Genomic DNA, 122,179 nt, shown 5'->3' on the forward strand with positions numbered 1-122,179 from the left:
TACTTCTCAAACTTTTCATACAAGAAATCCCACTGAGATGAAAAAAACATAAAGGAATAAAGCACGCAGACTTTTGGTTAGAGAAGCTAAACAATTACTGTTGCTTTGCTTCATAAGCTACTGTTCCTAGAGTAGTTGAGTTTCTCAGTGCATAGTAATTTGGTTGTGTTTTACAGTTTGAGTTATCCCTCACAGTAAATGTATTCTGTGAATTTATTGAACTGTATGAAATCGGGACTTCACAGTATTTTTACTGAGATAGAAATATACATTCACATACAGACATGAACACAAGCATAATTGAAGCATCATTTCTAATAGATGTAAGGCTGCTAGGCCAGGAGAGCTGCTTAATGAGCAAAATAGCACAAACTAAATGTGCTAGTAATTGTCTCACCTAATTGGATTGTGTGATACAGAATCACTTCCAGTTTAATCATGCAGACAAACACGGCCTTACTGTGAAGCTAAGCATGCAAACATTGTTGTAATTAATTAGCAAAGTTTGCAAGCATCTGTGCTGTAGAAAACATGCAAAACATTTCACAATTATTCATGACAGAATATTTTACTTTAAGCACGTGGCATGAAGAAATAGCCTAAGTCCTAAAAGAATACCATACGTGTACATTAAGTGTTGTCATGCAGAGTGTCAGAATGTCTGCTCTAAGTGCATGACACGTAATTCCCATGGCCTTGTGCAATGGCTTGAGCTATTCCAGAAGCTCCCAAATTCTGCCCTGCAGAGCACTTGCTCTCTGACGAGTCAGCTGAATAATGGCAGTGTCATTTCTGTCAGATTAGAACTGAACCTCATTACCAAACCAAATTTTCTGATACTTTTACTCAAGAAGAAGAGATGATCATGAACAATGTGGATACAAATTATCCTAATTATTCTCCCTAGCTGACTGGGCAGAGCTTGTGCTTAGGGGCATGCTAGCTACTCAAACCCATATATTTCAGTAGCCAAGCACTGAGAACATGAACTTGCAATGATGAAGATTGCAGGTCAACCCATTTCTTTTTTAATGAAGATTTTATTTTTAATATTTACAGAAAGATTCAATTTTTCAAGATTTTACTTCAAAATAGACTGTCAAAAAACACGCAGCAATAGATCACTGGTGTGCAAAGGGTATGAATGGGAAGGAAAAAGGCTAGAGAAGAAAAAGAAGACAAAATGTTGTAAAAATACTGTACATGAGGTTTACCAAATATTGTTAGCCTTGGTGTTTTGAGAAAATGAAGATTTCCCAGGCAGTATCAGGGATAATGATACGATATGTAGAAAATGGAACTGGAAGCATTAACTGCACTTACAGGTCTTCACACCATTTTTGTTGTCTCTGCTCCCTCCTATTCCCTGTGCTTAACATGATTGTTATTTCAGTCTTCAGGTCTACCCAAGCTAATCTGTATTGACTGTATTGACTCCCAGCTGTGTTATTGGTAATTATGTGCAACCTTATCAGCAAGATTTCTCCCCCATTTTTGGGGGAAATGTTGTTACTGAAAGTGCTAAATGTAGTTATTCTCATCTTGCTGATGAAGAACTCCTAGCACATCCTCCACTTATCTGTAGAATTCTTTTAGCTACAGTTATCACTAAATTCTCCTTCAGGTGTTCCTTTATGAGATTTGCAGTTCCCTTGTCTTGTAAAGTATCATTTAAAAATTTTCATTCTAAGCTTTGCTTTTACAAAGGGAGTAAATGTATTTCTGAACCTTGAAAAAACCCCAACGTTTATATCATGAAAGATCTCAAATTAGCCTGATACAATCTACCTTTGATTTGCACAACCTGTGCTTTATCTCTTTTTCTATCTAGTTCCATGTCATTAAATATTCTTTCCTCTGTACTTATTCTAATGTCTTGTTTACTGCCGACATAAGACAAATAAATATATGCGTCCTTACTTCCCTTTTTTTTTCTTAAATACAGGCACAACCTTTCCTGCTCTTCAGACATACAATACCACATGAATCTTTCTTAAAGTTCTTGATCCTGGATTTGTACTTCTGTATGTGAAGTGGGGGTAGAGACTATCCTGTTTCCTCAGTTTCTGTAGGTAGGACTCTCAGTTTAGCTCCACCTCCCAAGCGACAATTTCTGCTTCTACAATCTCGTTCCTAACAGCCATGCTGTCTCAAGATCCTTGTCTCTGTTGAAGATTTAGGCAAATTACTGATTTCATTTAAAGTCCCTGCGTGGATTATCGCCAATCTATGTACCACTCTTATTAAGTAACAGCTTCACTTGTTCTTTATGGTTTATGCAGAACCATATCCATAAAAATATTCTCTCAGTAACATAACTTTCAGGACCAGACAGAATTGTTAATTCTACAAATTTTGTAATATTTTCGAAGTTTTTTTGTCTCCACCATGAACTCAAATCCTGCTTTTGTTCACCCAAGCTTATTATGTTGATACACAAATGCTACAGTCATTCCTCACTAATCTATCCCACTGCCTGTCTGGATTAGGTTTAGCCCTTTGCTAACCTCGCTACTGTGTGCACCGAAATCATGTCATTCTTCATCCCTTAACCATTTATCCTTCAACTTCTCATATTTTTTTTACCGTAAAACTACTTCCAGCTATTTGATATTTCTCCTTTTAGTATTTTTTTAACCTTCTGATCATGATGTATTTAAAAATATATCTCCTCTGTCTAAGTGTCAGTCCTGTGACTCTTTAGCAGGTGACAGTATGTCTTTACCTGTCTATGCAACCAGGGGCAAATCTTCCCCTCACAAATTATGTCCCTTGTCTCTGTTTGGAGCCTGTCATTGCAACAAGGCACATCCTCACTTTGTGGATGAGGCCATACTCCACAACTCCTCCTTTCCAGCAAGTCACCACTCAACTGTAGCTGCTTCATCCAGTCACCTTTGTCTCTGCCACACATTGGGTCAATTCTCCTGCTGTACCAGCCATCCTTTTCTTCTGCTCTTCTTTTTGTATACATAAAGAAAGGAAAGAGGAAAAAGCTTCCCTAAACTCCAGCCAAATTCTTTTTGTTGCTATCTATTTGCCAGGTAGTTTCCCACTTGGATTTTGCCTTCTATCTTGTTTTCCTCATTTTGACTTAGAAACAAATTTTCCATTGGGTGTGACTAAATGCTGGCAGCCTTCCTTCACCACCAGCTGCAGGACCTCAGTCTTCTCTCAGACCTACAGTGTCACCCAAACCACCACCACATGTAACTACAGGTTACATCCAATAAAGAAAACAATGGGCAGAAAGATGCATTTGTTTACCCCTTGTTACCATCAGGCACAAGTTTCTGAAAATCTCATTGGCTCTTATTTCCTTCTCCCCAGTTTTCTGGCTGCAAAGTCAACAAAGCAAAGTCAACCCTGGCTTTGAATGGAAAGCTACAGAGACTGCTGTGTCTGAAGCAGTCTGTGAGAGAAGGGTTCTCTGATAAAGCCCCTGATAAGATACAACAGCCTCACCCTTAATGCACCTTTCACATGTATTTCTGTGTCTGCTCCCCTGGCAGGGACAACAAACAAACCAGAATGACTGCCCTAGACAACAACCAGCTTTTTGAGGACAAACCCTCAGAACCTGGACATAATTTAAAACAAAACAAAACCAAATCATTGAACAAACCCCACAAAAAAGCAAACAAAGAAACCCCCAACAAACAGAAAATAATCATTTTTGTAAAAAGCTATTTAGAAAATAAGGAGGCTACTTCTACATTGACCATGAAGAATAAATGGAAATAAGTTCTCAGAGGGAGATGTGGACTTTCAAATACCTGTCGTAGAAATAAAAATCAAACCACCTCTAGAAGCTTGTAACATTAACAAAAATAAAAGCCTATTAGTCAACAATTTAAGAACAGCACTGTAGAATGTATGCCCTGAAATCTGTCTACATAAACTGAAGCAGCTGGGAATGCCTTTCCAAAGATTTTTAGTTAGCCGAAATATTGCCCATCTATACCCCAAATCTGGATTCTGACCTCTTCCTAAAAGGAATTTTAGTAGCTATTGCTCAGCAAGGTGTTCACTTAGCATTTCTTTTTCAAATTGGCAGCTTTGGCAAAGTTTACACTGTCTGAGGCCACTGGGCTTGTGAGGCAGAAACCTTGGAAAGGAAGCCTCTAAGCAGGTCTAGTAAATACTTTGCTAATCCAGCATTTTAAGGAAATTGTTCATACCTGTACGAAATTGCCATCCATGCTGCAATGGTAACCCCCAGAGAATATTGCCACTGTTTTGGGATCCAAAGGCATCAAAATATTTGGCTGAAGCCTTTAGCAAACTCTTATACACTCCCAGTCGATCTTGATAGTTCCAAGCATTGATGACAATTTTGTTGTCCTTTACTGGGAAATCCAGCAGGTTTTCAGGGGCCAGGTCCCACAGAGGGGGGTAGACATCTTCTCCAGTGACATCGTTTTCACTCTGTGCTGTGGCAGTCACAGGGCTCAGGGTAACAGCCACCACAAGAAGCGCGTGTATGCCAAAGTGGGGCCACATCGTGAAGGTTTATGACCCAGGTGCTTGTGGCTGCAGGGCTTTTATCAGGAAAGGAGAGGGCTGGGCAAAAAGGCTGACTCAGACGCACAAGTCTTTGTCTCCCTTCCCTCTTCCCGGCCATGACCTTGACTGGGAGTCACCAGACTAGCAACGGTGAGCAATGCTCTGTCCTCTCAGTGGGATCTAGGAACCACCAGCAGACATTTAAGAGGAATCAATCTGATCAGAAAATCTCCAAATCCACGCTGTCCATGACATATGCATACACTTCCAAATGTTTGAAGTACCACAATACTGATTGTGCAGTCACGCTATCAAACTGCCTGTGTTTTTTACAAGCTGTCAGCTTCCCTTTCCCAGCCCAGTTCCTTTGGGAACAGAAGGGGCAGCAGTGGCAGAGATATCACCTCAACACATGCACAGGCTATGGCTAAGGTATTCTGAGGAGGGCTCCAGGCACAGACAAAAAAGCAGCAGTGACATGCTGCTGCTGGTGCTGCCATTGTCGGCTTTGTCTTTTGGCCTTGGGACAACTGCCTGCAGCCTTCAGGCCATGAGAGTGTTGGAAGCAGCCAGACCAGCCTGTCTTCAGGCCACATAGCACCTGGCAAGATGCACTTTTAGTTCTGGTTTGTCTTGTGTAGAAATGGTCATCATTATAAAGTTCTAAGGTCTCCTGTCAAACCTCCATGATCCTGTAGACTCCAAAGGGAACACAAAGGGCTTGCCTCCAGTGATAAAATTGGTGTCCAAGGTATACTCCAACAAAAGTGAAACTGTCCAGCTGCCTTCATCTCACCTACTTTGGAATTCTAGGACTTCATAATCTTCAGCTGCTTTTTCTCAGATAAGCAATGTTTGCAAAAAAACACTCAGCAAACAAACACGTGGTTTGTTATCTCTGTAGTTTTTTATTTGCATGAGAAAAATTGCAAATGCTGCATTTCTCTGAAGTAATTCTATGAGTTTCAGTTGGGCTCTGTGTGCCAAAAGTACCTCAAACCTGTGGGTGGGAGCAAGTCAAAACTGGCTGTAAACTTCTGATAGTAAATTCAAAAGAAATGTATCACTTCAATTCAAAATTTTTCCATATACTCTATTTATTAAGAAGACTTTCTAGTAAATAGCAGACATTTTAAATGATCACTTATAATTTTTTTGTCTACTACTGAGAGAAACCCAAAGGATTTTGAAATACGATGTTCAACAGAGATTAACACAAATCTGGTCATGCTGCATTGAAGAAATTTCAAAAATCAAGTTGTTCTTTCATTAATTTCTATGGATGGGATTTATCTAACCCAAATGTGGGCATTTAAACATTAACCTAGCTATGTAGATTCCCTTGATAACCAAATCAGATAATTAGGCATATCCAGAATGCAACTCATTTAAAACACACTACCGAAAGATGTATTGTTCCTGACTGACTGTAGAGGGAGTAAATATTACAAGTTTGCATTTAGACATAGAAAAAAAAAATTAGATTAAATAAAATCAATCATTTTATTACTTTTCTGAAATAATATCTGATTTATATTCTGAAATAATAATTTCTGAAATGTTTTGAAAGGTACTTCTTTTTTTTTTTCTTGAAATAAATCATTCTATTAAATAATTCTGAAGACAAATGCCAAGAACTGTGCTGGTTTCATGTATATACATGTATCTATTAGGCTTTAATTGAGGCAATGGGCAGTAAGGCTCACACCTAAAAAGAAAGGATGGTGAAAGGCACCAGCCAAGGCACAAGATATATGGACAAAACCTGTGACTCTATGAAATAAAAGGCACAAAATTCATAATTGCACTAAATTTTATGTAGGAACATGAAGGAATAAGTAAGAGTAGTTGGCTTTTTTTTTTTTTTTTTGATACTATATATTTACATCCTCATGGCAGATTACCTGGTAGTGGACTACTGGTCCTATGTTTGTGTGGAACTTTATTGTGCATGAAAAACTATTCTCCTGCTCTGCTGTCTAGAAAAGCAAACTCTACTAACACTGACCTGGGCAGGCATGAAAATATTAATCACTAGTGTAAATGCGAAAACACACTTTCTCAAAAGACTTATAATACAGAATTGAGATAAATTAATGACATAATGCTTGCCTTATATCAATTTTGAGCTATTTGATAGAAAAAAATATTGTTTTCCATACTAAATGGGAAATAATGAACAAGAATACATCTACTTAGACTGCTGAGTCCCTTCACTTTTAGAAATTTCAGCCTCTTGCCTTATTATGGTAATAAAAGGATTTCAATAACCCAGTTAATCTTTAAAGAGTCAACAATAATTTTTTGTTAATATAATAAAAAATTCTTCCTGAAAAAATATTATAAATCAATTTATTGATCTTACTTCACATTTGCACTTATCTGTGTGTGCAAACAAGTCGCTGAAGTTTCTGTAAGACTTTAAGGACAACAGTTTTCCTTTGAGAAATATCTGAGCTGGTGTTTCCAGTTTGGAATCCAGTCCAGTTGGTTTGGTTGTCCTGAGGGGGTAGAGTAGAGGGTACTTGTGATGTCAATTGGACTTGAGTGGTGTTGGTGTTGGGTGTTGAGTCATAGCAGCCCTCCAGCGATGTCATCATTTTAAGCAAGGGGGAGATTAAGAAAGACTATTAGTAATGTCAACACCGCTATTCACCACTCTGTTAGCAAGTACCCTACTCAGTTACTCAGTAAGGATGTGTTCCTAGAGCCATTGCAGCAGAATCACGTGCTGGAAAAGACTGTAGGATATGAGAGGTGGTAATTTCAGGTCTGATCTATATTTATCAAGTTTCAAGAGAGAATGCTGCAGTTTCCAAGTGGGCTAGAGACTGTGTTTAAAGATAACTGCAGAAAAGCTAATAAGCATCAATTAGATTAGTTGAGATGTCCACAAGAAGAAATGGCAGCCCTAAGCCCTCACACGATCGTATGGTTCCTTAGTCCTGACTGGATACACTGAGGAAGGAGCTGGAAAGCCAGTAAGGAAGGGGCATCAGTATAACCAGTGGAATTAATTCACAACAGACACAGACTTTTGCAGGTGAGAAACCTTTAGGTAAACTGGGGATGTTATTATCCTTCAGCCACATAAAATATCACTGAAAGGAAGGGTTTGCCCACTCCATTTTAGGGTAACACCCCTAAGAGGAAGAATAATGAGTTTCCATTTAGATGGGATATTGGTATGGGCCTCCCTGTCACATGGCACCTTTTTTCATGCCCTGACACTTCCACCAGTAATTGTGGGTGCCCCTTGACTGTGATCTGTTTCAGAGAAAAACTACTACACTGTAGCTAAAAGTATTCTTCATTTATTTCACTGAATAAGTTTAAAGCAGTGGATAAATTCAGGTTCCATACTACTCTCTGTCATTACTGTCCGCAGCTAGTGTCTTGAACAGAGTTTGTATTTCTTTTTGTCACAGGCCTTTAGTATTTTTCAGGGAGGATCTCTCTGGCTTCAGTATCCCCCAGCAAAATCCCTTAACAGGGCCATAAAAGGGCCTATAAATTGCTACTGGTGTTGTTGTGAGTAAAGGTCATCAGCCAAACCCTGTGGTCACATGAGTGAACCCAACCACTAATGCAGCAGGGCGTGTTGTGGTAGGAGCATCAGGCACCTGAGGGGAAATTAGACTGTGTGTGTAGTGGATCTAGCAGGAGGTGCTGCATCACCACATCCTGGCTCCTTCCTACATCCTTGATGTTAACATTTCTTTCTCCTTCTTTGGAAAACATCATTTTTATGTTGTCTATTAATCTGTTCTCCCCTCTGCAAAAGGCTTCCTGTGTTCCCTGCTGATCTTGCCTCACCAAAAAAAGTAACCTGTGCTGAAGATCCTGGCAATTCAGTGTACAAATTGTGAGTAATCAGCACACAGAGAAACACCAGATTCATATCTGTGGTGGGATTTTACCATATGCAGTTTTTCTTTCCCAGACAAAGCAGTATTCTTTCCATGAGGCTGGCTGGAAGTCTGGCTGGACAAATGGCTACAAAGGCAAGTGTAAATCCAACATTTCCAGGGCTCCAGTTAATAAAAGTAAAAGAAGATTAATTACCACCAAGGTAAGAATATGGATAGAGGACCAAGCTACATACAAGATGCATGATGGGTGCCTGGTGGTGTCCTAGGTGTACTTTCCAGATCACAGTGCTCCAGAGGAGTCAAGACCATACTCAAATTTCCTGAAAATGCTTGCAGGACCAGTCTTAAGATGTGCACATATATATGTGTGTGTGTGTATATATATATATATATATATTTTATGTATATATATATATATAAATGCAACCAGCCAATAAAAAAGTTATCAAACCCAAACCAGAAAAATTTGAATTAACCTATAATTTTCATTTTTATAATGGTTTTATGGAGGTATATTTATCTTAAAAGTTAGTTCAGATTATATCATAATCTTCACTGCTTTTTTATCTTCAGATTGAAGGTGAAGCTGATCACGGAGTCAGATATCTATAGAATTTAGCACCTACAGCGTGGTCTTTAGCATCACACCTTCAACGCCTACCATAAAATACTTCAGCCTTATTTTCACAGTTTGATGGAATTCACTCCTTTGAGTCAGACCATACAAAAGCTCCACTCATTGAAACACACTCTTAAAAGTTGATATGACCAAAATAGAGACATATACTCCTGAGAGCATCTGAGTTGTAAACACTGGTTTAAGAGAGGAAGATGATGGTACATTTTTAATATGTCTATTTTTTCATAGAAATTACTGCCAAATACAGCTGTAAGACTCCCTATGAAGTCAAGGAAACCTTTTGGCTGTTTGTCTGTATATCACCAGGGAAGGAGTAAACTGAAGCAAAAATTACTAGAACCACATTGTGAGTTGGGTTTATTTTTCAATCTGTCATTAATTATGCATTCATTTATAAGACAAATAAACTGGATTTCAGTTATAATTTTAGCATGACATTTTAGTTAGATGAAAATGAGAATAACTAATTAGAAAAAATTTGATTAATGGAAAAGATTCATTAAAAGAAAGACACAAATATCCAAAGTACTTAATCTGTGGCTAGATACTAGTGCCCAGATTTACTGATGTGAAGTATGCAAAATGACTGCATCAATTAGAAACTTGGACCAAAACAGCTTTTTTTTTTTTTGCCATTTGGAAGGAGTAAACAATTAATTCAGGAATTAAATCAGCTCTTGATACTCAGAGACTGCAGAGAAAATTTTAAGAAGACTGTCAACCATCTTCTTCCAGCTGCAGACATTTTCCTTAGACTGAAAAATAAAAGGCAGGGGGAGGGGAGAAGCTCTCTTGCAAGAAAGAAAAGGAGAGCTAACAATAACATTTCTCAAAGAAATAGATTAGTCTTCATTGTGCAAGCAAGAAAAATAAATTTTAGTACAAGACAACTGGAAAGAAATGTAAAATAAAACACGAGGTATAAATTAGACTCACATTTATTGCCAAATTTTGTTTCTGTCATGGGGAAGAATAACACTCTTGTTGTTTCTAATTGATATTCTGCGTTGGTATACAACACACTATTTTGGTTCTGCTGTTCATTTGCAATGAGTAAGGAAATAAGGGTGATTTTCAAGAAAAAGAGATTTCAGTCTCATTTAGAGAAGTCTGAATAACTCACAAAAAAAACAAATTCCAAACATGTTTGTTAAACTGAAATGCATATTCAACATACAATTCCTAAACCAAATCAGTCATTTTTGAAACATAATTATGGTACTATAAACACAGAAAAGGTGTGTAAGGAGCAAATATGTGCATGGATAGGTATTAAAAGACAGAAATGACTGGGTATTCACTGATGCCTGCACAGCAAAGCTAACATTGAAATGAGACCTAATGATAGTATATGGAGAGATGGTGCGTCATCAAGTTGAGAGATGACAGAAAAAACCCATTTTTTCAAACAAAGTATTTTTTTTCTGGAAAACATTATATATATACTCATTGCCCAGTTTTTCATGCTTTTATTTCTTTTTAGAGCACACACCAAACTCAAGTACCCGGGAGCTCCTGAGAACTCTGCTTCTGAGATTTCTCACATGACATGATTTCACACATACCAGTATCAATTCCATGATGCAAGTGTCCAATGCATAAAGATTCAGGTGAAATTCGTTTCCTGTATCTGATAGCTACTGCTGATATTATACAGCAAACATAAATATGACCAAGCTTCACAAAACCACCAAACTTGGGACCATAAAAAATCCCTGAGGCACACAACTGGGCACCTATTGCAGGAGAAGAATTTCTAGTCCATTGTCACAAGTCAAAAATTAGGCCTTGGATTATCAAAAAAATGCAAGCAAAACATGTGTTTAGTTTTAAATAGGTTTGAAAGGAATTCATTTTGCCCCCAGGTGTTCCTATCAAACAAAATACTCTGAGGACTCTCTGATTTCACTAGATAAAAATGTCCAGCTTCCCAAACATTCCTGACCTTGTCTGAAGTGCCATTTCCTCAAATGAGTGTGTCCCATGACCTTACTCATCTTGAGTCATACTTAATTGTCCCATTTAATTCTCATCAAGAAGACAAGAATAGTTTTTTGATAAAAAGGTATGCCTGCCTCAGCTTCCAATCTGGCTGCTGTCCTGCTCCTACATTGCTTTCCAGTATAACCTGTCTTAGTCTCCTCTCTGCCTGCACCAGCACTTGGGTCATGCTCTGTGATCTTTGCAGGGAGCCACAATATGATTCTTACTTATGGGGGCTGCCATCCAGCAGAAGAGCCTGGGAGATACGATCTGCATTTTTTTCTGCTGTTTGGGTGGCTAAAGGAGCTGCTGTGCTCTCTAGAAACAGGGGTTGCCTTTTCTAGAGTGATGAGACCTGCTGGAGATGCTTAGGAGTGTCATTGACACAGATACAAGAACATCTTACACTGTAGCCTAGATTTAAATGAAAGACAGGGGTAGCCTTTTTCCTTCTTTATTTTCTCTTTTTTGCATTAGCATAGACCTCTCTGCTGGCTGTTCTACACATAAAAACACAGGTCACAGTTAAGAAAAGCCAATCTTAAAATTTTGAAATCTTAAGAAGGAAAAGACAACCCCCCTCCTGTAAAGTGAACATAAGTAGACATGCATTATATAGGCAGGTTTCTGAACTCTCTGATGTCCTCCTGGATTTCTATTGCATTTCCTTCTAAGTAATTTAATTTAAGCCTTGGAGATGGAAGATTTGGATTCCTGTTGTGATTCTCTTTTTTTGAACAAGTACTTAAAAATAAAGCATTCTAATTTATTTTGTCAAATCAGAGTGAGTACAGCAGGCTCTGGTCCTGGGCTTTTACCATCCTTATACTAAAATCACACACCAAAATTCTTTGGCTTAGCCTTATCTGCAAAAATACTTTCAAGAAAATACTTAATATTCTTGTCCCTCTCCTGTGAATGCTAACAGCATGAGTATAGCACAGCTCTTTTTTCTTTTTTTTTTTTTTTTTTTCCCCTTCCTTAGAGTCCACAGGCCAACACCTGGAAATAAGGGATTTATCTCACATTTTTCTTTGGAGTAAACACTGGTGCCAGTTAATCTGAATAAGTGAGGGTGGTGGAACTGCAGGCTCCTGTAGATTTGTATATGAACACTAGATGATGCTATTTAACTTTTCAATCTCCCTATCATTTTCACATGTAACTGAAATAAAAATTATATAAAATCAGAAGACTGGACTAGAACATGTTTTTAATCTGCTGTCAAGTATGCACATACGCCAAATCATATCACTGAAGTAAAAAGTCTACATTTCTCTCCCAGTCAGCTGTCTCCGTCTCAACTGACAGATGTAAAGGGAGGGTGCATCTGATTTTAGGGCTTCTTGTACCAGACATTGTGGCAATGTGCTACAGAATGATTTTGAACAAATATTTAATAGCAACAATGGTTGCTAGCAAAAAATTTGGCAAAAAATCCCCTTTGCCCAGCAGTTTTTATACTGGACCAGGTATCACCTCTTTTGCTGCAGTCAGGATAATTCCTTAAACTGGCATAAACATCACATGTTGTACTTGGACTAAGTTAGCTTGGTTTTGGTCCAGATGAAACTTATGCTACCAGGTAATGTGATAGGGTACAAAAACGGTCTTTGGCTCAGAGAAAAGGCTTTGAAACAGATCTGCCTTCTGTCTTTCCTATAAGAAACAGCTAGCTCCTCTGATCTCAATGACCCTTGTATGTATGATGTCTCTACAACACAGTTCAAACACTGACCAAGTGGTGAATCCATGTTTCAGGGTGGATACAGTTACAGATACAAACAAGTCCCTGTCCAGACACAGTGAGTCTTTCATAATTTGCAGAAATATTGAAGGAGAGAATCTCAAATGTTGCTGCCTGGGAAGTTTCTAGCAGCTTCCTTTGCCCTAGGGAGTTTATGATCTGTGCAGTTTCCAGAACTCCTTGGTCAGAGGGCAGTACCCATGCACTAATGTGCTCACCAGGCAGCCACGGAAATAACTCTGTGTCATGCTCATTTCACATCAGTGGTGCAGGTCACCATTATCTCAATGGCTTGAATCAGGCTATTTGAAAGGGTAGTTGATGAGAGCACCCGTGCTTGAGTTACACTTTAAAACTGCTTGAAGAGATAGTTTGACCCTTTGCCAAAGCTTTGATAGCAATTACAAGATGCACACAGACTCCCAATGGCTCACAAAACAACCCGAAATGATGAGAGACTGTAACCACAGCAGTCATTGAAGAAGACATTTATTCTTGAAAGAGTGCTCAAGGAAAGTTTTCTCATGTGTCTTTTTGTGGGCTTTCATGGTAGTGAAACCTTCAGAACCAGAATTTCTGGTATTCAACCTATTAAAAGTATGGTAAATAAAATGAAAGCTGAAATTTCTTCTTCAGCTCAGTTAAGCATCTTTTAAATGATGATGGATTAATGGAAAGTGCATGCAAATGAAAAGTGGGTTAAAATGTTTTAGGATTTTTTCCTTAAAATAAATTAACTCAGTCATCCTTGAGAAAAATGACTTAACATCCCTGAGTTAGTCTGTTACTCATATCTCATTCCAGAACGAGATCTGAAGAGTAAGAGAGGAAGACATGGCAGCAAATATTATCATGACTTTGGAGTACTGTAACTGAAAGTCATAAGCCGCATGGCCAGCATTGAACAGGAGATGGGATGCACTGCTTGGCTCTGTGCCTGAGCACTGGCAGCTCCAGCTCAGAAGAGAGAGCCTTCCTTTCCAGTAACTACAGATTTCTTTTTGAAAGAAAAACTTTATTATAAACCGGGAACATTTGCTTTGCTGCATTAAATGATTTTTTTTTCTTAAATTTTTAAGTAATATAAAAATTTTGTAAATGCAAAGACAATTGATGTTTTAATAAAATCCATTACTACAATTCATTATTATGATTCACAGAAGTTCTCAGATTATATGAAGTATTTCAAGTGAACAGAACACTTTTTTTTCCAGTCATGGTGGAAACAATCAGTGACTTGAAAATATATGTTTATAGCAGTTTGTTTAGTAAAGCTTCTAAATTAAATCTGTCAGTACTCAAAATAGTGTGAAGAATCCTGTGCCAGCTTAAAGGAGACAATCAGCGAAATGTCCAAGTAATCTTAACATTGGGGATGGTCATTTTGATAACAATATGAAATTAGCCATTGACCTTAATGGAGCCAAGATTTAGTCCCAGAAGATTTAAAGGAATATGTCTGTATAGTGAGGATTTGTTGCTTCCTACACGTCTCCTCTACAGTTACAAGACAGCTTGGATTGTGGGAAAAGAGGGTGGGTTTGGAAAGAGTGGATCACAGCTCTTTTAAGCAAGTATGACTATATGGCAGGGTAAGTTTATGTGCCTTCCTTGGATTTCCTCCCTCAATAATGAATGAAACCAGGAGGGCATCCTCTCCTGTTTATATATCTCATTAATAACTGATTAACTCAGCCAAACAGAAAACACCTGGATTTATTGCTGACTTTGCTGGGACAGATACAGAGTTAACCTCACATTCAGACTCAGAACAGAGGGAGCAGAAAGACTCACTCTGCAGCAGCTTTTTCAACACAAAGGCATTACCTTAAGCTTAGGGGTCAATTATGCTTCAACTGTGGTCTCTCTGCACCTCAGATCAATAAAGGATTATCTCAGATCCGTCCTGCAACATCCTGATTCTCTGTGGGCAGCAGCATCAGCTGTCCAGGGTTTACATATTGCTGTGGTGATGTGACTCAGAGCCTGGCTGCAGGACTCCAGTGTCACTGGGACTGTCCTTACTCCACAAAGCTTGATTGTTTTGCTCCTAAGAGAATTGCACCAGGGTAGATGTGTTGTGCTGAAAAACATTTCTCCACAGCGACTCCAGACAAGACCAGGCCTTCACCACTTTGTCTCTGCCATGCTTTCTGTGAGATGCAAGGAGTGCAGGATGGGCTTAGGGTGGAGAAGCCCAGCATCTCCCTGGAACTTGCCCCTCAGGGATTGCCTCTGCCCATTCTCTGACATGCTGACACTACAACACACCAATACTGAATTTCCAGGCTCCTCCTTGGAAATACTCCTTCCTTGCCTCCCCCTCCTCTCCCTCCCCTGCACCAGCTCCTTGGAATTGAAGAGGGGCTGCTTGACGGGGTGAGGGCAGGTAAAGTCGCCATAGAAACCGCAACTCACTCTGTCCTCATTCGCACAGTGAGCGGCTCTCCTGCAGTCCGGAGAGGGCACAGAAGCTGCTGTAGGTACAGTCACAGCTGATCCACACTGTCTGTTATTTAAAACCCTCTAAAGCAATATCAGCATACACAAAGCAGCAGATTTGGAGAAAATAATTTTCTCACTTGCTCTTTAAATCAGAATCAAAATTCGGTGCCTGAGTCAAAAGCCCCGCAATAAATCTGTCATGTGTACTTCTCAATACACCTACAGAGCTTTTTCTGTGCACATGCACCAGCTGGAAAACCTGATATACTGATTTTATTGTTTCGATGTGTGCCAGAGTCACCTAATTTCTCTAAAAGTACTCGCGCATTATGTAAGAAGCTTGGAAATGATCCAGGGTGTAGAGAGCACCATAACAGGCCTGATAAAAAGCCCAGTAAATTGTTGAACAAAGGATGTCATTCACTGTTGATTTATTAATTTCCAGCTTGCCTAAATACAGTGATTTTTACAGGATTTGTAAGTGTGAATTAACAAATAAAATATCCTGTCATCATACACAAAATCCATTAAGACATAGAAATAAAAATTTTACTCTCGGAACTACTTATGTTGAGGTCTCACAGGTGTTTAGGAGAAAAAAGGAACAGAGATAAATTTGACAACATTTTCAAAATTTCCTAGGCCAAGAGTTATCTCTGAAAATTGCATTAAGCTCACAAATGATATGTACAAAATTCCACTGATCCTAAAATACAGGTTATAGTGAAAAAAATAACAGAGAAATCAAAGACAAAATAAAAAGAGTGATTATCCATAAGAAGAGGACAAAAAGGCAGAGAATAATTCAGGAGGTATCACAGGTGGAAAAGCAACTAATTATCTAACATCAGGTCTTGGAAAATCTAGATGGAATTTTCATCTGCAAGCCTATGTATATGGTAATATCACATGGTAATATATATGGTAATGCCACCTGGAAGTCAGAGAAGGAAGATAAGGTCCCAGCCTAAACAATTATGCACATCCGTAAGTTATCAAAACAAGCGTACCAAATTAACAGGGAGGAAATAAAAATTTAATTAACATTAAATGAGGAGTAAATGAAAACATAAAACACTCTCAAGCCTCTCAGCTAACAAAATGCGGACTGTTTATACACCTGTTTCATCACATCTTCCCTGCCTTTTCAAGATAAGGACCTAAGGCCCCTGGCATTTGAAGGGAATTGGGCATTCTAGTGCCTACAAATAAATGAAGAAAAATCACCTACTGTGAAGCCCCATGGAAAGTACTGCATTTTGTTGGTAACCAGATGCATGAGACTAGGATGGCCCTGCTTCCCCCAAACTCTCTTTAGGCACAGAGGAAGGAGTCTGCAAACCCCCTAGGATGCTAGAATCACTGTTTTCACTTGCTTTAAGCTGTGGTGGAGCATCATGGGATAAGAAGCTCTGCAGTCTGCTCAAGAAAGTCACAATGAGGACTTTAAAGATTAAGATAGACAATAAGACCAGCTTGTGGATCACCTCTCAGTGCAATGCACAGGTTGTGGCACAGCTTACCTGTCGGGAGGCAGCAGGGAGACCCTGGAATACAGCCTGTTCATGACTAATTTCTTTTAAGACCACCCATTTTAACTCTGATATCACCTGCAGTTGATCATCTGCAACAAAAATACTTTATATTTGAAACCTCTTCCTGGAAAAGCTGCTTGAACACACTGTGTGAGTGTCCAAAGGAATATTGTTTACCTTCAGCAGCCAGTGAGCATGCTGTATAAAATGCAATGAGACGCGGTACTAGACAAATTGATCTAGAGGAATTCCATATTTTGGCTTTCATTCCCACAGTCTTAGCTATAAAGTTTCCTTTACTGTTCCTCTACCATTAGCCTCAGTAAATAATCAATGAGGTTTAGATACTAATGCAATATATAGACTATGCAGATATATGCACACATGATAGCATTTATGCAAGTTTACTGTAATCTTATCCTCTGAAGAAGAGGATAGAGAAAGTAGAATGGCAGCAAACACAGCAATACAGAGACCTTTTTCAGTGTCTTAAATTCAAATCTGACACTTTAAGAAAAATAATTCTAGTAACATAAAGTATAGCAATTCTAGGAGAGACAGAGACTGACAGAATTTTTTTCATCATTAGAAATGGTTGAGCAGTACTGGCCTGTTTTAGGGCATGTTCAGTTCTGTCATCAGCTCTGAACAATAAGTACAATTGATTTCTGTAGGAATAAAAACCAGGATTATGAAACTTCCTGAAGCCTTTGGAAAGGCTGAATGAAATGTGTGATAGCAAAATTAGAACTAAGCCTTTATTTCAAAAGAACTTAGTTATTAAAAGCAACAGACCTAATTTCACCTGGTTTTATTCTGCATTGGTGGAACAAAAGATGCCTCTAATTTTCATCACAATTTAAATTTTTTGTATCTTCTTACAATCTTGTGAGTCTGTGGATCCAGTGAGATGTTTGAATGCAAGGGTTAAACCAAGAAAGGTATGACACAGTGCATGAGATCCAGACTTCCTGAACTGGGATTTATGAAAGCTGAAGCTGTTTCCTTTACACAGTAGTAAAAGGCAACATGACCTACTTCTCCCATTGGAATGACTTGGCAGGGAGGGTGCAGATGGCAGTGCTTTGGTGGGGCATCCTGTCCCCTTGGTAGGTAGGGTCTGCTGATGAACAGAAGGTGCAGCCTCAGTGTGTCATGCTATAGATGTCTCTGGCTGAGAAGCAGCTGTTAAGGAGTAGGAGGAGGAGGAAAAAGGAGGGAGAAATGGCCATCAGACCACCATGATTTTATATAATGATCTGGCCAAACAGGTATGTCAAACTGTGTATCTTTTAACAAATGATTTGGTGCTGTTATTTCTCTCCTACTGAGTTGTATGGACTTAAAATATTTGGGGTTTAAGTTTGTTAATTGAGCCAAGTGTTATTCCTATCTAACATCAAGGTTTCTTCTTTTTGAAGTATGATGATTTGGTGCTGTACAATACTGCTATCCAGTGTCTCTGGAAAGCTTTTCCATTTACGAGTAAATAAGAAAATAGAATGGTCATAATGTATTCATTGTTTATTCTCAAATTACCTTTTGAGGTGCTTAGTCAACGTATTAGAAACTGGTGAATCAAAGTCTTAAATTTTTTTTTTTTTTTTTTTTTTTTTTTTTAAGGACAGAGAAAACAGGCCTTAGCCTGGGGTATAATTAGTTCTGTCCAGCACATCCTCCTGGGCAGGGAGATAAACTGCAGCCTCTGCCAGCTGGGGCACTGCCAGTACCATGAATTAGCACAGCATGCTCCAGAAGCTTCTCTTTCTGCACCAGCATAACCCAGCGTATTCCCAAGAGGGCAGAGGAGGTGAGTAAGCACGTGGAGAAAGTACAGCAATTGTGAGCCACCCAGGCATTTTCCTGGAAAAGCATCCTCTCCAAGCCACTTCTGAAATCCGTTATTAAAATATTCTCTACTGAAAGCCAGGAGGTCGTGCTTCGGTCACACTTTTAGGGTGTTATGTAAAGGGATTCTCTTCTTAACTTAGGAAAAGAAATTTATATGACTTAAACTAAAACTCGGCTTGGAGGAGAAATTCTTCCTCTCCTTTCTCATCCTCTACTTTCATCTCTTGCATAACTACATACAACTTAATGCAGTTGTAGGCTGAACACAAAAATGTGTCTCTACATGAGCAAGCAATAATGTGGACTAGAAAACAAGGTATTCATGTATCTAATTTGAGTCAAAACAATTCTAGTTATCGAAGGCAAGAAAGTAATGAAAATCATAGGTATGCTCTACCAGGATGAAGCTGGTTGCCAATGCGCTGCACAAAAATAAATCAAAGGCAGAAGAATGAAATAGAAATGAAGAAAACAAAATAAGGTGGAAAAGAGAGAGGGGCAAAGCTAGAGTGTGTTACTAACAGGATAAGAATTGTCATACAGAGCCAGATTTTTATCTTTACTGATAGGTGTCTGACTGTGGTCAATGGTACATGTTGGAAGAGAATGCAAAAACACATACTAATACCTCTTCTAGACCATCTCCCAGATCAAAAAAATAGTCACAGGAGAAGTGGCTTTTGACCCTGTTTGCCCCCTTTTGTCTCCAACTAATTTTTTTTCTATTATTTTCTTCAATCACTTTTTTAAATTCACGTAGACCTTTATATTTGCAACACTTTGTGTCAGGGAGTTGAATAGTTAAACCACAAGGACTGTTTTCTCGATTTTTGGAATGCATCACCTGCTTGTTTCTTTCCTTCACGTCTGCATCTCTGCACTATTTGTGTGGGAAGAGACTGTGACTAACAGTGAACCTTTTACACTTGTTTACCTTCCTTACTAAAGATTGTAGGGACTTGCACCTCATTTCTCCTCAGTCACCCTGTCTCCAGTCTGAAGACTCCTGCCATACCTGGTCATTCCTTGAGCAGAGACACTTCAGGCCCTGGCCACTCTTCCCTGAGCCCCACCCCTTTCCACCATGCCTTGTTTGAGATGGGGTACCAGAACTGCTCTCAGTAATCATAATCTCTCTGCACCATGGAAATATACAGGACCACTAATTATATTTTCTAGTTTGTTCTCTACTTGTCACAAATAATTTCTAGTATTTTATTTCCATTTTTCCCTGACATTTGAGGCAGTGTATTTGTACAACTGTTCTGCACCATGTCAGTGATTTATTTCTGAATGACAATAGTCAGCTGAGAGCCCCTTGTTTTCTCTTTCTTTTTAAGACCCTTCCTTTCTGTATTATTTCAATCCACAGGTCTTTAGAGACTCTACAATAAAATCTGCCCAGAAATGGAATTTTTAACTGTATTAACTTTTATATACGGGTCTCTTCATACTGCACTTACTCAAGGGTAGATATAATTATTGTATCTTTTAAATCATGATCTATTAGTACTAGAAAATGCCCACAGAGATCTGGACAAAAATTTCCTAGAGGAAATACATCTTATATTAGAAAAAGTGTACTTTAACTTGTGTTGATTTTATCCATTTCCCCCAGAAAAATAAATGATATGAGTAGAATATTTTTGTGCCCATGTCAACTTTTATAACTCTGTCAGCATTGACACTTAGACAGAATAGAAATTTTGAGAATTAAGTCAACCATCCCAAACCACACTGAGAAATTGGCTATTTTAACCACTGTAAGATTGATCTTTACTATCAGACACATGGCCTGACAATGTAGGTGAAGATAATCTGATGACCTGGTTTCCATTTGGACACTACCACGAGAAAATAAGAATCTGTATCTTTCCAAATGCATGATCAAACTTGTTGTAGGTGGTATAAGATGCCATCACATCACGTAATTGTTTTCTGTAGAAAGTTCATCCAGGCAACTCACCCACCAAGAGAGCAGAAAAGGTGGTAAATAATGATCAGTACTTAAAAGTAGGGACTGTTGTGCTTATCCTTCTGAATGATATTGTGTAAATTAAATGTTATGTTGTTGTGATGACCTTAATACTTCTATTCTGTATATTTACTGAGATCAGGACCTAGATGTTCTAGCAGAATCTATCTAGTGCTTTCATAGGAAATTTTCTCAACTCCAACTCCAGAAATACTTTTTATTTTTGTTCCTCATATTTTCAACCAATTATTCTGTTTACTTGGTATGATTGCTGCTGTTTTTTATGAGTTTCAAAGGCTTAAAAATCATTAAATATTAATAATTTGAAAGTAGCTTTTTATCATCCCAGTGATTTTCTTATTCAGCATTAATGTTCCATTTCCTATTTTCTGATTGTCCTCAACTCATCAGGTCTATATATATCCCGTTCATGCAGTTCCAGGGCTCGAGTCCAGAGAACATGCACCTGCATGGCGGGAGTACCTTCCTGCATGTCAGATATGTTGGTTTGTTTGTGTTGAATCCTGCTTGGCACATCAGGAGAGGTGTAGAGGACTGTCACGAGAGGGGTAGCTGTAAAGGGGGCAGCCTGTCTCCCCTGAGCTTGCCTTTGCGCAAGGACTGCACAAGAACCTCAGAGTCAAGCAAACATGTACATGCAATATACAAACCCATGCACGTGGATGTATATTTTGTAGGTGTGCTAGCACATATGTATGCACACACATTTGTGTATGTATGTGTGCACACTGTGTATGTGTACAGACGGTTTGTATATAGACGTATGCATGTATGTATATGCTGGTATACCCCTGGGCACGAAATCATCACTTAATTATCCTTCGGGAGGAGTTTCCAGGCAGGAAACCCACGGCTGGAGGGAAGTGGCCCCCGCCCCGCCCGCCCGCCGAGAAGGTGCTGCCGGGGCTGAGGAGCTCCCCCGGCCCTGTCAGCTGCTGCAGGAGGAGGGGGAGGGACCCCAAATGCAGCACTGCTCCCCCTGAGGCTATTCTTGCTGAGTGTTCACACAGACACAGGTGGCTCCGGGACGCTCCCACACACAGCCAGCACATGGCAAGGGTCCCTCCTCGGAGGGAAGGGGAAAGAAAGCAAGCCTTTCCCCCGTTTTTCTTTGTAATTAAGAAAGACTTCAAGCGCAAAGTCTTAAAAGCCTCCTGAGGTGCTTCAGAGCAAAAGTAAATTCACCTCACGATAGAACAGAGAGGTAAAACAGATTTGCCCGCGACACGAGTAAAGAAAGGATCAGTTAGTCCCTGCGTTGAGACGCGTAAATAACCCCAGGGAATGCTCTCCACCAGCCCAGAGACCGGGCTGCCTTTGTCTCTGCCCCTCCGGGCGGCGGCGGGCTCTTGCCGAAGGGGCGCAGGCGAGGGCGGCGAACAAAGGAAAGAAAGCTCTGTCACCGCAGCCGTGCCCGTACAGAAGGTGCCCGGCATCCCTGCCCGGCCCGAGCAGACTCCCCTGAAGGGGACGCTAAATAATTGATCATAATCTATCGCCTGCACGCATTGGGAAGAGAAAGCGGGCGCATCCCTTGTTTGCAGCCTGCTCCTTCCCTATTTGCTGTCATCCTATTCCACCATGTGCAGATAGATGAAGGGACGTAATTCAGCCTTCAGGCCTGGGCGGGGTTCTCGCCGTTTAATCTTCTCCTTTCTCTTCCCTTCGCTGCTTTCTTCCCTCCCCCCCCCCCCCCCCCTTTCCGTCTCCCAGGCTCAGTGAGGTCAGCTCATGAATATTGCTTCATTTTCCTGAGAGGCTCTGGCAGCGGCGGGTACCTCGTGTGTGGTGCCCGGCTCTCCGTGCATGCATTTCGGCAGCCGGGCAGCGGACAAAGTGGTGGTGAGTAATGCAGAAGGCTTTACATCCAAGCCTTTTTTTTTTTTTCTTTTTTCTTTTTTTTTTTTTTTTTTTTTTTTTTTTTTTTCCCCCAAAGGGAGATATTACTCCTGAGCCAGATGCAACAAACCTACCAGGTATGAGGGAGGACCTTCAAAAATCCTCTCCGCTCCTTTAAACCAGGACAAAAGGCAGAAGCACTCCCAAATCTTAAACCGCGTTTGCGAATTCTCGGCGGGGCAGAGGCGGGCGCCCGGTGGGACGAAAGGGCCAGGGCCGGGAGGATGCCCTGCCCGAAGTTCCGGGCACGGGAGAGCCCCGCGCCGGCGCATGGAGCCAGCGGACTGCTCCCTTTTGTTGCTTCCATTTATTTACTCCTTTTTCCGCCTGGACAGCTGTTCCCGACAGGAAAAGCTGCGGAGACGCCGTGTCCCGGCGCCACGTGGGTTTGACTCTGGGGAGAAGGTCGAGCTGTGGAGTTTTGTGAGGACAGAGATTTAGGTCTTGGTCTCAAACGGGGCTTCCGTTGTGCCACTTAAAAATGTATATAAATGCATGTCTGTCTGTCTGTCTCTCTCTCTCTCTCTATCTATCTATCTCTAAAATCAGCCAACTTAACTGTAGGCGGTAGCCGAACTTGGATTTTGGAGCATGCAGGGTAGGGGTTGTGTTCTGGCAGGTCGCAGTTGAGTGTGATGTCTTAGTTCTAGTTAAAGTTCCCTAAAAGATTCAGGTACAGCATAGGGTTCCTGATGATAAATTTGAATTTCATTTCTTATATTTCATACCTGTATATCTCCAAACAACGGTAGGATGGGAATTCTGTTTGTGGTGGCTAATAGAAATGCAAAGCAAATCTGTTATAAAGTGCTGTCATACAAGTTTTATAGCTCTACACTCCCATGCTTTCTTTTTACTAACTAAGGCTTGAGAAGTGTCTGCCAAATTGTGTCATTTTGAGCATTAATTTGCAGAATATTGGTTTAAGTCAGGTTATTAATGACAGTGCGTTTGAGAGGAAATGATGCACTCCTGCCAGTGAGAGCAGAGCAAACACAGCCTCATTGTCTAGTATGTTCCAGGGAGTAAACCAATTGTCAGGGCACGGTATAGTCTCTACGTTGATTTTGCCCAGTCGTGCTTCTTTCTTTATTCCCTGTTCTAGCAGGGAATGGTTAAGCCATGTTCTAGGAGGGAATGGGCAGGCCATGTTAGGAATGCTGTCATTTCTGCTGATGCCCATGTCTTCTCCCTAAGGAGAGTTGAATAAAGGCTGTGTTAAAACAGGTTGTGGATCATAGCCATTATTTTCAGAATATACTGGGGACATTAGCAGCATGATATGGCTTTTAACAGCCCTTTTTCATATTCTATTGTGGTCATGAAAACTCTGGTTGTGTCATTATAGGGGTAAATTGCCAAGTGAGCATCCTTCAGAAAATGCCACATAACATTTTGTTCTGGGTTAGGGTGTATTCCTTGCTTCCTCTGTTTTGAAAATCTGCATATCTGAACCTATCGATCAGCATAACTGGTAACAAACATGAATCGGTCTTAAATTCTAGCAGCACCTCTGGGTAACAAACCAGGGCAAATGTGTGTTTAGAAGATGATTTGCAGAACCCCTTTCCTTTATGACCCTCGATTCCCGAGTCACCTTGCCCCGGAAGAGTCGCTGTCAAAGCTGAAGGGAAATCTATAGTTGCTTCCACGTGTGCAGCCCTTTGTACGGTAGCTTTCCCCCACTCGTCTGTCATAGACATTGGGACGAGGCCTTTTGCCAGGCAGACTAGTGTATTAGCAACCCAGGCTTGGTGGTGAGGACAAAGGGAGAGAGAAGTTTGTGTGCGGAAGGAAATTCATCCCTGGTGTAGCAGCCCGGCGGGCGAAGGTTCGGCATCGGGGCTGGGGAAACGCCCCTAGGTGAGGGCGGAGTGGGAACGGGCCTCAGCCGAGCCCTTCGGGCGCTTCCACGAGCCGCTCCGGTTGGCTCTGGGCTGCGGCCACGGCCAGATTCTCCCCGGCCGCTCCGGGGGACCGCTCCTCCCGCAGGTGGGCGCGGGTCAGGGCTGGAGGCCGGCAGGGCTCCGCGGCGGCGGGGAGTGGGCAGGCTGGCCGCCGCCGTGACCGGAAAGCCCGTCTCCCCGTCCCCATCCCGACCGCTTCTCCTGTTCTCCCCCCAGCTCTCGGGGCGGCGGCGGCGGAGGAGGCGGAGGAGCCCGCCGGTGATGGACGCGTCCCCGAGATAGCCGCCGCCATGAGCCAGCCGCCTGCAGGGGGCGCGGCCGCCGAGCCGCGCCTGCATCCCGAGGGCAGCAGCGGCAGGAAGCAGCCGCGGGCATCCTCGCCGGCCCGGGCCCGCGACACCGCCCCGCGCCCGCCGCCCGGCGCCGCCAAACCCGCGCCCCTCGCCGCCAAAGCCGCCTCGGCGCGGCCGCCGCCCGGCCAGGGCCCCCGTGCCGCCCGCGGCCGCGCCGCCGAGAAGCCGGGGCGGGGAGCTGTCCAGCCCGGCGCCGGTGCTGAACCGCCGCCCGCCGCCGCCGGGAGAGCAGCGGCCGCCGCCGCCGCCGAGGAGCCGCTGCCGCCGCCCGGCGCCGCCGAGGAGGCGCCCCCTGTAGGGGCCGGCGGGGGCGAGCGGGAGGGGGCGGCGGCGCCGCCGCCCAAGCAGTGGCGGGGGAAAGCGGGGCGGTCCCCGCTGAAGGGCGCGGGGGAGGCGGCCCCGGCGCCTCCATCTTCCTCGGGCGCGGGGAAGGGCCGCGGTGCGGCGGCGGGCGGCGGCGGGTACTGGAAGGAGGGATGCCTGCAAAGTGAGCTCATCCAGTTCCACCTCAGGAAAGGGCTGGCGGCGGCCGCCCAGATGCAAACCAAGGGCAGCAACCACAGCAGCAGCAGCGGCAGCGCTTCCTCCGCTGCCTCCGCGGCCGCCGCCCCGGCCGAGCCTCCCCCGGCCGCCTCCGCCTCCTCGCCCGCTGCTATGGCGGCGGCCGGGGCGGAGGGGCTGCGGCAGGGCGAGACGGAAGGCGACGGCAGGAGCTGCGGCCCCGAAGGCACCCTGAGCCCCCACCTGCAGGAGGAGATGCAGGAAGAGATGGAGAAACTGCGGGAGGAGAACGAGAGCCTCAAGGTGAGGGGCCGGGGCGGCGGCGGGGGTGGGGGAGAACCGGGGCCGGGCGGGGGCCGGGCTGCCTCTCGACGGGTGGACCTTCCCGGCCTCCCTCTCGTGGCAGGAGGGCTGGAGGCAGCGTTAAGATGGCTCTGTCGTGGGGCGTGCGGTCAGTGCCACATCCCTGCTTCGTTGTGGTGGTTATAATGAGCTGGATTGTATTTACCTGCCGTCCCTGCGGGGCGGAGCTCCATTTTGGCTGCCTTCCCCTATTTGTGCTTTTAACCTACCTGTTGCGTCCCTGTCCCCTTCTTGCCCCCATGCCAGAACGAGATAGATGAGCTGAGGACAGAGATGGACGAGATGAGGGACAGTTTCTTTGAGGAGGATGCTTGTCAGCTTCAAGAAATGCGCCATGAACTGGAGCGAGCCAACAAGAACTGCCGGATCCTCCAGTACCGGCTGCGTAAGGCTGAGCGCAAGAGGCTCCGCTACGCCCAGACCGGCGAGATCGACAACGAGCTCATCCGCAGCATGGAGCAGGACCTCAAGGTACAACAGACATGAGCAGCTGTTGAGGGGAGGGGAGCATCTCAGATAGAGACACAACCGTGCTCTTGGTCCTCATGACTCAGGTGTTTCCACCCATTCTGCTGTGCAGCTCGTGGAATAGCCGTGGCCAAGATATTCTTGGTAATATGAACCCTTAGTGTATGTAGACAGGCTATTTTCAGCTTCCGTCCTATCGTTTTTTGTAAAGGTAATGTGCAAGGAGTTACTCAAAAGCAAATTAGGAGGTTTTTTTAAAGGTTTTGGACTCTATGATGAATGCAAAACATACCCTTCCACTGCAAATTTAAACCTACCTTGCCAAACAGCCCCATTGACTTCGAGGGGACTTTGTTACTCTTAGTGAAAGATTTTAGGGGTCAAGCAGATTGAGTACTTGCAGTCCCAACACTAAATCCTTACTCTGTTGCCATCAGTAAAAACTGCTGTTATGTTCAATGAATCCAAGGCTTTTCAGATCCACCTGAAACCTTAGACATAACCCATTATATTTCAGTGTGTCATCAACTGCATTTCACCCATAAAATCTGAACAAACCACAGCCTCTTGCTGTGGAATAGTTTCAGTCCTTGTTTAAAGATTGTCATTGGTAAAATACCCATCATGTCCATTCTAGATTGGTCCAATTGCAGAGAAAAAATGCCTTTCTTAACACAGTTGGAAGTTTAATTTCTGCTTCCATTCACTAGATATTGAAGGACTCCTGCTGAGTCAGGACACCCAAACATTATTCAGTTGACTAGTCTCCCAGTCAACTGACCTTTTCTCATGAAAGTGCAGACCTCTGTATAGCAAATGTGAGCTTTACTGGCCACACTTCTGCCTAGGACTCTAGTTACCTATGGCACATGGACTCTGTGGGCACAGTTGAAAAGGTGAATTTAATGCATGATTACGAAGGTTATTTTTTAACTTCTTTCTGATAAATATGGTGGATCAAGAGCATATTTTTCCCAGGCCTGGTTTGGATCATCTTTTCTGAAAGTTTTCAAGCTTGTCATCACTGTTATTAAAATTTCTATTTGATATTCCTTTTCTATGCGTATTCAAAACCCACTTTTTCTCTTGTGGCTGTGACAGTCCTATAAATACAGGTGCTCATGTGGTTCTTGGCAAAATAGAGTCACACTGATCAGAAGCAAAATTGCCCCCTATTCATGAGGATTTCTGTTTGAAACAAGGGATATTTTGCATGCTCAGGATGATGCTTAGGTGACCAGTTGAGACCCACACATTTGCAGGCAAAATTTTAAGGTGGGCCTTCATATCCCAAGTGAATTGTGATTCCAGTTTATAGAGTTGGCTTCTCTGTTGGCTCAGTGTTACTTTTATTAGCAAGTCTACAAATGCAGGCTAGGGAGGGCACCTCTGCTGAGGTGCTTGTCTGCCAATATAGGAGATAGAAGCAAAGGCCTTGGATTTAGCTGAACAAAGAGCTTGCTTTAATTAGCATTTCTCCCATGTGTTTCCCAGTGTGACTGACTCTTTGGAAAGGAGCAGTGTTCTTGTAATATGTTCTCACCGTTCATTAATGTGTTCTGCTTTGGAGTAGAGATGAATGTCTAATGCCAAATTTCTGCCTAATAGAGTTCTAAGTGCTGGCTAACCATAATTATAACTCGTGTGTGGTTTTCTGTAGTGTTTCCAAGTCCTCTTCTGAAGAAAGACTGTCCAAATTGACACTGTTCATTTTGCATTGTTCATTGCACAATATATTAGGGAACCTGATCCTCAGAGATACAGTCTTGCAGCTAGCTGTCTTAAAATGTATCTCACATATGCCTGTATTAAAATGTATCTTGCATAAGTGAGTGCTATTTCCATGTCATCTAGAATGCTCTGTATTTTTTCCTGCATTAATAGCTGTTCCACCAAATTTTGTGTCAAGACATTAGCTACCAGTAATGATATTACAATTTGATTTTATTTACTAATCCAGACTGTATCTATAGACTGAAGACAGGTTCCATTAGGTTGCTGTTTTAAATATCTCCAATGATTGTCCATTTACTTTGGTTGGACAACCAGATGAGCAGTTTAATACTACTAAGTGTAGGAAAAGGCATCAAGTCAAAGCCCTGTGGTGTGTTTCTCAGCTCATTCTGCAGTCTCTTTGGACTATGGTTATAATTAAAATTCCCCTCCACTCACTCTTTCTGTTGGGCATTATGTGTCTTGAGTGCAGTGGGGGAGGTTATTGAATGATTTTGTGCTACACTGCAGTGTTGTATCTGTAATTCACACACACACTGGGTTTCTTGTCAAGGCAGGCTGAGTCACTAGCTGCTGCTGATTTCTGATAGATTGGATCTTTCTAGATGCTTGCTTACAGATATTATTTTTTCTCTAGAGTTTTTAGTATGTCAAAGAACTTCTGACATACTAACATAAAGATGGTTTGAGTGAAAGCCATGAAGGACAGCTTGTTGAACTCCCCTAGCTAATGCTAAGTAGGATTAATTATGCTTTCCACTGTTCTAAATAAAGCAGGAAATGAGGCTTTTCAAACTATGTGTATGTGTGTCTAAATGACTGTCAACACAGTGATTAGTGTGTATTTAAATATTTTTGATATGTGATTATAGTTTCTGGTGGTTTCACAAAATATAGTGCAAGTGGCTTGTAGGGCAAGATTATCATTACTCTTCCTGAGAAAGAGGAATTAGATATTGTCATAAGCCTTTTAACTCTATTCCTGTGAAAATGCATTAAAAAACCCCAAACAACCAAAAACCTTAGTGTTTATTTTCACTGAAAATATCAGACATCATTTGTATGAGCACAATGTCCGTAAAAAATGGGTTTTGTTCATATTTTAGTCTTAAAATGAGCCAATAGTAGTAAATATTTTCATTGATTGTCCACCAAGGAGAGAGAAACTAGCAGAGTCAAAATAAACATGTCCATTTGCAGTCACAGGTAGACACAGGTAGGGAAGGCCTGGAGAAGACAGGCCCTGCTTTTAGATGCTGTTGCATGTCAAGTATTTGAAGGGTATGTGCTTTAGTGTATTGAAAAATATAAGCTAGCTGGAGTTGAGAGCAGACAGATGATGCACTGTCTCCAGGAATAGTGAAGGTTCTGTTTAACTACTGATGTGACAGAACCTAAGATGGAGTTGGGGTTTAATGTCTGGTGTGGTTTCCAGTGCAATCCATAGGGATAGTGTACCATTTTTTGGAAGGAATTGGCTTGAATTTGGAATTATGTAGAATTCTGTCTGTGGATGTTGTTGTCTACCTGTTTCCTTACATACCTCTTCCATCAAAACACCCAGAATTAACTTCTCAACGGTTGCTTAGGCACTAAGCACTGCAGCAGTGAAATTTTTTTAACCTTTCTTGTGATATACCATTTCATTTAGGTTGCAAAAGATGTATCGGTGAGACTTCATCACGAGTTAGAAAATGTGGAAGAAAAACGTACTATAACAGAGGATGAGAATGAAAAATTAAGACAGCAGCTTATAGAAGTTGAAATTGCCAAACAAGCACTACAGAATGAACTGGAAAAAATGAAAGAGGTTAGTGTTGCTATTTACTTCTACACCAATTATTTGAAGATCTTAGATTCTTACTGATGAACTGTTTTTGTTTTACAACTTGTTTTGGGGGCAAGCAATATGGCAGTCAAAAGTTGAAAGTTGCAAGGACTGCTAAAGCACAACTTGATGGTTGTGAAGCTGAGAAGAAACTGAAATATTTGGTGTTTTCCAGACAAAACAGGAATCAAGTGGTGCATTTTTTTCCTCTCTCTCTACTAGAAGTGAAATATGAAACTAGTGGTAATGAGTTCAGAGGCTTTGATACATTGTAACGACATAAATATTCATACAAGCAGTGTGCTCAAGTGTGTCAGAGGCATCTAACTTTACAGATGATGTTTCCCACAGGCTTTTACAAGGACCAGTGGTTTTTCCCCTGCTAACTACTAGAGACTAGCAGGCACACTGAGACTAGGAATCTAGCCGCTTCCCCCTCTTGTTCAGTCTTGTTCAGTACTTCTTTGGACTACTGGGGAGTGAGAGATTCTACCTGTCTTTTCAATTTAAGCATAATTTTTCATTGTATCTAATTAATCTTCAAAATTAGTCCAGCTGCCATTATATAGATGCAAGATACTGTGCCATTAAGTAGCAGAAAATTGCATTACAGCAATACTAGCCAGGCTGACAGAGATAACAAAGCAGCAGTAAAAGGAGAAACTGTTGACTAAGAATGACTTCTCAGAAGAGATTTCAAAAGCAGCTCTCCTGTTTCCTATTCAAGATTTAAAATTCAATGAATGCCCCCAATTTTCACTTTTAGGAATATTCACTAGTAGTAACATCAGTGGCTTTGATCTTGTATGAAGCAGAAGAGATGTATTTCAGTTGTCAAGAAAGGCAGGAAATTTTCAGTTGCATGATGTTTTGGCATTTTTAGGAACTGCAAATGAGTCCTTTAAGTTATGTAGTAATAAAAATATTAAAATGTTTTCTCTACAGAAACTGAATTTCTAGCATGTTAGTAGAGGTTAAACAGGTGGTTTCTTCCACCTTCTCCTGCTTTCCCAGATAACAGCTGATTTTAAAAGGGCATGAAAAAAATCTGAGCCTTAGTCAGGTTTCCCCCCATCTCCCTGAGACTTCCACCTTCTGTTTTCTCTCTGGTTACTGCCATTAAATAGAGCTTGGTTTCCTGGACTAACCTCTTGATGAGAGCATGATATTTCTGTAATTATCCTTATACCTTGTCTTTAAGATTAGCTTTACTACAAAGTTTTTGTTATTCTTGTCCATTCAGAGTCTACTTTCTTTTAGGTTCCTATCTCTGGTTCCTCCTCCTCTCTAATAGGTTATAAGGCTGTAAAATTCTTTTGGCCTGCTTTTTTGAAGCATCTTCTGATTACAGTGATGTTTAGTGGCAATTTAATAGTTTGTGTTCATTGATATTAAGCCAGTTAATGGACTTCTTCATCCCTGTCATCACTAGTCACTTTCTCCTTGTCGTGGTTCTTCCCTCTGGGCCACTATGTGGAACTACGATTCTGTTGCTCCCACACTGCTCTCCACTTCTTTCTTTGGCTTAAGTGTTTAGCCCTTTCTGTTTCTGCTGCTGGTATCAATGAAAGGGTGCTGGAGACTCCAGAAGAGATGGTGTCATGTTTAGGGTCTCTGTTACACAATAATGGTTTTCATGAAGCTGCAGCAGATGGATGATCCCCAGTGGCACAGAATGGGGGCACTGAGCCAGAATGAAAATGTGAAGTAAGGCTTGATACCATAGTAGGGGTGGAGTGGACAAAGAGTCAGAAATACATCCTTATACTGAAGCAAGGAGAACTGCCTTGCACAGTCATTATATGTGTCATCATAATTAAGCAGGATTTATGTATTTATAAGCTGCTGAGTTGCTTTCAGAAGGTGAATGCTGCTTTTCAGGCCAGGACTTTCAGCACAGCATGGGGGAAGTTGGAGGATAGTTCAGGAGGTGCAAGTCAGAGAAAAACAAGTTTGAGGCAAAGCCAAATTGTTATGCACACTGCAAATATACCATGATTTGGGGGACCCATGGAAACATTCTGGTAAAGAATACTAAATCTTACAGAATAGAAATTTAGAATCTGTGAAGAAGATATGAAAATGTTAATACAAAAACAACCATGAAAACAACCGAAAGCAGTCTGCATTAGAATTTTTCTGTGACAAATAATTTTTCTTCTTCTCTGGCAATTGAAGGTTTCATGAATTTTAAATGTCATTGTCAGATATTTATAATGTTAATTTTCTGTTTGCTTGTGAGTTATTTCCTCTAATTTTATGGTTTTACAACCCATTCTCATTTCAATACAGCCACTATAACCAATGGATACTCCTGCTTAAGGGAGTTCTACTCAGCTTAAATTGAAATATGGGGAAGACCTTTTTTCTGGATTGTAATCTTTGCTTTATTTGCCTTAGAATTAAGGGGAAGGTATCTCTCTAAAGACAAACATTTTTGTTTCACAGCATAGTAAAAATGCTTGGAGATGTAATGATTGATTTCTGTACTTTTGTCATCAGATGTACTGCAGAAACCCAAACATTTCCATTCTTAAAATCTATTTATGTACAACTGCCATGTGAAATTTCTTGTTCTTTTATAATGAACAGTGTGAGATAGCAGAGAATTAAAATAAGACTTAATAGAAAATGTAAGAAAGAAAGCATAATTTTTTGGTAGGTAGTCTCTAGGGCAGGACCAAAGCCAAAGTTCTCTCTATGTGGATTCTCTGTTGTTTCAAATAGCAGGGACAGTTGACTGAAAACATGTAGAAAAGATAAAAGCTAGCAGATGTGTTGGTTTAGAGTCAAATCTGGAGTTCCCCAGCAAACATTTGGGTGAATATAGCCATGTGAATGTATTTGTCCCTTAATATAAAGAGGTAATTGCTATTTGCCTTCTTGATTTGGAGCTTTTGGAAAAAAAATATGATTAATTCCACAACAAGTTAGAAATTGTTGTTGATGTCAGCAGAGGCTTGGAAGCATCCAGGATTTGGAAGGTGTTCCAGCTATGCATACATTTTCTATCAGTTACTTTTTCTTTCAGTCCCCCAAATTGCAGCTATTTGGTTGAAAGATATCCCTGCATTTGTCCACATAGACACACAAGATTTTTAATCTGTGTTGGTTTTATCTGTAGCAGCTGCTGCTGATTTCTTCTTTAATGTTGCTTGCTGTCAACTTGTCTTGGTTTAGATAGACAGGTATCTGCCAGGGAGGGTTAGAGTCTCCCTTGAAATGTAAGCCCCTCTCCCATTTTCCAAATTATTATAAATTTGCAATTAAAAGGCTGTCAGGTAAAGATTTTAGGAATAGGTATAGCAGTTCTTTACTAGGGATATAAAAATACAGATGTTGTAGTACAGAAGAATAAGCAAGCAAGCAAACAAACAAGAAATCCTAGAAAACCCTGACAGAGTCAGAAATACAACCTGACATCCTGTTGGTCAGGGTGTTGGAAGCAGTCCAAAGTAAGCCCTCCTGAACTGGCAGATGTGGTTCCGTTGGAGTAGAGATGGTCCCATTGGAGAAAAAGTGTCCAGTAATGGTGAGATGGGTCTGGTCTTCCTGTAGGGATCCGGTGGAAAAACTGGATACCTAGTGGGACTGTGGTTCCTTTTAATCTAGGTTAAGATGGTTTGGCTCCTCCTCCCTGTGTGGAGCATCTTACAATAGTGCAGTGTAATGTGTAATGTCATTGATGAGCTCTTAATGGTCCATTAGCAGAAGACATTCCCATGGAAGTAGTGAAACAATGAAGAGAGATAAGTAGCACTCCACCATTTGATAAGCGACACTGACTCATTTGGGCAAAGATAAGCAATTCTGCTCCACCCAGATGAAATAGAATAACATGTTCTTTACAAAACCCACGACACAACTGTATTGCTTTTTGAGAAGCCAAACACAAAGTAGAGGAATTATTTCCTAGCGGAAAAGAGAAACCAGCTAGATGTAATTTTTCAGATACTAAAAAATTAACGTGGTAATAATAATGAACATGTTGTTCATTGATTAATTAATCATTAATTTGTTGTTAACAGGTAAAGCCTAGTTAATACTTGTAAACCTTTCTGTTATTGTGAACTAAAAATTAATTTGTTTGCTGTAGCTATGTAGCAAACACCCAGTTAGTTGTGCTTTAGTGGTTTGTTGTGAGACAAATGAAGCAGGAGGAAAATATGATTGATGTACTGGGCCCTGGGCTTTACAAATCCTCGTTGCAATGCAGACATGCAATTGCAAGAAGCACAGTGTTTTTTGGGGACGTGTGTCTCTCTGGATGGGTACAGATTGCTCAGCTACTGCTCCAAGCTGGGCAGATGCCAGGCAGGTCAGTTCTTACAGCTACTTTAGGGTGATGTTGTCAAGCCACCATTTTCTTCTTCTAAACACAGACTTTTAGCTCAGATACAGAACCTGTGATAAACATGGCACATGAACCAGAGATGTCTTTTGTCCCTTCAGCTCAGACTGCAGACAGAGGAGTCTATGCCTCTCTACAAGGGCCCGTATTTTGCTGTAGTGGTGCCTGTCTTGTCAATCTGGTTCATACACTGCATGGAAATGGAAGAAGGCAACACCATCTGGGGAACTGGGCACTGGAGCTGGGAGGATGAATCTGAATTCTGTTCCTTATTTTGACACTAACCTGCTGTGGGACCACAGGAGAGTAATTATGCTTTTCTGCTTACTCTTGCAACTTTTGCCTGCCCTGTGTAAGCACGGATTAGCTCTTTATACATTACTGAGTGTTCAGGCTTCATAGACATCAGAAGGACAGCTGGAAAATTCACCACAAAAGCTGCTGTAAAAAAACCACAAACAACTCCAAATTCTCCATGCCCCACCCCCACCCTGGGGAAAAACAAACAAACAAAAAAACCAAACAAAAACTCCAAAACAAAACAACAAAAAACCCCCAACCAAAACCAAAAACAAACAAACACCACCACCACCACCCCCCCCAAAAAAAAAATCCAGTACCCTAAACCCACCCCCACCCCCCCATACCTGAAACCAACAAACCCATGCTGCAAAAGATCTGGTAAAATTCTTTCCCAGTCCCCTTGATCACCAATACCAGCTTGCCTCACCTTTCTTGGATGAAAACTCAGTATCTCTTCTTTCTAGTAACCCTTTCTTTCTTTAAGACCTTTCCCTTGCCATTTAACCTCAACCACTTATTTCAAGTCTTTCTTCTGTAACTCACAAAGTCTCACATTCTCCAGATTCTTTCTCTCAGTCTTGATCCTGTGTCTCCTCCTTCTCCTTCTTCTCATTTTCCCTTTTCTCTTTTCCTTTTTCTTTTTCATTTTCTCTTTTTCTTTTTTTTTTCTCATTCTCTGCCACTTTCTTATTTTCTTTTTCTTTTTTACTTTGTCTCTTTTTATTTTTCTCTTTTTCTTTTATGTCTGAGAGTAGTGGTTGTTTTGCTGTCTTCTGATTTCTAAGTCTCAGTCTTGTCCTTCTCTCCCACCATTCCTTCCTTCCCTGCATCCTTCCAACTCTTCATGAGTGTCCCATCTCTATTCTGGATTTCAAAAGTTTTCTAGTTCATTTTGCTGTTATTCTGCTTGAAATATATTATCCCCATTTCTTAGCTACAGCTCCTATCTGCTGTGAAATTTTTACTTTCCCACTGCTTCCTCCACCCCCTCATGCAAATCTGTCAGCTTCCTTGGTTTGTTCTGTTCCTTTCCTTGTTTCGAAGCCTTAGCTCTTCATTTTTGCATCTGGACTGAGAGCAGTGGAGGATCACTCGCTGTGCTAGGAAACAGCAACTGTATCACTGTGAGCACCCTTAGGAAGGTTTCTGGTTCTAATGCCTGGCTTCAGCTTTATCCAGAGCCTCATGGAACAACAATTGCAGGGCTAGTTAAGCTTTGTCTTCTGGCCCTGGAGTTGGAACATAATCTTTCAGTTGGAGAAAATGTGCAGATTGATAGCTGGTGGTGGGAGAGGGTGCGGTAATTCATAAATACTGAATTTTCAGCAATTCAAACTGGTAAGCTGCAATAAATAATTACCTGTTAATATATAGGAATGGAAAGTTTCTAAAAGATTATGTCATCCTTTTGATGAATTAGGAAAGTATGAGGTATATATTGTATATAACCACAATATGTTCCAGAAGAAAGACTTAATGGAACGTCTCAAGAGAACAGTTGCTAGAATAATTTACTATGAGCAAACAAGAATATTCTCATCTGAAAAAGAGCTGAATAATTTGCTGAAATTTCCCAAAATATTAACAGATATTAACTTATCCCGGGACAGTTGCTTGGTGGGAAAAAACCTGCAATGTTTAAACTGTAACAAAGTTGCAAGAAACTGGAAACAAGTCTCATAAAGACTGGTGGTTTGCAGCATTTCCAACAGGCAAGGCAACAATATCCAACAGTAGCATTACATTTTTGAATACTTCCAGAACTTTCTCATCTGGTACTTGTCTTTGTCCCTTCTCTCAGGACCTTAAACTTCATCTCACAGTCACTGCTGCCAGTGCTACCATTGACCATCAAACCTCTGACCAGTGATTCCTTGTTTGTAAGAGGTCCATCAGAGTAATTGCCACAGCTGAATTATTAATCACCTGTGGCAAAAAATTGTCTTCAATCCATTGCAGAAATCATGTGACTGCTAGTTGTCTGAAAAATGCTTCGTCTATTTGCCCTTGTGCATCAGAGGATCCACATTCCAGAGGATGCTCCTCTGTCCTCTGATTTTTGTCCGTAGCTCACAGTTGGCCCATCACCTGTCACAGGACACAAACTGAAATTGCACTATTGTTCTTAGAGCGCAACCCTTCTTCCTCACCTTCAGAGTTTTCATCAATCCATTGCTGCACTCAGGCATGTGAGCTATCCTGACAGGTCTCTGTGATTCCAGTGGAGTCATTACTATGTGGACGTTCATGGATTTCTAGCTTCTGTTTGTTGTCCATGCTCCATGCATATGAAACACTGGAGCTGGATACTTGGTTCTTCTGCCTTGAAAAGGAAAGTTTAAGTCTCCTCCATCATACAGTCTCCCAAGCACATAATAATTGCACCTCGAATGTTCATTTTTTTCTTCAGAGTTAGAATTGAAATATTTCAAACAACTGGTATTGGAGGGAGCAAGGTTAAGCTGAGTAAGATGAGAGGCTGCTGTAGCTGCTCATCCTCACAGGCTCAGTGCAGTGAAGTGGAACTCTTTGGAGAGTTACAGTAATTTACTTGCTCCGGGCACCAGATGGCAGCAGGGGAGGATTTAATAAGACTCTCACAAGACCAGTTCCTTCCTTTGTCTTTTGGATACCCAGTCCTAACTATCAGCAACACTTACCAACAGTACCTTAAGCAGAGGGTTTCTGTGACCTGGAATTTCAGTTTGTTGTCTCACTAAAATTAAATTTGTTTTGATGAAGAGAACAGAATAATTATAAGACTTTTTAAAAAGAGATAAGGAACAAGTATCTGCCTGGGTTTGAATGAGAAAAAGAAAAAAAGTCCTCTGTCTCCAAGCACAGCTCAGTGATTTCTAAGCACCACATCCCAGCAGATGCATAAACCCAGTCTGACCTGCTTGTGTGGTATTCTGTTACCTTTGGTATCTTGCCCAAGTATTTTTTTCCTTTAAAAACAGTACTCAGCAGGGATGCTATTCACAACCTGTGAGGGTGTGATTTTGACACTTGCTCTGAGCACACTGCAATTTCACAGGGAGTGGGATAAGCAGAGTTTGCTTTGGTTTGGTTCTTTGAAAGTGAGAAAGTAATCATAATGGAGAAAGAAATTAATCTCTCTGTAACTGAATCTGTTGTAGTAATTCTCTGAATATATCATGCCACAAACAGGGAAAAAAGTGCATTTGAGAAGCAGCTGACACTTAAACTTCATAAAATTAGATTTTAATTATGTATCAGCCATCAACAATTCACATGAGCCATTTGCTTCAGGAGAGTTACTCAAAATTGAATATAAACAGCCTGATGGTCAATAATAATATATTCCAAAACATAGGTAATAAATAGGGAATGATTTCAAAGGAATAAAGCTCCATAAATATCTTATTGTGAAGAGATTTTGTGAGTAAAGATGCCTGGTAATGATATTTTTCAGTCATTGAAGTTGGTGTGTTGCTTTGTAAATTTTTGTTGAATGGTCTTAAAATTTACAAGGATTTGTAAAAGAAGTTGGCAGGATTGATGGCTGATAGGGAAGTAATAATGAAGGAGTGGCAGCTCTAGTGGAAAATAGTATATGTGGAATTGGTTTAAAACAGAAACTAATTTACCAATCACAAAATAAAGACTGATCAGTTCTTTTGAATTCATAAACATAATGCTGCTACTCTGATTTCATGGGGACCTGAGAGTTCTTTCCTGGTGTCAGAATCTTATTTTATTTTCCTACATCTCTGTGATAGATAGCAGCAGCCTTAGATTTGCAAGCTCTCTTGTCAAAGGAGTTACTGATATTATGTACAGTCTTCCAGTAAAATTAGAACTCTTTGCAGTAAGGTGTACTTGAAAGAAAAAAAAAAGTAATGGCCATCTTAAAAAAAACAAAGCCTAACTAGAACAGAAGCATAGAATAAACCCTGAGCTTCCAAACACATAGAAACTGTTTGACAGAAAAGACATCAGTCCCAACATTCTGATCTCAAGCACCTGAAACCTTTTTTTTTTTTTTTCTTTGGATCATTCTTTTCAAAGGTGTTCTTTGCTACAGAATCACTTCCAGCAGACAAAAACTATATATGTAAAGTAAATCAGGCTAAGGAAGGACCCACATGCTGACAAGCAGTTGCTGACATATCCCTTAGATGGTTTTGGCCTGGCTCAGCTACCACTGCTTCAGTGCTTGGGCATGATTTGGGGTCTAGCCTGGGTCACAGCTTGTTACTGATCGACAATTTGGATGTGATCCTGTTTGTTTGAAAGGAAGCTGTAGGGAAGTTTAGTTGTATTGTCATCACAACTGAAAGGAGACTGAATGGTGAAGAGCCAGTTGGCATGAGGTCCTGTGAACAGTCTCTGACCATTTCATTTACTAGTGTAAAAACTAGGCAAAGGCTCTCTGTCTTAGTATGGAGCCAGATGAGATGGCAAATGAGATGTGGAACAGCAAGTCCAGTCTGTTGCTGCCTTGTGATTTCCTACTGCTGGGAATTACTTGGCAAGGGGCAATTGCCAGGCATGCCCAGTTGTCCGTGGAAGTAATGGACAGGGTAGGAACTGTGGATCAGGTGGTAGATTAACTGGCTATCAGAGAAAATGGTTTGTGAGCATGAACTCACCATGGGGCAGGCTGGAAAAGATGTATTTCTCTTGATACAGACTTTATCAAGGAAGGTATGACTTCCTTGAGATACAAAGAAAGAAAATCTTTTGTGTCTCTTTGCTGCATAGGCAATCTCTCTACTGACTTCACTAAGGCTACCAAAATACGATACCACATTAACAAATGGAGGAAAGTCTGGGTAATACAGTATTCAAGGGCTGTTTAGTGGTCGTCAGTCACAGAAAAAATTATGTTTTAGTTTTTGTTTTTATTTTTTTTTGTACTTCCCAATTTCAGTATTTCTTTATTCAAACGGACATTCGAGTGTCCCTATATGCAATTTATACATAGGAGTATCAACTTGACTGCTCAATCGAAACAAAAAGTTGCCAGGTCACTTAAAAGTATAAAAATGAGCTCTCTTGTTTAGGTGATTCTTAAATAGCTCTATTATGTTTCTTTTCAGAGTATCCATAGACAGTATTTAATCCACCCTGGTTCTTTTGTTGTTGTTTTGCTTATTTTTTTGGTTTTGTTTGTTTGTTTTGTTCGTTTTTTTAATAATACATTGTGCTTTTCAAATTCCAGCTCAAAGTTTATTTTTGCTCATTTTGTCATTTTTGGCAGGTCTCTGAAAATTTATTTTTTTGTTTTAAGACACTATGTATGATTTCTTTAGATCTTAAAGGAAGAGATTGCATGACGGTGAGGACAGACTCAATATCTTTGTACTTGTACAAAAACATGAATGGGAAAATAGATGTAGGCTAGGATCCTCTAGATTTGGAGGAAATCCATGACTTTGCAAAATTGCTTTCTGTTACTTGGAAGACTTTATAGAGGCAGAACAGAGACATTTTGTAGGTGCTGAATGAGAGATTTAGAGACATGTTTACTATGGAATCAATGTACACCAAATGTCATCATATTACTGGAAGCCCCACCAAGGCTTTGATGAGTTACAGTTACACATCCTTTCTGTCCCTTATACCACTGTATTTAGTCCTGCTTAAGTGCACCTGCCCCTTCAAAGAAACACCTGAAATAACAGTGTAACAGAGTATTTGCAATGTGCTGATACAGGTCAAAGATGAGCAGGTTTTAGATTGAAAGAAAAGTTGCCATAGCTCTGTTATTGTTTAGTGTGTGTGATCATTGCTGGGTTTAGGGCTATTTTTCTCACAGTATTAAACTGAGCTTTTCAGAAACCACACATTAAATAATTTTCTGTCTTTTCATTCTCTGGATGTTCTGGCAAATCTGCAGTTTAAAAAACTCCAGAGAACTCTGTAGCCTGATAGATTTTTCAGTTATTCTGCACATTGAATTTCCCAATGCATCCTTCAGGTGTTCCTGATAGGAGTTTGGCAGAGCCTCACAGCTGTAGGTAGTTTGTCCTGCCTTTAGGAGAGTAAATAGGAAGTAGCACCATGGAGGTAGGTGCTGCTCTGCATTTTGCCTGAACTCAGCTGTCAGTGCAAGGAAGGGAACCTTGTCCTGTCACAGTACAGATGGCTATTCTGGAACATGTCATGGGCCCTCAGGGAGTGACCTCAGTGCAGTTTACAGTGTGAAAACAGGTGAAACAAATTGGCAAGACCTCAAACAGAACATGGACAGCAGAGACAAACACAATAAAACTATTACGGATTCTCTAAATTTATTGTTCAATGGCAATTGTTCATCACATTTTTCAGAATAATGGTTCTGAAAATTTAGGTGGCTGACATGAATTACCCAGTACTTCCAGAATCAGAAAAGCTGATGAAGCAAGCTTAGCTTCTTTGTGTGTTGCTATGACTGGTACGTAGCTCCTGAAGGAGAGGTGATACTATTTGTCAACTAGTATCCTAATGGGAGATAGTGGGATGCAAAAGATGTAGTATGATACTATGGCCTTTTCATGGGGCTTGGTCCTTCTCATTTGAAGCCATCTTCCCATGTCCTTCTCACTGCCCTTGCCCTCACTCAACCCCCTCCTCCCAAAATCAACCCAACTTAATGTTTTGTTGCAAGTGCTTTATAATGTCACTTGTATTTGTCTGTGGTCCACTTAGAAATTAAAAGTTATGCAGTCCAGATTATCAGTCAGGCTCAAGGTGATGAATCAGGTCTAAGGTTCAGCTGGAAAATGAATGCACAGGTGTATCAACAAAGTCCATGACTGGTGACAGGACTAACTGTGGTGAGCTAAAGACAAACTCGGACTCACTGCATCTCACACAGCTCAAGCAGGACTTGAAGCATGGGCTGAGCAGAAATGGAGCTCCTGGGCCTGTGGGCAGGGTGCCTCGGGAGGCCCCAGATCTATGCTTCTATAAAATATCTGACAGGATGTAAAGAAGAAAGAGGCAGACACGTTCCAGTGATGTTCAGTGACAGGACAAGAACAAACTTTTGTGTGAAGGTGGTCAAACACTGAACTCATTGCCTATAGAGGAAGGAGATTCCATCTCTGAAGAAATCCAAGACCGCACAGGACATGGCCCTGAGAAGCCTGCTTCAATTGTCTCTGCTCTGAGCAGGGGGAACTGGACTAGATCTTCAGAGATTGTGAGAGACTGGACTATTAAATGATTAATGGCCCAAAACATTTGCCTATTTGTGGAGGTGCCAGGATGTTTTGCTGAGGCCAGTTGTGGGGGCTGGTCATAACAGAGGTCTCTTTCAGCCTCAACTGTTCTGAACTGTTCTTGTTACTAACAAGCAGAATCTATTTTCCCGTTTTGCAGTGGAGCACACAAGGAGTAGAAAAGGTCTCTTCTGGATAGGGAGAAAGGAAATGGTTTCCAGGTTGCTTCTGCTAAATGGGAGAGCTCAGGATTTTTCCAAGCAGGCTTGTTTTTCCGAGGCAAAACGCAGCTACTGAACAGGAGATCTGAGGCAGCTACATGCTACCAAGCAGGGCATTTTCCCTGGAGCACTGATACTGCACAGTGGTTTGTGCCTCTGCTTGTGTTCTGTGTCATACAGCTGTACATGTGGGTGTCTGTGTGCAAAATACTGAACTCTCCATCAGGCACATGCCTCGTGCAGTATGGGAGTGAGGTAGGAAGAGCTAAGTGCGGCAAGGGAAGTATTGTTCACATACAGTGGTGGGGAAAGGTGCCCAACAAACAGCTTCTGTGTGTCATTGTTCAAGGCAGCCAGCTGATTCTTCATAAACTGGCAGTGTGCTGGTTGTGCTTTGCCTCTGAACTGCCCTGGAAGAGTGTGACACATCAGGGAGCAGAGTGGCGTGTTCTGACTCTCTTCTTTTAGACCCTGTCATCTTTTAGACCTTCTCATTTGCACACATTTATAGCTATATGCTACAGTGTATGTCACTTGATAGGGAGAATACCCAGCTATGGGTGTGCTGGCTTCTGGGATCAGCTCAGCAGCTCTTCTGAATCATGTGGAATCAATGCTAGCCAGGAACAAGAGCACTAGGCTTTTGATGTTTTGGGTTTCTTTTTCACTTACTTCAGTGTTCATAGTATCAAGAAATGCAACCTTCTGGCATTTGAGGAGTTCAGATTTTGGTAATGTTCCATAGCTAAGTGTTCCAAGTATTGCATTTCTTATTTTGAAGGGCAATGGGTTAACCTCTTAGATGTGCAGGTGTGCTTTTTTGAAGTGTTTGTTTCTGCTTAGATTTTATTGACATATGGTGTGATTTCTCCCCTTTCCCCCTCATTGCTAGTATTAACAATTGCATATACATCAAGATGTGTAGGATAAAACCTGCAGGTATCAAGTCTGTTTTGCTTTCCCTAAGCCTGGTTGCGTGATTGTTTTAATTGACTTTGGCTAGCTTAGAATGAACCCAGGTTAGGATAACAGAAAAACCCTTTGCTTAGGTCACAGATGAATACTGGCATTTCAAAGGTATTTCCCATGCATCTGTTTCCATCCGTGTTGTCCATAATGAGAGGACTCTACATCCCTGCAAAGCATGACTGATGATGACATCCAACTGCCCTGATTACCGTCAGTCTTTTAAATTACAGGCTGGTCTAAACTTTTTTTAAATTTACAGATGCTAGCAGTTTAAATCTCTGATCGAATGATTAATTAGAAGTACCAGAAACAGTCCTCCAGAGAGACTTTTGAACTGGAATATTGCCTTGCTGATATATATAGATTCACTCAAAGGTTTATTTTTCTTGTGATGTGCTTCTAGGAGTATTGTTGCTCAGTTCCCTAATTTTGGTCGAGTTTCATGTGTTCCAAAATTATGAGGGCAGAACTGTCTTATGTAATAAACCAGTCTGGTCTTCTGAATAACGCAGGTCATAAAGTACCCCAGCTATTTTATTCAAACTGGTGCCTACTTTTCAGAAAAGGGTGCTTGTGTGTGTTAAAAAATTGACAGCTGATAACAGTCTACCACAACTGTTCCTAAACTGTCCCAGGAACAGGTGAAAATTTGCACCTCCCTTCCCATCTGAATTTCTTGAAAGTTAATTACCAGACAGGAAACATTCTTTCTGCCTTGCTAAATTCAAGAGTCCGGCATCAATGTTTTGGTGTTTGTTTTTTCCTTTGGTTAAAATCTTCATGCTTAGGATTGACATCATTTAGCCATGTAAAAGTTGAGCATTTAACCTAGGTTAGGAATTCTCAAAGGAGAAAGATGGGCACTACTTGGAAGTGAATTTTTCCATTTTTCTGAGGCTGGTTTGATTCTGTGGAGAGACACATCATTTCTAGTTACTGTGCAGTGAACCTCAATTTTGATATCTACATCCCATAATAATAAACCTTTTGGTCACATAATTGTACATCATATAATTTCAGGTGATCATTTTCTGTGACCCTGCAGGTTTTTTTCAGAGATGTGGCTTTTAAATAGATCTTCTCTATTCTCTAGGATGTTCTCCTATTGTCTTAGCATAGCTTTTGCTCCTTGTTCTTACATTTGTGTCTTCATATTTAGTAATATAAAAACTGATATTATTTTATTGCACAAATTTGATACTGATTTGTATCAGTGATCTTCCTTTTCAGTATTTAGTGTTTCACCAACCTTTACCCTGCAATCTTTATCCAATATTATTTTATGGATCTTCTTTCCAGTGAGCAAGAAAAAAAGTTAATTAGAGTAGGACCTAGAATTGATTCTTGCATAACCTCATTAGGGCTGCTGTGGTATTAATTTGCAGGTGATTTGCTGGTTCAGTGACATTTATGATAAATGCTGAAGAGTCAAATATTTGTTCATGATAGCTAATTAAAAATACATTCTAGTGATCAAATATTTATAATGAGCAGAAGACTGTCAAGCTTCTTTTCAGAATGAGATTTTCACATTTCTAGCAAAGGGAACATTTAAAGAATAGTTTTAGGTCAACCTCTACGTTAAAGTTTTATGGCAGCATAAGAGTCACAGCCCCTTCCCTTGCTGGGAATAAGCATTTCCTATAAGAACCTGAGCAAGTTTCAGTGAGGGGGAGGAGTCATTATTTAGTAGTACAGGATATGGGGATCCAGTGACGGGTCTTATGAACTTCTTGAAGTTAGTGAAGCAGCTGGACACTCTCCTTTAACCAGGGCTGGAATATCCTCCCTCCCCTCATCTCCATCTTTGCATTGTTGAAATATCAGGGAAAGTATTGGATGTAGGCTTAGGTTATGTCAGATCAGACTGGTACCAGAGTCAGAAAAGTAGGTGTGGGGCTGTCCAAACTTATAAAGCACCTTCCTTCTATTTCAGCTCTTAGTCTCCATGGCTTATTTTTTCTAGAGCACCTTCTTTACATGAACTGCTCATCAAAATGTATTTAATTTGTGGCTAGTTCACACTGGCATAACTTCAGTGCACTGCAGAGTCTGATCCTCTGTTTTAAATGAAACTTCCCCATATTTTCTGTATTACAGAAAATATTTTTCAGTCAATTTACAAAGAGTTAGCTTTACAAAAGGGCTTCCCCAGGTAAACATAGACAAAAGAAGAGACCAAGAGTAACAGAAGACTCCTTATAGTCAGAGGACAGATTAGTGGTTACTGAGAAGTAATAGCAGTATTTATCTCCCCTGTTAACAGAAAATCTTCTGGTCACTGTTAAGGCTTCAAGAGCAAATGCTGATTTCAGAATTTTTCCTACCTGAATTCATCTTCAATTATTGCATCCTTTCAAATGAACTCTAAAATCTGGTTTTTTGGTGAGATGTTCCCGTAACTGGGAGTTGTCAGAAGTGCACAGTCTCAGAGGGAGAGTTTCAAAGCTCCTTTCTCTGCTGTGCATCTACAGATGCACATGGATGTGCCTGTGTCTGATGCTTCCCACCCTGTGAATCCATGTGAGGGTCTGTAAGTGTTGTCTGTGCATTTAATGTAACTCTTGAGTATCAAATGAGGATGAACACCAATGGACACGTGTCATCAGCCCACAGCTTTGCAGAACAGGCTTCTCTATACATTTCCAGTGAGCAGTGTAGAGGTGCACACTACATGCAGAATCATTCTTATTTTCCTTCTCACTATTTTTCATTTTCATGACACAAATCTTTTTTGTTGGGATATTGTAACTGCACTTTGGTTAATGTTTGTGTAACCAAGGCAATGAACCTAATCTGGTTGCTGGCGCTTTTCCATTCTTATGCAAATCTATTTGGAATGTCTCCTGACATGTCCTTCTAAGAAGACTGAAAAACTCTACCTGTTGTACTAGGTGTGAGAAAAACCACTTTACATTTGATGAAATCTCTTATGTGTTTCATTCATAATTGCCATATACATATCTGTGCCTGTGATTATTGCTATTGTTATGTGGTAGTGGTTTTAACTGTGTTGACATGCTGTCTGTCATGCTGTCAGTCCCAGATAAAGGTTGGAGCAGTGCATTATACTAGGCATTGTGCAAACCCTGACAAAAACACTAAATCTCTTCTATCAGAACAGGCAAGCAGCAGAACTGGCAAATAAACACCAACTTAGGAAGTCCTAGGAAGAGTTTAACTAGCATCAATATGCAGCACAATAACTTATTCCTGCACTTGCACTTCAAAGTATTCATGATGTTCTGAGATCTTTTGCACTTCAGGATTAGGGAGCCAAGTGTAAGATTATTGTGATTTCTGCATCTATAACAAGGCCTACTTGGTTAACATTGGGGAAATAACCCTGTCCAGCTCTTCCATGTTTTGAAAGGTTCAAATGGCTAAAGACCTCTTCCTCCTCAGAGGAATTGCTTTCGCTGTTTTGTGATATCCTGGTGGATAAAGGAGTGTGTAATAACAGAAAGCAAAGTATTAGTTTGGATGGCTATTTGGATGTAAGTGAAAGGTTTGAAAAGGCAGCTTTCATTTTCTGTCATTTTTTTTGAATAAGGAAAAGAAGGAAGCAAATGTAATGCAAGCCTAAATATGTGGCTTCAGTTATGCACTGCAGATAATGCTTTTACCTAGTTATACCACGAGTTACTGTGATATGCTCTAACAATGTGCTTTTAGTTCAAACTGCAAAAGGTTTCTTTAAAGTGCAAGCATTGCATATATTTTTCCCTTCTTTATATTTTTTCTTATTTAATTGATAAATAAATAATGGTTAAGGATCTGAAAGTGATAGCTGAATAAATAAAATTAAATAATACAAATATTGGAGGTCAGTTCTCTTTTCTCTTCTACAATATGAAGTCATTCAACCACATGAGAACTATTTTTCTCTCTCTAGTGAAGTAGTAAAGATTGTTTCCATTTTGTATTGCTCCTCAGCAGTGTTTTTGAAATAAACCTGTTTAAATATGAAGAGAGTGTTGGTACAGCTAATAGGGATATGCTTAGTGTTTGCTTTGTGGTCAGGTAGGCTGTGCTTTTTGCATCTCAGTTATCCTCTGCTTTTTTATTTGTGACTTAATTTTGCAAGCAAGTAGAATACAGAAATACTCAAGACTTCTGCTCTTGAATGGTGGTGGAAGAAGTGAAGTATTGTATCATTCTATGTACTTGTCCTAATGACAGACAAAGCCTAGGTCTTGAGCTGGCAAATTGCACTAAGAGTTGCATAATAAGGAAGATATTTTAAAAACAGAGATTATTTTTTTTTGTTGGGGAATATAAATTTTCAATTTGCCAACATGGATACTGTCAATTTAGTTTTTACTATATTAGACCCAGTGGCAGAAAACTGAAGAATCTGTCTTGTGTCTGATTTGATCCAGCTCCATGAGTTACACAACCATATTGATTAATGGGAAAATGCAGAGAGAAGCTTAGGGCAAATTTACATTTCCCGGGTCATAGTCACTCTGTGCCACACAGAGGCAAGTTGTGCAGCCCAAAAATTGTTCAATATTCATCAGCTTTTCAAGACTGTAAAGATGGTGTTAGGTTTATTCTGACTGTTGAAAGCCCTGCAGATGTTTCACAGCAGCTGGGAGTCAGCTAACCATAGCCAAGTAGAGCACAGTTTTGTGCAGATGAGGGGGTTTGTGGTAGCTGTGGAGATTCAAGGAGCTGCACACCCTTTGCCCTGTTCTTTGAGGAGGGATAAAGGCTGTTATGGGGCCCCTGTGCATGCATAAATCCCTTGATGTGTCAGGAATTCCTCCTGAGGTTACCTATCATGATTTTTAGATAATATATGTCTGGATCAGATTTGAAATAATGAAACCTAAGCATCTTGAAAGATCTTGGTAGGTTTTGCTTAAGGATTCTTAATTCTTTGCTGAGATATTTATTTTAGCTTAGAACCAGGTAGGAAGAATTTGAATATTAAATATTATAATATTATAGCCTTCCTGCTCCATGGAGTGTGATGCTATTATGTCTGTATAGTGTTATTCTCAGAGTAGATTTCAGGTCTCTTTCTACCTGAGTAGCACTGAGCATGACAGGTGATACTAGGACTGCACATTTGGCTTGCAATTTAGGGCTGGCAAGAGAAGGATTATGCCATCTTGAGAAGTGCTTAGCATCTCCAGCAAGACATTGGATAAACTCCAGTGAAGGTCACTGGAGAATTAATGCTGCTAAGCACCACAACAGAATTGCCTTTTGTGTGTGATCCGGTTTGCATCTAATACAAACCTTATCTGCAACCTTATCTAGACTGTGGATATTTCTGAATAGGATTTTTTTTTTAATTAAATGGAAAAAAAAATTATCTGAGCCCACAAACTGTCCTTCACAACAAACTCTCAAAATCAATTCTAGCATATGAAGGACAGATTTTTTGCTACAGTTGAGAAAGCGGCAGGGGTGGCCTTTAGTGACAAGCAATGTGCAGACAATTTTAGTAGTGCTCAGTCTTGGTTTAGTATGAAGATTTATGTGCAGGAGTCTGAGTTGCTATTTTTTGGTTCTGCCAAATGTTACTTTGAACATTTTTTTTTTCCTTTTTCCATTTGCTGCAATGAATTTCATTGCTTATTTCATTAGCAGCAATAATATTTTCATGTTGAAAATTGAACTGGAAGACTGCAGTGGTACAAGGCTTGAGAAAATTAATAGAAAGAGTAGCCACTGTAAATTGTGAAATGCACATCTGGAAGAAACTCTCAAAAATTAGTATTTATAGCAAAAAAATAATATTTCTAGCAAAATTTTAATATTTATAACAGAATATACTTCTTGATCTGTGGCATTCTTTGTTTAGCTTGATATTGCCATTGCCTCAGTGCCCTGACATCATGTTGTGGGACACTGTGATTGTGAGGGTATTATCTGTCAGCTGAGATGTGTGAGATCTTAACCTCTAGTGATCAGAAATTGTCTCATGGTATTTTTCATATGAAAAGAGATCATACTAATTCCAGCTGGCCTAATCTGCTTACCCACATCACCCTGCTAATTGAATTGTGCCTGTTCTTCATTGTTTCTGCTATAAAATTTTTGCTAAATGCTGGGATTTTGTTGGTGAACAAAACAAACTCTGGAGGGTTGGTTGTAATTCCAGTAGAGCAGAATAGAAAGTAGTGCCTAATCATTACATAGCCACAACTACTGTTGTAACTAGAATGTTGCTATCCTGACTACTAAAAGGAACACCAAAAATATAGAGCAAGAAAGGAGAAAAACAGGTGAGTTTTGTTTCACATCAAACCTAGAAAAGTACTTTTTCTTATGTCTCTTATGTTCTGAAAAGTTGTAGGGTACAAAAGACGTTTCAGCCCAGCATTCCAGAACTTCATTATTTCTGGAGAGAAGCTGAGCTCAATGGGGTGTGCAAAAGGCATTTAGGTAGAAATGCAAAAATATAGTTTAACTATAGCTTATGTATTTATTTGTTTGTTTGTTTGATATTATTATTATCAGTGGATGATAAATATGGGGCAAGGAGAAGTTTGCAGTGTAAACTGATTTGAAAAGGGTCTTTTCAAAGTGGTGATACACAGTGGCATAATTAATGGTGATACAGAGAAGGAACCTACTCCTTTGAAAGTTTAGGGCTTTATAAACTTGCCAATTCTAAAAGAAAACAACATAACAACCCTTCCAAAAATCCATGTACCATTTCTACAACAGGATAACTTGTGGTGACTCTGGAAAAGAAGTATTTTGTTTGTAGACTGGATTCCAGTTTTGCTGGGATTATGCTTAAAGGAAAAAATGAGATAATTGAACTATTTTCATGTCTTTTCTGGATTCCATTAGAAGCCTGTGTTTTACAGCTATCCAGCTATGATCTTTGATTTGTTTTATTGTTTGGTCTACTGAGAGCATTCAATGTTTCTGCAAGAGACATAAAAATTTGATTTACATGTGAGTGTTTCTATGGCATTAACTTTTCCTTTTGAGTGAGCAGTCCATGAGTGTAGGAATTTTTAATGGAGTTGATTTGCAGAAGAAAGAGGATGATTAGTACCAGCAGGCAAATGGTGCACAGGATTGTTATGTGCTGCATACCCACTCACTGTACTCTGTTTCTTGAGGATTATGAACGTATTTTAATTCCCAGTCTGTGGAACTGGATGGCTTTTAGATAGAGCTGGATTCTCCCCCAGCTGGTGCAGGAAAAATGTATGTTTCTCAAAGGATTTTTCTATCCGAGAGTAATCTCAGAGAGATATGGTGTTGGTTTTTTCACTGTCCTGCCTTGGGACCTACAGTTTACCTGGGGAACACAAAAACTGGGAAGAGCTGCAAGAGGGGTGTTATGTATTAACATAATCTCTCATTCACTTGCCTGTCTCCTGCTGTTTTCTTGATGATCAGTATTGAGTGTTGCCAGTGGGATGGTGGCAGTTGTTTTCCACTGCTGCTGCTTTTCCATAACAAAGTTCCTGCTGTCAGCAGCTCCAACATTATTGCTGGATGCACTAGCTGGCTTCAATCCCAGTGCATCCTGCTCTGAAAGCAGGCGTTTCTTGTCTACTCTCTTGGGCTACACAGCAGATAAGAGGAGACCAAAAAATCTCACTCATATGGTTGTGCAGAGCTGTGTTTGTTTGTTTTGTGTGTTTCTGTTCTTGAGCTGGTATGATTTGTTTCTCTTTAGAACTTTGTAGTCCAAGCAGTTTTAAATGGCATTTACTCGAATATGATCTGAAAACAGAGCAAGCTGTGACCAGAGCTATGTGTGAGTTTGTCCCCAGTGTACACCTAGGGAGGTGTGACTGCAGTACACTGCAAGCTTGAAGCCTGAAGGTAGGACAGAGAGAAAGGTGTGCTAGTAGATGTACACTGGAGTCAGCTACAGATCTCAGTGACACTGTTTTGTGTAGCTGTCCTACCATGAAGTCTAAGACTAAGGCTTTTTTAAAGTGCCTTGGCCCCACCAGAGGAAATATAGAATGGGCAAGCTGGGTTTCACTGCCTGTCTCAGCTTTCCCATCTGTAAGCTAGCACTTGGGATGCCTGTTTCCTTACCACCCTTGTTGTGTATTAAACGTTCATAATGCGCTAGTCTTAAAATGTGTTGAATAAAAACGGTAACAGACTGATTAAGCTAAAACCTTATTTGTGTGCCATTGCAGTTTCATTTTTGGGCAATGGCATCTTTCCTCTATATTTGGTATCTGAAAAATGACAAGAAATTAATTCCTTTATAGTTGCATTTGATTTGCTATATTTTAAAATTAATGATATATATAATTGGTATACTAAATCTTTAGTATACCTTTAGAAAATTCAGTGCATGTCTTTTTGTTGTAATTGCAGCAATCACTGAAAAGGAGAGGAAGCAAAGACCTACCAAAATCAGAAAAAAAGTCACAGCAGACACCAACAGAGGTATGTTGCAGCAACTGTAGCCTTGATTCTTATGTGGAGACTTCAGGGAACTATGGAAATGGGGTACGTGGTTTACATACTTGCACTTGGCCGGCTTTTTGCTTTGCCCTTTGTTTTTCTGTATGTTGTGAAATGGAAGAGCTCTTACCCAGATCTGCAGTCAGACACCTCTAATCTCAAGGACCACCTGAACAAACTTGGTGCTGCAAGAGAACCCACCAGCTTTCACCTACTCTGTATTTTAGGCAAAGTAAATGGCAGCAGCAATGAAACAAGATTTATAGGCTCTATTTTTGCTGACTTCAGTATTTTTTTACACTGTAAAGTCTGATAATGTTGCAGGCATAGAAAATATGAGGTTTTTTACCAGTCCCCCTTTTCCCACCCCTCAAGGTACTTCTGGAGACTGCAAATTTTAGTCACAAGTAAAATAGTATTTTTCCCTCTTTTTAATTTATTGATCAATGAAAAAAATATTGCAGGAAAATATCTTAGTATCTAAAGCCACGTACCTGTGATTGCTAATCTTCTAAGTTAAGACAATCCACTGGAGGTCTCCTGTTTGACTTCAAGTTTCTTCAAATACTGTTTTATTCTTTTCCTAAGGATGACAATGAAGACCTGAAATGCCAGCTACAGTTTGTCAAAGAAGAAGCAGCCTTGATGAGGAAGAAAATGGCTAAAATTGATAAAGAGAAGGACAGATTTGAACATGAGCTGCAAAAATACAGATCATTTTATGGGGATTTGGACAGTCCCTTGCCAAAAGGTGAAGCAGGTGGGCCACCTACCACAAGAGAAGCTGAGCTCAAGCTTCGATTGAGGCTTGTGGAGGAGGAAGCTAACATTCTCGGGAGGAAAATAGTGGAACTAGAAGTAGAAAACAGAGGACTGAAAGCAGAGCTTGATGATTTAAGAGGAGATGATTTCTCAGGGACGACTAACCCACTCCTGGGAGAGCAGAATGAATCCCTGTCAGAATTACGACAGCATTTGCAGCTCGTAGAAGATGAAACAGAATTGCTGAGGAGGAATGTAGCTGATTTAGAAGAACAAAACAAACGCATAACAGCCGAGCTGAACAAATACAAGTACAAGTCTGGGGCCCACGAGAGCTCTAGGCACCATGATAATGCCAAGACGGAAGCGTTACAGGAGGAGCTAAAAGCTGCAAGGATGCAGATCAACGAGCTGAGTGGTAAAGTCATGCAGCTCCAGTATGAGAACAGAGTCCTGATGTCCAACATGCAGCGCTACGACCTGGCCTCTCACCTCGGTATCCGCGGCAGCCCTAGGGACAGCGATGCGGAAAGTGACGCGGGAAAAAAGGAGAGCGATGACGATTCCCGCCCCCCTCACCGCAAAAGGGAAGGCCCCATCGGCGGGGAGAGCGACTCCGAGGAGGTGCGCAACATCCGGTGCCTCACACCCACCAGGTCTTTTTATCCAACGCCGTCCGGGTGGCAGAAAAGCTTCACCGACAGGCAGCAGATGAAGGACATTCGCTCTGAGGCGGAGCGGCTGGGCAAGACAATAGACCGTCTGATTTCCGACACGAGCACCATCATCACGGAGGCGAGAATTTATGTAGCTAATGGGGACCTCTTTGGGCTGATGGACGAGGAGGACGATGGCAGCAGAATACGTGAGCACGAGCTGCTGTACCGGATCAATGCGCAGATGAAGGCCTTCAGGAAAGAGCTCCAGGCTTTCATCGACAGGCTCGAAGTTCCAAAGTCTTCGGACGATCGAAGTGCAGATGAACCTTTGTCAGTGAGTCAGGTAGACTTTTACTTATTACGGCCTACAGGTAAAAAGGCTCTGCCAAGCAAATTAAACCTCAAATTGGATTTATGGCACAAAAAGAAAATTCTTTATTCTAGGCAGTGGACAAAAATCACTGTTTCTTATATTACTTAAAATCCTCATTTGGCCATATGAAAACATATTCTACCAATAGCATTGTTTGTGAACAGTGAATTAATATGGTGTCTTATCTAAACCAAGACATATGGTCTCCTGGAAATTAAAATTATGCTCTAGGAGGTAGAGCATTTTACTCCTTTCTGGCTTTGCAATTGCATTTGACAGAGTTGGGCCTTCATTGCCACTAAAGGCAGTGCAAACAGTATTTTTGGTACATATGAACATGATTCATAAATGGACATGGTTGTTTTCTTAGTGGATGGGTTCCTAATAAATGAATAAAAGGAAAATTTTATTAATTTTAAGCAGGAGGAAATACTAAATTTCAAAAATTGTAGAGAATATGGGAAACCACAGATCAAAAGAAACCATGCAAATCTACTTTATGGAGTCACAGAGCCACACAGTAATGTGAATATCGTAATTGCTGTAATAGATTGCATCTTGTTGAAGGCCTGTTAATCACTGCTTGCATGCAGCAGTAACAAGCATCTTTGTTGTGGTTTGTTTTTGTGCAGAATTTTTTCAGAGAGGTTTTGGGGAGCAAACTCCTTGCTGGTTCAAGATCTTTTGCCATGAAAAATGAAAATTACCTACCGTTATCTTATCATGCAATCCTATAGTTGGCATATCATGTTATTGCTAATGAAGTTTTCCAATGTTTTGTAAGTCTCTTGTTGTGTTAATTTACTTTGTGCTGTCTTGGTAGTTTACAGTTGAAGTAGGTGCCAGGTGAAGCTGAAAGCTATTCTTATTCCTATGCTGTCTAATTAGTCTTTTGTTTCCTTGTATCAGAAAGTCACAGACGCAGTGAGTTTAAAGCTAATCAATTACTATACATGTATTGCATGAAATCAAACAGAGATGGCATTTAGCATGCTCACTTTCTGATCTAGCAGTAGTTTTGAGCTTGTAGAGCTCCCATTAGCTTCAAGGCAGAGCGCTGCATGGACTTACACAAATTTAAAACGAGCTAATTAGTACTTTCTCTAAATAAATAACAACAGTTGAACGTTTAACAATTGGATATTTCAGGGCTTGACCATGCAGAACTCCTACTGAAGTAAATGGGAGATGGGCACTTGGTCCCTCCACAAGCATAGACTGATTCACTATTTATTTTGTTGAAACTTTGGACTTGCTATTCCATTAACTGACTGTTCTCTTTGTCTTTGTATTTACTTTCCCAGATGTTCCAGCCTATCATTTTACTTATTCTCATCCTTGTATTATTTTCATCCCTTTCATACACAACAATATTTAAACTTGTCTTCCTTTTTACACTGTTTTTTGTACTGTAAGTCATTCATCATTTACTGTTCATTGTAGTGTTATTTTCAGTTTGTTTATTTTGTCCACCCTCCAAGATAAGAAGTGCAAGAGACATAGTTTCTGTAATAGCCACTGCTGTAAAAACACTGAAGACTACTTGTTTGCCAAAACCAAAGCCAAACCAAAAAAACCTGCAAAAGAACACCATAAAGTCACCCAGTTGAATAGGAAACCTGCTCACCGTGGAATTCCAGGTAAGCAAACAGAAAATGGAATTTTTCACTTTGTCTGGTTTTATAATTTTTGAATAAAAATGCTCTGAGAACTGGAACCAATTTAATATTCATTAATTTGCACTGAATCAGACACGAAACAGAAATATGCGGAGTGGATGTGAGGACTCTGTTTCTTTCCTCTTCCCACTCCTAGAAAAAGAATTTGTATTCCAGCCACATAGAAATAGTAAAGCCACATTCTGTGTGTATTCTGCAGTTTTATGTCAGAGCTTGTATGTATATTTTGCATAATTGTGATGATAATGTTTTTCAGCACTGTATTATGTGAATTAGGCCCCACAGAGGGGACAAAATCAAAATGGTTGGTATATAGAGCACCATGTCTGGAACTGTGGCCAGGAGCTGGAGACTCTGAGAATGAGCTGCATGAGGAGAAGGTATCAGGGTAGCTGAGGAGTCTTCTGAGAGATACAGGCTGGCTGCAATCTCTCTGTGCTGTAGAAAAATGGCCATGGTACAGTCTGACTTGAACTGATGGGAGCGGTGTAAGTCATCTTGGCTGGTGTTGAGTTTGTCAGGTAACTTTTCCTGGTCTGTGGCCACCACGGCTCTACATTCTCTCCCCAGATTTCAGGATGGGTTCTGAATGGACATGGTAACGTTTGGTTTGCTGAGTGACCCCTGTCTAACTGTGCCATTGGTTGCCAGTGACCATAGTGAGGGAAACTTGTGGACATAGTTGTGCATCAGTAGTCACTGAGTATTTCTATCTTGCCTGTGAGAGGCTGAGGTAAGAGTACAGGTGACTCCTTTCTTTCACACTTACATAGGCAGCTCCTACAAGCAGTAGATCTCCCACTATGAAAACCTCATCTGAAATGCCCTATGGAGCTCACTTTTCTGTTTTATTCAACCCATGCTGAAACCACTGAGTCCCACAAATATGAATTCTCCAAAGGTGAACAAGTATGAGTATTAATAGCACTTCTTTTTCTGCAGTTTCCATGTTGAATAATGTAGTAGCAAAGAGTGGTAATAAATAAAGCAGGTGTTTTTCTAGCTAGTGGTAAGGATTCCCTTTGATTTATCATGTTAGCTCTCTGTTCACTTAATTCATTCCCCAGTGAGAACAGTTCATCTCCATGCCTAGGTTGTGCTCTGCTACCTGAAGTAGTTGAGACATCATTTTGAGGGAAAATGCTCAGAGAGCTGCAAGAGATGGGGCAATATTTTTTTTTATTATGAGAATGAAAAAAATAGTAAAAACATTAATATTAAAAAATACAGTATTTTTCTGTCTAGGTTTCTCTCAACATACTCTGCAGGCGCAGTAACCTTGATCAGCTAAATCACTCAACTCCTTGATTTAATCCAAATATCCATCATTATCAATTTTATAGTTAGTGAGACGTCTAAAGGAAATTATAATCAATATATGTGAGATTAATAGATAGCTTTGACTGGTTTCCCAGTTAAGGATAAAGTCAGGCATAAGTAATTCTGAGAAGTTTCTAAGATGATCTAATTTATGCAGTAACCTGAAATTAAGTTCCACATATTGAAACTATTATGGCAAGAGATGATCAAGCCATAACTCAATGTGAATTTCTGTAACTAGAGAAAGCCTTTTGTTTTTCAGCAGCTTCTGGAAATCCTAGGGTTTTTTCCCCCCATAGATTTGCAATTTGGACATTAAAACTACAATAATTTAAGGCTTAAACTTGTCGTACCAAATCTTAGCACAAGACTGACTTTTTCAGTTTCTTTATGCTTTATTATGGAGGGAAAACCAATCATTTGTGTTTTCTTAAATGTTAGTGACTCAATTTCCATAAGAGAGAAAAAGTCATACTTAATCTAAGATCTGAAGTTCTGGCTAGTTTTTAACCCACAGTTTCTTATACCTTTCTTGGTGTTGTATATAATAAAAATGAGTAGAGAAGGTTTGATTTACAGAGAGTGTATCAGTAACAGTAATACTCTAAAGTAGTAATACACTGAATTCATACATTGAATAATAAATCTTGGAAAGTAATTGGGAAAGATTTGTTTCTTTCTCAGAAATCAGAAAAGGTAAAATGAGTTACTGAGATAAGAGGTGGAGATAATCTCTGCACAGCACTGGCAATTACAACCCCATTGATTTCTCACAGTGTTTTTTCTTGCATAAAAGCTGGAGCTTTCCATCAGGCATCAACAATGCAAAATCAAAGCTGAGACCTTTTGGGACATGTAGGGAGCTATTGCACAGGCAGCAATCTGAAATTAAAGCACACCAAAGCATACAAAATTATTTTAGAAGCTCCCCACAGTCTTTAAATGTCTCATGAGCAAGGAGAATGGTGAGGAGCCTCACAGAGAAATCTCAGTGAGAAATGAGATGTGTTTTTCTTGTCCTTTTGCGTTCAGGTTGAAGGGAGTGATTTGAGCTGCTGATCTGTTTCACACCAGATATTGCACAATTTTAAAAGATGCTGAGAAAGCTAATAGAATGAGTATGGACATTTATCCAGAGCCAGAAGATAAGATCTAGCCAAAGAAATAAGTGTTTTATGTCTTGCTAAATAGAAATAACTTGATATTACGAAATGCAGTAATTATACTTGCCAAGAAAGGAAGCAGATTCTCCCCACTCAGTAACTGCCTTGCTGGGCAAAGGCCATCTCACAGGTGAGTGAGCAAATGCAGCTGAACACATCAGCATCCTCTAGCAGGACTGCATTGGAGTCAGACAGGGCAGAGACAGACAGAACACTGCTGATTCACTGATTCTGCCTGCTGCACAGCTCAGGGTTCTGAAGAGAAATAGGAAGAAGAATATAGATTTTGTTTGCATGTGGCAAGGAACTGGATAGGCCAGGTTGCCTATCAAGTTGAAATCTCATTTAGAAGATTCACAGTTCCCATTTTGGAATATTCTGGTGAAATGTTAATGCTTTGGGGAAAAAAGTCATTGAATTTGAACCGTGAGATTGCCTTAATTTAGCCCTTCCCTGAAATATTAAATTTCTGTTTCCTGTGTTCCCAGGGGATTTTATTCTGTGTACTTTCAAAAGGAAAAGATCTTGCTTCTGTAGATCTAATTATGATATTTTTGCACTTGTGGAAATTGGCACTATCTCCAATGAATTTTTATGTAATTTAGGGAATAGGTGTATTTTTTCCTTTAATGCTACCAGAAAAATTAAATTAAATTTGTTTCCTGTTTAGGGCTGGCTCTGAACACCCTGACAAAATCCCTTTACAGATATTCTCTTTTACTACCGAAAAATTCCCATTATGTTAGGATGACCATTTTGTCCAGGCTCAGAGATATTTCTTTCAACCAAAAATATCCATGCCTGAAGCTCCAGTTGAGAGATAGAATAAGTGTCTGCTGACACATGTCACCAGTGCTTCAGAATCAAAACTAGAAGAGAGCAGGTGCTATAGTGCAGAAATACGCTTGGCAGTTGGAAAATAGAAAATTGCCAAAAACAAAAAATTGACTGTCTAGATATGTGTTATAAAAAGAGATGAACTGCACATGAACTTCAGGAGTTGTTTACGAAAACAAGCAGAGCTTCAGGGTATTACATGCCCTTCTCCTTAATCACCCCAGAATCTGATAGGTGAGTAGGAGACTTCTAAAGGCATCAGTATCAGGGATGTAGTTCCCATTGGCTTACATTTCTGTCTCTGATTTAATGCCAGGGGAAGTGATATTCAAATCCAACTTTTGCCATTACACATGCAGTTGCCTATGGGGAAAATTACGGTGGCTCTATTTAAAGTAAACATCTAAAGTATCTGCCACCGATTTCCAATGTAACCTTGGAGCAGCGTCATGACATAACACTTTGTTGGCTCTGTTTCCCCACTGAATTATATCCTATTGCAGAAGCACACAACAGTAAGAGGAGACAGAGTTTGTATTCCCTTCTTCTCACTTCCCGTTGTATACATCCACTCCTGAGGTGTATATACCGGAATTATCAAGGTGTACATCATTCAGGAATCTAATGGTGAGGTTGGGTTGATTGCAGTGACAGCATTGCTCTTCTTCCTTCTTGTCACTAGCTTTTGTGGCTGTAGCAGAATGGGTGTGTCTAACCAAGCTGGTGCAGCACAGCTAAAGATGCCATCAAGTAGTCTTGAGTACATTTTGTTAGCCACTGCCCTGAGTATATGATCAGATTATAGCCCATGCTGAAACTCATGATGTTTTGTCTCTAGTCTTGCATGATGAAGAGAATTTTAGCAGAGGTCTTGTTTAAAATGCCCTTGCACCTTTTTTGTTGAGGTGCTAACTTTTGACACAAGCAGCGTTGGTACCAGATATGGACAAAATACACTTTTCCTGTGGAAGCAATAAGTTGGATGTAAAAAGCCTACAGTAGTCTTCCTGCTTATCTGTGCCAGATACCAAGAAGTCACATTTGCTGCTTTGTCTACTGATGCTGGAGGAGGGACAGTCTCTGTTGAATAATTTCTTATCCTCAAAAGGAGAATTCTCTACTGCTACACTTAAGGATATGTAGAACAATGATCCCATGTTTTTACAACTCATTTCATATTTTCTTTGTCTCACCTTTTCCATATTAGGATGAATTTAACATGTCCCTTTGACTTATGAGGTGAGTCCAGAGCTTGTCTCCTAGTGAGCCCCTGAATCTCACACATTTCTAATTCCTCACACTGACAGAAATGTAGGCTTTTGCCCAACTGAGAACTCAAGCCTGGGATTTAGCCCATTGTTTTATTTATTTTTACTGTTTTTACTTCAAAGAGTCCATGTAGCAAGACAAGAGGCATGGAGTTAGCAATATTGAAGATGCAAGAAAAATAGCCAATGTTGATGGAGAAGAGTAAAACAATATGTATTAAGAGTCTGCCTTCAAGTGCAGTAGTGCAGCTGTGCTGTCCTCAGGAAGGAGGCAGTGCTGTGATGCCTGGCCTCCAGCTGTGGGCTCAGTTCTGCTCCCAAGCACTCCGGTTTCACTCCCAACCATGTCAGCTGGCACTTGAGACCTAACCTCAGAAAAGAAAGTCATACTGTTCCTTTGGATTTAAATCCTCAGAGTTTAGAGTCTGGGGATTTTCTCCAGGAATATTCAGTTGTGTACTTGGGGCATATTTGTTCAATTTTTAGATCATCTTTGCAATTTTCACAAATAGCTCAAGTCCCATTATTTAAGTTACATGGGAGCAGAATAAGCACCCAATTAATGTATTTGCTGAGACTTACAGCTAGACAATATAAGGAGAAAAAATGTGTTTTCCCCGAAACCTGGTTTGGTATTTACTATAAAATCCACCCAGAGTTAAAATCTTTATACTGGATTTTATCATGGATTTTATCAGATAAAAACTTACTGTTCTAACGAGGACAGTGCTGACTAAGCAAAGGGTGTGTGAATCCTCATATCATGCCCTTTTCCTCACTGATCTTCTTGTCATCAGCTGCACTGCCCACAAAAATATGTTCCTGCTTAGGACATTCCAAGACGTCTGTCTGACAGCAGGATTTGTCCAGCTTTATGCTGCCTGAATCAAGTATTTTGTGGTCCTTCTCCCAGCACACATGGGGCAAAATGTTCCCTGAAAGGTGAATTTGCTGCCTGTCTCAGTTGCTGTCTGCAGACACACCCCAGCACAAGTACCCAGCAGTGTGGTCTGAGTGAAGCTTCGCCCTAGAGGTCTCTCTCAGGGTGCCAAAAAATGAGAGCAGTTTAACCCAGGGTGCAGCAGGAGAGTTACTGTGGTGCTCAGAGACCTGAGGAGGGAGCTGGACTGCTCCTGCCTGTCGCTCAGCAGGGGGAGCAGCTGAATTTTGCTGCTCTGGCTTCAGGGTCTCCTGTGGACTTTCATTTGCTGGATTGCTTTTGTCACACTCCCTTCCCTCATCCCATGCCAGCACTTGCTATGGACACTCCCAGGGATTTATATCCAGCCCAAGGTGTTTTTGGACCTTCTTTACCAGCCTTGTGCCAGAGATGAGTTTCCCTGTTCAAGGGAGATTCTTCATCCAATTTCAAGTGCTTTGCTGAGATACAAAGTGAATTAACAGACTGTAGAATCTGATCCAGAAACATTCTAAAGTATCAGGAATATTTGGGTATATCCCAAAGAAACCGTTACTGCCATTTCCAGAATGCAAGACAGTAGGATTACACAGTGCCCAATAATTCTGCATTTCATAAGTGAGAGCATATTTAGAATACAGAAAAGGATTTTAGGGAGGAGTGGTTTGCTTTTAGCTCTTTAAGATAGCTGTTAACCAACAAAACCACTGCTTTAAATGAAACTCCTTTTACAAAGCTGTTAAGGAGGATCAAGTTTCAAAGCTCAAAATGATCACACAAAAAATATAACCCTGAAAACTGGGTCTGGAAGATAGCAAAAAATCTTCCTTTACAGCATGGACAACAATTAAAGAAACCTAAAATTGCCTATTGTCATAGCTTTGATATTAACACTAGCTGCTTTGGCAAGCTTTAAAAACTGGACTGCACTATAAAACCTAAAAATGTCCTGGACTTGGAGTTGTTTACACAAAATATGAGGAGATATAAAGTTACAAAGCTGGGGGTTGGAAGAAATGGCTTTAAAACCATCCTCCGTGCACTGACGTCACGTGGAAGCCAGCTGCGGGGATGATGCTCAACGGAACTGTTTTCCAGTTTGCAAAAGTTGAGGATTTATTCAAAGAGAGTTGCAAATGCTGCCCCAGTTGAAAGGTTGTGTCTTGCTTAGCTTTCTTACTTCTTTTAAAGATCAAGATTCACAGAACAGGATCCCTGCTAGCTGTGCACTTCATTGCTTTCTCTGCTGTCTGGAAATGGACTGAAAAACTCCTAAAGGATTTCTTATTCCATGAAAGGTATGGTTGCAGCTTATTTTAAATCAGTGGGTTTGAGCAGTTGAGATTAAAAAAGAAGGCAAATTTCTGATGTGGCAAACAGTTATTTGAACATCCCTCTTAATGTTATTTGTATGTAATGTGAAGTTCATATATATTATATATGGTCTTTTTTCTTAAGTTCAGTTAGTTTTTTCTGTGCAGACAGAGATATATTAACAGAATAGGGATGACAGCATTGTGTGCACTTGAATCCTTTCTTTCTTTCTTTCTTTCTTTCTTTTTCTTTCTTTCTTTCTTTCTTTCTTTCTTTCTTTCTTTCTTTCTTTCTTTCTTTCTTTCTTTCTTTCTTTCTTTTCTTTTCTTTTCTTTTCTTTTCTTTATTTTTCACTTCCTTTTTTTCTTTCTTTCACTCTCATTTCTCCCTCTTTTCCTTCCCTTCTCTCACTTAACGGTACTTTCTTTTAATACATAAAGCGCATGTTATCATGACACATGGCACACATTTATAATTGAAAAAATACATATGTTTACAATTTTCTTAGTCATCCAAAATACACTACTTATTTGGAAATATAATTTGATTGCATTTTTTAATGTAAAAACAAGGGAAGATTTGTGTATCTGATTGTGCACATCCAATCTGATTAAATTCTGTTGAAAAATAATATCTCAGCTGATGTCAAGTAGATTATTTTCAGAAGTTGCTAGAGGTTGTTTGCAAACTATCTTGCATTTTTAAGATTGGGCTAGAAAGGGTAAGATGGGGGAATCATGACTAACATCAAATAGTTGCTTAAAACATTTTTTGCTTGAGAGGAGGAAGGGCTAAAGGAAAAGTTTAGGGAGAATGCAGCTGATGCAGACAAAATTGATTATTTGCTTAATTTGATTGCTGTAATAAGCTTCTGACCTTGTCTAGGACATGCAGAAATTGCCAATACTGGAAGAGCACAGATATTGTTCTGATCTACAGAGCAAATGATAATGTGGCATTTTAAATGCCTTGGGTTGCTTTTGCCATGTGAAATACCCATGGGGAAATCCCTCTATAGGCACAGAGGGTGTATTACCAGGACTCCACATTGTACTCCACCAAAATAACCCCAAAAAATCCCAAAGGAAACACCAAGAAAAGAAGAAAGTGGGGGGGAAAGAGAAGTAGAAATAGGAGTCAAAGTCTGTGAGGATCTGATCCACTGTAAAATAGAAGCAAAGCTGTATAGTCATCCAGCTGCTAACATCAATAAACATGAGTTTTCTTCTCAGAATTTCTGTCAAGAGGAAATCAGAGAAGCCTAAGAAACAATATAAGCCTTTTGTGGATCTTAGAGCTACAAGTGACCATCTGTAACTTCTGTAACTATCCTCTTTCAAGACTTGATTTCCTTCTGTCTCAGTCTTTTTTTGTAATCAGTGTTTCATATGAAACAATTTGAAAATTGTTAAGATGAATGCCAAGATGGCAATAGTAGTTTCCAGCGTTAAGGAAACACCAGAGGCCTTTTCAATTCTATATTCATGCTTGAAAGGAGTACATACTCTATCTGTTCTTTTGTGTGCAAAACCAAATATGCCATATGCCATACAGTATTGACCTTTCTAGTAATATGTGGGTGACTAAAGCATGGTCATTATTACAAATAGTGCACTAGCAAAATCACCATTTGTGCAAGTTGTTGGCAGATTATGTCTGCCTGTCTTGTTCATGACTGTACAGCATTTACACATGGAGGTTTTTAATTTTTTTTTTTCTGAAGTGTATTTGTATAAGGATTATTTATAGTGGAGCAGAGAGTTGACTTTTGTTTGTTTTTCAGAGGTATCCTGAAAGGTTATAAAGACATAAATGTAACCAAAAGAAAAAATCAAATGACAGTGCTAGTAGAACTTGCAACCTTTGAATTAGCAAAGTGAGAAAGTACTGCAATATTCTTAAAGTTCATTAGCGATAGATGTTTAGATTGCAATAGATCTTAAATGTAATTGAATTTTTTTGCAAGTTGTTTTTGGTCAGCACTTACTGGAGTCTGGCACAAAGCTGAAACACTGGCCTGGAGAGGTGCAGTCTCTGTAGCCTGGCTGCATTCCCTAAGAGCTGTGAGCAAACCAGTACTTGGCTTCTTTTTTGATGAGAATTCTGTGCTGTCTTTCAGCAGCTTCTAGTTTCAAGGAGTTTTATGGTTTCATGAAGTTGCTCTGTATGTTTTTAGGCAGAGGAAAGAAGAAGGGTTTGACATCTGTTTGTAGGTAGTTGAGGGACAGATTGTCATTTCAGAGCTCCAAGGCAGGTGCTTGGAGTAAACTGTTCTGCAAGCCCTGAGTTAGGGCTGGGCCCATGATAGCCTGGGAGATCCTGTGGGGGGAATTCCTATGACCCAAAGACCTAAGTAACCTGTTTGGTTTCATCTGAGCTCTTCTGCTTACTTGTACATAAGGGAAGCTGACTCCAAGTTTGGCATTGTCTTCTCTGTCAGCTGAAATAAAGCAGACACTGCTAAATGATGATTACATGGTAGCCACAGCTAAATCAACAAGACTTGCCAGTGACATATGGGATGGGGAAGAACTTTGCCTAGGAATGAATTTTTTGCTATATCATAGAAAATGTGGGCAGTAAAATTAGCAGCTCCTGTGAGCTGACAATCACTGATCATCAGTCAGGGAAATAAACAAATTGCAGAAAGGTAAACTGGACTTAGTCCTAGTTAACTCTCTGATGATTCAATTGCCTACCTATTTAATTTCTAGCAGGAGAAGAAAGCAATGCAGAGGTATTTTATTACTAGAACTAGATTCCATGACCACCTAGGTAACACCACAACTGCCTTTGAGAGCTGAAGTTAATAAACTGAAGTATCAATGCCTGTGTACCAGGCATTGTATCACAGGAGACATCATAACTGAATGAATGAATAAATATTATTTCAGCCTTGCTGGCATAGTAAATGTGCTGATGGTAATGGGGTTTCTAATGTAAAGCCTACGAAAGCAAGAGGAACACCAGGCCATAAGATTTGTAACTGCTTTGCTGCAAAGTCAGATAAGGAGATCTAAAATATTTCCCTTAAAACTTGCCTATTTAGTGGTTCAATAATAATTTTTTTCACTGACAAACACTAAGATGCTAAAGACTTCTGAAGGGGAAGAAGAAACTGAAGCACTAATTAGTCAAATATTCTGAGAAAGGTTTTGAAATAGATTGGAGTTAGTGCTATTGGAGAATATTCTCTAGTTTTCCCTATGCTGGTCCTGAAACTAACTAATCTAATAGATTTAGATTTGTAAATCCAAAATTCTTGAACTCTTTTTGGTGACCTTCTGTCCCTTCTATATAAATGATTTCTACTGTTTGTACCTGTTATTTCTACTGTTATTTCTATTATTATTTCTGTTATTATACTGTTATTTCTACCTTCTGTCCCTTCTATATAAATGATTTCTATTGTTTGTACCTGTTATTAGCTTTCTTGTCCTGTCTTCCATCACGAATTCCAAAGCATTCATGTAGCCGTGAGAATTCCCTGCATATATCAAGTTTGCAGTCTTCAATTGCCAAAAGAATGTACCAGTCCTTGTCATGTTCCTTGCGTGTGTGCGAGGAGTGCGTGAGCAAACATGATACTTTTACATTGGTAGTTTTCTTTTGAACGAATATAAAAAATAGCTTTCACCCTCAAGGGCAGATCTTGCAGGATCCCAAGGTCCTGAAGTGCCATTCAATACAATACAGACTCAAATTCACTGGAAACACATTTATAGTGAAAGGTAATGGCAAAGATGCAAAATGATCATGGTACAGGGCCTCCTGTGGCAGATGTTACTGAATTCTGTGATGCTGATTGTGTTCCACCTCCCCTTTCAATGCTGGGCATCTCTGCCTTTGGGTTTATGTACTATAATGCATGGTTCATCCATATTTGAGTCACACTCCAGACAAATATCAACAATCATATAATATTGTCTCCAGCAAGCTCATTTCAGTTATTAATTTTGGGAATGTTCTTGGTTGTCTTTGTTCCCTGAAAGCTAGAATAAAACATAAGACTTATTCTCATAAACTTCCAGGAAATATTCAGGGAAGAAAGAAAAAGGGCAGAGCTGCCTTTGCTGTTGCACAGACTTTAGCCATGGACCTGCGTGAACAACTGGAGAATACCGAGAGGAACTGGAATAAAGAAAAAATGGAATTGCTGGAGAGATTTGACAATGAAAGGAAAGAATGGGAATGTCAATGGAAGGTCATGCAGAAGAAAATAGAAGAGGTACTTTTAAACAAAAATCTGGGCACTACCATTTTTGCTTGGGGTGAAGTGACATGGAGTCACTTCAGGTTTTTTTCTGTATTTTATCCTATTTCATATGTGTCACTGGAAGTTTCTAACAGCTGGTAGGATGAAAATCCTGGGATTAAGCAGTATTTGCAATTGCTCATTTAATAGTCATAAATACAAGGTAGGAGGTGAAATGGGGCTTTGTGAGCTGTGAGATTATTGACTGTACATGCCCCAGTTCAACTGGGCATAAGCCATGCTGCCTATATTACACATGCTTTTTTCAATTAAATACTGAACAATATGGGGTTTAGGAAAATGCATATTTAGTAACATAAAATTTAGGTATCATAATTATTCAGCAAAAAAGGCTTTAGATGACACAGGCCTCCTGGGGCAAATGGTAATATTAAAAATAATATATATGTGTATGAAATACTGCATGATACAGAATTATTCTGGCTAGAACCTGTTCCTTTTATGGATGACCCTTGGGAGAGAAAACAGGTACAGCAAATAGCATGAAAGTTCTGAAACCACTGTTGTTTACACATACTAGCAAACACTCCCTGCTATTTGCAATGCATCTCCTTCCAGAAATAGTCACAGCAATTGCTTATTATTCTTTTATCCCCAAATTGTCCCTGCAGCCAAACCCTCTGACACTCTCTAATGCATTAACTGAGTCTGCTTGGCAGCCTATAGAGGCAAGATTTTTCATTAGTGAGCTTTCCACACTTTTCATCTATTATACACATGGAGTAGTTTTGCTTGCTGTCTGCCAGCACTGTCCTGTGGCTGAGCAACAGAGGAATGTATGGCAGAGATTGCTCACACGAAACTGAGAAGGAAAATGGTCAGAACCAAATTGCAGCCGTATACTGCCCATTAAACCAGCCTGCTGCAGAACTGCATGTTGTCAGCTCTGTTATATTTTACCCACAATTCTTGCAGACTTTGGTATGATGGTCTTTGCCACATTTTGTCTTTTGTGTTAGGACTTTTCTGTGCAGTCTTCCCTAATTTCACTGCCATGATGAGAATGCTTCAAAAGTTGGTAATGTGATCTATATATGTCGTTGAATTTCATTTTCTTAGTTAAAAGAGCTGATTTGAAATGACAGTAATGAAAAGGCATTCTGGCTATTAGTAGACCTGACAATGTCAGCAAAGATTGTTTTCATCATATTCTTTATTAGCACAGAGATTAGGAAAGCATGACAGAGACAGAAAAAGCGATAAAGAATGGAATGGGGCTGAGGGCAGGAGAATGAAGCAATTTGCTGGCTACTGCAGGGCCAAACAAAACTACAGATTATATCCCAAGGTTATTGGAATCCTAAGGTCCTCTCTTAAGCTGTGACTATAGCTGCTGCTGATTTCAGATGCCTGACATTTGTTCTCCACAAGCCACATGGCTGGAGAAAAGGAGAGATAGATACCTTTTAAATGCCATTATCTGTAGAAGGATATCCTCAGCAAAAATTGTGCTCACTTATCAGCTTGTATTTTAATTTGGCAGTTTTGTCTAGCCCACCAAACCTAACTTAATTCCTCCAGGAAGACTTGTGGGGTTTAGGAGATTTTATTATGGGGTAGTATTCTTCCTTCTTACTGCTATGCTGAATCCTTATGAGGCTTTTATTTCTTGGAAATGGCAAAATTCAGCCCTCAGTTTCCATGAGCAGCTGGGCTTTGGGAGTGAAATCTGAAAACCCAGGATGAAGTCAAGCGTTAAGTCTCTGAACATGAGAATATTTCTAATACACAGCACTACCCATGAAATGGCCACATGCTCTGCACGTTGTTATTCTTTTCCACTGTCCTTCCAAAAGCTGTTATGATGGCCCTGTGCACTGTGAGAGGGCAGGCAGATGGCTGTTCAGAGGTGCCTGTGTGCTTTCTTCGTGAGAGCAAGTTAAGAATGGATGTTTATAAAGAGCTGTAGGATTCTTGGCACTGGAAATTATACTGTAAGCAGAAGAGATTTTTATGATGTTGCCATTTTTTCTAATTTATAGTTTACCATGGTTCCTAGTTTGAATGTGCTGTGTGGCCAGAATTAACACCTTTTCATTTATTAAAGAAGCCACTGGATCTCAGCAGATAGCATGAAAGAAGAGGGTGACAGCACATTGCCAAATAATACTTATTCTGCAGTACTGATTTATCACTCCAGTCATAGGGAAGAATTCCACTTGTCTGAGAAGTGAAAGAGTCTGCTCTAGTGCAGATGGCACTGTATTTGATGAGAATTCATGTCCTCTCCTTCAAATAATATGCTTTAATAGGCTGTAACCTAGCCAGAACACTCTCTCTCTGTCACATTCCCTCACATTCCCTATCCATCAGATCACAGTTGTGTCCACCACACAGTGTGCTGATATTACTTGGAAAACAACCATGCAGCTTTTAGCTCAAGGGAGGACCATTTATCTCATGAGATCTCTTCCAGTCCCAACCATGGGTGGAACCCACACATTAAAATTATAAAGAATTAAGAATGGCAACAGCCTTATCCTGTGGCAATCATGGTGTTTGAATTATCACACTAGGTGACTCAGCACTTTCCTGCTAACACATGTAGAATCTTTCTAATCAGTGCTACTGAGAGAACCATCATTCAAAACAGAAGATAAATATGGGGGCTTTGCCATAAAGTTTGTTACAATATCCTGATTTAATAGAGGGTTCTGTGGTCGTTTCAGCTTTACCAGGAGGTAAAACTTAGAAGGGAGAGCAATATGACCATCCATGATAGCAAGGCCATTCAGAGCAAGATGCTGCAGCTGTCCATGCATTCCCCTACTTCACAAAAGAGTGACCTAGTGGAGCTGAACCATCAACACAGTGTGGCAAATGATGGAATGGAGAAAGGGTGTCTGCTTGGTATAGCAGGACACGAATGGAAGGAACCTGGAGACAAGAGCAGAAACAATACTCTGTTAATGGACAATCTGGCCTTTGAGAACCACGAGGAACCTGAAGACAGCCTCACCATTAAAACTTCTGAGCAGAATACCAAGAATTATTTTGGTGATCTCAATGTAGTAAGTAAAGCATGAGCATGTTTCAGTTACAGGGGGGAGGAAAACATTGAGGACTTCGGCCTGCCAGGTTCAGCTAAAGGACTGATCTCCCTGATTTTAGCTTTCCACAAGTCACTGTCTCTACTTGCTCCTATGTTTGCCATCAGTGAGTATCTTCTCACAGTTTAAATGTGTAAACAGCATGGTCTTTACCTCTGTTCATAAAGTGGGGGCATTTTTGTATCTTTTCTCATACTACTTCCCTCTGCTGTGAATCTTAGATGCAAATGACCACAAGTTTCAAATTAATTCTGGAGATATCATTTTAAATGTATGTATTAAAGGACTGTTTTTATATTTACAAAGGCTCTTAAAGAACTTGCCAGAGTCAGTGAAGAATTATGCAGCTATCAAGAGGAAATTCGAAAGAAGTCCAATCACAGAAGGTAAAAACATCTTTGGATTTCTTATATTAGAGGAAGGAAATGAATAATGCTCCTTATGCTTTTCACTTTGAAGGTGGGTTTGCTCCTGATTTATTAGTAGCTGGGCACTTCCTACCCTCCTAGTGTTTCAGTGCTCAGCTTAAAACATTCAAATGAAATACGCTGAAATATGATCCAAAGGCACGTTTTACTAGCAAAATGGATTTTATATACAGAATCTAAAAATTCAGATTAGTATTTATATGTGATGAAATTGTATTTGTTTCTAATGGCTTTACAGAGGATTGGGAAAGTGAACAGATATTTCTGTCTGCTCTGGCCCCATTTCCATGTAGTTTTATACAACACTGTATGGGTTTGTCAGGCTGGGAATTTCTTACTTAAAGCCCAAATCTAGCCTTAAGCATGGGGGATGTGTCAGGAACTGATGATCCAAGAGCAGAAAAAAAGCAAGAGAGGGGATAAAACCACCATACATTTGTACTAATGGAAAAATGGCAAGTCAGACCCTGAAAAGTATGGCAAGTGAACATTCCATCACCTGTTAAAAATTCAGAGTTCATTGTCTTCTCTAGCAAGCTAAACACCAGACTGCCTCTTGAGTTGTGCAGAAATTTTCAGGTAAAACTGAACCTTCTGAGATGCTCCCAAAGATCAGAGGGATTTCTCACACTCCATCACGTGATCAGTTAAAAACCTGTCACCAATTCATTACTTTGGCTGGGCTACTGTTTGTGCCTTTAGAGCAAATGGATTCATAGCTGTTGCATAGCTTCTAAAGGTCCTTTTTTATCAGATATCAAAAGCCAGATCTCATGTGTAAGGTTATGAAACCTAAACAAGGGATATGCTGTGTCCTCCACCTTTCTTCACTCAGTTCATAATCAGGTAGAATCCTATGAGTCATTAGAAAAAGATCATACCGTACTTACTGTAGCATAGGTAAGAAAGTCATCTTAAAAAACTCAGAAAAAGAATTTTAGTGGCAAAGGAAAGGAATACAAATTTCTTTTGTTGATCTTTCCTCAAATTTTTTGCATGTGTTTCAATTATGCTGGGTGTATCAGCTGCAGCAAAACTGCCCCCAAACCTTTTTAAGTAGCCAGTATTAAAACACCTGCTCCTGGGGAGAATTAATCCTGAGGTCCTTTGGAATGTTCTTTATTGCTCATCCCTAAAACACCTCTTCTGTTATTTCCAGAATGAAGTCACTTCCTTTCCTGGGGGAATTTGAGGAAACCCAAAACACAGTTATTCTGCCCGAGATGAACCATGTGTCCAGCAATGAATCACAGACTTCAGTTGCTTTTGGAACAGAGGAACATAATAATAGGAAGAATCTGATGAGCTCCACCAAGGCTTTGAAGGACATTTCTTATGGTAGTCTTACTGGTGACATAGGAACAGATTTCAGACCCTGGCAAAAGAAAGAAGCACCACCAGTTCCTCCACGGAGCACTTCTCGGCACCTAACAAACTCACTTTCTGCAGTCGTACAGCTTTCAGAATCATCCGTAAGAGATTCAGGCATCAAAAGCAATTGCAAGGCTCAGGATTGTTGGAATGGGGGGAAACTGAGGAATCCTTCACCTGTAAACAAAAATAAATCTGCAGTAGCCTGTGCAAATGAAGGGCAGGCTGTGAAAGTCCCTGTGATGGTAACTGCTGCAATACCTGTAACCAAAAATGAGTGCAATGCTCCAACAAGTTTCTGCCACAACACATGGGCATATGATATAGGCAAGACTGGAAAAGACAATAAAAATGAGCCTTCCCCACTGTCAGCCCAAAAGAGTTGCTCAGATGGAAATATGGCCCAAAGCAACAAGATGCATCAGAAACAAAACACCAAGTCTCACAGCAACCCTTTTTACAGTAATGACTTTTATGCCCCTGCTGCCTTGCACAATGATCTTTTGGAAGACACCAGGTATCCTTTGGGAAAGACCCAAAGAAATGAAATGCTAGCAGCAAAGATTGATGAGTTTAATCGGACTGTATTTCACACAGATAAACATAACAATGCTCTGCAGGAAAATCAGGTGCCTCAAATAGCATCAGAAGATCACAAACCCTGTGGTCCACTGTGTGACTCTGCTACTAGCAGGGCAGAAACTGTAAATACATCACGTGTTTCAAATCCCAAGCTCTCTTCAGCAAACGAGCAAGAAACTAACAACCCCAGCAGACCTGTCAGGACAGCAGGGCAACAAAAGCACATGAATGGACTTCCAAATGTTAGTGGTTATAGGCACATGCTCCATGAGCATGACTGGAGACCAAGTAATTTATCCGGTCGCCCGCGTTCCGCTGACTCAAGGTCGAACTATGGTGTTGTTGAAAAGCTTTTGAAAACCTATGAAAAATCAACAGCGACTTCACTGTGTAATGTAAAAGGCTTCAAAGATAAGTGGACACAGGCAAATTCTGAATTCACCAATGGGGGTTGCGAGACACTGAGTCAGTATTTAGAAATGCTCCAGATTGAGCAAGAAAAGCAAGACTTTCCAAGGAATTCAGCCAGGCATATTGGGCAGCAACTCAAGCAAGGGAAAGAGAGACAGAAGTTACCAGAGGTAAGGTTCAGAGGAATGACAAAAAACCAAAACAATTCCATTTCATAACAAGCCTCAGACTCTAAAATGGGGCAGACTAACATTATATTGTAAATAATTATGTAAAAATAGATACTTTAGACCAGGATCTGGATGAATCAGGAGCATTTCCTCTGCAGATTATAGAGTTGTGGGAGGGCAGGAGCATGTAAGTAAGAATGAGCAGTGAGGACATGTGCCAGATTCTTATCCCTGCTGGTGTTCTGTCAAGATAGCTTTTTACTGCAGTGCAGTTATGCTAAGATTGAACTAGCGAGAACTTCAACCAGGTTTTAACACCCTCTCTCCTTCCTTTAGCTGATGTGTTATGTCATAAGACTTCCCATAGGGCTTAAGCAGACTTGGCCATGCCCCAAACCCTAGAGGTCTTAGGTAACATTCCTCAGTATCCAGGGTGCTGCTTGGTTCAGGGTTTCCTTGAAACTGCCTATGACAAGGGGTGTTGTGACTTCATAAAGATTCCAGTAATAAAGTAACCTTCTCTTACTCATGTCTCAGTTCCAGCTTCTCCTATATATTCAAGCATAGGCTCGCAGAAACAGAAGAGCATGGCATGACTAATTAATTTACATTTGGCTGAAGTTTGTTTTCAGAAGTTTAGAAATACTGCCTTTGCCAACATTCTTTCTTAATGAAAAGACAGATGGCTTGGAAAACACTCTGTAAGTAGCAGGTTCTGTGAAAGTCCACAAAGAACACGAAGAGATATGCCTCTTGGAATCTCAAAAAAGATAAGGCAGGTGTGTTTTGAGCTGGGGAACTTAAATGGGTTCAGGCTGTCAGTTGGTATGTCTTAAACTGTCACAAATTCACAGACTTCAGTGGAGCTATATGGATTTAAGCAGCTGAGAATCTGACCATGCAGATTTTCTTCTGCATGTCTTTCTGACAGCCTTGCTGTGATGCAATATCTTGCTTAACAGGCACATCTTTGCTTCAGCACAGAAAGAAAAAGGCCATAAAGCTTCTTATTTCTTTTTCATCCAATAAACTTTTGACAGGCAAACAAATTTTTCATCAATTAATATGGAGGAAAGGAATAATGACTTTTTCCACAGGCTCTTAATTTTATATTGTCATTTCAATCTGTAGAAACTAAGTGTAGAATACTGCCTGACCAGGAGTTACCATTTTAGGTCCAACAGAATTAAAGATGATGTAAAGAACTACATGTGGCTTGAGGCACTGGGTTTATTTTCATTATTTCCAGTTGACATCGATGTAGCTATGATCAAAATCCATTGAGTTTCCTCTGCATCTGTGGCTCTGCTGGTAGACATGACACTGTTAACACATAACCATTCTGAATTAGTTACCAAGTTAAACAGCTTCACACTGAACTAATGGAAACGATGTTTCCTGAAATAGGATCTATCAAAAAACACCTGAGAAGTATGTAGATCCTACTCCAGTAATATCAGACGGTATTCTGAGTTCTACACTTGGAATATTTTACAGCATTCATTGACAAAAAACTCCCAGAAGCTAAAAGATAGAAGGAAATGTCAATTTTGTCTTGCACTATCATTTTATACCTTTCCTTATGTCTGACACTTGTCTTCATATATTTTAAACCACAACTGATGTGAGAATCCCTGTACATAGAAATAGCAGTTCTTCTGCATTCTGTGCATTGCTGGGCTCCTTTTAATATCTTCCAACCACCTGTTCTGAGGTCACCGCAAATGCCTTCCTGCATTCCTGCTGCATTCCACAAAAGCTGTAACTTGTTAAAGCAAGGACTTGCCTTTGTGTTGTAGATATGTGTGCCAGCTAAATGTTCCAGTGAGAAGGGCTTCTCCCGTCCCGCTCGGCCAGCAAATCGACGCCTACCTTCCAGATGGGCATCCAGATCCCCGTCAGCACCGCCCGCTGTGAGAAGAACAGTGTACAATTCTGTCTCCTTTCGGTCAGAGACCTCAGTAGTCTGAACCCAGAGCTGGGTTGGATGGTGGTGTGAAAGCTCTATGCCTCACTGTAACTGTGTTTGGTATGTGTCGTAGCAACCAGTTCCACACTGTTGTGTTTTGTCCAAGAGTGACCCCCACCACATGCTGGACAAAGCGTTCTGAATCTTAGGTTGTCATCACCATGGTCTTCAGTGTTTTTATTGAGATGAAATAGTGATATCCCTGGTTTTCTCTGGGTCTTTTTTTTTTTTTTTAAACAGTTCACAAGGAATTTCTTTTGAATGGCATCTTTCTTAATTTTCCAATCAATTTTGAGTTGAAAAAATGTATAGTGCTGTATATTCTGACTCTTCTGCAAACAGCAGAACATAAAGCTGTATGCATGTTCATGTGTTTGTAGGTGCATGTGTTGGACTAGGAAGTATGCAGGCCTGTATTTAGAAGAGACAAACTGTGCTAGTGTTGACATTGAAATTACAACCTATATGCCTACATATATATATATATACTCCGTGTTTATTTTAAAAAGTTTGAAATATACAGTCCTGATGACATTTATATTTTGTATATCTTTTACATAGGTTCACAGGTGTAGTATTTAATATAAAAAAACCCTAAATATGCATTTTTTTGTGACCGATCGCAGTGATAATGCCTTGCACAATATGTATCTGAAGCAGACTAGCTTGACTGATTTGTCAGTCATGCTTCATGGCATCCTTGTTCAGTTTCCTAACCCTAATGCTAGGTCAAAATTCCCAAACATATTTTTTCTGAATTAAAATATTATATGATTTGTAATACATTAGCCTTTTTCAGCACCAGAGACATTTCTGAAATGTTCCAAACCCTTTAAAAAGCTTAAATGTGCCATTATATATATAGCATACTGTAAACACTTTGTTAGATTCAGCTACTGTAACATACAATTTATGAAGGGAAGCAAAGAGTTGTATATGCTCAATTCTGTAAAACTTATTTTTCCTTCTAGCATTATACTTTGAGGTTTGGCAAAGTCAGATAACAATGGACTTGTTTACTTTCACTCAAGGCAGGAGAACAAGCACCGTTGTTTCCAGTGCTGCAGCCACACTTCTTTTTTACTCTTCTCCTGACTAGAGTGCCTGAGCCACTTGCTAATTCCCTGCTCTTGGACTGACTCGTGGCAGTCAGTTATGAAGTTTACTTGCACTCTGGCAACAAGCTGCATCTAGTAGGGAAATACTGCATCGAGGTATGATCACAATGGTGCCCGAAATGCTGACACATGGCATTGCAACTCTGCTGTTGCCATCACTTCAGACTTGGTATTATTTGCCATCTGAATGACGTACACAGAGCCTGGCTCGTTCCTTCTCACAGCGTGAAACAAATATGGATGCTGCCCAGGCTCTGAACTTTCAGAAAGACAGTGTCCTTCATCCTGGAAATTTTGCACCTTTTGTTAGGCTGTTGCTGGATACACAGTGCAGTAATGATGATAAATGTTACCTTTAAACAGCATGTCTAGGTCAAAAGGAGTAAAAGAGGCACTTCTTCAACATCAGCCTGATCTTGTCTGGCAACTTTTCTTCTTCTTCTGGAGAAACATAGTGCGTTCAAAGGAATTTCAAAAATCATCCCAGGATCCATTAATGTGCACATCTTCTTATGTGAATGTAAAAAGGATTTCAGAGAGAGTATAGGCTTTTGTCCTAGTGAATTGTATATGTGGCAAAATAGGGAAAATTTAATGTGCTTAATTTGGTAGTGATCTGTTGTTCTACTCCAGTCATGTTGAGAATTCACACCTTTTTCCTTCCTTTAAGGACCTTATTCTTCTTTCCTCTGCACAACTTTGAAGAGAGAGAAAACAGGAGGCCATGTGTTCTGAGCAAGAGCCTGTATGGTAGTATTGGTAACAGTTCAGGCTTGCCGATATTGAACTGAGCAGGCATTAGGGCCATAAATCCCAGTTCATCATGCAATTGTGGACGTCTGCTTGGCAAAAAATACACTCAGAATAATTTGCTCTATCTAGACTTCTGGTCCTTTCTAGGTCTATCCCACAATACATGAAGACTTCAAGCAAATCAACAATTCATCAAAATTTACTCAGAGATTATTGCAAAGTTGTCGCTGGAAAAGATGTAAGGACAGAATACCTTGAAGAAAATTCATACAGTTTGGATAGAGACAAAAATCTGTGTGCTCAAGTGAAAAATCAGGAGTGACTGTTTGCCGTAATTTAGAGATTGCACTCCATTAGCTTCCTCAGAACTAGAAAAATTAGACATGATTCATGGTAAACTTGGAACATGGCTTACTATTCTATCTAACCACGGAAATTAGCAAACCAAAATACCTTGCGAATTGACCTTTTAAACGCCTAAGTAGATGATCAGGTTTGAATGCCTAATGCTGAGGAAAGGGTAATATGAGAGAATTGTAAAAAAATGTGGTTTTTATCTTCAGTCACTGTTGACTGCAAAAACACTTTTTAAAATTACCTTTGTGGTGAAGTTAAGCAGGTTTGTTCTGAAAAATTGTGATGTACTTTTGTTTGAAGTATGTAACTACAAAAGCATTTCCCTTGATTAGTCAGTGAAGGTGTTTCTTTAGTTTCCTTCAGTTTCCTTGGTTGCCTTTGACATAGACCACATTGTTGAATCACAGAAAAGATCAAATACCAACAACATTCCCTGATGTATGTAAGTTAAATGAACAGAAGGTTTTTGGAATAAAATAATAGGTCAAGGATGAGTCCATTTTGTCCAGATTTTCTGTGTCTGTCTAATTTCAGACATTGGTTCTGATGCCTAAAAGTATCAAGACTGGTGATTTTGGTCTGCAGATGGCTAGTTGGAAAGCCTAACTTTAGAAAATTGCCCCTGTCACTGTTTAAATGTTCTCTTCAACTGCACTTGTAACAGGGCCAGTGGACTGTGGTGATTTTTCTAGTTCCCATCACTGTGGTTATTGAACCATAGTAAAGGCTTTATTCACTTATTTGCTGTAGGGGAGAAAAGCTCCACTGGGCTTTCAGGTTCCCCTGTGTTGTTTCTGACACGGAAATCTACACATATACCCACATTTGTGCAAGAAACACAAATGATCTAAGTATAACTTGACCTTCCTATTAATCCTAGTGTCACCTTTGGAAGCGGTGAGTTTTGTAAGCCTGTTTCTAAAACAGGATTTAATAATTTTACTCCTCCATACTCTGAAGTCTAAATGCAGATATATGTTCTTCTTACTTTCAGCTCTGAATTAGTCTCTCTTTATTGCATGTTTATGGGTCTTAATTCCCTGGAGACACAGAGTCAGCTGCCCATTGAAATGGGGATGTCACTAGGAATCAGATCTGGTACTTAGTTGACAGAAAGTATCATTCTCCCTCATGCTGGGACATGGAGCCATAATCTTACCGGACTCTTTTATGGAGGAGTGTGGCAGGGTAGAGGCATACAGAAGAGAATCACTTAGATCTTACTTGCTTATGTAACAGAGTTTCTGGAGGCTAGAGAATTGGCCTGACTCAGACCCTCTGCTGGAGGCAGAAGGAGTAGAGGAAAAAATTTCCCTTCAAAACCTCTGCGTATCATTTCTCAAACTCAGAGTACACTTCCATTAGGTGTTTTGTCTTTACAATGTGACAGACTTATGTATTTTTAAAATGTTGCTGAAAGAATGAACTTTGTTTTCCAGCAGCAACACAATTGTCCTTCACTATTACACACACTGTAAGGGAGTTGGCTGTTATATGTAAGAAAGGTTTGGCAATCAATGTAATACAATTTTCCAGAGCATTCAGAACACAAATTTATTTCTCCTGTTGTCTATTTTAAAACTTGGGGTTTTAAATAGGGATTTTGCATCCAAATATCTTCAACAGCATTTTAGCAAAGATCTTAAGCGATCAAGAAGGCAGGCCCAAGTACTTACACAATTCTCACAGTGCTGCTATGCAAAGAATTTCTTTGGCTTCGAGATCTGTAATATACAACTCTAGCCATTATACTGCTGATATTCTCAGTAATGGTATTCTCATTTGTAATGGTGTCTTTAGTTGTGTTTGTGCTCTTTAAACTGGGAGGTTTAGTGCTCTAAATGCACTAAATCAAAGCCCCTTGTTGCCTCTGGCCTTCCCACCCCTCTTTGATTCGTAGTCTGTATTTTTATGTGATTTATTGCCATTGGTGTGTATGTATATGCCATAACATAGGACTTTCTATCTGTACTGCAGCCAAATATTTTTTGGACAGGCTGTTTTAAAAAGTGCTGAGATTACTATTGCCATTCACAAATATATTAGATCTTGATCTGTTGTTTTGAATCACTAAAAATGCACTTTCTTCATCCATGTATGTTAATGGCATACAGTATACAAAACTTGTGCTTTTGCTTTTTGAAATGGCAATTCATTTGCTTTTGGACTTTGGTTCTTCCCCTGTCCCTCAGACCTCTTCTGTTGGCAAAGTTCTTGTATCAGTAGAGATGTGTTTCTGATGTGTCCAGTTGATCCAGTTGCTGTGTGGCCGTGGCAGCTCATACCTAAGGGTGCCTTGCTAACTATGTTGCTCTAAAAAGAATTGTATCCAGAATATCCATGGGATAAGAAAGACTGAACTGTCAACATGATCAAAGCGAATGTATTGTTAATGCCTTTTTCTCTAGTACCTGCTGTCAGCAATGTTTCTGTTAAAGGGTCTGGAATTTGTTTCCTCCTAGTGGTGCATGTTTGTGTGTGTGTATGGCCAAGATTCACTGAAAAATGACACTGTAGGGGAGTGCATACATGTTATATTTTAAAATCAGTTTATCTAATGTGTGAGCCCAAAATATACTGGTCTATGGCATGAGATAATTTTTCCCTTTACTACAAAGTAGATGCAATCCCAAAATGAACGGTGGGAAGAGAGCAGGCCCTCCACAGGTATATCTAAGGTATGTAGTAGAAGTAAGCAAGCTATGGCTGATATTACCGGGTGAGTTAAATCCCTTGACTAGTCAACTCATTAAAGCCAGAGATTCTTTAATATTAGATCTCAGTGGACACACAGACTTCTACTAACCTGCTAATGTGTCACAGGGATTGTAATGCCAAGGAGTCTGATTTTGATTGCCCCTCCCCATGGAGGGAGGCCACGCCTGTGGCAGATGTGCCTGCATAGTCTTCTGCCAGTGCCCCTCAGACTTCCCTAAACGAGTTTACTGCAGCTGGAATAATTTCCAAATCAAATGCACAGTAGGAAAGGACTGTCATTAAAGGAAATTGCACTCATATGTGAACTCTGCAAACATGACACTGCCAGCTGGCATGGTGACACAGAAAATCATACTGAATTTTACTTTTGTATCAGGAGATACCAGCAGCAGGTCAGCTCTTCTGGTACCATATGTGATGTAGAGGTGCTTAAGATGTTGTTGGGAGAACACCACAGCCAGGTATGTGTGTACATATGGCGTGCTTGTTTCTTTGCAGGATCTTTCTAGTTTCCATGAAGATAACTCTGATTGTTTTGGGAGTTTGGGTTTTTTTCTTTTTTTTCCAAATTCAGCTGAAGACATTTGACCTACCCATGCTGTTGGTGGTAAGAAGTCTCATAGGAGTTCTTCTGAAGCCAAAATATCTATTCAGAGAAGTAGCTGTCTACCAAACGAGGTAAGATGGTGAGATGTAAGTTGAACAAGCTAGTTCAAAAACTGTTTCATACACTCTTACACTTTTGTGTACACACACGCACACACATGCACATGAACGCAGAACTCAGGAACTTTTCTTCCAGGAAATCCCACAATGTCCAGTGCAGCTGTTTTTTGCTGTAAGACACTACTTACTGCGTATATAAGCACCACAGTTAGCACATAGTGCATACAGAAAAATGATGTCTAATATTTAATATGTAAACAGATTCCTCCCAAAAAATGGTACTGAAATTTTTACATAAAAACAGCACGTGACTTAATGGGATCCAGCAGTTTCTGAAAGCCCAGTTTCATGTAAGTAAACACAATCAAATCTTTTAATGAAAGAAATGTGCTTATGCATGTCATCTTTTCCTTCAAAATATTGTAAGCCTACCTTACAGCTCTGATCATGATTTTGCCTTTTGTACTGTGGGGCAAAACAAGAAAGAAAGGAAGATAAAATAGAGATAATAAGAAAAATCCTCAAGCTTAGGCACTGAAAAATGTCTGTACTGGTCTCCCTGTACATGGATGAGACTTTGACGATTTAAGATTAACAGTATTTTCCATGCAAAGGTCTTCCATTTCTCCTCTCTGTAGTTTTACTCTTTCCTTCCCTCTCCTTCCATCAGAAGGGGACCATTCTATCACCTAAGGAGAAGAGAAATAAGCCAGGTAAAAAATAGCTCAGTGGAGGCTTTTCACTTTCCAGCTTCTATACCCAGAGCCCACCAGACCTGCAAAACATATGATGTTTCTACAGACCAGATGAGAGAAAACAGAAAGAAGGCTTTTGTTATCTTTCTGCAACAGGCGCTGCATAAACCAGTTTGGGGATGAATAGTTTCATGGGTCTTTTTTTCTACTGTAGTGTGGAAAATGCTTTTTCCTTTTCTGTGCAGGAGTCTGTATTCCTTTCAACCACCTTTTGGATGGATTTCTGCAATCTTAATTCATTTTACAGCAAAATTTCACAGCAGTTGGGAGAGAAAGTGAAGAATTCCTCATTTACTATTGGAAGTTGGCCAAAAGCTGAACTAGATGTACAAAGGGCCAAGACAAATTTAAAACTGTTTAAAAATCTCTTGCCAAAGTGATCTGCAGTCAGCCCACCAAGGTTTTTAGAAGTGAACTGTCTCTTTAAGCTTGACTCCAACTTATTTCTCCTGTAGTGAGTGGAAAGAGCATGATGAAAGGAATTTGCGACATTCAGAAATGAAAATAACAGTGGTCTGGTGATTTAAGTAGCCTTATACTGCTTGCAAAGCCTCCTATGAATTATGTGTTAGATATTCTGTTTTGCCTAGAATGCATTTAGTGCATGTATTTTGGCCTAGACTGCTGTCTCATAGGTTGTATACATTTAGATATGTCTGGGAGAACCAGGCTCATGTAATGCTGGAGCCATCACCTCTGTCATCCTTTGAGAAACATTGGAGAGGAAATCAAAGCTCATGAATTTCAAGTGCCTGCTTTCCTTTTTTGTCTCTGTACACACAGCTATGTACAGGTCACATGGATATATACACTGATTTTTTTTTTTTTTTTTTTTTTTTTTTTTTTTTTTGCTTCCTTCCTGTTTTTGCACTGTATGGAAACAAGAGTGGGGTCTGTACATAGTTACAGTCAGTCTTAGCTAAAATGGAACAAGCAAGGGTGTTATGCTTTACTTGGGATCCCAAAATCCCAATGAAAGGAAGTGTTGAGACATTTTGGGGTAGGAAGTGGAACCAAGAAATTTATCATTTCTTTCAGCTAAAGCAGTTCCGAATCCTTTCTCATGATACTTTTGTTCAAACATTATAGGTTTGCATCTGTCTTTACAGGACCAGTGTGAATATATATATATTTTCCCCTACCTACATTGTTCTGTAATTTGAAGAAAGACAGGCTGTAGATAAAGTGATGCCTTAAGTTTTAGCTTTCATATTTTCCAGATTCTGTACTGCATTAGTATATAACTCTGAACTTCATATAAAGTGTTAGCAAGTTCTCTTCACAGTGTAGTCAGACAAAACAATCCTTTTCCAGCCCTAGAACCAAGCACATCATTGCAGCTTCAGTCCCAAAAGGTATAAACAACAGCAAATTGAGGAGAGCAATCTGGGAGGGTGGGACTTCATAACCTGAAGCTGTAATTGGACAATTAAGTCCAATATGTAAATGGTCCAAAACTTACAAAAGTGAGAAAACATGTGATCCATCATCCATCTTGGGTGTAGCCTCAGCCAGGCTCTTGTACTGCCCAAGGTGCATCCTTTAAGGCCTTTTAATAAATACCTACTTTATTCCTTTAACTCTGTCTAGCCTCTGCTCTAGGTAGCCTCTCAAGGCATCAAAAGGACTTTGATTAACAGTGAAGATTTCCCCAGTTCAGGAAGATTGGGTTCAGTTCATTCACGTGGCACACAGGGGTCAAATGTAAACTGTGTCTGACAGGAATGTATCTAAATCAGAGAGGAAGTGAGTTTTCAAATTCAGACTTTTGGTTTTGCTTAATTGCTACTTGAACCTCCCTAAAATCCAAAATCAAATATCAGATTAATCTGCGAGTCCTGATGCCTCCCACAGAGTTTGAATTGAAATGACTGAAGAGAGAAACTTCAAATTTTGCATGCGTTTATAAGTATTAGCAGTGTATAGAGACAGTGTAGTGAATCTCACAGCACTTCATGCAGGCTCAAAATTTCCTGCTAATATTTCACACTGGCGATCACTAGCCTGTAAGACCAACTGTGTAAAAGCCATGAACCCACAGGGGAAACTACAACAAAAAACACCAACAAACCACAAACAAAAAACATCAAAAACCAAAACAAAACCAAGAAAAACCTTGCAGAAAAAAGGCCACATGTGGGACATCTCTACTAAAACAAGGAATCAGATACCACCGGCTTTGCTGCATGGGCTTCAACTCTGATGACTTATTGCAATAGATGAATATAAAAAAAGGAGTGGTCTCTTCCTCCTGTACAGAGGAGCATTAGATGAACTTGTCTATGTTCATAGCTAGGTTCCCAGGTCTGCACTAACTTTCCTGAATGAGCAACAAGTGTCAGAGCTAAATTGAAATCAGGTCTCATGCCGTAAGTGGGTACTGATGTCATTAGTTATCATCTCTTCTCCAGGACTGCTTGCTGCTGCTATTAACCAAGAAAGGCAGGAGGAAGAAGGGTCTTCCTGACACCCGCAGCAAGTTTAGGGTTGTTTGAGGTTGGAACTCACAATGTTACTTGTCCTAAATACTGTAAAAAGCGCAACAGCCAGCTTCTCTTTCTGTAACAGTGTACACACCCACTCACTGCTGACTAAAACTGCTTTTCATGACAGTGATATTACCCACCACTGACTTTCCATATTACAAGAGAGGCCAGCTGCTGCAGGTCTGGACGAAGGAAATGCCACTCTTGGTTTTCTTATTTCTTTGGCAGAGACACAGACAATTTGGTTTTCATTACACACACAACTTTTATTTTTAAGATGGATCTAGAGGAGGGGCTATTCACCATCTCCATCACTTCAGACAGGCTTTGATCTGCAAAATTCTTTAATGCTATCACACAAGAAGTACTTCTGATCACTACGCTTTTTTTTGGAAGTAGAATAAAAGATTGTGATCCAGCTAAGTAGTAAATTTGGAGGTTGGGAAGACCACTCCTCTCTTCACAGCTAAGTAATAAATTTGGAGGTTGGGAAGACCACTCCTCTCTTCACAAGCAGCTTGCAGTGTGAGACCATGCTAGATACGAGATCTTAGAGCTTTTCACTGTTTTAGTGTTTCCTGCAGTCTTGTGGAGTAAGCATTAACAACCCCAGTTTTGAAGTGCAGGAAAATGAAACAGAAAAACAAATAGCAGGGAACTCTTGACTTTCTGGGGGTAGGTGGGAGGAAAGGATTGGAGCAGACAGAGCTGTAGCAATGTAAGATGTGCCATGTTCTTTTCTACTTCCTTTTGTAGAGGGAAAGGGTGAAACTTGCACCCACCTTACAGGCCAAACACTCTGACTGACGTCAACACACCTAATGCTAAGGAAGGGAAAACCCAGCTGATTTTGCATTGAATTAGGTAAGGAACTTCTGTGCTTCATTCCTAAAGCTCATCCTGGGAAGGTGGATGCCTTCTGCAGTGGCAAAGGAGGCAACTGGTGAGAAATAATCTCTGCTACTGAGCCAGAACAATTGTGCTTGTGATGGCTCACTGGAGCTCACAACATTGCTCCAGTCCAAAGATATTGCTCCACCACTAATATGCCTTTGTTGTGGTGCAGAAGACTTTCTGTCACCACTGCCCAGCAAAGTTGGTCAAATCTGATAATGCACCAGCCTGGCCTGAAATATAAGGTGTTCCTGGGTGTGCTGTGCAACAGGTTGGTTTTTTACAGTCAAAGGCAGAACAGCCAGGTGAGGTCAGAAACCAGTCCCCAGTGAACTGTCCCTGCTACCCAAGGGTCAGTGGCAGGTCTTTGGCTCAGGTGCTGAGAAGATAAGACCTGCTGCCTGAGCTTGGCATCCTGCTTCTCCATGTGGGTCCTCAGACTCTTAGGCCTCTCTCTTTTCTCTCCCCAACACAAAATATCAGGACTATATTGTATTAACAGTAGATCTCATTGAAGACTGAGGATGTACCTTCTGTTCTGCCTGGACTCAGTTCACAGGGAGTAATTTACTGGTTGGGTAGTCTGTATTTGCTTTCATGGATTAGCAAGGAAAGAACTTTTAGAGATTTGGTCATTATCCCAAGTAATATGATAACTCTCTCAAGCTTATTTTGCGTTTCAAACTGTGTAGCAATTGGGCAAATAGTTCAATAAATCTTTGTTTTCAATCTTAAGAGTCATTTTTCAAGATGGATGTATGCTCTCCTGAGGTGCCACCTTGTAGGTATATGTCTGGTCTAATGACTACATGTTACAGTAAGTTTTCTGGCTTAATCCAGAGAACAGAAACAGTATCAAGATGGATTATGGGACTGTGACTCTGAGGACCTCTTGTTAGTTTTTTTTTTTGATCTACCAGGACCTGCCTTAGCTTATCCTGCTCAAACCACTGGGTGAGATTCTCAAATAAGGACCTAGGGCTTGCCTATTTCTGCTGGAGTGAGTGAGGCACTTGCATGGTCCTGTGGAGCTCAGCTTGTGTTCCTCTTGTGCAAAACAATGGTTGTAATAATGCTTTCTTTGGCTGACTCTTCTTTTTAGGTTATGTTAGTCTGCAGACATAGCAGAGAGACAACAGGAATTTTTTTTCGGCCCAGAAGGAATAGTAACAAATCCAAAATCCACTGAGATCATTAGAAGTCCTTTCTATCTTGGATCATGCCCTGTGTGTTGAAGATCAATCTTTTAGCTAGCATTTCCTATCACTAAATTTGTGAGAGACGGGCCATGAAAGAAGGACTTTAACAGACAAAAAAGAATTCTTTTCTTTGATTAACAAATATAACCCAATGGCACTTTGGCAAAATTTCCTGAGTGTTAGTTGTAGTTCTGGGAAAAAGGAGAGTATCCCAAAGGTCGGCTGTGACAGTGCATGAAAAGAACTGCACTTGCACTGTCATGAAAAGGGCTTATTATCAAGCTAGTGAATAGTTATTAAAATGTTACTGAATTTACCATGTAAGGCATATTGGATTCCAAGCTGGACTGGACTGTGACTGTCAGTATGATTTAACAGATTCCATGCATCACGTTCCAAATCTGCAATACTTTATTCTCCTACTCCTGATTAAGGTCTTAGATCCATACGACTCTCACATTTAATTGCACTGTTCTTGGTTAAGAACACATCTTTAATCAAGTGCTGGGCAGCTGCTGTTAGCACAATCAGATGTTCTAATGAAAGAAAGGAATTCTGGTGTTGCCAGCAGAGCTCACACAGAGAATGCTAAAAAGGCAGGCAAGCAGAGGGCTGGAAAAGTTTATTTCTCTTCTCTTTAATCACCCCTCCCCTTTCCTGCTGACATTTTCTGACTCAGTAGAGGCTGCCAAATCACAGATGGTTGTGGGGCCTGTGTGAATCAGAATAAAACAAGGAAGCTAGTATTTGGGAGAGATTGGAACAGCAACAAATAAGACTGACCTGATTATTCAAGCATGGCTGGACATAATGCCAAACTGCATCGTCTCATATTTGCTGTGTGGTTTATATATCAGTATATACTGCAGGATACAGTCAAAAAGTGCTGCATCCCTTTTGTGTTTCCTCTGCTGTGAATCTAGTAGGGATTTTTTTGTGCTCTGAACCTTCTGACTTCTGAATTTTGCTGTACTGGTTATATCAAACAGTTTTACTTTTAGTGTAGAGTGGGCAGCAATACCAAATCACATAATGTTTGCTTCTATAGCCGTAAGCATAGATATTTTGTTGCCAATATTTTTAATCACTAGGCAACCAATGTCCCATTTCGATAAAGTTGTGCTATTGCACACTGGGACTTGTAGTTTCAGCACTGTGGCAGTGTATGGAGGTAAAAGAATGACACATTGTTTACAATAGTTCGTTCTTAGATTCACTCTGAGGTCACTTTTATTACCCTGTCTGATGCTTTGTCAGGGAAGGCCCATGTTGGAGAAAAGGAATGGGTTCAATCACTGAAGTTTAAAGAATAGAGAATAGAAGAGAAGATGGCTGAGCTGCAGGCAAGAGTCATCAAGCACTGCTTCTGCCCTCCTGACACTCTGGCATCTGACTGAACTCCTCCAGGAGTAGGGCTGCAGCTGCAGTACAAGCCCAGCTAGACCTTGGCAGCAGTCAGTAGCTTCATGTACTTTGTGGGAGGGAGAGGAAAAAAACCAAAGGAAAACAACACAAGCAAATAACAACAATAACCCCTAGAAGTAGGAACATGAGTTAATTCATTCTGGAGATAATGTTTCTCTGGTTCTCAGTCACTGGAGTATGTGTCTGTGCACACTGATGGGTGTCTCATGTTTCTTTTGGGGTGCAGTGACATTGTTCCCACTTTGTAGCTGGAGAGAAGAGGCACAGAGAGATTGATGTTTTAATGGCATTGAACTGTGTAATTCCAGAGAACTTGTGTGGGATGCTGGTCTCCAAACCAAGTTTCAACATCTGTCCAGCTATTGTCTTTCATCCCTCCCTGGCCAAACTGGGATTATATGGTAGAGAAGGAAATTGAACCTACACCTTTCATATCCCCCATTATAGCTGCATTCCCACCAAGACTGGGATTTGAGCCCTGTGTACTTGTCCTATTGCAACTCTGGACACTGCTTTAAGCTGTAAATACCCTTAACTTGCCTTTCTGCGTTAAGGGGAGTCTGCTTTAATGGAAAAATAGGTTAGCTATGCATATGGTGAAAATATACATTTTTTTAACCTACTTTTCTTTCATTTGGAAAAAAAAAAGCAGATAAAAAACTTCATTTCAAGAAGCTTCATTCATTGTCTTCCTGATTAACTTCTGTCTGCATCATTTTATATGCTTTTAGTCTTGTTTCTTTTTATTCAAAATTTTTTGTTCCCAAACATTTTATATCCCAAACTTTTCAAGCATCCATTAAGGGGAAATTTGCTTTGCCTCTGGCTATGCTTTGGAATTGTCTCCAATACCATTCTGTTCTCTCAAAATTGGATTGAAAATGTGTTTTGCATAAGAAACTTTCCCTGAATTATGAAATGACACAGAGCATATTTCATACCGTTCTCCATCACCTTCTTTTTGTGTTCTGACATAAATCAGCTCTTTTCACCACTGCTGCAGACTGGGCAGTGGGGTTTTTTGTGGTACCCTGTGCCAACACCAAGTTAATTCCTAACATGGATTACACATGACCTGGGGCACATCCACACAACGAACAGGAATTGGGGCACTTGCTGACCTGAGAGATGGTAAGCCACTGAATGTCACTTTGCAGTTGTTTTTGAGTAACTTCAACACAGCTTAGTCATAGAATTAGCACCTGGGTCTCAGTGAGCCATGCAGGTTCACGTGGTCCCTCTGAAATATCAGTTTCAAGACGCTCCAGACATTCACTTGCAGGCAGCAAACTTACCATGTTTATTTGTTACTTATGTGGTTAGAAAACACACATGCAAAAGAATAAACTTTCCTTTTAGAAACTAGTTATTTTGTTTTGCATAGCAGTGGGCAGCACATGTTAATGTGAGACCAAACCACAGGCTAAATGATATGCCTCTTTCTGCAGACAAATTTAACTGGCATTGAAGTCTGTGGGAGTTTTGCCAATGACTAGTGGAAACACTAGCAGTTCCTTAGGGTCAAACAAAGAGCACAACAATATCAAGGAAAAAAAAAAGCTGAAAGCAGCTCTTGAAATATATATATATGTAAAAGTCCTGCTCATAAGAACTTCATTGGCTGGATGTGGACATCTGCTCAGCAGTCTCCAAACTGTTAGGCAGTTAGTATGATAGAGTTTCATTAAGGTTGCCAGCTTTCCTGTTTAGCAAAATATGACCTTCTCTCCCTTTAAAGAAGATGATAATTAAAGAATGCAAATGCACTACACAGAATCCTATTGCTTAGATCTTTATCCTTTTTAGTGCTCCTGATCCCTGGATTTATTTGAGGAGTGTTTAAGTGGATGAATTTGTTTCAGGAAGTGAACTGTTGTCTTTGATTACCAGAGTGTATTTTGTATTCTGTCAAGGTAGGGTTCCAAAAAAGATGCCCTGTAAAATAGTGTAGATGAAATAAAGTAGGAGGGTGATAATTTGCTGGATAATTGTTTAAAAACATCAAAATACTAAGAGACATGCATTTTAATGTAAGAAACACAAATGTATTTGAGTACTTTTTGGAGGCATCGGGGGAAATTTGGACTGCATTGTGTCAGACACAAACAAACACAGTGATCATAATTTTTATGCATGGAATTATTATAATCAGAACAAGTTTAACAACTGAATCTTCAAATGATCCAGTGTAGTTTATCACACCAAGAGGCATCCTACACCTTGCATTTTATGTGACTGTGCAAATATCAAGAAACTTTTTACTGCAAAGCAAGATAAACCTTCTTTCCTGTGAGCTCACAGGCTTACCAAGTTCAAGGTCAGCAATGAGTCATTTCTGCATGCCTAGATCATAGCAGAGGTACTAACTATGGTCTGGTATTGGAAGTATCAGGTCTGACCACCTCCTAGCATTGCATGTTTACAGATTTACCCTGGTGATGCTATTTACACAGCAGTGGTCATTCTGTCTCTATGGGCCTCAGTTTGGGCTGTGAAACTGGATAGCTTTGTCAGAAATGGAGGACAAGGAAGTGATCAACTGATCCCATGTAAAATGTTACATCCCCAAAGCATTGGGCAAGCAGTGATTTGGTAATGTGAGTTCACATTTTGTGTCAGAATAACCACTGGACAATCCAAGTAAAAGTATAACTTGGTATCTGGTGCTTGCTTGCGCTACTTGAGCTATACAAAGACATTACAAAAGGGAAAGACACACAACTTTTGGCAAAATGTACATCCTTATGATGCACAGTTTCTCTGGAAATCAGGCTCCAGACATTAGCAACTTCCCAGGACACTGTCAAAATCCAAAATCTCAACAGACAAGAGTAAGCCAACTGCACCATTCTCAAAGGCAAAGCTGTACTGGGATCCAGTCTGACAATAATGCACTAATGGGTATTTCCAGGTCCGGGCTTCTTAAGTCTATAACTCACTGAGAGCAGTGTGTTTCCTCTCACCAAAGGATAGCTGTGTTCAAGAGATGAATGACTCTGGTTTATCTCTGGGGCTACCTTATTTTTCGGTCTTGACTGCTACTCTCACTGAACTTCAGTCTATCTCATCATGTTTCTCTATCAGTTAAAAAAAAAACCCCACAAACAAACCAAAAAAAAACCACCCAAGGATAGACAAGCAAGTTTAAGCAAGTTTCTTAAAATTTTCCTTTTTTTGAGACAAAAGGAACTTCATATTATTGCTGTAGGTGACCTCCACATTGATGCGAATGCTTTCCTGGAACATCAGAGGTGTTCTGCATCTTGGCTTTCCACCTTTCAAGAAGTCATCGTCACTGTCAGGCTGTCAGAAAGCATTAAGTGTTCTGAGAGACCAGGGATGTAAATGCCACTTGAAAAATAGATGCATCAAATTATAATAATTACCATTGTACTTCCCATATTGCAGTATATAATTGAAGGGGTTTTGTTTTTTTAATTTTTTAAAAAAACATTAGTTATGTTGTTTTATCTGTTAGGAAACAACAATAAAACATCTTTTCTCAGTGTTTGTCATATCTGAAGAGGAAAAATGGCTTAAAGTCCAGTTCTCATAAGTACACAGTATTTAGATTTTATTTCTTCGTGTTCTGAATATCTGAAGTCTGCTGATTGATTTGTGAAGGTTTTCCTCAAGCTTATATGGACATGAGATCTCTGCCACAAGACTGAATTGCTGGTTAATTGCCATGTGACCCACAAGACCTGTGTATCTCTGGTAGTCCTTTATGTACCTGTTGCTAGTCTTCCACAGCCACAAAGTAACGCACAACAGCTTAGACCATGGAGACAACAAAAAACGAAACCCAAGGTCTACAGCCAGACCTAACAATGCAGAGCTTAGGGAATTTGGGTTGTTCTCCCATCTCTGCCATTCATCTGCTGTGCAACTTTGGACAAGTCACTTTGACCTGTCATCTTTCTTTCTTCACTTTAACCTTTATTTTCTTCCTCATTTACTTGAAGGATCTTATGTACTTGGTATCTCTACACTTTCCCCATACAGAGAATTCATAAGCTTGTTGGGGTTTGCCTCTGGCTAGGATATAAACCTTTTTGGTCATAAGGCATTAGAGATTACTCTTGTGAAGAACACCTACAGGTAGTGCAAGTTCAGTGAAAGGACTAAAAATTAACCGCAGCAAGAGCAGTCAATTGCGCAGTGCCTGAGTGCAGAAAACAATAGCCATCAGCCTCAAATATTTCTAAGTGAATCTGACTCCTAACTAAACCACTGCTGTGACTCACAGCTGTTAGGCCATGTAAATACTTTTCTCAGAGACAATAAAACATAATTGGAGTCAGCTTGTTGTTATTGATTAGAACATAATGCATTAGAGAGCACCCTTTTCCATGGACTCTATTTATAGGCCCTGCATCATGGAACAGTCGTTACAGCTTTTCCATCCTCATTGCACAATCATGAACAAAGCATTAAACACGCATTCCAGTTAGCCTCTTAACTTGATCCTGTCAGCAGTGATGGGGGTAAAGTCAGCCAGACAATACAATATTAAGAGTTTCTGTAAGAATCTAAGCAAGCAGAGTGAAATCCAAGGGAAAAGGGGTGTGATTTAGCAAGGGATGTTAGTTTCTTTCTATGGAGTGTGCTACACATTGAAGACGTGGTATGTATGTTTACACTGCCAAAAACTTTTACAGGGCAGATGGCACTATGTCAGTATTTTCTCCCTGCAAAAGTGGCTCTGTGCCCAGCTCTGCAGTTTTTCTTCCACTCCCTCCAGGAATCTGCAGTCCCAGGAGAACCTTTCTTAAAGAGGCTTGCAGTTCGGAAAGCAAGGCTTGTGCTCTGCCAGACCCAATTCACTTCAAACTGTAGTCAACTGAATGAGGTGCAAGCTAGCAGGCATGTAAGCAGGAAAGTACCTTTAGGCTAACACAGTGCAGCTGCACGCACAACTATGGAAAAACTACTGTGCTAGCAAAACACTCTTCCTACCCCTTGCTTTGAGTGCCATGGAGGGCTCAACTTTGAAGCTGCTGCCTTCAGAGCTGTTGCTGCAGGGTGGTAATTGTGAAAGACCAGAGGAAGCCTCTGATTTGAAGTCTGCTTTCTGCAGAGGCACAGTAAGTGGCCATCTCAAGAATGAGGTTTATATAGGCAAAGACCAGTGCTGTGACAGCATGAAGTGTTCCCAGGAAAAATAGCAATTGTAGTGCTCTTGAACAAGGCCCTTTGGTCTAAGGTTAGGAGCAACCTTTCCACAAGCCCAAGGGTGAGGTTGCTGTCAGGAAGCAGGTAGTTAACAACCAGAGTCCCAACAGGGCAAAGCACATAAGCACGTGATTAACTGCTTGAAGTTAAATATGTGCCCAACTAGTTTCGCAAACTGGAGCCAAAGGATGGAAAAGGTAATAGCAAATGGAACGTTCAACTGGAAAAGCAGAAAAAAAGAAAAAGAAAAAAAAAAAAAAGCAGCACGTTACTGGAAACATGACAATCCTTATGAATTCCTATACTCCAATATAGTCTTTCTTTTTTTCCCCTGCTTGCAGCTCAGCACTTCCATGGTGTTTTGGAGCAATTCACCCTGGAAGGATCTCTATTTCAGTGGAAATTGTTTTAGAAGTGTAATTTATTGGGAGTGCTAGTAGTGATTGCTGGTACTAATTGTGTAGTTTTCTGGCAGAGAAAGTGAGTAGTATTTAAAAGTGAGTAGCAAACAGCAGTGGAAGATCTACAATAAATGCTGCTGTTTACTAGCTATGAACAAATACAGCTTGCTCCAGATTGTGCATCCTACTGCTAGAGCAGACCCCAGACCTCAGAGCACCACAAAGCAAGGTGCACCTGTTATAAATAGCCAGTGAACGTTGTTTGGGAGTCTTCTGAAGATACTAAATGTTTTTTGCCAGGCTAGATCTTTCATTTGTCCTTCATGGTATGACACAACAAGAAATTCTATTGCTATGATATATTAACTTGGATATTTTAGGCCTGGCTGTCATTTTGAGCAAAATGGGCAATAAAAACACCAGTCAAGTTGAAACAGAATTTATGTCTACTTCAAGGTGTTTTACACTTTCTGCTTTAGGTAAAATGTGCCAAAGGCAGATGAATTTCTCAGTGGTGTGTCTGCCTCAGTTCCCTGCAGTGGTGCCTGTGAACCGACCATGGAGCAGTGCAGCAGTGCTTCCACCTCTTCCCTGCAAATCTTTCATCCCACTGAAAGTTTTTTAGTGGCAGTGGTCCCCCATGAGCTTCTAGTTGTTAAGGTGTCTCCAGACTGTAAGTAAGCAAATTATATATCTAGATGAAAGAACGCATATTGTTCTCAATGCACAGGATAAAGTGCAGGAGGGAGTGAAGGAATGGGTAGAGCATGATGGATTACCTCATATCAAATTCCTGTGGGCCTTAGGAGAACATGTGGTTCTGTACCAGTGTTGGCCCCCTGCTTGACATGGAGGACATTGTCCAACAAGTGCTGAATTGTTCATAAAGCACTCATCAAGAACCTCCTTGTGCCTGAATTCATGTGGAAAGGGAAAACAAAAATCCTTGGGGGATTTCTGTTGTGCTGCTGCTTCCCTGGCACACAACAGGCTGATGGACATCAGAGCACACAGGCGTTGAACGGAAGAGGAGATCACCACAAAAGGAAGCCAAAAGATCAGGCGTTGCTCCAGGCACGGCTGCTGATGTATAAAATATAATCCAGCTGGCATGCAAAACACTGTAGCTGCCAAACGTATCCCATGAAAGCTCAGGGTGGTCTCCAGGGCCGGACCTCTGAAAGGAAAAAAATGCTCTAATGGCAGCAAGATGGGGAAACTTTGCCAAGTCAGGACAAAAGTCACACGTGTGCCAGTTGCCATGCTTGTGAGGACAGCCCTGCCATGTCTGTGAGAAAGGGCCTACCCACGGGTATGGTCACACATACACAGGCACATGCTCAGCCCAGGCACACACGTCCCAGGGTGCCTCCTCGGACTCGCACTGCCCTGCGATGCCACCGGTATCGGATGGCGCTGCTGACTCAGGCTGCAGCTTGTGCTGCTGCCAAAGAGGACTTTAATCCCAGCCACACATTCCTAGGGCAGTGCTTGTGTCCCTGCTTAGCAGGTAGGATCCAGGGAAAGGTGCAGCTGAAAACCAATCCAAAGGAAAAATAATGACTCATGCTCAGCCTGAGACACTCCCTGAGTCAGTTTGCCATGGGACTCTACTTCTGCTGGTGACAGTGCAAGGGAGGCTTTGGACATGTGCCACGGGGCCAGTCTTGTCCCTTTTGGTGACAGTGTGAAATTAGATCTGTGTACATGAAATCCCAGACTGGTTCATACGGGTCAGACTTAGACCAGCATTCAAGGATTTGTTTCAAGGAGACTGCTTTTCTGGACTGTTCTTCTGGATGGAATAGAAATAAGCATTAAGTCTTGTGGCCTGCCACACCAGCGAGCTCTTTGCCCAGTTTCTGTGCCTCCCAAGAAGACCCATCATCCTTTTTCTTTGATTTCTGCTGTCAACATACATTTGTCTTTAGCCCAAATGCTCATCCAAAGCTTGTGACTCAGCAGACCTCAGCAGCACAACATGCTGTGCAGCCTTCACTGGTTGCTCCTCATGTTTTCATGAGTTTTTGTTAATGGCAGCCGGTGTCTGCTTCCATTGAGTCAGGAGAAGTGCCCACCACATCTCTGTTTTGCAGTCATGTCTCTCATGAACTTCTTGACAATTTCTTGAAGCTGTTCTGTTCTGAACTGCAGCAAACCTGTGTTCACACTTGGAATGTCAGTACATGCACAGACTTGAGATTGCCAGTAATGGTCAGTCAGAGGCCAGACAACTTCCCAGAAATTCAAACTAGCTTGAGACAATAGTTTTTGATAATAAATTATGTCAATAAAGAAAATAATATTGGAAATTTAGACACATGTACATTTACTCTTCCAATATTTTCCATTTACATTCAATTTTTCCTAGAAAGACATAACTGTATGAATTAATGATCATCTCTGGCCCTGCAAATACTAGGAATTAACTTCATGGGGTGCACTGACTGCATTATCTCAGCAGAGCACTTTGACAGTGCGTGCACCTGTGTCTATGCATGTGACAGCCATGTGACAATGTGGTTTCACCAAAGGCGGCAGATGCAAACTTTGCATTGTATCAGACCAAATTTCCCTAAAAATGGTTGAATTCTGGAACATAGAAATATACTAAATACAGACAGCATTTAGTATTTTGGCAGTCTTCATGATAATAATAATAATAATAATAATAATAATAATAATAATAATAATAATAATAATAATAATGTAATCCCCAAATCTCTAAACCAAAAACACTGCTACAAAAAATGCATTTTAATTTTCTGTGTTCTCCTGTGGCTGCCCGGCATACCTCTCTCCTAGATTATCAAGCCTCATGCCAACTTGCTAGACTATCTTGTAAAAAGTGGCACTGGAAATACATACTATGGCTGATTGGAATCCTTGTGTGTGACAGAATAATGAAAACATATATCTGCCCTCAGTGTTCTGATAATTCATTAATTATTTGCATTGCACTCCAAAATCCTCTGGTAGGAGGTAGGGCTCTGTGGTTACCCCTAGCAGCAGTAGCAGGAGTGGTTTTAGCCATGCAAGAGGGACTGGTTTGGTGGCTGAATGCAACATTGTGCCTACTGCCACTGTGCCAAAACTTTAAAAGTTCAATCAATTTCGTGGGTCATGTTACTTTGGCCACTTCTCCCCATCTAATATTGAAATGCTGTGTGTTTTTTGGAAGAGGCAGCTTCCCTTAATCCACCAGGATTACTTCCATTACAAACAAAAGTCTCCCAGTAGATCTGGAGCCTGTGCTGCCTTGTGTCTGTTGGCTCTAACAACTATTCCCTGTGTCAGGGTAGAAAGTGAGTGCCAAAACTCCAGCACAGCAGCAGCCCCCCAGGAAGGCACTCAGATCTCACATCCTGCGCCACATTGGTGCCAGCCCCATCAAAGCATGAGCTAAGGCAGGGGGAGAGTGATGGAGCACTGCTGGATGGGGACCTCAACTCTGGAGCACATAAGGCACATGAGAGGGCTGAAAGTGGTGTGTGGAGGCAATGGGGAGTGAGAGGGGGACCTTCACAAGGAAAGGCCCCAGGAAGATGAAAGGGTGATGCTGGAAGGCAGCTGAGCAGAGGGATGGAGATCTGGGGGACACAGTAAAGAGGATAGGAATGGGAAAGGAAGGGGAAAAGATGGTGACATGGGAAACCATGGAAAGGGTAACAGAAGAGGGGAAATAAAGAGAGAGGATGATTTCAAACACCCAGGATGGGTGCTGAGAAAGGAAAGGAAATGTCCAGGGTGACAGAGGTATCTAGGGAGCAGACCAGTAGTGGAGACAGCATGAGGACCGACAGGAGAGTTATGGGCAAAAGAGAAAAGGTAACGGGGAGAAGGTGAAGGGATGCTGGATTTTGCATAAGAAGAATCAGAAAAAGGGAAAGAAAACATGCAGCCCATTAGTGTAATAGAGATAGATTAAGAAGGAAAGTGAAGCAAGGAACTGCCCAGGACTTTTAGAAACTTCAGTTCATGCAGATCTGCTCCAGCCCAGCTTTTGAGGGTGACTCTCAGGATGAAATCAGGAACCTGTGTTAAACAAACTCTGAATTTTGGAAACTTCCTTCCAATAGTAATGAAGCAGAATGCTTGAAAACTGGCACATTTCCTATTACACAGAGATGGAAGGAAAGAAAAAGAATAGACTTGTCCATAAAGGCAGTAATTACAACCACATGCTCTTAGAACAGAACTATTTTTAAAGGATCACTCTAGTATTTTTTGTTTATTAACTGTCACTGGGGACTAGAAGTGTAGTGAGTGTGATAAGGAATGAACCAAGCTGTGTTTTCAGTACTGCCCACTGATAAATGGAGTAGTGCTTGGATGCTGTACATGCATGCCTGTGCTGTACAGCACTGGGTAGCAGGTAGGGAGCCAAGGTGCAGTTTCTCCCGTGGATTTAGCCAGCCTGACATTGCAGTGCTGCTGGATGGGCTGCACTCCCAGAGTGGGAGCGGAGGGGAGGAGGAGACTCCCTCCTGAGATGGGAACAACGTCTCCCCACCCTGCCTGGGTGACTAGAGGTCCCTGCCAGGCACGGGCCAGCTGGAAAATGACTGATTTCCAGCCACTTCCCACTGGCTTGGCTTCTCCTGCCTCACAGGCTGAACCAAGGAAAGGGAATTCAGCCCGTAAAGCAGCCAACTCTGCATCCACCGATACTGCCAAATTCACGGAGCAGAAACTTTATTGCATGCAAGCAGTGCCGTGAGAGCAAGGCTGACACCAGGGGGAAGATTTCCATCAGGTGTGCTGCTGGCATGAGCTTCACCTCAAGACGTGACGCTGCTTTTAATCTCTTATATGCTCCTTAAGCCGAGTGTTTGAATTCCAGCTTTTCAGTTCACAGCTTGTCCCATTCCTCACACAGGGAAGGGAAAGCTGCAGATAAAAAAAGATATGCACGTGACACTCTCGTTGGGGTTTTTGGCTCATCCTGCAGCTGCTGTCCCTGGAGGCTCTCAGCTGAAGCCCAGAGGGGAGAAGGCGGGTGGCAGGAGGGCACAGCCATGGCTGCAGTGCAGAGCAAGGCAGCCTGGTGGACCGCAGGGGCTCTGCCACTGGCATCAGTCTGTGCCACGGGTTTTTCCACCCCACACCGTGCAACCCACCCTCTCCATGCCCCCACCCCATCACTTGGAGGACGTCTGCCCTGAAATGTGTACCAAGGACAGGCAGTGAGTGTGGCTGATCACAGGCTAGACAAACCCTTCCCTGCCTGGTACTGCCATCTGCATGGAAAGCTACTGCCAGCTGTGCCAGTGCCTTTCTGCTACTGCCCATGGGGATGCACATTCCTAACAAAAGCTGCTGTGTTTTAGCACCCCAGAGCAGAGGCTGCTGCTGAATGAGTTCAGCAGATGTCACAGGCTGACACCACACGCTGGACCTCTCCTCCTAAGGAATTTCTCTGTTCAAAAATGTGTTGAAAGCTTTAAAAAGCATTAGCAAAAACAGCAACTAAGTACTCTCTCCCATCATTTTAAATATCTTGTTTACTGCGTGTGACATTAAAAAGCCATGTTTTGATGACATGTTCAAAGAGGCATATATGCCAGTTTCCAGTGAGGTTGTGGTAGCCCTGCAAACACACTAGAGGGGTGGTAAAAACCTGCCTGTGGTGCTGCATGGGGAGGCATTTGCCCACAGCAGTGACTCCTTTAAAGACAGCAGAAAAGTAAAATTTTGTAAAGATCAGATGACACAAGCAGCAAGCTCTTTTGGATATCCAGCAGGAAGAAATGGCATTTGTTCCATACAGATGTAATGAAAATCACTTAAAAACATTAAAACAGAGCATGGATCTAATGAACTGTATGGAACAACAACAACAAAATACTACGAATACTGAGAGTAAAAATTCTCAGCAAATTTAGCTCTTGAAAACCTCTGCTTACAGATGTGGAAACAGCTTTGTTTACTTCATAACTGTCAAGGTTACAGTGTCATAAAACAAACTTCCTGAGATATTAATTGAGTTTTATAGGTATTTCCTCACTGATGTAAGTGTTCTTGGAAAACGGTCTGAGCTCTGGCATCTCATTAGAAATGGAGATGTAGTGACTGAAACAGACTGTAAACCCTGTGTACAACCAGGCTGTGTCTTTGTCACAGCCTATGTACTGACCCTCTGTTCATGTACATGCTTGTTAGCAACTTCTTTTTCAGAGATGCTGATAACAAGCAATTCCTGCTTGTGTCAGGAATGTTTCTGGATGCAGAAACATATTAAAAATTAAAAATCAGGTCAAATGCAGTTTTCTGTTCTGCTGTTTCCATTTCAGTATCTCAAGAACACCATGTTGATATAGTGTGGACAGCATGAACCCGCTCCCTGCTTCCCTGCTCTGTGCTAACAAGTTGCAATTCGTTACTATAGTTATATTGATTATTTTTAATAGACTAGGGAATTGCCATGGAAACTGCCAGTCCATTTCTTGTCCTTCTGGTACATTCTGGTATCTCCAATTAGCTCATAAATGTAATCTGAATTAGGTGTCTCCCATCTAGGGAGCATCTAGGGTCAACTATGTGCATCATTCTTGAGGGGTTTATAGGAGGAAAGGAAAGGTAAGGAAAGTGAGGAAAAAAGGTCCCCTTCTATTGTGGGAAATGCCTGGTCTGGACATGTCACAACACAAAGTAACTTGGAAAGCACTGGGCTAGCTCAACCTCTCTTATGAAGGAAGCCTGTGAGCTTACATGCTTGTGGCTTTGCCAGAGTGTGCTATAGAGCTGTCATTGTTTCTCTTATTAGCTTAATAGCTTGTATGAGCTATATGGCCATACAAAGACGACATGGAACTTAGCTATACTTTCTGTGGACTTTTGCTTGTTGGCTAATACATGACTGCCTGCCAAGCCAGAAATTCCCTGGGAAGTACAGGCATAAGTGAATGACACAAAACTATTTGCACATGGAACAGCCTGGGAAATTCCCAGATGCTCTGAGGCTGAATAAAATAAAAATTCTAATTGTTTGTCACAAGACCTGAAACAGAGGACAGCTTCTTTATTCAGGCTAGTTTAATACCAGGAAAAGCTATCTGCATTCTGTAATAGCTCATAAAATGATAGGAAATAGAGATGGCAACAGCTTCAGGAAGAATCTCAAATATCAAGACAAGATCAGTCAGATATGAGCTGCCTCAGAGAACTCCCTTCCCATGCCTTGTTATCGCTGATATTGGGACACCATTCTCCAAAGGCTAAACAGGGCATATGATATTGAACTTCTTTTAAAACACTTCCTTCTTGTCTTACCTGTTATTGTCATGGAGAATTGTTTTTCCCTTTATCCCCACAGCTTTTGCTTTCATGTCTACCTGGCCTTTGCACCAAAGGTGCCACTCCATTGCAGTCCTGTCCATGTTGGTTTGCTCTTTGCAGAAAATGATGGTCAGAAGCGTCCCTGCTGTAGAAAAGTCCTGCACAAACTGTAGACAAGACCTTTGTTCAGACTTATTTACTGCATTTAAGTCATCAACGCTGTCAGAGCACAAGCAGAGCCAGAAGGACATAAAAACTGCCTGCTCAGGATATTCTCTGTGCAAGCACACACACCCCCACACACTGCAGAGTCTCTACCAAGGCAACCCACGCTTTTGCTGGCTTTTGGATTCTTTGGAAAAAAAAAATTGCAAAGCAACTTTCAAGGTCAGGGAAATGGAGAGACAGCACACAGGACCAGGGAAAGTGGCAGCTTGTTCTCTTGGATTATCATAAAAGGGTGGTCTGCAGTATTTTCACTGTGGTGTTTCAGAACATCTGAAAGACATGGGAATAGCTAAAAATTAACTCAGTCTCAGCCAGACCAGCCTGCAACGCACACTGTTTCCTACTATCAAAAGGTGATTGGATGCTTTATTTTATTTGTGAGAAAGGGCTGAGCAGGCATCTAGAATGGATTAATTTCCCTTCTTAAATAAGCTTACAAAATTGCCCACAGAACTAATCTATATGAAAATTTTCTCTTGGTAACAACTCTTTTCCCTAAATTATATATATATATATATATATATTTTTTTTTTTTTAAATTCTAAAAGTCCATCTTTACAATAAATCAGAGCTGTAGGGCTGTGCAATTTTGGATTTCCTTTAAGTTAGAAAAGCAGTGCCCCAGGGCTGGCAAAGACTTTTATGCACTCACTTCCATGAACCAGCACGGCACTTGCTTTGACCAGTGCCATTGTATTCAATGTTCTGATCCTTTTTATTTATTTCTTCATTATAGAGGGACCAACAGCTAAATAAAATTTCATCTGTTGCACTGTCAGTGAAAGCCTTTCCATCGCTCTCTGCCCTGCATTGCTTTTCTTCATCACCCATTCTCACCTTCACACCAGCATTGCCAGGGATGTGGGAAAGGGTGCAGCCCACCAGTGGAAAGAGGCAGGGAGAAGAGAAGGAAGGAACTGGTGTGTTTACATGGATAAGTCTGCAGAAAACTTTTCAGACGAGGGAAGTTTGGGATTCTATCTCTAGATCAAAAGCTCCCCCCAGCTCCCTGAAACCAATCTGACAATTAAAAATTGTCCATCTTGCATTCATTCAAAGGAAATTGACAGGTTCAGCTTTTATCAACTGTTTTAACTTCACATCACATCACGTACTGACTGTTTTCCCTCATATGAAGCTCAGGTGAAAGTTTCAGGCTGCCAGAAACCATTCCTATGGGCTTGGGCTGATTTGGCAGGAATGTGACAGTTTGATCTCATTTGTCAGCTTTGGACAGGTAGTGTTCAGGTCTGGTACTAATTATCATGAAACCACAGTTTTGAGAAAAGACACGTGCTGTGACTGGAGAGTAAACACCCAAGATCATTGAAAGGGAGAATGGGCAAATGAAAAAAAAGGAGAGGGACAGAGGAGAGAAGGATGCTCTATGTTCCCACGGAATAAATAAAGCAGAGGATCACTAAATTCCAGATAAAATTCTTTGGGGATAAGTATCCAAAACAGGCATGGTAAATGGAAAGGATAAGGCTTGATATTTGGATGAACCCTTAAGTTAAAGTACATTCTACACAAGGGTGACTTTAAAAGAGGCAGGGTATGAGGTTGGTGAACACTCCTCGTCCCGTTTTATGGGTGAGGAGGTGAAAATTGGCATAAGTGAGTGATGGAGTTGTCCAGCACCTTGCAGGAAACCATGGCAAATTCTAGGCAGTTCTCTCAAGTCCTTGCAGGTGTTCACTTTCCAGATGGAAGATAAGGAGCTATGCTGATCAGTTTCTGCTTCCTGCAGGAAGATGTCCAGCTTGCTGGGACGGCCACAGGTGGCACAGCTGAGGGCAAAGGGTTGAGGAACCAAAGAATCAGCATTTCTGTCTCACTCATAAGTACAACTTCTGGCAAGTCTTCCAAGCTTTCAATATATGTTAGCAAAGACAAAATCTGTGTCAAAGAGTAAACAGCTTCATGGGTAAACAAGCCATTAACTTTCCAAGATATGATAACCTCATCCAAAATGTGTTCTGGTATGGTCTTTTGTCTTTCTTCACATGCTTCTGCTCCTGGGGACCTTCTATGGCAGAATCAGAAACAGCAGTGAAAGCAAACTTTTCAATCTCCAAGTTAAGTACATCGCATTGTTCCTTAAGGCTTTGTCCCATAACAACACTTGCCTTAAATTCATATGAAACTACTTTTCAATTAGCACATCTCTGTCTCAGGGTTTTCTGTCTGAATTTTGTAGGCAGGACTGAGAAACTGAGATCCCAGCATGGCATGGGCTAAGGGGAAAAAGAACAGCTGAGCACACCAATAAATTAAAAATAGACATGGTAGCTAGGCTGAAAGGGACAAGGTTCTGCAATCATGCTGTCTGGCTCAGCATTCCCGTCAGATCAGAAAACTGGGAGCAGGAGGGAGGGACTCACTCTTCCTATATGGTTTCACTCGTATCCTGCTGGGAACAGAGGCCATTTCTTTAATAATGCGGAGCTGGCTATGGAGGAGCCAGAACAGTAAAGATTGATGTGGACAGAGTTCATAAAGCCTTAATCATTTGTTTTTTTCTTGAAGTACTGTACATATAGCTATATGTAGCAGCAATAGTAAGTGGGTCTCTTGTTTCTTTTAGATGTCTTCAGGGAGATGTGATGGTTTCCTGATTTGTTGTTTTAATTAGGTGAAGGAAAAATTGGAAGATGGAATTATTAGTCTGGAACTTAGCATGCTTGAAAGAGAGCATTTCTGGGCTGGGATGTTCTTGAGAGAGTACTTCTGGATACCTAGAAGTTTTTCATGGCATTCATCTGGAATTTGCCTTTCCTTCATTAATCTTATCCCCTTTGGGGAGATTTTCACAGAATTGCATGAGCAATTCCTATAGGAGAGCTAAAGTAATTTCTTTCTGCTTCATTTATGTAATTGGCAGAACATTTAACTATTTGATTGCTATTGATATCCTCAGGAATTAGGCAGCTAAGTATTTTGGGATTTGAGCCAAACCTCTGTGATCTTCTTTTTACACTTATAAAATTTCTGGTCAGTCTCTCCACATCTAAGTGCCATAATCAGCCTTGAAACTTAGTGTTCTCAGTCATACATGCCATATTCCTTTGCCAAGCTTCCCAGGACAAAAATTACTCCTCACTCTTAGAGCTGTATGCTGTACATCCTGATCTTCCTCTGTTCCCATCCAAGTCGTGGAGTGAGAGCGGCTCCACGTCCTGGCAGCTCAGGGAGTATGTGAAATGGGGATATGTGGGGATGCTCATCAGAGGAAGAAATCTGCTCAAATGTAAGTTAGGTCAAACAGAAGGCTAAAAAATGCAATCCCCAAAGCAAACAAAATGCAGCTGGATGCAATTACTGAAGTAAGCTCTGACCGTTCTCTGGCGGCCTTGGGTTCTTGCACCACTAGTAGTCACTAACGGAGCTTTTTAACATCAGAAAAAGAAGACAGTCACTTCAGTCCTACCTTGGCTGGCTTTAAAGCATGAGCTTTCTTGCACTGTTTCTACAGAATGGATTTTAAAAGATGCTTTGGTTTTGACAGCCCTTTTTGAAAGGCTCAGCTGACCTTTCCTGAGAGCTAAGACAGAAGTGAGCTGCCTGCATCATTTCCCCCTCACTCCTTGACAGCTCCATATGCATAGTAATACTTACAACTGGCAGCTGACATTTACATTGACTGAATAAAATGACCTTAAAGGAGAGAGGCTTTCTGACAAAGAAAATTTGTAAAATGATAGTGAACTTGTGTGTTCTGCAAAATAAAACATAAAAATAAGTGGGACCCAGGGAAAGGGGAATAGCTCAGTGGAGTTTGACAGCTTTACTATGTACCTGTGCTGCATCACAGTCCAAATTGCTCTTTTCTGCCTTGAATGTCTGGATCAGTTTCCTCACTAGCATTTCTATTACAGTAAGTCTGCACTCAGGAAAACAGGAGCAGGCGGAAACTGGCTCTGAACTTGCTCCATCTCCTGGCTGCTGGGTTTTACTATATGCCTGTGAAATCCAGCTTCAGCCCTGGGTTTTCATTAACTTCCTACCCTGTGAAAGCCTTCTTTAAAATGGTGATATCATAGTCTGGGTACTCCCATCAAACCAGACCCCTCTAGCACTGCCAAACCTAAAGCAGGACTGAGGCAATATTTGAAGACATAAGCAGATATCAGAGGCACTACGGCCTGGAGTTTTAGAGGATGCCAGCTGCTGCAGTTGCAATCATGTTGCCTACATGAAAAAAGATTCTGGTCATATTCTGCACCTGTGATTTCCTAGTGTTTACATTTTGGCCTTTTGGGGTCCATCATCTCTGTCAGCCCTTTGGTAGATATCTTAAAGATTTATATTCTTAAGGATTACTGTTGCTGTTGCAAGATATTAAGATAATAGGCAGGAAGAACTCTGACAGGATTGTTTAGTAATACAGTGAGGACAATGCAGTTTATAGTCTATCTCCTTTGATTTTTATCTTTTGCCTTTCACCACAACTCTGCTCTTCGGCCATTTAAATGGAAAACCTGTTTAGATTTGACAAATTGCATTTGTGATTTTTCACATGTAATTTTTTAAATTGAATTAATATGTCCAAATAAAATCTATAAGAAACTAACTCTTATAAAAAGCTTCGGCAGCCTTCTGCCATGCAGCAGACAGTCCCCGACTCAGTACACACTACCTATCTAAGCTATTTCATCAGCTACAGTAAAAAAGACACACAGACAAAAAATTAATGGTAGATCCATGACTTAATCTCTCACCGGGCACAGAGGAGCAGAGGGTCTCTAAACATGTGACCACAATTTCCAATGTCATGGTGTTTCCAGAGAATAATTTTGGGTCATCCATTTATGCTGACTGAATATTTAGCCTGAGATCAGCTTTTTGAGTAATGGCTGATGATACTCCTACTTACAGGGCTAATTTGTTGCTTCAGTGGTTTAAAGGAATTATTAGATCTTCAAATCTGGTTTCCTGTAAAACAACAGGCCATTACACCTCATCCACTATTCCTGTACTGAGTGCAACAATTCATTTCTGATGCAAAAGTAATGTGTTTACATCAGGCTTCTGGAAGAAACAACCACAGAGATGGAGAATCAGTCTTACCATTCAGTGTGTTCTGGATTGTTGGGTTTATGTTAGGATATGCTCATACAGACACACATGCACATATATGAAGGCAGTTCATAGATATATAGCTGATTCCTCACATTGAATACTTTGGCTTCATTTTTCAGCCACTGTTACTGTAGCACTATATCTACACAATTAGAGATAATTCAAACCTTATGTATTTTCTCATGAAATGCCACCATGAAACCACGACAACTTCTTTGTCATGATTGAACTCTTCAGGTCATTTTGTTTGCCTGCTTGTTTGTTTGTGTGTTCCCTAGCATCGTGCCTAGCTTTTATCTCTTCTTCCTTAGAACTTTGCAGGTTTGAGTTGAAACTATCTTCAGCGAATAGTTCCAGTTTAGCAAGAGGTCAAGATCATCATGGTTACCAATCTTAGCATGACCTTCTGTATTTCTTTCATCTTGTCTCATCAAAAGCTGCACGGTCAGCAGCTCGAAGGAGGTGATTCTCACCCTCTACTCTACTCTTGTGAGGCTCCACGTGGAGTACTGCCTGCAGTTCTGCAGGAGGTGGACCTGTTGGAATGTCGCAACAGAGACGGCCAGGACACTTGTTTCTTCCCGCAGAATAGCTGAATCTTTATCCACATAACTCATATTTATAGGAATATCAGAAGGCACCGTGTAGGAATCTAATTGGCCTGCAATCCACTGAAACTCAGTCCATTGGATGGTAATGGTAGTGTACACGTCTATGAAACTTTTCTTCTTCTAGATTCTTTCTTCACAGATTCTCACAGGATAGACTTCTTATTTTCACAGGTGCAAACTGCCTTCTTACAAGAATAGATTGTTATGCAAACTGATTCTCATTCTTACAATTCTTTCTCATGGGAACTTGACAGGTTAACTTAGTCAGAATAGCAAGGCCTGAACCATGTTTTACAAGGCCTTCCTATTGTAAGGTTTTACCTATACATAACATTGGAACAAGCCCAGAAGAGGGCCACAAAGATAATTAGAGGGCTGGAGCAGTTTGGGTTATTCAGCCTGGAGAAGAGAAGGCTCTGGGGAGACCTTATAGCAGCCTTCCAGTACCTAAAGGGGGCCTACAAGAGTGATGGAGAGAGACTATCTGCAAGGACTATCCCCTAGTGATAGGACAAGGGGGAATGGCTTCAAACTGGGATTAGAGTTAGATTGGCTATTAGGAAGAAATTCTTTATTTTGAGGGCGGTGAGACCCTGGTACAGGTTTCCCAAAGAAGTTGTGGATGACCCATCTTTGGAGTGTTCAGTGCCAGGCTGGATGTGGCTTGGAGCAACCTTGTCTAGTGGGTGGCATCCCTGCCCATGGCAGGGGGATTGGAATTAGATGATCTTTAAGGCAATCTCCCAACCCAAATAATTCCATCATCCTATGTGACATTTAGGGACATGGTTTTGTGCTGGACTGGGAAGTACTTGATAAAATTAAAGGCCATTTCTGACCCAACGAATCCATGATTCTAAGATTCTGTATGTGCAAGCTACTTTTATTAACTAAACTCTTCAATGGGTGAAATCAGGGCTGTCTTATACTAAATATTTTTCATGACTTGACACAACATGGTCTTGACACCACTCACACATAGCACACTGAATGTGACATCAGGTTAGATGGCCTATCATTACCTGAATCTTCTTCTGTGTTCTGCTTAAATACTTCCAGATTTGGGATTTTCTCAAGTATGCCATGACTTAGAGATACTGACAGAAGGCCAGGGATCTTTTGTTGCTTTTTTTTTTTTCTACGACTCCTGGAGGAAAGCTGTCAAGATCCAGGCTGTAAAGCATATTTGGGTGTTTTAAAATCCTACTTGCACCTTTTGAATTTAAAAAAAAAAAAAATTGTTATTTTCTGGAACATTTTGTGCATATATTGATTGCAAAATTGTTGAGCTTTGTTGACAGAGCACTGGTTGTAGTTTAAAAATAGTAATCTTAATTAGTTTCCTAAATTGAATTCAGTTATAGTAACATATTCTAAAGTAGGATCTCTAAATTCAAATCCGTGACATCAGAAAAATGTATTTGTGGGCCAGTGCTGCTTATTACTGCAGCTTGTGACCAGGATTAGCTTTACAAGAAAGGTGCAGCCTAAGGAAACTAAGGGGAAAAAACCCTCTAGCTTTACCTTGCAAATCAATGCACTTACCTTTTAATACAGATAATGTGGTACCTAAATTCAGCACTGTAGCTGAAAATGTGTAATCCTTTGCTTGCACCACCATCAGAAGATGACAAAACTTCAGAAACATTGCATTTTAATTTGTTATTAGACTTGCACTGCTGGGAAGTCATGGATCAAATTTGCAGTTGTGGATTCCTTGAATAAATGCCAGATAGAGGGAAATCCCAGGAAATCTCAGGAATAGTCCATAAGAAATTATTCTGGGTTTACATTTCTTAAAGAATGTGAAAATGAGATTTAACTGTAACTTCCCTTGTCTTCTTTCCTGCTGACACAATTATTTACTCACAATATGTGAATAACTGCTAGCAACCAAACTGCTCTGTGAATTTGATTTTTATTTGCTGCAGTACAGGTGAGTTTCTACTAATGTGTTCCTTTGCTAAACTCACCCATGCGTTGGCATTATTACAGCTGGGCACAGAAGCCATTCCCCCTCACACTGCTTCTTGCTGTGCTTGCTCTCAGGAGTGACATGATTTTTTCTGATGGCTGGCTGGCTCCCACTCCATCTTAAAAAATCCCACTAGAATTTTGATTTTTTTTTCTTGGGAGACATAGACATAAGCAGGAATGAGGAGCTCCAGAAACTGTGATATCATTTCACTTCCACCCAAACAGGCTCTATGTGGGACATTTTTCCAACAGTAAATAGAATTCTGTCAGATGGATTGCTTGGGTGCACAGTTTGTATTTAATTTCCAATCATCACCATCACACAGGTTTATTGCAATGTCCATATGGAATAAACCTCAGAACTGGAGATCCAGAATACTAACATGCCTTCTACCAATAAGGCAACTCTTCCTCTTCAAAGAGGACTCAAAGCATCTTTAATGCCTGCATGGAGGAAAGACACTTTACCAGAAGACTTTCTTGAGAGATAGAGAGGAAGCAGATCCAGACTGGAAGATGGAGAAGCCAAATCCTGTAATGTTCCATCTGTTCTGGTTAGTGAGATACTTTCTTGGTTAGATAAGTAAATATTTTACTCCACAGACACCCTAAGGCTAGTATTGTTCATACCAGAGGTTGGTTTATATCCTGCATATTTCAGCACAATGCATTGATGAGAGAAAGTGCTCCTTGGCAACCCAGAAGACAGCTTCTGAAATAGAGGCTGAACTTCTGTTCAAAAGAAGAGGAAAGTCTCATTTACTAATTTTCTATTTGCAAAAATTAGGCTAAATTCTCATTTAGCTATTTATTTTAAGGGCTCATCAGAAAGCCTGTCTACTAACCTGGAAAGTTATGCTCCATCCAATTTGACTTTCCACAACTGTCACTGAAAGTGAAGTCTGTTTTCTGGAATGTTCCTTTAAGAAAAAAGATTTCTTCATTAAAAAATGAAGCTTCCAGGACTAGGGGAACAGCTGCAGTTAATAGATTTTTAACTTATGACAAACACCCCTCGTTATGTTTTGCAGTATGAAGTCAGTTTTCGTTACTTCCTGAGGAGAGAAAATGTTATGTTTGCCTTCCTGACTGGTCTGCAACAGTTTATTCATTTCCTAGGAATGCTGGTTCAGTAGTTCTCTTTTTTTCAAGCCACTCAGGCAAAAATTTGGGAACATCCAAGGTTATTTTAAAGCAATTTGCACTCTGTATTTCATTAGACTGTCTTCCTGTACTGCTCAGATATCCAAGAGCATCCAAATGACACTGTTATGGAAGCACGTCTTCATTCTGTCAACCCACAAGCACAACAGTGCTCACATACCCACACATACATTACTAGCACTTATGACTTTGCGGTTGCAAAGTCGATGTGCTAATCTGAAGCAGGTTGCTTTGGCCTCTGCTTCCTTTCTGTAAAAACCCAGCACCACATCATGACATGGATGTGCTCTGGAGCACAGCGTTAGCACAAGGCACAGCTCCGCTGGCAAAGCAAGTGCTGCTGCCTTGAAATGAACCTGACATGGATGACTGAGATTTCCATTTTCTACCTAGGTGCTTAGATGCCATTAGAGTGATAAGGAAAAAAAAAAACACTTTTTAAACAAGAATTAAACCCAGCGAACCTGCAGGCACTTTGATTAGCTGTGCTGCCAAGGCACAACCTTACTGTGGCTGGTTTCAGTGGTTTATTATTAAAGCCAGAGGACGTACTGTCAGGTGTAGAGCGGGGTAGTCTGTTAAACTTATGGCTGAACAGATAAATGGAAAGCTTAATGAAAAATTGTTTGCTTAAGAGTGCTTTTGAAAGGGATTGATTTGGCATGAGCTGGATTATTTTTTTAACCAATACAATGCAAAACTTTAGTATGCCCCACCTAGACACAAAACCAGAGTTTTTTGACTGAGTTTTCGGTGGGTTTTAGGAATTAGTTTCATGCTATCCCTTCTCCTCTTTCTTTCCCTGCATCTCCTAACAAAGGGTTTGAAGAGCAATCCATTTTAATTCTACTGCACAAACCAAATGTTTTAAATAAATGCTGCCCTATAAATAACTCAATTCTTCCCCCTTGTGGCACTTCTAGCAAGAATCACCATTTGAGATGTTTATGGTAAATATTTTGCAAAGCTGACAGGCACAAGCCCCTGTGTTACATTTGTAGCTACAGGCAGGGAGAGACAGGAGGACAGCAGAGGTCTGAGGCAGGATTTGAAGATGACTTGTGTCACTTTTGACATGAGTTCAGGGCACAGCAGTGCTGCACCTCCAGGTATGGTGGTGCCCAGCTACACCAGCTGCCCTGCAGTGCATGGCCTGATGGGCAGTGTCTGGCTCTGCTGAAAGGCTATTCTGTTTCCAAGGGACTCCTGCTCTGCCAGCGACCCCAGTTAACTCTATGCTACCCCAGTCATCGCTGGAGTTGGCCAAGGTAGCATGTCCCTATTTCCCTGCAGAGAAGAGTCACTCTTCAGCAGTGCCTGATAAACAACCTGCTCTTCTTACCCTCGTCCCTTGATATTAATTTAAGCAGAACCCGCTGAGGACTTCTGGCATTTGATGTGCTGTCAGAGCAATGAAGATTTCATTCCCCACAGGAGATCATTCACTCCTGTGACTTGGAGCAGCAATGGCAGAGTATGCTCTCAATGCGCCATTGCAGAGCAGAGAGCAAGTTTCAGACAATCTGCAAGTGAATTTCAGGATATAGTACTATATTATTCATTTTATGAAGTTATCAAAATATAACTCAGGGAAGGGTTTTGCTCACCACTGCTTTTCCTGTAGGGACTTGGAGCAATAAATCTGTCCAGCAAATAGCTCTGCTTCTCCACATTTATCCTCATTGTTTAATGCCAGATCCCTGCCCCAATATCTTGCTTTTGAGCATGATTTGGGCGTTTTTTTAAGGAATGTAATGAAAAAGAAAACTGACTTCCTGGAAAGAAGGGAGGGGAATGCTCTTGGTTCATGTCACAGAAATACCTGTTTGAAGCTCTGATTCTTCAGCCCCAGCACATCTTTCAGCCTTCTGAGCTGCTGTAAACCTCTCTTGGAGATTTCACTGTATCAAGTGTGTAGCTGTCGGAGTAACTACCAAGTGTTACAAATGGGGCATCGAGTAATTTAAGAGCAGAAAAGTGCTCCTGCCATTAAAGACTTCGCGACACCTTTGACTAATGCAGAGCCGAATAGCATCTGCACATTTTTTTTCACTTCATACTGCAGACGAGGTAAAGGGCACACATTTCCACTACAATTTTTCCTCATCGGAGAATCAGAGCCTAACTCTACTTTTGACATGGAAAAAAAAGAAAATGGGGGGGAAAAAAAAAAAAAAATGAAGAAGAAGAAAATAAAATATGCCACACTTTTCTGCCGTTTCAAAACCCTGGCCTGGAGAGTCCCTACAAATTCGTGCTGCAGTAAACCAGCACTTTTATTTTTCATTCTGAGTCTTAAAATAGCAACAACCTCCTATTTAATTTCTCTGATAACTGTATGGAAGAGAGTAGAGCATTCCATGGCATAGATCTGCAGAGCAATAACTGAATTTCATGATGAGCAATTTCAAAATAACGTCTGTTTTGACCACTGTGGCATATTTTTTTTTCCTCAATTCTCCCAAAAACCCCTGTTCATGATCAAGCCTTACACTGTCCTATCTGTTCCCACACAGGTTCCCATGTATTTGACTATCATGTTGGTCAGATCCCTCAGTCTGCTGCTTTGCAACATCACAGTTACACAGTGTCCACAAGCCTGAAATGCATTTTGTAGCTGCCCTGCATTGGTGGAAGTCTGAGGTCATTAGCTGAATACAGATGAGTCCACAGAGGAACTGGCCCCAACATTGCAGCTTGGAAAATCTCAGCTTAAAATGACAGACAGATGAGTTCTACACAAAAATGTTAGAAAATTGGCATTTTTGATTACCTTCTGTGGTCAAACCACTTAGGCATAATGAGGAGGTGGATCACTAAGGGAAAAGCCAAGGCTGGGCTGAGGTAGTGCAGTTCAGGGTGGTGGAAGCAGCTGCTCAAACCATGGTCATTTTGCAAATCCCTCATAAAGTCAACCTTGTCAGGGTTATACAGCACCAGCTTCCCAGTGCTATTAATCAAAATTGGTCACCTTGTCTATATAACACCTTGGAAAAGCAGTTCATGGCCAGCAGGCACCTGATTCCTTCCCACAACTGGACTGGGAAATAGTCTCCTGCAAGGCATCTGAAAATACATTTCATGGAACATGTGTTGGAATATAATATCTCCAGTAAGATGGAGGCATATCTGTTTCTATCTGATGACTGTGTCCATGCCATTTCATAATTATGGTGATATTGCCTGTCTGTGATGGTGTGAGTGGAGGCAGGCCAGCTGCAGGGGTAATACTGGATTATTGGATTACAGAGATACAGCAGGCAGGTCCTGTTCTGGCATATACAGCTGTACATAGGCTTTGTAGGGCAGTCACAGTTTGCAGTTTGGGACACCACTGACTGAAGTTTAGGATATAGCACCATACATTCCTTGCTCACAGTGATATGTTTTAAAATGCTTGGTTTTATCTTTCTATAACACAGCCTGCTCGAGAAGGCACTAGGTGCTGGACGCTGATTTATAAACTCTGAGCCCAGGACAGAGGGAACTACCTAATCTGACCACCTGACAAAACGGTTTGCATTTCACCCACTTACCCCCACACTGAATGTAACGATTTGAGAACTTGATTGGAAGATGTTTGAATCAAATGTACAAGAAGAGATAAAAACCCTACTGGTTCTCTTGGCATTTATTCCCACAGTTAATTCGTCACTCCACCCCTGTGCTTAAAAAATTGTGTCTATTTTCCCACCTGAAAACACAAAGGATTTCTCACATGATATTAACTGGTTCATTTTAGTTCACATCACGACTTTCTCTGCTGGCATGAAGGAACCTGGTACCTCCTCCTGGTGCAGTTATCAGGATGACAGAACTGAGCCAAGGCATAGCTGATGCACGAGCCTCAGCCTGGCTCCTGTGTGACTCCCCTGGTGCAGGCAACTGCTGCTGGCATGGGCTGCCTGCCTCGCCTGCTCAGCACCACCTGTCCCTAGGGTCCCGCCTGTCAGTGCAACTGCTCTGGCATCTCTGCTGCAGAAAGGGTGGCCACCCCTCACAGAGAGGTGAAGGCAGCAGTAAATGAGGAGCTGAGGTCTCTTCCTATCAAGAAGCTGCAACTCCAGAAGTCTCCACTCTGAGGCAAGCTTCAGGTACAAGGCCCCATGCTATTTATTTCTTGAAGTTAAGTCTGTCCTGGGAATGCCAGGCCAAACTAAAATGCATATTGATTGATGTGTTGTCTTCCCTGAAGCTGTACCACAAACATCAACACAGTGCCACCTATGATGTCCTATGTTCCTCTACGCTGCTGCAAAAAATTGGGTTTCCTCATTTGTCTGACCCTACAGGGAATTTGAATTGGCTTACTATTGTAGAAATACTGTATTTCTGCTTTGTTTTGCTGAAGTATCACTCCATTACTTTGGGAGTGCATATAACTACTAATAATGATTAATAATATTGTTAAACCTGAAAGAAATGCTGAGATGATTAGAAGCTCCTCCATTATTTCTTCGAAAGCAAAACCCAAGATTGTCCCAGACTGAGGTCAGGGTAGTCCCAGATAACAGCAGGAGTACCAGAATTTTCAGCCTCTGTTTCTGGCCCTCATGAGCTGTGGGTAGTCATGCTGAAAGATCACACCCAGTCTGCCACGGCTGTAGTGGCTCTTGCTGGGAAAGAAAGGGCAATTTTACCTCTGCTCTGGGGCAAATGTAGGCTGAATCACACAGAACATATTCCTGTGAATCACACTTTTTCTATGACTGTCAAATTCCTGGGACTAAGAACAGCCCCTCATTGCATTTTCCTCTAGAAAATCAGTGTAGCATCTGAATGTGATACTAAAGGATGTGCCTGAATAGTAATTCTGTGTCTACTCTCAGCACCCACCCTTAACTCAAGAGAATCTCAGGCTAAGGTCCTGCTGCTAAAGCTGCCATTCTTGTTTTATGTTGAGGCAAGGCTGTGTAGCATAGGTACCTCAAGATTATCAAAATACGCCAATATTTCAAAGAGCATGGTGAGGTCCAACTGGGCCAATATAATTTGTTGGCACACACCACTCTCTCTCTCTCTCTTTTCTTTTTTTCTTTTCTTTTCTTTTCTTTTCTTTTCTTTTCTTTTCTTTTCTTTTCTTTTCTTTTCTTTTCTTTTCTTTTCTTTTCTTTTCTTTTCTTTTCTTTTCTTTTTTCTTTTCTTTTCTTTCTTCCTTCCTTCCTTCCTTCCTTCCTTCCTTCCTTCCTTCCTTCCTTCCTTCCTTCCTTCCTTCCTTCCTTCCTTCCTTCCTTCCTTCCTTCCTTCCTTCCTTCCTTCCTTCCTTCCTTCCTTCCTTCCTTCCTTCCTTCCTTCCTTCCTTCCTTCCTTCCTTCCTTCCTTCCTTCCTTCCTTCCTTCCTTCCTTCCTTCCTTCCTTCCTTCCTTTTCCATCTGGGTCACTATGAAATGTTACATGCTAGAGAAATTAATCTTGGTTTTCTCACCCCAACCTCAGTAAATGGATTATGACCTCTGTCATACAGCTGTCACAGACAGAATGACACTTGGGCATTGATATATGACTTAGACAGTGTCTTCCTATCAGCACAGGTCCTGTAGCTGAGACCACAAAAAGCACGGCCACAGTAAGGGAGCCTTTTGTTTTGTGCCAAAAGTGTTGACCAGACAACACCATCTTTGTGAATATATTTGATTGTCACCAGTCTTGGTGAGACCAAGGAAGCAATCTGTGCACAACACCTCATCTGTCCTCTTCCCCTCACCTTCTTTTTTCTTTCTCTCCTGACACTTCCCTTCTGCTATCACTGTATAAACTTGCCATTGTTATTAATGCCTTGCTCCTTGTTCCTTCCTGCTTTGACTTAATAAGGCAAGAAGAGAGAAGCAGCCCCCATGAAAGAAATAAATATTATTACTACACAGGGATGAAAACTGCAATGTTCCTGGGTTGTAGGCCACCACATTGTCATTGTTTCTGGGAGAGCCAGAAAAGGCAGCTAAAGTCCTTAAACTACCCATATCATGTAAGCTATAATATCCTGGAAACTGTGCCAAGGAGTCCTGAATATCTTGGGCAGATGAACCTGTTCCAGCAATAAATTTCTTTTCTGAGCTCATCTGGCTTGCAGGGTGACAGGGGTGTGTGCAGTCCTTTGACGCAGTGCAGGCCTTAAGTGTGTAAGCCTGGTGTCAGAGGACAGCTGTATTTACCACAAATGCTGCCTGTGTAGGAAAAAGTAGGGGCTTTCCCTGATGTGAACTGCTGTGGGCTACAAGTCTCCATGTATCGGACTGAGCGCACCTGGGAAAGGATCTCAGAGCACAGGACAGTGCAAATAAAATGTCAAAAAAACCCCACTTTGATACACTGGAGAACAGGGAAAGGAGGAAATTTTTTATATACAAGAAACTTTGTCAGTTTAAATTTCCAAACATAAGTCAAATAATTGTGTGAGATAATCCTTTTTTTAATTTTTCAAGAGCAATTTACTCCTTTAGCGCTCTTAAAAATGTGATTCAAATTCCTCAGATCTGAAGAATCCAGGTAAAGAAGTACACTGTACGTGCGAGCATCCCATTTTTTACTATAATTTTTATCCTGAAAATTGCGCTGTCTGCACATCAGTCACTTCCCTTACATTTTCTGAACCCTCTGTTTTATGTCAGCCAAGTCTGACAGAGTCTCCAGGTCTCAAAGGTGTTCACATTCCTGTAAGTTCCAGATAAATCAGCTGAGTGGACTCAAATGAATTCCCCTTCCAGGGAAATTTAAGCCAAATAACTATTACTCCCTCTTTCCAGCATTGGTCACCTACTGCACCAGGAGCCAGCCAGCATGTATGTTGGAGTTTGCTGCCTCTGCCTTGGGGTGGCCAATGGGGAATGTTGTGCTGTTGCAAAGGAGTTAGATGAGCCACCAGGTAGGCACAAATCCATAGGAAATTACATCTCCTTGCTTTTCTTTCTCACAGAAAAAAAATGTCCAGTGAGTCTCCTGAGTCCCCTGAGCTTGGAGGGGGTAATGAATGTTGGTCTTGCTGTAGTCCATCATCCTTTCCCTCCATACAGCCCTAAATATACGTTATGTTCATAAATTAATGGAATTTTTGTGCTGCTAGAACTAGTATTGATTCCACTCCAAAAGCAATATGAGGCACAGTAGTATATCAGGGACCTGAAAATTCCCATGTGTTGGACGGGCACAATAGGAAGAGGAATGAGCTCACATGGCAGCTAATATAGCAAAAAAAATTTGTAGAATCCCATCTACTGTTTCTACTCTTAATTTTTCATGTTTGATAAAAGAAGAGTCTGGAAAAAAAGGTCTCTTGAAATAAATGTTCCCAGGCTATTCTATTTTCTAGCGTGGAAGAGCTTATTCACATTATCTTATATTGACAAAGGCTTTACAAGTTACAACAGGACCAATTTTTAGTTAAAACATGGAAAAAGCCTTTTGAGAAACCTTTGTGAGAAGCAGTGGCTCAGCCTGCAGTCAGTCCTGGTTCTGAGCCAGGGCAGTAGCTGGAGCCAGGTGCTACTGCAGGGACCCACCAGTCAGCTGCACTGGAGCCCACCAAGAGATGGGATCAGCCAGCTACCACTGCATTTTTGATGGATTTTTTTTCCCACCTTCCTCTCAAAGATGATATTTCAGCCTCTCTTCTACTTGGTAAAGGATTTGTTGTTGTTATATTTGTTGTTGTAGCTGTTTGACAAACAGTTGAGATGCACCAGAGAGCAATATAGGAAGAGACCAAAGTGCTGTGGAGTGGCATAAATACATGTGAGTGCTAATACATGTGAGTAGCTAATGCTGCTTAAGGAGGACTCTGACCTTGCTGTGACTCGGCAGGTGACAGACAGAGCCCGTCTCATGCACTGTATTCAGACAAATTTCTTAGTTCACTTTTTGTCTGGTTGCCTAATCCTTCCTCAATGACACTTGGAGCACAGTAGCTATTCTGAGACTCCCAAACAGTTGCAGACAGGTTGGGTGCCAGAGCCCCCGGCAGAATTTTAACCACCTTTTAACCACAGGGCTTCAGATGAGGCCACTACACCATGTAGCACCTTTGTGCTGAGTCTGTAGGAAGATCAATTTCTGTGATTTTTGTTTGCAGTGGGTTTTGTTTTGGGTTTTGTTTGTTTGTTTTTTAATATAAGATTATGCTTCCTACCCATCTCTTCCTGCTTGGATGAGAAATAGCAAATGGAATACTGCACAGCACACCACATGGCCACAAATGTCTGATCACATTAAACAAACAACATTACCAAAACCTAGTGTTAGAAAACACACTACAGGGAATGTCTGCCTAGTCATCCATCCCTCATTCTGCAAAGGGGAAGGGGAGGTAAAGGGAAAGGCAGGAGGCTCCCCTTTAATACACAAACACACGCACACATGCACACACACAACTTGCCAGCCACCCTTCGAGCTGATTGATGTTAACAAGTGTAAAGAGAAGACCAACAGAAATCCTAAGCACCACTGGAAATGATGACATGGTACCTCATCACCAGCTTTATAAGAATAGAAAAATAAATTTGTCTGAATTAAATAAATTATTAACTGTGATTAATTCACTTGATTCAGCAGTTAAAAGGTCCTACCCTTTGTTTTCTTGTGTATTGCTGGGAAGTACATGTTCTTGAAGCACCAGAAAGCAGAAAGGAATTCTGTAATGATTCAGGCATTTTGTTAATATTTCAAATCCTATTTTATTTTCACATGTATCCGAAAGGTGGCAAGAGAGATGATAAAATCGACGAAGCATTCATTTCTTTATACTATTTCTTGTGAGGATAGGCTGGCCATATTTTCAGATGTACTCTGCAGCAGTCCTGAAATAAAGCTGTCTGACTGTACAACCACATTACACACAGCCAATGCAAGCATGAGCAGCCCTGCCTCAGGGACACAGCGCAAATTTACACTTATGCTGACTCCAGACTGCCGTCCCCTGGTTACCTTGGATACTCCAGGATTTTGCACCCGCTTCTTCAGGCCAGCTGGCAACATACACCTCTCCAGATCAAATTGAATAAAATAAGATTTAACTGCACTGCTAAAGAAAACAGCATGAACAATAGGGTGACTCAAAGATACCAATATTCCAGTGTTATTATTTGTGTGAGGTGTTACTTCAGGCTGTATTTATTTATTAAAAAAAACCCAAACACTTAATTGATGGGTTTGTATGCTGTTTGTCCTGTTACCTTGTGTTGACGGGGCAAAATAGGCCAGGACAAGAAACAACAATACAAAACAAAAATCTCTAGTGGTTTATTTCACTTCCAAATTTCTCTGCATTTGCTTTTAGCTTTGAACTAAACCACAAAAGCAGTAAATTTTGAAACTGTATAAAAGAGCAATGGGTTAGAACTTTAGATCTGTACATGATTATGCTTTCAATGAGGAAAAGTGCAGGGCCTGGTTAATGTTTAAAGGCTTTAAGAATAGTAGACGTTATTTTTTTATGTGAAAACAAAGAAATATATACAAACCCAGCTTTTTACAATAGCTAAAAAACACTGACATGTAGATTTAAATTATTTTAGCCTAATTACCTACTTCAGAGACATGATCACAGCCATCAACTGTTCTTTAACATTATTAAAATATCCAGATTTAATACCATGAAGTCTCAGGTGACACTCAGAAGTTTATTTTTTTTTAATAACCTCTTTTACCATTACAGTATTTTCCCATGCTTTATGCTTCTATTAGATGTTGGCTACTACAAGATAGAGCTCTAAGCTGGTCAACTTTCCCATATAAAGTCCAGTAGCCCTGGTGAACCCAGTCATAGGATTCAGAAGGCAGCTCTCCCCCAGCCCAGCTGACAACCTCATTATCCATCTTTTGAAATATTTCAGCTGTGGAAGTGATACACTTATGTAACATGTACTTGAGAAAAATAAAACTCTTTCTGCTTTTAAAGAGGAATGCTCTACACCTCCTGCCAACACTTAATTCTCACAATTTCTTCTTTCTCTATAAAGTGTGAACTAGAAAAATATCATGAGTGAAAAATAGTGATGACCAGGATAGACTAAATAGAAACAAAATGGCAGATGAGAACAGGGAATAATGCTACCTTAAGGAGGTACCTAAAAATATTCCAGTTCTTCTCATTTAGCAACAATCCTCACATCACATCACAGCATTTTCCATTTTACCTGGAACCACTATCTCTTCATGTGAAAAGGGGCATTAGAACAATGTATTAAACAAAACAAACACCAATTTCGTGTTTCTGTGACCAGCAACCATAGGAACTGGAGCTGGGAATCTGGCAGTGTGTCACCCAACCATGCCCCACTGCCTGAAATGGCTGCAGGACTTGTGCCCCACCATCTCATGGTCTCCATGCACAACAGTTGCTTCCCTAGCATGGCAGATACAGGGGATGCTTTCCAATGGCCAGACTTGAAGTGGTCAGTCCTGAATCAAGGCTTTGTCTCTGCTATAGCTGCAGAGATGTAGCTGCTGTGAGGATGAAGGTCTTGCAATGGATAGTGTCTGCAGCAGTGTGCTCAGCCATGTGCTTGCTGGAAATGCGGCAATGCTAAAGGCTGAAATCTTCAGCCAGATCTCTGCACAGTTTCTCATTCATGGACCTCCTGCAGAGGTATCTAGGCACAGAAGTGCCAATGTGGACCATTATGTCATGTCACAGCTACTGATAATAACTGGAACTGGTCTTCCAAAAGCTCTAATGCACTTGGAGACAAGAAGGAATGCAGTTTGGCAGGCAGAGTGGGCCTGATTCAACCAACTGCTTATGTGTCATTGAAATCAATGGTGCTTTTTAGGGGCTTAATTGCTTTGCTGAATCAAGGCCAAAGAGACGAAGAGCAAGACGGTTAAGCTGCAAAGCTTGAACACTTACATCCTTTATCAATATTATGATTCTCCCCAATAATTCACAGTTGTTCAGAAAAGTTTCAAAGGAAACAAATGCCTTCCTTTTAGGCCCTGATTTAGCAAACATTTTGGTTTTACCAAAATAATTACCATTATTCATGCAGATGGTGCCATTTTCTTAAGAACAGAAAGACACAAGTGAAGTGCCACGACCGGCTGTTTTTGCAGGTCAGAGCCGTATTTAATATCTACAGCATTTAAGCATTCCTACCAAGGTTATACAACTGCTAGAGACATCTGGACCTAATACTGAAATGTTCCTATTGCAATCTGTGTGTGCGTGAATATTCTTGTGCCAAAATATTTATTTAAAACTGTCTTTAAAAGAAAGGACAATAAGTTCAAGGAGTTATAATTTTTTTCAGTTGTTTTTCTTTCAATAACAAACACACCTCAGACAAATAAAAATTAACAATTTCAATACCAGTGTTGAAATAATGCTTTTACTCACTGGTTAGTCAGTATCCATAAAGAATGGCTGTTTTGCCCTAATTAATGGCCCATTTTCAGGAAAGGTTTTAATTAACATCTGACATTTTAGCAGCACTACGATGTGGTGTGCAATTATCACCTGGCCTACTTCGGTGTGATTCAAATGCTCTTGGACAAAAAGATGATTTTTTTTTTCCCCTGAAAGTTTTACAGAACGGAGTAGCAACAGAGACCTAAGGAAATGAAGGAAAGAAAGTCAGATCTTCAAAGAGATTTAGGGTGGAGTTTTCCAGTTTTCCAATTAAGCCATCCCAGTGGCTGCCTGCCCCTCTTTTGAGAGGGACCAACTCATGCACCTCTCAGCTTTGCTCTGGGCCATGTATTGCTAACCCACTTTCTCTCCCCAAACTGGCAAAGCCCCGAGTGCCATTGGGAGAGTCAGAACTAATAATACAACTGAGCCTATTTGATAACTCAGTGCTGCTAAAACAGGATGGTCTTCCTCCTCTAGTTTCCTCTCCATCCTCTTTCCCCTGCTTTGTGTCCCGCAGGCTCCACCAGCAGCAAGCAAAGCTGGATCAGTTCCTTAGCCCTGGAATCAAAAGAGAAACTAGTTGCTGTGCTAAAACAGTTTCCTGACAGTTTGGTGAGTTCAGGTGGCTCACCCTTGGTACTCACTCCCAGGAAGAAGGAAGAACTGTGGGACCACCACCTCCCAGTGGAAGCAGGCTGGTATTTTGTCCTGTGAAATCAGATCTTACCTTGTGTAGGACGGTACACCACACAAAAGCACGCTTTTGTATATGTTTTCTACCAGAAAAGTAGTGTCTAATCAAATGACAGTGTTGGTGAAGTGAAAGGTGAGAGCATGTGGCAGGGACCTGATGCCCTTTTGGCTGGACTGAGGCCAAGTCCAGTTCAAGTTGCTTTACATGGCACGGAAGCATGGAATGGTTTAGGTTGGAAAAGACCTTCAAGTCCATAGAGACACACACTAATTTAAGTAGCTATTAATGTTTAAATACCCACTATTGGCTGGGTCACTGAGAGTGCAAGCAAGCACCAATCTGTGGCCATGCTGAACCTCTCTCCTGCTCTCTGGCCTGATGAATATTTCATTATGCTATGTCAAGAGAAACAGCTTTTGGCAAGGGGGCCAGGGCCACTTTCCCTCAGCTTCCCAAGAATATGCCGCAGCCTCCTGATCAGAGCACTCTCCCCAGAGAAATGAGGTGGTTGGCTTTAACAGAATAGGGCATGGGTGACGCTTTCCATGCTGTGCTACCAAGGCAGGTGTTTCTTTATCTCATCTTCCAGCCATGTATTGCTGGAGGTCAGAGTCAGCTCTGCAGGAGGAAATCCTTAAACAATATGGACAGAGAACATAAAATCAACACATTGTGATAGGATGGGTACCTGGGAAGAGCTGAGCCCTTTGGAGACACGTTCAGAGACAGAATATTGTGTGAGAAATAACACACTGGCAACTTTGGTGCATGAAGTGGAGGACTGGCTGACATACAAGTACAAATACAGTTGCAGCTCTGAGGTACTCACAGTGACTGCCCTGTCTCCAGCCAGCCCCTGCCTAACAAAATCAAACCAAATGTAACTTGGTTACATGTGGGGCTGCATTTAGAAAGCTGCAGCAGCTCTGGGGTATTTCAGGTATCTGCAGCGAGGACAGGAGACAGCTGGGGTGGTAGTCTCGTTAGCTAATCTGATATATATTGTCTCTTCCCATGAATCACAGCTGTCAGGCACCAATGGGATTTGGGAGCCTCTAGGGTGAGGCTACAAGGAGAAACTGAATATCATTATTTTGGATCCAGAAATCTAAATTTTAGAAATATTTCAGAAATTTAGGAATAGAATGCATGTGTCCACATTTTTCTGTGGGTCTAGTCTTTGTTACGCCATCCTGTAGCCTGCCACACTTCCATACAGAGCTGATGATATTTGACTCCTAAAATTTACAGGCAAGGGACCCTTTATGAACCGACTGTGGGGTTATGTGTTGGTTGGTATCCAATAATTCCTGAGATTTAAGCCCAGATCTGTCATCTATTTGTTCCATTGCTCTGAAAGGAGTTCGTAAAAATAGCACCCGGGAGCTCTATTGGAATTCAATATTTCAGTCTGGCAGCCTTGAAACCAAGAGTGAAGCATTGCTCTTTTAGCCAGTACATAATCACCAGCTTCTGGGTCAGCTACAGGGAATGGGCACATTCTATATAATTCAGGTGGTGACCTGACTCTCCTAGGTCAGTACTGCTCCAGCAATGCAAGGAGAAAGCGTTATTGAAATCAGTGGAATGACTTGCAAGAATAAGTGACTTTGCAGGATTGTACATTTTTTTTTTCTCTTTTTCTCTCTTATTGTACAATCAAACATCCAGGGGACTAGTCACCATCCTGCTGAAAGTTACAGCCTGTCTGGTCTTTAATATCTGTTTTCAAAGATGATCCCATTCACCTGTTCGTTTTCCTACAGTCCTCATTCTTCACTCTGAGTGCATCCTAGTCTGTTTATCATGTCCTATACGACGCAAGACAATAAAACAAAAAATGAGGCAAACTGTTTTATGGATCTGCGGTCGGGTTTGTGCTATTTCCATCAAGCGCTGCTAGGTGGCAATATCCTACCTGGAAAACCACGAGCTTCCAGGCGCCGTCGCCCTCCTCTGCTTCTGACCGAGCTGGGACGTGCCTGGGCATCGCTCCGCTCCGAAAGAGGACAAGCCCTTGGAGCAGGACCTGGTGAGAGCTGCTTCACTCACAGAGATCTTTACTGAAGTTTTTCAGACACAACTGAAGTGCTGAATCCTACTGGAAAAATTATTTGTGAACCCAAGAGGAAAAATAAGAGGCAAGCCTGCTTGTTGCAGAGAGTGCCGTAAAAAGGAAATGCATCCTTCTATTGTATAAAGTAGCACTGCCTGGAACGAGACTATTTCATATTCTCGATTCTCTGAAAA

The 122,179-nt window shown here is 40.8% G+C and overlaps 3 protein-coding genes across 8 annotated transcripts in view; 2 read left to right on the plus strand and 1 right to left on the minus strand.

Moving 5' to 3' along the window:
• The window catches only part of CUNH6orf58 (chromosome unknown C6orf58 homolog), a 12,909-nt gene extending 8,314 nt beyond the window's left edge, over window positions 1-4,595 (minus strand). Inside the window, exon 1 of the mRNA XM_066180487.1 lies at window positions 4,182-4,595. Coding sequence (XP_066036584.1) covers window positions 4,182-4,503 — 322 coding nt within the window. The 5' untranslated portion in view covers window positions 4,504-4,595. The remainder of the gene's footprint in view (window positions 1-4,181) is intronic.
• A 17,747-nt stretch (window positions 4,596-22,342) lies between these two features.
• Window positions 22,343-54,345, plus strand: MTCL3 (MTCL family member 3). 5 transcript variants are annotated; one of them, XM_066179216.1, is made up of 7 exons: window positions 22,343-22,417; window positions 24,598-25,538; window positions 25,845-26,069; window positions 29,452-29,610; window positions 50,967-51,038; window positions 51,645-52,820; window positions 54,155-54,345. In XM_066179216.1, exons 2-7 carry the CDS (start codon window positions 24,672-24,674, stop codon window positions 54,263-54,265), a joined length of 2,610 nt encoding a protein of 869 aa, XP_066035313.1. In that variant the 5' UTR covers window positions 22,343-22,417; window positions 24,598-24,671; the 3' UTR covers window positions 54,266-54,345. The 5 variants fall into 5 exon arrangements, with proteins under 5 accessions (XP_066035313.1, XP_066035314.1, XP_066035315.1 ...); XM_066179217.1 differs by having other exon boundaries at window positions 51,645-52,811; XM_066179218.1 differs by having other exon boundaries at window positions 51,645-52,848; window positions 54,155-54,322.
• A 56-nt stretch (window positions 54,346-54,401) lies between these two features.
• Window positions 54,402-78,752, plus strand: KIAA0408 (KIAA0408 ortholog). Of its 2 annotated transcripts, XM_066179220.1 has the most exons (7): window positions 54,402-54,490; window positions 61,228-61,334; window positions 65,382-65,578; window positions 68,296-68,637; window positions 68,983-69,062; window positions 70,264-71,638; window positions 73,438-78,752. In XM_066179220.1, the coding sequence occupies exons 2-7, from the start codon at window positions 61,328-61,330 to the stop codon at window positions 73,606-73,608; spliced, it is 2,172 nt and encodes a 723-aa protein (XP_066035317.1). In that variant the 5' UTR covers window positions 54,402-54,490; window positions 61,228-61,327; the 3' UTR covers window positions 73,609-78,752. The 2 variants fall into 2 exon arrangements, with proteins under 2 accessions (XP_066035317.1, XP_066035318.1); XM_066179221.1 differs by lacking the exon at window positions 61,228-61,334 and having other exon boundaries at window positions 54,414-54,490.
• The last annotated feature ends 43,427 nt before the right edge of the window (window positions 78,753-122,179 follow it).

Source organism: Chamaea fasciata, unplaced genomic scaffold (assembly GCF_029207755.1).
Source record: "Chamaea fasciata isolate MVZ Bird 193981 ecotype frontalis unplaced genomic scaffold, bChaFas1.0.hap1 SCAF_3, whole genome shotgun sequence".
NCBI classification, from domain to species: Eukaryota; Metazoa; Chordata; class Aves; order Passeriformes; family Sylviidae; genus Chamaea; species Chamaea fasciata.

Bases quoted from the DNA above. Each gene is read 5' to 3' on its own strand.
- MTCL3 (XM_066179215.1), top strand. From the start codon at position 24,672: ATGAGCCAGCCGCCTGCAGGGGGCGCGGCCGCCGAGCCGCGCCTGCAT. The intron at 25,539-25,844 runs GTGAGGGGCCGG...CCCCCATGCCAG, and splicing joins AGGAGAACGAGAGCCTCAAG to AACGAGATAGATGAGCTGAG. The intron at 26,070-29,451 runs GTACAACAGACA...CATTTCATTTAG, and splicing joins GCATGGAGCAGGACCTCAAG to GTTGCAAAAGATGTATCGGT.
- KIAA0408 (XM_066179220.1), top strand. The intron at 68,638-68,982 runs GTAAGTAAAGCA...ATATTTACAAAG, and splicing joins ATTTTGGTGATCTCAATGTA to GCTCTTAAAGAACTTGCCAG. The intron at 69,063-70,263 runs GTAAAAACATCT...TGTTATTTCCAG, and splicing joins AAGAAGTCCAATCACAGAAG to AATGAAGTCACTTCCTTTCC.